This window comes from Anabrus simplex, chromosome 5 (assembly GCF_040414725.1).
Source record: "Anabrus simplex isolate iqAnaSimp1 chromosome 5, ASM4041472v1, whole genome shotgun sequence".
Taxonomy (NCBI): domain Eukaryota; kingdom Metazoa; phylum Arthropoda; class Insecta; order Orthoptera; family Tettigoniidae; genus Anabrus; species Anabrus simplex.
Window position 1 is genome coordinate 15,646,722 of NC_090269.1, and position 121,896 is coordinate 15,768,617.

Sequence of the window (121,896 nt, forward strand, 5' to 3'; positions counted from 1 at the left end):
ATATCAGAATCTCTTAACGTTGCCAATAAAGGATTGTGTCTGTGTTTATAATATAATATGTTTATAATATGATCAAGTCCACCTCTGTAATAGAACACTTAGCGCTACTAGTTGTCTTCGTCGGGGGCCCGGGCTTGATTCCCGATACATCCAGAAATTTAAGATTGACTTGAGGGCTGTAATGTGGTTAAAACGGTACATGCAGTTCATTTCCATTAGGAGTGTGCTTGGAAAGAGTTGCACCACCTCGGGGCAAGGACAGGAGTTTACATATATAAAATGCGGTATTTCTATGAGATATTGATATTGTGTAATGGAGGCCTATTTTTATAATTACGTTTGTCTACTGCCTTTTTAAATCCATTTTGTGAGATTATGATGGAATACTATAAAATTTCACATTGTGGTCTGTAGTACAGTTCAGTATTTTATTATTATTGCTATCATTAAGACCATGGTAATAGAATACAATGTATCTGTTATGATGTGTGTGCTTTAAAAAAGAAGGCCTATTATAGCTTACTTTGCAAATATAACAATGCTACAATCATTTGTTTCTAATAAATTGTTAACCTTTACATTTTGTAAAGAGTTATTATGAATTAAAATATACAAATCCTGAATTACTTCTTGCGATTTACTTTTCAAATCCATTTCATGAGGTCTTGAAGGAAAGTTCTATATTACAGTATCTATTAATGCGCCAACAACAAGCACATAATTCTGCCGGAATGTTGTAACATTTATTCAGCTGAAGGAATTAACCAAACGCAGTTAAAATGTTGTAACATTTATTCAGCTGTAGGAATTAACCAAACACAGTTAACATCTACAGCCTGGCCAAGAATCGAATCTGGGACCTACAATTGTGCAATTCGTGAATTTATTGATAATTTTCAAGTTAGTAAATGATATGAGACTGCTACAGACTAGACAGATGAAACCGAGAGAACTAGTATAAAAAATTAATTATGCTCGATAGGTAGAGGAGAAGCCAATATAAACTACTATTATTCACCATTAAAATTAATTTTAAATCAACTCACCTGACAGAGTGTGGTCACAGCAGTGATAGACAATTTGTCATGCTCTCCAACGTTGAACTAGCCATGAAGACTTGTACATGGTTTTCCCAACCAGCATCCTCATGTGGTCTCCTTCCTGGCATCTTACCATCTATTACCAGCTAATAATAATTGTACCGGGCGGTACACCTCCACGACACAAGTTCAAATCTTGCGCCAATTGAAACTTTTCTACTGGAGAAACTTGGAACTTTAACTACTGAACTAATTCCACGGTTATTCAGAAGATGTCACTGAGTGTTTTTGAACGATTGAGGAATGTGGACAATCTCTAACAGATGTCTCTACCAAAAACTATGATAACGCACCCTGGTGTAAAGGAATGTACTCTCCTGAAGAAATATTGTATTCCTAAGTTTTGTTTTTACTAAATTTTGTTCTGTAGTTTGTGGGTTGGCAACAGTTATACTTTCTTTCCGCCTGTTTTGAACTTAACCAATCACTAATTTTTGTAATTAATTTCTGACCAATAGTGTCTTTCTTTTTCGATGTTGAATGTGTAACTTTTAGCTATCCAATAAAATTGAGGGGGTGTGTCTACTCATTCCTGAAAGGTCTCAAATTTTCCACGAGGGTATAAAAACTGCCGATTTTCTTGTCTCCGTGCCACTAGTATAACATCTAACTCAGTGTGTGAATATGTAGCAGGGGGCGGGAAGCACCTCTTTCTTCAAGCAGCAGTTCTTCAACAAGGTAATGGCCTGTTAACATCTTTATTTCTTGCTAGCTCAGCAGTTTAACTCTCGAAGGTTCGAATCCTTTAATATGTAACCCATCTTTTTAAAATGTAAATTCCTTTTCTGTCTATGTAAAATCTACAAATATCTTTTACTGTAAAGCGGGGATAGAGAGTACTTCACCCTCTCGAACTCCCCTTCATTTTGAAATGGAGGTGACTACGTTTTCATAACCGTTCTTCTCTTCTTTAATGTAGTAAAGTTTTCTCATATGGGTCACCTCCCTAGCTTGGGATTAGCCCCTGTGTTATCGGCCTAGCGCCACATAGGTTTTAAGACAAAAACTTTGTGTAGGAGTGCAAGTTATCGCCTCCATTCAACTTTGTATTTTGGGCCATTTACTTAACCCGTTTTGTTTTCCTTCCTGCGAAGGCCCAGTAGATTGGGTACGAGGTACCCCTGTACCATTATATGTGTGCCTTGAGGGCAATTAGAAGTGAAATTCGTTGTGGCCTTTGATAGGCTTGAACTTTGAGAGTGGGTCTGCTCTTCCCTAAATTTGATTTCTGTGTGCCTCTAGGAGGCTTGACACGGTAATTGGGAGCAAGTGCTCCTTGGCATGATTGGGGTTTTCTGCCCCTTTGTTTGAACCTGGTACTTTGGTAAAGTTGGGCTCATAGCTCAAGGATTGTGAGTGTGGGGCTCGAAGCCCAAATCTTGTAACGAACCGTAATTTTGTTGATCTGCTACTTGGTACCTGTTATACTTTGTTATTGATTGATTTTGAAAAGAAAATATAACCTTTGTTAAAGTTTTAAATTAACTTTAATTTTGTAGTTGAGACCTATTCCAGCCCACACCTTCTTTCACCTCTAACTACCACGGATATCTCCGTAATAATAATAATAATAATAATAATAATAATAATAATAATAATAATAATAATAATAATAATGCCGAGTGGCCTCTGGAAAGGTCTGGTGAAGGTCTTTCAAGTTGATGTCCTATAGGCCTGTGCGTCTGAGGATGGGCCCCTATGTACAATGAATTCTAATGCTGAAGATGGCATACAAACCCAGCCCTAAGTCATTTACAAATGATGGTTCAAATTCCTGTCCCGGCCAGGCATCAAACCCGGGACCCCTTGGACCAAGGACAGCACGCTAACCATTTAGCCATGGAGCCTACTATAGCTTCTCCGTGGCTTCTGTTCTTCTTGAAGTGTGGCTGAAGTATCGCAGGAAGGCTCAACTGACCTTCTTTATGAGCCTCTCTTTCATACTATGCTCCTCAAAATCCAAATTTTTGATCCGATGTTCCCTCCAAGATATTTGTAGAACTCGACAACAGATCAAAATTTCAAATGCTTCATGTTGCCAACTGCCTAACCGCTCAAGTCGGTTCGACGTATATGTGTACAGACCTACGGTTTGATGTATACCTGTACGGACTAGGCTAGCGATGTTGGAGATATACATCTGCATGCCATATGTTTGTTGCCAATGTGAATTTTTAGTACGGCTCACAGCACAGGGTAGTTTTCTATGCAGAGGAGCATCTTCTACGGTAATACGGCAGTATTTTGGCATAAAAAGAATTTGTTTCATCAACACTGATCAGTGTAAACAACATGACAGCGTCTTTGCATGGTCTGTATTTATCTAAAGCATGTTATGTATATTTCTTCTAAAAGTAATCATTTTTGCAACCCGATGAAGATAAAAACAGGAATCATAATCAAAACCCATAAATAGCACCAAATGAGCACAAGAAGCAAAATACTTACCATCGAGCAGCAGCAGCATTAAATATACTAGCGTGGAGGGCACAGAACATAAAGGAGAAAGGCCAGGATCATAACTAACTACTTGAGGTGTTGCCAGGTCAACATTTCTAACTACTAAATGAAAGCAAAATTAAATTTCAGTAAATTGAACTTTACTTAAAAAATTAGGAAAATTTAAAAAAATTTGATGAATGAAAATAATTGAACTTTAAATAACTTCTTTGAATTATGGATTAAAATCAATTTTTAAAGCAATAAAACTATGAGTGCGCACTCGGATAACAAAGTAAAATAATTTTTATATAGTACTAAATAAGTAAATAGAAGAACATATACCCCATAAACGAAAAAAATTCTTATTATTCAAATCATTAAAAGAGGAGACAAATGTCTATTTTTAAAATAATTAAAATCGTGAAAACACACTCAGATTACAAACTACAGCTTGCATTAGAATCAATAAATGACAAATGTTAAAACGGATCCGTGCTTTAGAAAATTCATTACACCATTACAATAATATATAGTATTTTGAATTTAACATTTCCTCCAACAAAATATTAATAGAGGATTTAAATGCCGGTTATTAAATTTTAATTTTAGGAGGCTCTGGAAAACTGTAATACCCGAATAAGACCGGAAATAAACCATTCCATTAAGTAATTAAACAATGATCCATTACGAAAACAATACTAGCACACAACGTCTTTCAAAACATTGATAACAGTGCAATGGATACCACAAATACGAACGAAGAAAAGTAGAAGGAAATCCACCATCTAAGTTAATAATAATAATAATAATAATAATAATAATAATAATAATAATAATAATAATAACTTTAAGAAACAGAAAAAAGGTAGCACAACGATAATCTCAGTTAAATAAAAGGAATGGAATAATTTGCCTCTCACCCGCGCATATACCTATTTCCAGAATTACTCCATTATAATAATTTGGATATAGAACTTTACTAAAATCTCTTTAGGTTACATTTTAATAGTTTGAAGGTACAAATTATATCATTAAAATGTCTGATCCAGAAGAAATTCTAGTTTAATTTAATGAATAAACGGTGGCCGACATGTCCATAAACTATAGGCCTAATTTCAATTACAGTTGCGGAGTAGACACGAAATAATATTAGCAGCGTTGCTGAAATTTTTTTAATATTACAGATGTCAATGATAGCGTGTTACTCACATTCTTCTTCTCCAAATAATCCAACAGTAGAACAGTTTCGAAACAATTAAGATGATACTTGTACTTACATCTTTGGGTGTCCAATTTAATATAATCCAATAGTTACGTTGTTAGCTCATATTGCAAAAGGTACACTCACTCAGATATTCATTCTACAACACAAATACGAAAGAACGATGAATAGAAACTACATTAGATATATAATTACACTATAACTAAGGCCAACGGCCTAATTCCATGGTTGTTAGCCTGGAGAATCAGACTCCATTCCACCAACTTTCAATCGAGTCTTGTACACGACAACTTCTCCAAATGAGTCCATCATGGCGGTCAGCCGGGAACAGACTGGCTTCCAGTCAGCGAGAAGCACATCTCTCAGTTCAAAGCAGTAGATCGGATGCGCGCGCTCTTCAACTCGTTTATTGGGCGAATCAGAAATTTCGAAGCAACCGACATAACAATAGCAAAATATGCATTTTAAATAGGCATAGTTCAGGCACATAAATTAACAGCAATTCAAACAATGGCCGAGAATGGTAGATAAAGTCCCCACACAAAAATACATATGTCCAACAAATGAGGGTAGCGTAAATTCATGTCTCAATTTTACTTGATGACTTTAGTGGAAAATTTAGGCAAGTTACAGATTAATGAATGAGTAACTACCAGGGTCAGTTCCAGGTCACACATTTGAGGTACAGGAACACAGTCACACAGGTAAAGAATCTGGAATATCTCAACAATAATGCACCCAATAAGTACACCTGCATTGTTTTGGATTTCACAGTAGAGACTAACCAAAGTCAAATTCATCTCAAACAAGAATCACATGCAATCATCACAGATATCATATGGCTGACGAACTTCGACATCCACCTTTTAACATTCGAACTATCTAGTGTCACATCTACAGTATCCTACATCAACGAGTTTCTTAGTGCTGTCGTCGGCTGATATTCGTATCCGAGTATTCATATAACTCTTGCGATTCTTCCAATATTTGTATTCAGGATGTAGATGTCTTTGATGGCTAAGGAGACCAAATCTGGCATGAAATATACGACCACATTGGTTACACCTTAAAGAGGGTGAAGGTCGTGGTTATGCCTGGCGTTGTTTACGCCTGACATTTTACTGCTTCCTGTCTACGATAATTGTGCTCAAATTATGCAACAGCAGTTGCAGTAGTTGTGTGCCAGCGAGTGCAGTCTTCTAAAATGGCATACGAAGTACTTGAATCAATGTCAGTGTTCCTGAAGGTCTTCTTAATCTTATAAAGCTTCACAGGAGCACCATGGGGTCTCCTACCTGCAATGATTACACTACACAGAATTTTTCGAAAAAGTCTGTCATCTTTCAGCCACTGGACATTTCCAATCCATCCGAGTTGGTGACCAACGATGGCGGCCTCTTAGCGTAGTTACTAATATTCTGTAAAATCTTTACATTTGTAATGAAAGTCATGTATTCTTAGCCATAGGATATTGTTTGTCCAACCCTTTCTCTACGGGGTCAGGTATTAAATCATTATACATTGTTCATTCAGAGTGTTTTTTTGTTATACTCCAAATGATATCTACACCGTCAATAAAGGCCTTACTGCTACATATCAAAACAAAAAAATCGCAGCAATTTTGGATTATGAATGTGCAGCATTTCACCCGAACTGTGCCATTTGGGTTCATCAGTTAGACTGTTTCATTCTTGCCTTTAGCAACCTGCTAATGGAGAAATATTTCTCCTTTATCACAAATTTGTCCTTCCTCTAGAAACACAATAAAGGCTTTCACAGCCACATAACAAAAATCACAGCAATTTTGGGGTTTTCTGTCATGAGATGTAAGGAGATGATTTGTAATAACTACAACTCTCCCATGCAATTTACGGGACCACAAAGAAAAGATCTCTGAAGGTAACTTCTGATGGATTATTCCCTATACTCCCTCTCTCATACGAATTGGTTCTTGGGTAACAGCTAGTACAATTTGACCAAGCTGTGGATTGTGATAGCTAAGTGACTCTGTTAACAGTTACTCACCCAAATGGCTAAGGTTTGAATCATGTCCAATGCACGTGGGATTTTTTAATGAAAAGCTGTATTCCTGTGGTGAAGATTTCAGTTAAAACTTGATCATGTGACTATGATAACAATAATAATACAGTCAAAACCGGTTATAAATACTCCACAGGGACCATCAATTAACGGTCGCTATAGTAGATAGTCTCGCAAACTGGCCTTTCTTTTTTTGCTAAAAATTTCTTCTTATGTTTGCACAGTATATATAGCAACAATATGTCAGCAAAATATAAAAGCTATAATAAGCGAGGAAATAAGTAGCAACAATGTAAACTGTTCAATAATATCGTGCACGGTCTGGCTAACGAATGAAATAAAATGTTGAGCATGTTTGAAAATTAATGCATGGTATAATAGCCATGAATGAAAAATATGACTTTCCACTTTCCACTCACAAAAAAGAAAATCCCAACTAGAATATTCTCTACACAAGAAAGGGCAAGAATATCAACACGTATGAAGAAGTACTGGGAGGACCGCAAGGCTCGGACAGTTCCTACCAAGAAATTGACAAACCAACTGATCCAATGTGGTCTCAAAAGAAGAAGAATAAGAATAAGAAGCCATGAATGACACTTTCTTGTTCCAGTTACTGTATTAAAAATTAATTACTGTATTCCAGTATAAAGAAAAAGTGATCCAATGTGGTCTCAATAGAAGAAGAATAAGAAACCATGAATGACACATCCTCATTCCAGTTACTGTATCACGAAAATTAATTACCGTATTCCAGTATAAAGATAAACAGTACTCTATACATAAATTATGTACTCTCTTACAGTAAATGCAATGCATATTATGAAGGCTTTAACTTTTTCCCGTTTCTCTTTTTAAAATGTTTACAAATGTGATTTACTGTACCTAACAGATCAGAAAATTCCAACACACACACAACCACAAACAATCTGAAAGTTGATTAAATACCATTTATTAACATTGCGGTCGTGAAAACAAAACAGTATAAATTTACTTTTATACTTTAAATTGCAATATAGTAATGTGTACGCATTTTGCATTTGACAATGCATTCGTTTTAACACCTCATTATTGTCATTGGTATTAAACTCTTTTTTAAAGTAAAGACATTTTTGTAAAATTGTCTCTGCATTAAGAGCTTCGTTAAGTGACAGCACAACAAACTGCTGCTGCTATTCGTTTCTATTCTCCAATATCTTTGTGGCCCGTTTGATTTCTGAAGAATTTTGTTAGAAGAGAGATTGTATTTTCTCTCTGTTCTTCCACATTGCAAACATCATTGAGTGTGATACACCCAAATCCTTCACGACGCTGAAGTTTGTTTCCCCATTTTCGAGTCGCCATATTATGTACGACTTTTACTCTATATTTAACACTTTTCTCTTCTTTTGCGACATCTTCACAACGATACCTGCCTTGACTATTTGCCAGACAGATTGATTTGAAATCTACAACCTACTGAAAACAAAAGTTTGAAATTTGGCATTACTTATTGTCAACAATCCCTAAATATATAACAAACAAAAATCAACACTGTAGTCGATACATTTCTCCAAATAAGTGACAAAAGTCGTTATATAAGATATGTTACACCAAGTGATTTTTTTAAATATTGTTTTTATATAGGACTTAAGTGGGATTAGATTTCCCCATTACACTGAATATGTCGTTAAAAGCGACGTTGAATATACAGGTAAACAGTTTTGAATGTAGTTATAAAAACTACAAACTTGCTTCTTTTTGTTTAACCAGTCCAGTCTAGTGAAGCGAGAGGGGATGCGTGGCCTTGGGGACTAGTGCTTAGGGCGGCTGATCATGCCCGCTGTACAGGATACTTTCTGTTCACTGCTTTCTCGCATGCATTTGTTCACATTGTTAAGACAATATAGGTTGACTATTAACGAAATATCTTTGGCAACGCACATACGGTGTAACAAGAAATATCTTAACTGGAGCTTAGATGGTGTCGTCAGCTCCCACTTGGAATGCTAGCTTACAGTGAACCATCTGGCGACACGTGCGCACAGAAAACAATATATATGGATATAAGTCTGGAAACGCTATACTTTTGTGTTAGAACACATTTTCTACAACTCTACATCGTAGATTAATTGAGGGATACACACAGGTACAGATAATACCACCAAATCACATGAAACTCTTTCTTAGACAAAATGTTAAAAATGCCCTCCATTAGCATTGATACATGCATCAACCCACTGTCGCAGCACATCCGGGATTCCTGATTACATTCAACAAAAATTCTCTGAAAGTTCAGGTCTCAAGTTAAATTTGTCAGGAATAATTATTTAAGGTACTGCTAATAAATTCATCATTTAAAAAATATTTAAAGGCAGTGCTAATTTTAGTTTTTTCCCTTTTTATGTATTTTATTACCTTTTGTTGTGAGTTTGAAACAACAGTGACAATGATTCATAAGAAAGAACATTTGCTTAAGAAGGAACAACAGCTACATAACCTGAACCAACAAATTCTAATGCTTCTAGTTGAAGGTCCACAATTAGACATGCAGCAAGTGAACTGTGGTAGGACGGATTCCAAATTAGGGTGTACTATACCAAGTGGATCAGGTACCACAGACATTTCTAGAGGTCTTTGAGAAATTCTGGACCATACAGAATTATATGAGATAGTAATTGTATAGGCTTATTCCTCTCACTATATTGCTAATGATTTACCACATCACAGACAAGAGCAGACAAATCTTTACACAAGACAAACCTTGAAAAGGAAAAAAAGGAATAATACTTACTCCACCAAGTTCTGTACAATTTTTAAAATTTGTTTTACATTGGAACAATAGACAGGTCTAACGGCGATGATGGAATAGGAAAGGACTAGGAATGAGAAGTAAGGGATCGTGGCCTTGATCAAGGAACAGCTTCAGCATTTGCCTGGTGTGAAAATTGGAAACCATAGAAAACCATCTTCAGGGCTGCCTACAGTGGGGTTTGAACCCACTATCTCCCAAATGCAAGCCAATAGCTACGTGACACAAACGGCGTAGCTACTTGCGGAGTTCAAGTAAAAGTAAATGGAAAACAGTTACTCTGAAAGAAATAAGAAAATTCTTGGCAATATTATTTCATATGCACATTAGCCACAAGCCTGAAATAGTCAATCACTGATCAAAAAGTCCAGTTGTATAGGGGGCAGTCAAATGAAAACCGAACACCCGCTACAACATAACCATGTAATGGTTTTATCCAAAAGTAATTACCAAAACCATTAATACATTTATCCCATTGGGACACGAGAGGATCAATTCCAGTTTTGTAGAAAGAGGTAGGTCGCTGACGGATGCACAACTGCAATCTCGCACTTCCTCATCCGAATGAAACCATCGTCTACAAATGTCTTTCTTCAGGGCACCAAAAATGTGAAAAATCACAGGGTGAAAGATCCAGGCTGTATCGCTGAAGTGTAGCCTTTGTCAGATTGGAAGTATGGGGACGACCATTATTATGCAACAGGTTGACTCCACCCGAGAGCATTATAGGGCATTTTGACTTTATGGCACATCACAGTTTCTGTAAAACGTCTTCACAGCACTGCGCACTGATTGTGCTTCCACACTCAAGAAAGTCAACAAGCAGAGGGCCCCTGCAGTCAAAGAAGGAGGTCAGTATGACTTTACTGGAACTTGCGTAAACAGCTTTGGATTTCTTTGGCAAGGGGAGAATTACAGTGTTTCCAGTGTTGACTTTGCAGTTTGCTCTCGGGCTCGAAATGGTGGTACCACGTTTCATCCCCTGCTCAACCAGCAAAGAAAACTGCATATGTTTGATCTCCTGGCCAATCACTTGTTGCCCAGCAGGGGGGTGATTTATGACGGTGGTGGGCTTTAAAATGGAAGTTCCTCATTCTCCAACAGAAATCCTCACAGCTCTGTTGCACCTTTGCACCAGAAATGAAGGTAGTAGTAATTTTGTTTACCGCGCTTAGTGATTACAGCTGTCGCGTACCTTAAGAGAGTCCAGGGCTACTCCCAGCATTTACCCGCGCCTGGCTACATTAAGACAGGCAGGGCTACTCCTGCTGTTTTCGACCCCCTCGGGTACCTTAGAATCAACATTGGGTTTTGTTTCCGTATTTTGAGGAAATACAGACTGTAATGCGATCTGGTAGAATAGTAGCTTGGCAATAAAAATTCATAGACTGTCTCAGGAACTGACATTCCAAGGGGTGCAGAGTAGTCTATCAAGATGAAACTTGATATGACACTCATGACGTTGTGAAGAACGGGTGGGATGATGGAATTTGTAATTGCATACTGAAGGTACCAACATTGCGAGGCAAGTGTATTATGGTATTGCATGCTGGAGGAAGTTGAGTGCTGTGTTGAAAATTGTCTTTATTTGTCAGCTAAAAACATTGGAGACTGCAAAGTTGATAGCCATGACAAATGAGAGCTCAATTTTTAAAAAAACGGGTTTACGTCCCGTTTTCTAAAGAACCCAACACATGACCAAAAATGTATAATCGTGATGGACAACACAAGCTATCATTCACGACAGCTTATTTGATTTCCTCCCATAAACAGCAATATTAAGGACATTATTAAGTTTATGGAGTACAATAATATTCCCGCACCAAATCCTATACCCATCGAGACAGTTATGTTACAGGAAATCAAATCAGCCAATAACAGTAAAAAGTATGCTGTAAAGGAGATCGCGCCTCATGGGGACACGAAGTGTTGCGACTCCCTCCATACCACTGTATTTGAAATCCCGTAGAAATGATCTGGGCTCAACTGAAGTTGTATGTTGGGAATAATAATGCTACCCCAACTTTGAGTGCTAGTGTGCGTCAACTTTTGCGAGAAAGAGTAGGGAACAATCAGCCCCCAGAGTTGGTCTGCTTGTGTTGACATACCATTAGGACAGAAGAGAAGTATATGGAACATGACATGGAGAGCAACCAAGACAGATTTGTGATTCACCTAGCAGATAATGACAAGGACAACAAATAGAGGTAAGGTAAATCCTGCACTTTATTTTTAAAAACATCTAAGTTTGTTGGTTATTTTATGTCCGAACTACATATTCCAACATTATTATTATTATTATTATTATTATTATTATTATTATTATTATTATTATTACACCCGGCTCCATGCCTAAATGGTTAGCTTGCTGGCCTTTGGTGCAACCTGCATTAGTTAAAAGGGGCATAACACCAACAACTTTATTCTTCTTCTTTCTTCGTTATGCCCGTTTACAGAGCGCGTTGGAACTTGTTAGTTTGATGATGGTTTTTCCTTTCTTCTTCTCCTCCCAAAATCTCTTCATGAACTCGCTATGCTGTTTCTTGCGTTCTTCCGTCCATTGCTTCCCTGTGGTTCTTTTAGCCTTTTCCGTGAACATGTGCTTTGCAACCAGATTCCCAAAAGCCTTGCGATCCCTGATGATATCTTCTGTGATATTCGTTTCTTTTAAGTCCTGCTTTATTTCCTCTAACCAGCTTATTTTGACCTTCTTTGATTTAATTATAACAAGCAGGTTTTTTTTTGCATATCAAGTGTCGTCCATTCTACAGATGTGGTCATAGAATTTCAATCGTCTCCTGCGTACGGTATCGGTGAACTTGTCGATTGCTTTGTACAAATCTACAGTTTTCCTTTTGATCCATATACCATTTACATGAACAGGGCCATATATTTTCCGAAGAAATTTTTGTTGTTGCTTTTCAATTTCATCAATTTTAGAGTGGCCTCCTAGGGATGTGATTTCTGAGGCATACAAGGCTTCCGGAAGAACAACAGTCTTGTAATGCCGAAGTTTTGCATTTCATGACATCACTCTTTTATTGTAGTGGTTCCATGTTATTCGGTATGCTTTCAGGAGTTTGGTGGCTCTTTCTAAATTAGCTTTCCTGTCCAATCCGGATGGTACAATGATTTCTCCTAGATATTTGAAGGAAGGGACCTGTGTGATTATTCCATAATTTGTCTGTAGTGAGGATCTTCGGATATTCTGGTGTCCATTAACCATGATATGAGTCTTCTCATACGATATTTGGAGGCCTGTTTTTGATGCTATCTCATGTAACTTCTCCATGGCATACCTGGTTTCTTCACTAGTCTTGGTAAAGATAGCTAGATCATCAGCAAAAGCTAGGCACTTCACATTAATTCTTTGTTCCCGAGTACCAATGTTTATACTTTCGATTTCTTTTCCCCATTCCCTGATGACTTTGTCTAACACTAAGTTAAAAAGGATTGGGGAGAGGCCATCTCCTTGTCAAACTCCTGTATGCACTTCAAAAGGCTCTGATAATTCACCTAGAAACTTCACTTGAGATGTTGTGTCTGTGAGAGTCTGGCGGATTAATTCTGTGGTCTTCTCGTCCTCACTGAGCTCTGCTAGGATATCCACAATAGTTTGTCTGTTGATAGAGTCATACACCTTCTTAAAGTCCACAAAGGTGACAAATGTGGTGGTACTGCGGCGTGTCCTTAATATTGTCTTCAGACTCCAAATTTGCTCAGAACACGATCTACCTTTCCTGAAGCCTGCTTGGTACTCGCCAATAAAATGATCTGTTTGTTGTTCTACTCTGTTTAATAGCGCTTTAGATAGAACCTTGTATATAACTGGTAAAAGGGATATGCCTCTGTAGTTGTTGGGGTCCACTTGATCACCTTTCTGATGTAACGGATGGATAATGGCATTCTTCCAGTCCTTTGGAATCATCATGGTCTCCCATATTTCTGTTAAGAGTGTGTGAATTCTTCTGATGAGGTCATCTCCTCCTGTTTTCAACATCTCTGCAGTTATGCCATCGTTCCCAGGGGCTTTATTATTTTTGAGCGATTAGATTATCTTTTTTATTTCTTGAGTTGTTGGGGGCTGTGAATCTGGGTTTGGTGGAGGTTTTTCAAACTGTAGTCTTTCAATTGGTGGATCGCAGTTGAGTAAATTTTGAAAATAGTCAGCCAGTATCTTGCTGTTCTCTTTACTGTTTGTCTCTAGTGATCCGTTAGGTTGACGAAAACTTAATGTTGGTGGTTTGTGCCCTGATAAGTCCTCACGAAATGTCTTGTAGAAACTCAGAGTGTTGTTTTTCTGGAAATCCTGTTCTATCTCTGCGAGTCTGTTTTTCTCGTATGTATGTTTTTCGCGGTGGATTGTTTTTGAGGTCAGTTTTTGAGTCTTAAGGAAATTTCTGCCATCTGTCGACTGTTCAGTGTCCATTCCAATGATTCCATGCTTTGATTCTGTCACTGATAGCTTCATCACAGGTTGTGTTCCACCATGTGTGTTTACGTTTCCTGGGTGGCTGTCCGAATTTCATTGCTGATGACTGTAATGTGTTGCGAATGTCTGGCCACACCTTAGGATCTTGATCATGTATGTCACATACAAAAACGTCAGCGTTATTCCTCAGGCAGTCCGGATCCACTCTTGGAAATCGGTTGCCTTTTGGTCTGGATCTGTTTGGTTGGAACCTAACCTTGATTTGCGTAAGGTAGTGATCCGAATCAACAACTCCCTTCCGTACTTTAACATTCTGAATCTCAAGCATATTCTTTATGGAAATAGCAACATGATCAATCTGGAATTCCCCTAGTAATTATCATCATCATTAATTCCAGTCTCTAGTTTGCAATTTTACTTTATAACTGTTAGGCTCTTCAGTCTGCCAAAACTAACTGAGTAAATAAATTTATAAACTACCTGAAAGAGAAAACATATGGTAACAGTATTACACCTAAAAAATAAACAACTAGGCTATCTTTTAGGTAGTTTATAAATTTACTTAAGTTACTCGAGTTAGTTTCAGCAGACTGAAGAACCTAACAGCTATAAATTAACTAAGTCGAAATGGCGCTTCAGTTGCACAGTTTGAGCAGGAGAGTCGAAGACAGGAAGAGGAAAATCGCCAGAAAAAGAAGCTACGTCAAACACTGCTATGTCCCCCACCTTCCATCAGATGCAACGTGTGGCCGCAAGTTTTATGCAAGAATTGGTCTGATAAGCCATCAGCACCACCTTCATCGTGTGGACTAAGGATTACGGAACTGCAGATGAGAAACGAAAACTCGGATGAGTATCGGCCACCGCCGAAGTCGAAATTGAACAGAAATGGCTTCAGATATTACAAAAAAGGTCATGGCAATCATCTGCAGCCATTTGCAAGTTTTTAGTCAAGTTTATTTGCCAATTCTTCCTTCCTTCTAACGTCTGTGACCACCGCACCAGTCATCCAAGAAACAAAATATTCTGCGATATTGGTTTGTACTGTGGTTCATGATGAGGTTTTTATATTTATATTTTGTATTAAGAATGGCTCCATTACTAAATTGTTAGCGTTTTGATCATGGTCACAGGGGTCCCGGATTCAATTCCTGGCAGGGTTGGGAATTTTAACCATAATTGGTTAATTTCCCTGGCATGGGGACTGGGTGTATGTCCCGTCTTCATCATCATTTCATCCTCATTACGATGCACAGGTCACCTACGGGCGTCAAATCACAAGACCTCTACCAGGCCTCTCTGGAGGCCACGCGACATTATTATTTTGTCTTAAGAATAAATTAAATGCTAACATGTGTAAATAATCGACACAAAATATGACAACCATGCTCTCGACAGTGTTCATTTGCCTTTTAACCCCTCAGCGCCGACCTCTATACGTGGTATAGAACCTCTTTTCTTCCGTAGCCGCCGACCTCTATACGTGGTATAGACCCATACATGGTTTCACATTTACGGCTATAGCGCGAAGAGTTTTGGAGTTACTGATATACAAACTGTTTTGTTTCCAAGAAGACATTTTTGGGTTTATCAGTGTTGTAAATAAGAATTGAAAAATCGTTATAATGTAGTTGTTTTTGCAAGGATAATTATTTGTCAAATAAGTCTGAACACTAATCTCTTGCTTTTTAAAGTCTGTTTGCTTCATTCTTTCCCACAGAATCAAATAAAGAAATGATGATCTGAGAAGTTTGTCTTTTTGTGTGATGTTCTTTGCTCTATTTGTACATTGGGAGTGCGGTTTATTTATTATATTGTCTTTATTTCTCAGCTTGTAATATTTTCGTAACTCTCCACGAGCGCTCTGTGTAGGCATCAGTTAGTGCTGCTTTCTGTCATACGATACGATAACCAGTTGTTCATGGTATATATCTCATTTGAAAGATGATGTCTCGACCTTTTATCTGAAATATGTATTGAGTTGTTTCGTCATAAATGTTATTCCCCTCATTCAGTTTCGTCCTGTTGCTTCCGGTCTCGCTGCAGCTTCGTCAGTCCGTGTGACGCGCCGCGCTCAGCCGTGGTATGACTGACAGTAACGTGCTTGAAATATTGTATAATTCAGATGAAAGTTTAGTCGGAAGTAGTAGTGACAGTATAACCAGCAGTGATAATGAAATAGATGATGTAGCAGTGGTAAATGATGAAAGTGACGATGAGGAGGAAACAGTACTTGGAAATTTCGTGTAAGAGACTATAGATAATTATACAGGTCACAGAGACAAATATTGAGCAATTACCTTATCAGGTTCAGCTGGTGAAAGGTTTGTTTACAAAATACGCTCGCTTGGGAGGGGAACGAAATATTCAAGGCCGGCGTGCATCAGATAATACAGTTCCAAGGTTGCGGGAAAGATATTTTATCAGGAAATTAGCACCCAAGAGTTGGAAATCCAAACCTGAGGGACATTGTATCCTGTGTTCAAAACACGGCGAAATGAAGACGTCAGTGTACTGCTGCCAGGAGTGTGACTTGAGTCCCTGTCTCAAAGAGTGCTTCGAACTCTATCACACGGAACTAAATTACTAAGAAAATGTGAAACAATTATGTAATTATCTGCATGTACATAGTTCTGTCATAAGGAATTCCAAATTTCGTGAAAATCGGGCTACTCTTATACTTGCAGTAACGCTTTAAGTGAATCGATGTATTTCAGTCGCGCGTAGTTGAAATCTCATCCGGCCGCGGGGTAGGAAGCTATTTAAATGGCTGCGACGCTGAGGGGTTAAACAACACATGCCCCTTGTGTCCAGAGGAAAGAAGTCAACCGATTACCCTCATTATCACTAGGGTGGGCCACGTTTTGCGATCCGAAACTGCCGCCTGGGGATATGTTCGCCATCCAAACTTTACATGACATGCGTGGCATGTAAAAATTGGTACCACAAAAAGTGTACAAATAGTTTTAAAAAATTCATGAAGTGGACTTGCGGTAAGTGTAAAAGTCATGAACCAAGAAACAGTGCATGAAAATCAACCTCACTGACTACTAATAATGCCCCATTGGTATGAAGCATTTACCCTTTCTTGAAAGAATTAACTGAAGAAATGAGGCGAATGAAGATCAGAAAACTTGAGAGACTGATTCAGGTAATTCCCTTGAACTGTGTCACAAGAAATTAGATATTATTTATTTGTGTCAGAGGTACCAATATATATAAGAAAGAGATACTGAATATGAAAAATATACATGAAAAAATTAATCGTATATAGTTATAAATGAAGCACTCGAAAAATTTGCATATGAAGTATAACACACAGAAGATCATACATAAAAATAAAAAAGGAGAAATCAAGTATTACATGAAAATATCTACACTATATATACAATATTTACATAAGTTGTCACCAGTATTTCGCTACACTGATGGCATTGTTTCCAGCCAGTGCCAGTTCCAACTCTGTACATGAATCTGGGCATAGACGACAGTCTAAGAGATGCCTAGAAGTCTGTTCCTCTCCACATTCACACAATGAGTCCCCACCATGCACGATGCCCCATTCATAAGATTGTCCTTAGATCTCGCAATGCTGGTCCGCAGTCTGTTTAAGGATTTCCATATACAACATCCTCTTCATGACCAGGTGGCAACTTTCCTTCAATTTCAACATGTTCTGGATGATTTGGGTACCTTTGTTTCCATAAATTAACCCTGGCCTTTTTTGGGTCAGAATCAAGTGGGGCAGGAGACTGTAGAAAACGCTTCCTGGACTTCAGTCGAGTTGGTGGTGGCTGATGTTATGAAGGGGATGGGCTGAGATGCTGCAAATCTTTTGTCTCTCAATATTAGCGGCCACCTCACATCTAGTATCAGGTGGTGCTATACATGCAGGTAAATACAACTTCTGTGTGGGTGTTGGATTAAACAGCCTGTGATTAGCCTGCAGGTTTCATTCAAGGCAATGTTGACTTTCTTTGCGTGAGCTGATTTGTACCACACGGGACTAGCATATTCAGCAGCAGAGTAGCAGAGTGCTAGGGCAGCTGTCCTTACTTTCTTCTGTAATGGGCACCCGATCCAGAACCAGTTACCTTATGCAGTAGGCAGTTTCATGATGAAACGTTTGCCTTGAGTTTGGTGCAGTGTGTGGTGAAGGTCAGCAAACGATCCTAGATAACACCAAGGTAAACTGGTGTATTGCTGTGTTCCAGCTCCATTCCTTTCCAATTGACATGCAGCTTCCACGAGGCTTCGTTCTTTAAATGAAAGGCGCACACATTAGTTTTCAATGGCTTTGGCCTAAGGTCATTTTCCTCATAATAATCTGAGAGCATCTTCAAAGCAGCAGTAAGGTTTTGTTCTACTGGCTGGAAGTTTTTACTCTGAGTTGCCAGGGCCAGGTCATCTGCGTACAAGAAGCTCCTTGTGTGAGGTGGAAGAAGTTGGTCGTTGGTATATGTGTTAAATAGCATTGGTGCTATGACACTGCCTTGTGGGAGACCGTTCTTCTGTATTCTCCATCTACTCCGCTGTCCTTGCAATTCAACGAAGAAACGTCGGTTCTGCAACAGCGTGGCAATAATCGTTGTGAGCCTGAAATCCATAGTAAAATGGTAAAACTACCTAAGAACTATCTGGTGTTGTAGTGTCATATGCTGAAGAGAGATCAACAAAAGCCACTCCAGTCCTCACTGAAGGGATTTTCTTCGTAGAGCAGTAGGTATTCATTTAATTTATCTACTGTACTGGCGTCTAGACCTTGTATGTACTGAGACCTACAGCCTCTTGGTATTGACATGCAAGAGAATTCTTGCATGGCACTGATAAATCATATACCTCTGGAACAGGTTCGATGTCTGCTATCATTTCATCTAAGCGCTTTGTGTACTTCAACCAGTCAGCTTTCTTAATGTTGTACCGCCTTCTGAATGGTACAGATTGTGGATGAACGGCTGAGAAAACTTAGCACATAATGGGTCTGTGCTGTGTGTTGGGTATAGGTTCACAGACAGACTTCCCACACAGCTATGATATAGCATCGCTGACAAAAATGAGATCTGGATTGTATCCACGTCTCTACCGATGACTGTTAAAAGAAACTGGAAGTTTACTGTCATGTATTAAGGATAGTTGACTAGACTCTGACCATGTAATCACAGCTTTACTGTCTTCATTGTCTTCTCTATATCCCCATAGGCAGCTATGGCTGTTGAAATCGCCCACGATGACATGAACCTTCTCCTCTTGCCCTACAACTGAACCAGTAAAGTGGAAAGGAACACTCAGTGGTTTACAGACAGACGTTACGATACAGTTCGATAGCTCCACTGTTATTTCTATATCATTGTTGTCTTTAGACGAGGCAGACATTAAGTTCAGCTCTGGCCTTGTGAATATAGCACTACCATAGTTTTCATGCGGTCTCTCGGCTACGAAACGCATTCCTAATACTCTTGGTTGTCTTTGTTCGCTACTCCTGCGAGTTTCTTGAACACAGAGAACGTCACACTTGTGTGTTTGGCAAAGTTGTTGTAACAGGGTTTCCTTGTTTGATGTTATGCTTTCTATGTTAACTGATAAAACTGTCAACTTCGGTCCTGAGAAAGACCATTTATAGGATTTATTAACCATTGAAATTGATCTTGGTACTTCTGGAGTGAGAGAATCAGCTGTCTAGGCAAAGTCCTAGTCCGTTGCCCAGGAGACACCCGGATGTACTGTATAACAATATCACATGCAAATACAATCTACTACGAGGCCCTTCTGATCTCCAAACAACAGAAAAGCTTATCCAGGAAAAGCAACATCTGAAGGTTAGAAAAAAATACTTTGAAATCCGTGTGAGGGAAGCTGAACAGTATACAAAAAGGAATACCATCGAAATACTTGGGATTCTGGATATACTGAATGAATTCATTCTTGACACTGTATCTAAAGTCTGGTGTATGTTGGAATATAACTAAAAGAAGAAATTGTGGACGCGCTTGCCATCTAATCCCTAAGGCACAACCTGAAACACTGTGGGATCATAGTCAAATTTGTACGAAGAATGGACATGGACTACTTTGTGGAATGAAGGCAAATTAAACGAAATCTCTTCAACACACAAGTAGGATTTCCTAGTATCATCATCTACATGAAGGAGAGTCTGTCTGTCTCCTCATAAAAAAAAGCCACTGGCCAGAACCGTGCAATCCAGAGCGATAATTAAAATGCCAAGCCCAAGGGTCTACTGTAATTGTTATCAAGAACCAGGATGATCCAACTAAATTTTAATTGTAATGGAGAAAAATAGCCTTTCCATTTATTAGCAAAATGTACACGGTATTAAGACTTAAATGTAAACATTCTCAGTAATAATTTTGATGTTGCCAGATGTTCGTGTACGACAGCGAGGTCTGTTGTAATAAGTAAAGAGCATACTGAGCTGACCATGTAAGGGGCTCATAAGGGTGAGAAGGAAGGGGGGTTACTACAGTTAGGAGCAGATTAACTACCCTTGACGCAAGTGCGATAAACGGATATAACTTGAAAACAATTATTATCTCACCCATGGGTAACTAATGCAAATATAGAGCTCGAATTATTGTTATTATTATTATTATTATTTTACGATTATTATTGTACCGGGAGGTACACCTCAACCCTGCACATTTAGCGCCTTCAGGAACTCTTATCTATCAAACAAAACATGAAACATCTACTGCATGAAGTTGGGACATTAATCAAAAGATGTCACTCATAAATAACAGAGTAATGTGTTATTTAAAGTTTCCTAAACTGACTGGATTTATTTGTTTTGTTTTGGTGTACAAGTAGTCTGAATGTTTCTGCATAGATGTCCTTACAAAAACGGAGGTCAAGCACTCTGGTGCAAGGTGGAAGAATTAGTGATTTAAAGAAGTTTTGTATTTATAGGTTTTCATAACTAAATCAGCTTTCATTAATTTTGATATTTCAAGGTTTGCAACACTTCCTCCTCGTCCCGCCAGCTTTTGAATCTGGCCAATTAGAAACTTTTGTATTTATTTTTCAGCCTATCACAGGCTTCTAAAAATTAGAGGGTTTGTCCGGATTTAGTCCAGTACCTTCTCGAAACCTCCCCTCGGGTATATAAGCTGCGGCTTTTCCAAGCTACCTTGTCTTACTGATCATCGAATCAGCCCAGGTAATGGCCACCAGTTTTCTATCTCTGTAACTATCTCCGCAAACTTATCCGAGGGGAAGGTACTAATCTGTAACTATGTAACCACTTCTAAAATGTAAACTTTCTTTCGGCTATCAACAGTAATTGGAATAATAACAATAAGTTAATTTATTGTTGTTATTCCAATCATATATCATCAATACAGATCAAAAATGATATTTATCACATGTAATATCAACTGTAAATCGGGGATAGAGAGTGTGATACCCTCTCAAGTTCCCCTTCAATTTATTTTGAAGTAACTACGATTTTTTAATTATTTCTCTTCCTGTAAAGCCTTAATTAATCTTTCTTTCTAGTCACCTCAGTAGCTTGGGATTAGCCTCTGCATCATCGGGCCACGAGCCCAAGTAGGGTTTTATACTTGGTTTTCAAGGAGCGCAAGTGTATGCCTCCATACATTTTGAGTTTGGGCCAGTAATATTATCCTGTTCTTTTCATGTAGGCCCAGTAGTATGGATACTAGATACCCCAGTAAACTACAAGGTATTGTTAATTGTAGGCGGTGCCTAGAGAGGCCAGAGATTGTAAAGTTTTATGTAAAGTTGCCTTGAATAGGCTGTAAGGAATTGGGAGCCAGTCTCCTTTATTAAACTTGGAGAGCATGTAAGCTCTTTTCTGAATATTTGTGAGTAGTGCCTTTGAAAGGTCTTAAATTGTAACGGTTGGAGCAAAGTGCTCTGGATAATTTGTGTCTTGGGAGATTTCTCTCCTTTTCTATCTAAATATCATATTAGAGACTTAACCTTGTAATTTTAGAGCTCGAAGCTCAAACCTTGTAAAGTACTGATCTGTGGGTTTTCTAGTCTTGTAATCAAAATTATAATTGTACCTGTAATTTTGTTATTTCACTAAGTGAAAAGTTTTGTTAACCCATCAGCTTACCGAACCGTCGAATCGACGGGATGCGCGAGTCTGTGCCCGGCTTACCTAACCGTCGAATCGACGGGGTAATGCAGCGTCCTGCTTTATTGATGGTAAAGGGAACATAGTACGTTAAAAACTCAACAGATGGCATTACAATCATTCTTTATATCTGAAGGAAGTCTCTTCTGCTGTATTTGAGTCATGTTTAGGGGATTAACCGCATAAATTGAACATAACATTGAGCTGATGTCACGGGTGTTCAGCGAGTAAAGATGAGCACGCGTGAGGCTATTACCAAGCGAGAAGTCGTGGATATTTTACTGAATAGTGATTGTGAAGAAGATTATAATATACCGAAAGTTCTACCTGTGAATTTAGTGATGTGGATATGTTATCTGTGCTTAGTGAAGTTAGTGATAGTAATACGAGTCAAGAAGCAGACGTAAATATTATGAATGTAAATGTTCCGATGCACCGTAAGAATTACTAGGCGAGTTTAAAGTGCATAGTTCATATTTTTCACTGTAATGTAGCACATTCCAATGAAATTATTATTTTTGAGTATTTCTGTGAGTTTGACAATGTTTGAGCCCGTAGTTGCAGTGATATTATAATTTAAGCGCAGTCTTACATTGACTTCATAAACACAAGCATTTAAATGGTAATTTAAAGATCCAGAACTGATGTTGATAAGGTAAGCGGATGGATTAAGTTTGAGATTCTGAAAATAAATATAACCTTTATTTCAAAGTTTTAAAAAAATCTTTGATATTGTAGATAGACCCATTCAAGCCCACACCTTCTTTCACCTCTCTGTGATCCACGAAAACCCAGTAACAATTATTATTATTATTACTTGTATGTATGGCTATGAAGTGATGTACATCCATTTAGTATTAGTATTATTATTTATGTAGTTGAATGATCGTATTGTGTGTGAGGTTATATCATGAAAGTATTAGTATTATTATTATTTACGTAGTTGAATGATCGTATTGTGTGTGAGATTATGTCATGAAACGTGCTGTACATAGACATTTGTATCAGTCAATTAATGTAAGAACCTGTATATAATTCATTCTTACCTGTATATATAATTTGTAATCCATAATTGTGAAACACACTGTAACTTCCAGAATGGCAATAGGCACTAGAACGATGGAGAATGTTCTGTACGTTATAATCTATGTATTAGGCACTCTAGAATTTTCAAGATATTTTTTTGTAACGTATCTTTCTGGAAGCCTGGCCGGGATATATATGAGACAATCTTGACAGTGACAGAGAGTTATTGGTTAGGGAGTTATTCAAGTTTAAGAACTTCATTTTAAATCCGTACTGAACTGAGAATATAATGGGAACATTTTCACGTTATGATAAAATCGAGGAACCTCCGTGGCTCAGGCGGCAGCGTGCCAGTCTCTCACCGCTGGGGTCCGTGGTTCAAATCCCGGTCACTCTATGTGAAATTTGTGCTGGACAAAATGGAGGCGGGACAGGTTTTTCTCCAGGTACTCCGGTTTTCCCTGTCATAATTCATTCCAGCAATACTCTCCAATATAATTTCATTTCATCTGTCATTCATTAATCATTGCCCCAGAGGAGTGTGACAGGCTTCGGCAGCCGGCACAATTCCTATCCTCGCCGCTAGACGGGGGCTTCATTCATTCCATTTCTGGCCCGGTCGAATGACTGGAAACAGGCTGTGGATTTTCATGATAAAACTGAAAACCTGCAGCAGACCAACTCCTGCCATAGCATTGTTAACAGGCGTTTTTAGTTAGAGAAGACCTGTATTTCATTATCGAAAATAGACACAACATATCTAATATTTTAGAAACGTTAATGGAAAGCAGAACTTGAAATATTCATCTTCTTTTTAGATTTGAAAATTTGTAACGCCATTTTAAGAAGGAATACCGTATTACATACATTTTAAAAACTGGTATTCATACAGTGCTTTGAAAATGGATCTTGACTGAAGTTCCTAATATTCTCCATAACTTTTATTTCACAAATCAAGATTCTGTGAAATTTCATCAAGAGGACTTTCACTTAGTATCATATAAGGCCATACTTATTTAAAAGGAAATGGTGTTACATTTTTCATAAAAATATTTAAGCTAGAGTTATAAGAAATGTTTCCAGATCATGTTTTAATCATGTCAATTTCAACCAATCATTCATAAGATTATTGTATACTCATATGTATTATGCATTGTTTTGTAAATATGTTATTGCCTGCTTTTAAAGTTTATGGCTGAAGATGACGCTGAACACGCGTGTAAACCGGTCCCATTAATAATTAAATGTTATAATTAATCTTATAGCATTGTTTTGTATTGAATAAGTGGACCCTACTATTTTGTTCTCATTATAGGGAGTTATTGTTCGGTAGAGTTACAGCGTAGCAAGAATATTTATCTAGTGTGACATGAAATAGCTGCAGTCTCCATATTGAAGTGACACTCTGTTGTTTTTAAAATGGTGGCTTGTGATGTGAATGTTTTGTTTGTGACAGCAGCGATTAAGGTTATGTGTGTGTTTAATTTGTAAATAGATGTGAATAAAGAATTGTACCAAATGACAGGATCTCGTGTGCGTCTTTGTGGATACGTTATCCTCAAGGTTGAACAAACAATGAAACATTTTGAGGGCTATTTTTAAAAGTAAATACCATATTAAGGGACAGGTCTGGTATCTAATTAATGTGTATGTGCCTCCTTGCACCAAACTAGAGGTTGAGGGGAGTTTCCCCAGCTACGAGTCCCTTTTACTATTAAAACATCAAACGGTAGTAAACAATTCAAAAGATTTTAACTAAATTACGATGAAAATGCTATCATAATATAACAATAGGAAGATAGTATCTAATATTAACATTGATGCTTTCACGGCCTGTACTTGTAGACATGATATGGGCATTTGGGCTTATACAGTGTCAAGATAACAAGGTGAAAACTCTCTTACAGAAGAAAATCTCGCTTGTTCAGGGAAAAAGATTTCTACAATAATGAAGGGTTGAATTTAAATATTAGTAATAGAAGTGTAAGTGGTATGTTCATTCGTGACCAGATGGCTCACCGTATGTGGTACAGCGCTAGCATTCAAAGCGGATGCTGACGGCACCATCAGAATCAGTCTGGGAGGTGGGGTATAACTGCTGTACACACATATCGTCCCTGCTCTGGCAAACTAACGAATCTGCAAATTGTCAAAAGAGCTGAAAGAAGTTCTGCTTACTCATGTCAAATCAATGTTTATATTTAATTATTGGTTTTATGTGTTAGGCATACAGAACCAGCTGCAGATGTGAGACTTTGTCAGAGGGTAGACAATATATAAATAACAAAATCTAGACCAGAACTTCAGAACTACAGATTCCTTAGTTTGTCAGTTTCGCTAGTTTACCAGAGTGGGGACGATATGAAAGTATTCCTCTGACAGAAGCCTGGAATGAAACATCTGGTGATGAGGAACGTACAAATTCGAAAAACACCAAAACGAAATAACGATCCTTAATGGCTGGCAAACACGTATTACTTAATTGTTAGCCAGTGTCCCTGTTGAAATTGTTAGGATTTCTACGTATCTCCACAGCTTCCTGCATAATCCTGCACCTGTAGTGTCTAGTGTGGGTAAGAGCTCGAACATCTTGGAACACGACATTGTGACACGATGATAGGGCGTGCTCAGCTATTGCTGATTTGTCCAGCTGGTTGAGACGGATATTTCTTTGATGTTCCTTGATGCGAGTCCCAATGGACCGGTATTTGGCTAAACTGGTTGTCAGCCATTAAGGATTTACATACGTACTTCTCTTCCCTGTTCTTTCACTGTCATTATTTCGTTTCAATGTTTTCCAAATTCGCACCAGGAGTTTCATTCCAGACTTGTGTCAGAGGCATACTTTCATATGTGTGTACACCAGTTATACTACCCCACCCCCTCACCCAGACCGATTCTGATGGTGCTGTCAGCTTTCACTTCAAATGCTAGCGCTGTACCATGCTTTGTACGTAGACGCTTTGGACAATTTCTAGTCATTGTAAAATAAAATACTTTTAATTGCTTCCTTGTTCACAAATTCTGGTTTTTAATTAATGTACACATTGTAAACTATGTAAATATCACCTAAAGCCCAAATCTTGTAAAAAAACTTTAGCATAAGACCATTGTATTTAGTTTTAAGTTCCAATGTTTAATAGATTTAAAGACTTCAACTTAAGATTATTATTATTATTATTATTATTAGGCTGAAGATCCCCAAAACTAGGGCGAAACATGTCCCTAATTAATGTTTGTAGTTCATGTAGGATTTAATCACTACAGAATATAATTGTATATAATTGTATTGAATAGGTTGACAGAGTAAATTTTATTCTTGAAAGAATTTTACTTAGAGCCATCTGGTGATGAATGAACGTACCACTTACATTTCTATTACTAACGTCTCAATTCAAACCTTCATTTTTGTAGAAGTCTTCCTCGTGAACAGTCGAGATTTTCTTCAGAAGACGCAGAGCAACGTTCTCTGCAAAACGTAGAGTTTCACCTTGTTTCCTTGACACGGCACAAGCCCAAAAGCTCATATCATGTCTACAAGATAGCATCTAATTTTATAAATAAGATGCTATTATCAGATAAAAATAGTGAAAAACAATGTTTTTAAAAACTTGTGAAGTGATTACAGATTTATTTTAAACTTGTCCACTGTCCTTTTTTAGATATATACTGTTATTATAGCTGAAGATTTCTCAAACAAGAGACGAAACATGCCCTAACTACTATAGTCCTATTATTTGTTTGTCCTAGATAGAGGAAAACAATAATAAAAATGTACTGAAAGGTGGAAAATTATCTCAATTACAATTAAGGGATCTTACTCCGAATGACCTGTACAAATGCACTGATGTTGACAAAGCAGTAGCCTGTCTTTATCCTAAAATTTATGCAGTTTTAATGAGACTGCTCCTAAAAGTGGTTACTGGAAACTCAGGACATGCACAATTCGGTTCACAGAGGGCACAAAACAAAAACTGAAAGAGAAACAATATTATTGGAAACTGAAGAACATTTCTTTTTTTGCTAGTTGCTTTACGTCGCACCGACACAGATAGGTCTTATGGCGACGATGGGACAGGGAAGGGCTAGGAGTGGGAAGGAAGCAGCCATGGCCTTAATTAAGGTACAGCCCCAGCATTTGCCTGGTGTGAAAATGGGAAACCATGGAAAACCATTTTCAGGGCTGCCGACAGTGGGGTTCGAACCTACTATCTCCCGAATACTGGATACTGGCCGCACTTAAGCGACTGCAGCTATTGAGCCCGGTGAAGAACATTTCAGAATATCACAACAGACCATTTTAAATTTTATGGTCCGAAGTTACATCTGCATATAAAAGTCCTCATATAAAAATTATATAAAAATTAAAGAGCAGGATATCTAAAACCTTTTGGATGTGGGTAAATAATTAAATAATTTTTTTTTAAATACTCACAACATCTAAGAATATGACTAAATATAATATACTGAAATATTCCGTCCTGTTCATTCATTCCTTAACTACTGGACCCATGCTGCTCCGAAGCATTCCTTATAAATAGGTCAGATAACTTGTCTTGATATGCCTGTCGCAGACATATTGATTTGCCTGCCCTTTTCAATAGTTTTTTTTTTTTTTTTGCTAGGGGCTTTACGTCGCACTGACACAGATAGGTCTTATGGCGACGATGGGATAGGAAAGGCCTAGGAGTTGGAAGGAAGCGGCCGTGGCCTTAATTAAGGTACAGCCCCAGCATTTGCCTGGTGTGAAAATGGGAAACCACGGAAAACCATCTTCAGGGCTGCCGATAGTGGGATTCGAACCTACTATCTCCCGGATGCAAGCTCACAGCCGCGCGCCTCTACGCACACGGCCAACTCGCCCGGTTTCAATAGTTTTATGAATATTTAATACCGGTACGTATATAAATGACTCATTCGTAATTTAGTTTATAACACTTCTTTCCATACAATATTATCTGTGCTTCGACCATTCGGCCGTATCTGGATCTGAACATTTTCAAACAATCTTGCCCGAGATAGAGCAACGTACAGTTAATTGGCTGTGACTGATTACTGGTTGGGGAAAGTAGACTACCCTCTTTTTTGAAGAGTTGGCCCTGCATTTTGTTAACGGTCATAAAGAAGGCTAGTCGACTTGACACCTTCCTGTCTGTACATACGTAGACTGTTTTCTCTTAGCAGCATGTACAGTAAGTTATTAGGAACGTTCTGCCATCTGCTGAGTATATTCAGAAGCTGGGGAAAGTCAGAGAATCAGAGAGTATCTAGTAGAGAATAGTATTCTTCCATCATCAGAGAAAGTGTATAGGCCTACTCTCTGGCTTGACAGGTAGTAATCATTGATAAAAGTGTTAGTTGCTTAGAAACGTGCTAAGCGCAGAAAGTATTGCGGGTTAGGGTAAGCCTTTGCCTGCAATTATTGGAATGATCATTTAATGATTTGATCTTGAAAATAAATATATTCCTGTTGACTTTTCAAGAAATGCAAGATTTTTCCTTTACTACTGAGATGATCTGGAAGATTTTGGTACAAGCTGCACCTGTAACTCCCTCTGGTTTAAGAACTTGCATTTTGTAACACATACATGTTAGTGTTTTATATATATACTTAAAACATCTGTATTTCCATCAGTATGGAAACTGTCCTGAGTCTTATGTTTAAATCGGGTACCTGTCTCCTGGCACAGACCAGAACAACGTGTAGTTTCTACTGAAGTCCCAGTCTCATCCATGACTGTGACAATATAGAAGCTGCTGGAATATGGGTGGTGCTGAGTAATGGCATTCAGAGCATGGCCAGTGTGTCTAAGTTATGATAGGTGTTACTCATAGGGTCACTTGTGCTGTGTTAGCACTTTCTGACCAGTGAGGAAAGCAATGACAAACCACCTCACTCCTCATCTTGCCTATCTTGCCGAGTATGCCTCATTTTGGCGCTGCCATCGGGTTTTTTTGTTTTTTTTGTTTTGTTTTTTTCCCAGTTTTTCTGTAATCACATGACCTTTGGTTGTGATACTGGATGATCCAACCAGCCTCTGGGCTGATAACCTAACAAACAGAATCCAATCTTAATAAAAACTACTGACTAATATCAATTCTTTCAACTATAGCTAAGGTTCTCAAATTTATATCGTCACAGGCTTACAGTCTATACAAGAACTTTAACATCAAAACAACAGAGATTTATTTCAGGACTAAGTACAGCAACAAATTTTGCTAATTTTATGCAATCAATATCTGCAGAACTTGACATTTGTAAGTGTGTGGTAATAGGAGTAATCAAATTGTCTGAATTTTATTTCCCTGAATAAATTAGTTTAATTAATTAATTAGTAAATTGAGGAATAAATTTCATAATGATCTAAAAATTACCCTAAATTTAGATGAATACGTCTTGCAGTCCCTTATCAAGTTTCTCTTTCATATCGTTAAAAACAGAGGAGTTACATTATTTTTTTCTGAGAGCCTACATTTTCCAATAAAACAGCCTGGCAATTTTAGACCTCAGCTTCACATTTTTGCCTGGCACTAAGAAGGTTAAGGTTTGATCATGTACCAGATTATTTTATCTCCCACTATCTTCTCTGACTGTCTTTATATTGGAATAATGGGTAAAATGAATCAATAAATAAAACTAATTTATGAATGGTTATGTAAGCCAGGTAGGCATTTCATTATGTTAAATATAATTTTAATAGTCACAATGCTTTTATTGTTTTCTTTGCCAAACATTTAGCAGCAGAAAGGCTGTAAGGAAAATACATATTTGGAAACAGCTCTGAAAGGAATTACAATCCTAATGCGCATATGTATTTACATAAAAGTTTTAGCAAAATGTGCTATATAAAAATATCATGGAAATAATTATATTTGTGACAATTAAATTAAGCCAACCACACTTAACATCAAGTAAGGCCACAAAGCACTGCTTACAATGGATTTAAAAAAACAAAAACAAAGTGCTATAAACATTTATTGGCAAGTTTAACAGAAAAAACTGTACATTAAAATAAACATAAAACAAAAAGCACTGCATATCACATGAACATAAAAAAAGAGTACATATAAATTAAACATTCAACTGTTCTTCATAGACCACTAAACACTGACTCGAATCAGTAGATGTTCATTTAATCTCTCCACTGTGGAAATAAGTTCTCTCCACGCTTATCACTAAGATCTGCGTTTTCTAAACCTATCTTAATAATTTCAAATGATTTCACAATTTTCGGATGTCCACCAGATACGACCAATAATTTTCAATTAAGAAAAGAGAGAGGAACCTAGTTCAAAGTAACAGTGTAAATCACATTTCCTTTCCATTATAAAGGACGGCTAAATATGACAAAATTGTAAGAACTAGAAAAATATACACATGTACGAAATATTTCCTCTCCAATGTTTCCCTGGTCTAATTCGATGAACAGCACACAATTCTACCATTCTAGCTTAATCTTACCACTTCACTCCAACAAGGAACATTCAAAGTCTCACTTTTTTGGTGTTTACTCCTTCACCGATTCTCTGATCTACATCCTATTCAGGATATTTTAGCAGTTCTAAAGGAACATTCAAGGGATTGAAACCTCGTAATTCCAACAGACCTCTCAGACAGCTTTCCATTTTATCAGGTACATCTGTGCTCTGTTTAAAGAAAGCCTATATTAGCAGCATGTAATTGTAAACAAATGAACAAAATGATGCAACCAAACATAAAGATGCACACTAAAAACCTAATGTACTTCTCTTTGACGAAAATTTTATCTGATCTACAGGGTGACAAAAAAAAAAAAAAAAACTAACTATATATTTACTTCACCAATTAACAAAAGCATATATGCAGAGGAAGAGTAAAATAAAAAATTCTGAAGTATCTAGTTTCCATGAAATACAGTAACTGATTGCATTCATATTAATTTACTTGTTTATTTAATTCAAACCTTAAGTTTGCAAAAATCAAATGGTGTAATTTAAGAAAAATAAATAGGACTAGATAATGAAGTTCACATTCCCACATCTTTTCATATCCATTAGTGACACTTTGTAACATTTGTCTTCAGACAAAAAGAACAATGTTTTTATATCAAAAATACTTTCCAGAAAGGAAACAATTTAATTGCATCTATTGCAAATGATAAAAACATTTCATGCTCTTTAGACCTTTTCCATTGTGAAATTACCAGAGTTCCACCCCAGTGTGACAATGGACTTGTCAGTTGGATTGCCACATATTTCCAAGACTGGCGGTTACTGCACCGTTGAGACACCACTGCAAGCCTCCTGGTAATTTCACGTGTATCACATATTATGGTAATGCCCACAGGCAACATAAACCAAGGTTGTTCCTCACATAATGGTATTACTCTCAGGCAACGCAGACCCATGCTTTTCTTCACAGTGCTACTTATCACGGGCGCCAGTTAATCCCAAGGTTTTTCCTCACAATATGGTGCCAACTACAGGCAACGTAGACCCATGGTGTTCCTTATAAAGAGGTACTACTAACAGGTAACGCATATCCATTCTGAACACAGTGGAACCGGCCGGTGGAAGGCACACGATGACACTTATCACAAACAACGTACAGACTCGTAGTATTTCTCGCATAATGGTACTCCTCCTATGTAACATACACCCATGGTTTTCCTCGCAAGGTGGTACTAGTCGCAAGTAACATCAACCCATGGTGTTCTGCATGTAATGGTACTAATCACAAATAATCAAATGGTTCTAATATCATCCTTGGTTGCCCCTTTTAGTCGCCTCTTAAAACAGACAGGGGATACTGTCGGTGTATTCGTCGTAGGCATCCCCCACCCACAGGAGGTTGTGTGTTTGGTGCACTAGAGCTATTTTATTTTGCTCAAGTCCACCAGCAAGCCAGTTAGGAGCCCCCTATCTGCCACCTGGGAGTATCACCTCTCCCCCTGCTACGCCAGCGTAGTAGGTTTGTGGCTGTCTGGATGTTGGCCGGCAGGATAGGAGAGATAAAGGGATATATTTTCTAATCACTGGATTGTGTATCAAAAGCTTGGTTCAGTTCCAAATCCATCTGCAGTGCTCATATGGTATGAGGGCATATTATACTCTGTTTATGTAATTACAAAATTACATCTTTTACATTAACGGACATGCCAAAATGCATCCTAAATGTCTCAAAGAATTTTGAAATATTTCCATTCACCCCCTACTAGAATACCCAACACTTTGACGTTAACCTCATTTAACTCCTTTAAGCAAAGAATGGTCAGATTATAAAATTGTCTTCTTTCCACTGTACACATCAGAGTGTTTCTTGGTGGGTGACTCATATGGTACGAAAGTAGGCCTATACAAGGCTTTGTGGTACCAAGAAGCTTAAGTTATAATTAAAAAAGGTGAGTACGGTACCGTAAAATGGGGTGAACCTGATAAAAACATTGGGAATTTTTAAAAATATTTTCACCTATTATTTGAATTTAATCGTTGGACGGTTTCTCCTCATAAGGTGGGGTGGAACCAATCACTAACTTATTTTGCGTATAAGAATGGAATCAATCTACCAATGTGTCAATCTGTTCACAATTTTGAATTTTTAAATATGTTAAGCATTTATGACAATGTATCAAATGTTATTATACAGTCTTAATTTGTAAAAATAGCATAAAACGCTCAACTCGTAACAGTAGTGCTATTAACCATTTGAATTACGAATGATTCACAGACAAATGTAACCTACAATAGCTCCAAGTGGTAAAATGACATACTGTCAATATTAAGGATGATTTACTCATTAATCATTTGTAGCCCTAAATACATAGGTAAGTCAAAAATAAACAAACCCTTTTTTGATTTTGGCACCTGTTTGGTGCGCATGTGGTTCGAGGCTGTTAAGACTACGCAAGGAGGTTTCTCTGGGAGGGGCAGCATAGCTCGGGATGTCTCGTCCATGCTATATTCATTCGCTCTCATGATCAGTGAGAGAGGTACACCCATTTGTTGCGCAACACATCATCAAATTTCTCATCCGAGAAAATGTTAAACCTGCTCAAATTAGTCACCAGTTACATGCACACTTTGGAGACAGAACCCTCTCATAGGCCCGGGTGAAGTACTAGTGTAATGAGTTCAAGGACGGATGTGAGAGAGTTGAAAACATGCCAACAATACAACAATACTGCAACTGCACCAACATTGCAGCTGTTTGAGAGCTTATTGAAGTTGATATGTGAACAACTGTGCTTCAGATCAGCAAGGAACTTCAAATCAGCCATGGGAGTGTTCTGACAATCATCCATAAGAACCTGGGATTACGAAAGGTGTCAGTTCGTTGGGTCCCGAAGCTGCTGAATGAAAATCGGAAGGCTGCACGGCTTGCAATTTCTCGCGAGCTTCTGACAAGGCATGAGGCGGATGGTGGCACCTTTTTGAGACGAATCATCACTTGTGATGAGACCAGGGTCCACCATTACACTCCCATGTCAAAGAGGACAAGTATGAAATGGAGGAGGCACGGCGAGAGTCCACCAATGAAAACTAATACGACGTTGTCTGCAGGCAAGGTATTGGCCACGGACTGCTGGGACTACAGAGGAGTACTGTTGGTTGATTTCCTTAAGGAACATCGGACCATTATTGCAGCCTACTATTGCAATCTTCTTTGCCAGGTTCGCATTGTCTACAGGTCAAAAAGTCACGGCGTCCCAATCAGATCTGTACTGCTCCTTCATGACAATGTCAGACTCCATGCCACAAGACAAACCCAGCAAACATGTGCACAAATGCACTGAACTATCCTGCCACATTCACCCTATAGTCCAGACTTGTCACCGTGTGACTTCCACAGGTTTTGGCCACTGAAGGACACTCTTGGTGGAGAGAACTTCACAACCAACGAGGAGATGAAACAGTTTGGACGCAATCGGCTTCAGACGTGCCTGGCTACCTTCTTTGAAAATGGGATGAAGAAATTGCCTATCCGGTGGCAAAAGTGTAGAGACAGGATGGAGACATATGTCGAAGAGTAAGAACAATGTAAAATGTATGTAATTTTGATAAATAAAATAGTTTCAACAAAAGGCTTCTTTATATTTGACCAACCCTCGTATATACATCTTCTACATCCACGGTACCTAACCATGATGAAAGGAGTATCAGGAAAATAGAGGAGGAAAAAGAGAATGCAGAATTAAATGTACATGGTTTCACCATGATAAAATTTCCTATATATGGAGGGTTATGTTATTGTTAACAAAATGAACACAAACTGCACATTAAAAATGTTTTAATCTTCGATAAATCAGATAACTAGTTTATCTCTCATACAACATCTGAGAATGTAGTATCCCCCACAAGAAAGGTCACACAGTTCAAAGATACATCCTGGATCAGCTTGGTAGTGCCCCTTCATCTTGCAGATTTTATAATGATAGCCATGCACCACCAGAGAGTTTACAAAATGTCCCAGCTCTTGATATGTGCCTGTCCAAGATCAGTTTGTCATGGCCTCTGCTGAATAGATTCCCAACCAAATATCATTATGCTTTTCCTTTGGCAGGTAAAATTTCAGTTGTAAATCTCCGTAAGTGTCTACAAGAAAAGAGGGTTAGATATTTCTATTTTGTGGCAGCATTGAAGATGACACATATAAAATGAAATTTTTGAGAAAGAAAGTTGTTATAGTAACATTTCCATTGTCTTTCAGGAAAATAAACCTGCACCTGTGGCAGAAAAAGCATAGGTTGTTTGAAAGGTTGTGATAGGATATTTATTTTCGAGCTTATCCCAGAATCTTCTTATAAACTCACATGGTCAGATTCATCCTGCAAAACTGCAATCTTATAATTCAATAACCTATGGATAGTGTCAAAACGGTGTTAACTATGGACACGAAAATGAAGAGTAGTACTGAAGATGTTCATGATGAGAGCCGAACTCGAGGGGAAGGTTCCAATTTTTAAGCCCTCAACAGCTGTCGCACGAGTATCGGGTTTGACGCCTTTAGGCGTTCTTGTACTTCTAAATGTGTTCTTACGTAGGGTTAGCTTCCTATAGGCGTCTGACTATTCTTAATCACTTCTGCCATCTACTATCGTAATTTAAAACAAATTACATTCATATTAGATGTGATTATTGCTGTCCTATTCATTTCTATCCGGTCTCACGCCAGTCGGGTAGTTCGCGCCTAGGCGGCAGTCCAACAGCTGTCTCGTGTTGCCTCGTACGGTCCGCGCTAAATTCTTCGTAAATAATTTATTTGTGTATATGTAAATTGAAATAACTAAATTTGCAAGTTGTTGTCATCGTTGTTGTTGTTGTTGTTACTACGAAACAGTTGTTCTGCAAACTCCATTGTCCATTTTCTGATAACATTTTGTAAATTGGTCTGTATATGATGGTAAACTGTTCCGTGTGACATAATGGCTTGATTAGGAAAGACATTGAATTATCTGAGAATCCGCCGACCAGATGTAGGAATCACTCAAGAAAACATTGTGTTGTGTGCCTGTCAAACCAGAGGTGACGGAAACTGTCTACTACTGTGAGGAATGTGACGTAGCACTTTGTGCTTGCCCTTGATTCCGTATTTACCACACTGTGCGCAATTTCTGAATGACCTATGAACCAGAAAGTATGTAGAACCTATTGATGCATATCTGAAAACTTCAAAAATGTCATCATAATAATGAAAGGAACACTTTTTAAATTCACTTTTGTATGAACACACTGTGTATATATGTATATATTTACAGGATTACAAGAAAAACGGTAATAACATAATGCTATAGAATTTCTACTATATCACTCATAATTTAAATAAATCAAGTAAAATATATTTTTCTGCTGAGTATTTACATCTACGCCGTCCTGTGGTGTTTTGATTCCCGCCCAGGTCAGGGATTTTTACCTGGACCTTAGGACTGGTTCGAGGCCCACTCAGCCGACGTAATTAGAATTGAGAAGCTATTTGACGGTGAGATAGCAGCCCCAGTCTCAAAAGCCAAGAATAACAGCCGACAGGATTCGTCGTGGTGACCACACGACACCTGAGCAGCGGTCGCTTGGTGGGCCAAGGCCCTTCAAGAGCTGTAGTGCCATGGAGATTGTTTTTGTTTTTTGTATTTACATCTGCCGCACGCTACTGTACCCATTTCAAAAGTGCGCGTTGCACTGAATAATTACCCACTGGCTGATTGATGTTATGAAACTATTCCCCAGTTAAGGGGTTAACTATGTAACAGTCAATTTCCTAAAATGTAAACTTTATTTCTTCTCATGAAAAATTTCATGTAAGTCCTAAGGCCTTAAACTGTAAATCGGGGATAGAGTGTATGTTACCCTCTCGAATTCCCCCTTCAATTAATCTTCAGGTGACTACGATTTTGTAACTGCTAGTCTCTTGTACATTGTAAATTAACTTTTCCATCTAGTCACCTCAGTAGTTTGGGATTAGCCTCTGCATCACCGGGCCGTATGCCCAAGTAGGGTTTTAACCGTAGTTTTCAAGGAGCGCAAGTGTACGCCTCCATACATTTTTGAGTTTGGGCCAGTAATTTAACCTGTTCTTTTTCACGAAGGCCCAGTAGAATGGGTACTAGATACCCCTGTGTAAACTAAAGGTAATTAAAATGGTATTGTAAATTGTAGGTTGTGCCTAGATAGGCCTGAAGGTGTAATTTTATTGAGCACAGACGCTCTTTTCCATCTTGTAATAGCTAATGGTTGCCTTGAGTAGGCCGTAAGTTCGGGAGCGCTGTCTCCTTGGTAGAAGTTGTAGAGCATGTAAGCTCTTTTCTGGTAATGTAATAGTTATTTGTGTAATATTGAGTGGTGCCTGTGCAAGGCCGTCACTTGTAATCGTTGGAGCAAGGTGCTCTTGAAAATTGTGTTTTGGGAAATTTATCTCCTTGCCTACCTAACTAAATGCAACATTAGTGATGTTGGGACCTTTGTAAATTATGAGCTTGAAGCTCAAAGTTGTAACTTACCAATTCTTGGTTTTTCTGTTTTGTACCAAAATTGCTCTGTACCTGAAATCTTGTTCTTTCACCAAGTGAAGTGTTTTGTTAAAATTTAAGATCTGAAAAGAAATATAACCTTTATTTTCAAGTTTTAAAATTCATCTTTCACTATCATAGACAGACCCATTCCAACCTACACATTCTTTCACCTCTGTGATCCACGGAAACTCGGTAACAATTTACTCAGAGGCTATCCTCAGAGAAGCTTTCCACAACGTGGATGATACGGTGTTGGTGGCAGACACCACAGAATACTTTAAGGTATTATTATACAAAGCGAATGTGGCTTGCAGCACCAGGGGGTTGAAGATAAACATAAGAAAACCCTGTTCATAGTCATCAGTAAACAGCAAGACGTCCACGCGCAGCTCACTCTCGGCATTGAGACCATCGCTAAGGTTCAACAATATCAATATCTAGCATGTTATCTCAACAAGCATTAGAAATGCAGTCATGAAGTTCAGGTTCATAATGAATGTGCGAGAAGCACCTCCATGCAGATGAGGAAATTGCTCCCCAACCGCAACCTACAACAGAACCTAAGGATCTGTTTGGTCCATGCCTACATCTTTCCCACATTACTGTCTGGAATGGAAGGATGGACACTTACTCAGACTCTCTGCAAGAGACTGGAGGCATTCAAAATAAAAGGTGTACAGGCGGATGCTTCGCATTTCGTGGATGGATAGTGTACAGGGAGGTACACCCCAATGCCGCGCATTCAAATTCAGCACCTAAATGAACTCCTCTATTGGTAAAACAGTGAAAATGGAACCATACCAACTTAGAACTTTACTCAGAAGATGTCACCACAGAAATAGGATGTAATTTTGTTATTGTGCAGTTGCCTAAACTGACTGAATTTCTACTAGTTTTTTTGACATTCATCGAGAAGTTTGGACTTTCTTCCACAGATGACACTACTGAAAGACTATGATCATGCACCCTGGTGAGAGGTGTAAGAACTTATAATTTAAAGAAGTTTTGTATTTCTAAGTTTTTGTAACTGAATGACGTTCATTTATTTTTGGGTTGGCAATATTTCTTTTTTCTTCCTGCCAGTTTTGAATCTAGCCAATCCCTAATTTCTGTAATTAATTTTCTACCTATCACAGGCATCTTGTTCGATCCTGAAGTGTAACATTGAATTTGACCAATTAAATTGAGAGGGTGTGGCTGGTTTACTCCTGAATGATCTCGAACCTTCCCTGAGGGTTTATAAAGTGTGGTTTTACACGTTTCTTGGCCAATTAATCGTCATCTTACTGAGTGTGCGTGTCAAAGCAGGAGGCGGGCGGCCTCTTTCATCGGTCAACAGAACATCTACAAGGTAATGGCCACATAACTTTGTTCTTTCTTGGTACCTCCGCAGTTTAATCCGAAGGAAAGGTACAAATCGTTAACTATGTAACCTCCTTTTCTAAAATGTAACTTTCTTCCGGCCCCTGTAGGTTGGTTATTAAATACTCCTGTTAAATCAGTTTTCATACCGCAAGTTGTGCCTTGAGAGGCCAGTGTTTGTAAGTTGAGGTTGCCTTGAGTAGGCAGTAAGAAACTGAGAGCCTGTTAGCTCTTATCCAAGTCTTGTAACTATAAAGTGTGCCTCTGGGAGGCTAGATATTGTGATTTAGGGAGCAAGTGCTCTTGAATTAGGGGATTTCTGGCCCTCATTAAATAATACCTCTTCCTTTCGTAAAATTGTAAAATTAGGGGCTTAAAGCCCAAAGAGTTAAGGTTCTGAATCTTGGATTTTCCCCAATCTTGTTTAATGATTACTACTTGTACATGTATTATTGTCATAAAATATTGTTAAGTTTGAAGTTCTGAAAATATAACCTTCAGTTTAAGTTTTAAATTTAATTCTTGACGTTGTAGTTAGACCCATTCACCCCGGCACCTTCTTTAACCTCTGCGATCCACAGATACCCCGGAACAGATAGAATCTGGAATTCCAAGGTGTTGGATGCACTAGGAAAGAAGAATGAAGTCTTGCTGACCATCAAAAAGCGGAAGCTGAAATACATCGGTCATATAGTGTGGAATGACAAGTACAGAATCCTCCAACTTGTCATACAAGGAAGAATGTAGGTGATCTGACAGACAACAAACTCAGAGGCTGATGGATCCCGTGGACTGGTATGAGTTCAATACGATGTCCCTGTTCCGGGTCACTACATCTAAATTCAAGATCGCCATGTAGATCACCAACCTTAGCTAGAAGATGGCACAGTAAGAAGAAGAAGCATCCAAATGAATTATTACGAAGTTTGAATGTATTGAACAAAATGTACAGTCCTCAATGTTCCTATGACTAAAGTGAATATCAATCATCCATGTAAATAAAAAGCATCAGCAAATGTTGTAGTGGATTTTTTTTTTGCAGGTTAAAGCATCTATCATGCCTCGAAATTATCTTAATCATTCCAACAACTCTTGTTTCGTACTTGTTTTTCAGTACAGAACTGCAATGGCGTACAATCACTCCACAATACCACATATTGTACTAATTGTATTCCGAAATGTCCACCTTGTGATCAAAATGACAGTCTGCGCATTACACAATAGCAGGAGATGCCTAGAACAGTGTTCTGCAACCTTTTTCTGATCGCGGCAGACCTATGACGCGACACAGTACACCAAAATGTTATTCCCCTCAGAAACGTATGATATGACACTATTAATATAAATATGTAATGTCATCAAATTATTATTATTAATTAATAGAAAGAAATAGACTCTTGCATTTATTAAAATTTATGAACTTTAATTCACCGTAGAGTCTGGATTATAGAAAATACACTTTTCATCAACAGATATGAGTTCCTCCTTCCTTGGTGCACTAATTTCAATCAACATCGAGAAGTCCAGTTCACACAAATATGTAGTAGAAAATAGTAATAACATAAACTGGCATCTTGGAGAGAGACAGGTATTCACTTCTAATTGCCAACCCAAATGTATCCGAAGACACTATGAGGAGTTTTACAGTAATTTCAATGATCTGTCTGCTTTTACGAGTAATTCTGCAAGTTCCTCTTCTATGTTAATCGGAAGAGATTCTGAATTTGCAACAAATAAATCACTAGTTGAAATCTCGAACACTGTCTCCAAAATACTTCTTGAGCATCTTCTGCTGCAGGATTTCTAAATGTTCTTTAATTAAGTCAATCATCACTATTATTGCAAGCACATGGCCATACAGCCGAGATCATCTCGAACGAACCATTTTCAATCATCTATATTCACAAATACAGTTTTTTCACAAATCCTTGCATCTTATCCTTACTAGTGAAAATATTTTTATTAGTGCCTTGTATTTTTCCATTAGGTTCATTCAACTGTACGAAAATATCATAAACATACCCATACAAATAAATCTGTGCTCATGCCCCTTAACAGTTAAAAATGCAGATGTCACGCCTTTTAAGTTTCAATATTTGTGTTAACACTATTCCTTGTGAAAACCAGTGTACTTCTGTATGTTGCAGGATTTTAATACAATGTCCAGATACAAAACAGAAAATAAGCTTGAATTTAAAGGTTGTGATTTGACAAGGTTCACGTTTACTGCTCTGTCCAGCACAACTTTCAGAGAAGGTGATAAAGATTTATCAACAATAGCCATTGGCTTCACAGTGCAACAATGATCAAATCATATGCTAGGATTAATTCCATGTACTTGAACTACAAATCCTTTCACTCAGTCTGTCATTGAAGTGGCCTGTGCAAACACTAACACAATTCCTTCCATTCTAATTCATTTTGGAGCATATATATTCATTACTCACATGAAATACTTCTTCACCAGTGGATTGCTTGGAAATTCCTTTGCAAAAACGTAAATTAATTACATCTCCATCGATGTACCGAATACGAGAAAAAACTTGAGCATAGCTGCTAATATCAGTGGACTATCAATCTGAAGTGAAGGCATTCACCAGGTTTCAGCACTTGTATGCGTTTTCTTTTGCCCTTTACTATAACTTCGGCTACCATTATCCTGTACTTTTCCAAAACATGTATCAAAACATTTATCAAATCACAGACATGGGTTTCAAATTTTTTTTTTTTGCTAGTTGCTTTACGTCGCACCGACACAGACAGCTCTTATGGCAACGATGGGACAGGAAAGGCCTAGGAATGGGAAGGAATTGGCCGTGGCCTTAATTAAGGTACAGCCCCAGCATTTGCCTGGTATGAAAATGGGAAACCACGGAAAACCATTTTCAGGGCTGCAGACAGTGGGATTCAAACCCACTATCTCCCGGATGCGAGCTCACAGCTGCGAGCTCCTAACTGCACGGCCAACTCACCCGGTGGTTTAAATATTAATGGTTTTACACTTCTTAACATAATCAATGCTAAAACTGTAAATATAGATTGCGCAATGATGAGCAGCCCGTCCTAAACCTGTAAATTTAAGTTTTTGTGCAGCGCTCACTTTGCTAAGCCCATAAAAATATGTGCAGTGACCAATCAGTTCAAATGTTGCACCAGGTGTTCAGGAAGTTCTAAAGAAGAGAGAGAGTTCCCTTTTCTTGTATTTATGTTAGGAGTTTGATTCCTAGCAACAATAAAATATACACCTTCTGTGCTTCCGACCATAACAACAAAAAGGTAAGCCGTAAACAAGGAGATGCCTTGGCAATGACGAAATTGAACAGATTTTAGTCGATGGTGGTGCGGCTAATGACTTTCTGGACAATGAAAGTGACTGTGAATAAGATGTTTGAGATATTGTGATAAAAAGTGACGACGAAAATGTGAACATTGACATCAGTGAGGAAGACGAAGGTGAAAAGATTAAACCTCCACCAGTAAAACGGAAATAAGAACATAAATAAATAAAGCATCATAACAGTTTTGGATTTCTGGTCAGTTACTCCAATACTTCACATTTTCTGTAATTCGGGTGTTTTAGACAAAATACTACGTCACGATTCTCCGAAAATAGACTGCTTTCCGTGTTTGTTCAGTTCTGCATCGGTACAGGTTATTGAGGAGGCTACCAATGAATATTACAAGAAGGTTTTAACAGTTTACCCAATTTCTACGACTTCAGAAGTAGAATGATGCTAATGTGAAAGAAACTTTCTGTTTTTTGCACTCACAATGCCTATGACAAGCTGAAAAAAACGTTGTGTGTGTCAACCATACGATGTAAGGTTGTGTGTGTTATATCTTGCTTTAAACAATACCACAGTAACGTCCATTTTTAGACTTTGGATATCATCACCATTGTCAATTTATGCTTAATTTCAATTTATTATCATAAAATTGTGATCGGTGGGGTGGAGAACTGGAACTAAGCATTGTGTATTTACTCTTTATTTGAAAATCATTTATTATAGTGTTTTTTAATATGTGTACTAGTTTATCTTTGGACAATATGAACATTGCAAGATGCAAGGAGTATTTTGAAGTGATTGCTGTATTCAAATTTATGTAACTAGAAAAAATGTAATTTAGGAAAACCTCAAAAATGGAACTTATGAACTTCACTGTTAACAATGCAAGAGTGATTAAGTGATCTGTATAACAAGATTTAATTTGGAAACATTTGAAAAATGTAAGGTGCTTTGGTTGTGAAACATCGTATACCGCACGTGCGGTTTCCCCTTGATGACATTTTTGTTGTTGTAATAGTAATGTTCCAGAACTGTAATCGCTAACTATCTTATAACCATATATGGTCATACAATTGAATTGGCCAAAAGTACGGGCGTTCCAATTGGCCAAAAGAAACAGGAATCTAGTGGAAATTACAGCCTATTGGTGGATTGTGATCAGGCCATTTCCGGTCTTCTGCTGGCTTTGCAATGTGATCGCAATTCTCGGCGTCATTTCCATCTGACCGTCCCAGAGTGCAGATGCGCTCGAGGAGTTCCTCTCAGGAACTCCAGCTTTCCGCAGTAAGTGGTATTTTCAGGTTATTTTCAATGTTCTCTGATTTCGTTTGATTTAATTTAATTTCTTTGTGTTTCGGTATTTTCTTGCTTGATGTCATTTTCAAAGTTTTAAATTCAACGTGTCGGAGTTTGCCCTAGATTCCCCCTGTTTGTAATTTCAAGTCTTTCACCTGCTTTTTTTAATCAACAATCCATTCATTTGTGTTTTTGGATTCAAAATTGTATCCGTTTGTCAAATGTGTTAAGTATCAGCTGCTCTGTCATTTAACTTTGTTTCTTGTAATTTTTCATTTGTTTTTTTAATATAGTTGTGCTAGAGGGTGATTCTTGTAAGTCTTTTCTCCCCCATAATGCCATACCTCCCCATGGACCTTGTAGGGATCCTCCACCTTCCACAATCCTTTCTTAGTTGTCATTACTAGGCTTATAAGTTCCTTTGCGCTTGGTTCAATTTTGCGTATTGATAGCTATCGTCACGTCTCTATATTCTGATTTGAAATCACCGCCACTGTGTCTTTTATTATTTCCCTATACATTTTTCATATTAAGTGTCAATAGTATTATTATTTCCACGTTCATTTGTATCAACATAATTATTTTGTATTATTTTTTAAAATTTATATTATTTATTTGTGTACGCGCTAGAAAATAAACGCTACAAAAATGTCAGTTACATTACTAGTAAAACTAATTTTCAACAATCGCATATTCTTGGGGAGAAAATAGCATAGTGGGAGTACGTATACATAAAAGAACCTAGCATTGAAAGGCTTAATATTAATCATTCATTAAAAAAAATTTAAAATGTTATTTGATAGAATCTGATTGTGTTCTCTCAAGAATAAAACGTGTCATTCTCTTTTTAATTAAATGGTTTCTTTTTCGGGTATAATCTGTTGTTAACTGTTGTCTTTTTTAGATATTTTCTACTTTATTCTATTTTATTTTATTATAAATTAGTCATAACAAACTAAAGAACCTACCAGTTATAGATAAACTTGAGTATTTTCATTGTGGTGTGGTATTCTTTTGTGATTTTGGCCATGTTTAAAATGTACATTAAAAAAAAAAAAAAGAAATGTACAATGCTAATTAACATCACTGTTATGTTTGTCTTCAATGAACATTTCAAAATGTTTAGTGCATATTTGCATGCATATTTTTAGTGCATAATTATGTACCTGATTTGTCTAATGAAAGTACCATGCTTCTAGAACAACCATACAACATTAGTCTAAACAGCATACATCAAATCTCCTACAATCTAAAAACGAATACTGCATCACAAAGTCATCTTCACGACAGAAATTCTTACCTTAGACACAAATCTCTTGCCAGGATACTGATGTACTTTCCCATCTTGGCTGTACGACACCCTTTGGACTTTGTCTAGAAATTCAACTTCTTTTGCCATTCCCTGTTCCTTAATATCAGAAGCAAGGTCTTTCAGACTGTCAAGAAGCAATCTAGCTGTAGGAGGTGTCAGACTCGTTGCAGGGTAGCCACATAACATGCAGTACAGGTACTCATACAAAGCCCTAAAAACAATAAAATAGGTTAGGAAATGTCCACAATTTGATTAGAAGGGCTCAGACATATGATGAAGTAACTACTTTTGATATGGATGATCACATTTGAACTACACTGTTCTTGGATGCTTTCTGAGTACAAAGTAATAAGGAAGAGGAAAGAATATCCATGGACCAAGGCATTATCGCTACTTTAAAGAACTACAGGTCATCTCTGTTGCAGCAGTTAGTTGAGGTAAATACTGATATTCCAATATTCTGGAAGGAATCTAGCTTATTGCATGCCCTTAATACAGTTAACAAGTCGTGGGAAAAAATTAACACTACTATGCTCACATGACCATGGAAACAAATTCTAGGTGAAGCGCAGGCAAATGCTGGCTTTGGTGACAATATTTTTTAACATACAAGGTATTCTCGCTACAATTACATCATTATTGCAAAACCTGGATGAATGCCAAGATGCAAAAGAAAGTGACATAATTGAGTAGTTAGACATCCATAAAGACTATTATAGTTTCAGACATGAAAGTGAGGATATGTACAGAATTTGACTGATGGTGAGGAAGATGAGGATTCAGATGATGATGAATGTGGGAGTGACACAACAGAAGTCCCGAAAGTTTGATATCTAGACAAGCTAAAGTTTTTATACACACACACACTTATGTCATATAGAAAAGAAAGATGTTTTGTTTTCTTGAGAAATTTGTGGTCAAAAATTAGAAAAGCAAAGGATTATCTAAGAAACAAAAGTGATGACAGATTTTTTTAGACATTAATATTTGCATAATCCACATTGTATTTTGTAAAATAAATTTCCTCTACTGTGTCTTACAATATAATGTAAAATGTTACTATTACCTATTACATGGACATATTCAAAGAGTTGATATAATTAAATACCTGGGAGAATGGACCCAGTTAAATGGACTCTATAACACAACCTGCAAAGAGAGACTGAAAAAGATGGGCATGGTTTATAAACTCATTCAACACACGGTTCCAACAAACGAACGAACAAACACAAAATAACCTATTGTTGCAGTAAAAAATAAGGCACTATACAACTGTAATTAAACCAGAGGTATTATATGTATCAGAATGTTTAATGTTGAACAAAAGAAAGGAAAACAGGAAAATTTTGGGACCCCAAAAGAATAAAAAAAAAGAGAAAAAATTAAGGCCTCTACCGCAATATAGAGAAAATTACTCACAATTAAAAGACGGAGACTACAATTTTATGGTCACCTTTACAGAATGAAAAACAGACTAACTAAAAAGAACTTGAATTACATTTCCAAATTAAAATACAGAACCGGTCGGGTGGAAGTGATATGATGTGATCTACAAAGACTGAAGACCACGGATGACATAACTAACATGGCGGACTTCTGCCGACAAATCACTTTTGTGGATTTTTCGCTTTTGCAAATTCAACATCAACCTCGGAGAGTGTTATCAGAGGAACACAGGCAGGCAATCAACCGACATATGAAGAAGTTCTGGGAAGAAAAGAAAAACTTTGTACGCTAGTCTTAGGTTCCAAGTGGTCTATAATTAGCCAAATTCTTTAATTTAAAAATATATTTAGATTTTAAAAATAGTAGAGTAAAACTTTGTTAGTGCGTTCCCCAATAACACGTCCCGCTTAGCACATCGTAATGTCGAAATCCCAATTCTCATTGTACTAAATCTAGATAAAAATACCTCACTCACGTCGCGAATCTTCGCTATCACTGCTTAGGACATTCACATTTTTTTCTAGGCCTGAACATGTTATTGGTCACCTCTTGTGAAAGAAACGTGATATGCAACTTAGGTAAGAGTCGTCGCCACACTTGCATGATTACAGGAAAAGGTGCTAAATTCCTGAAATTCACAGGGCAAGTTGCACCTTCGGGAACAAGCCGTCAGCCTCAGGAATGTTCAGTTTTGCTTGCCAGTTAGCAGCAAGATGGCTAAATAACACAGTGAGACTGTTTGTGTTTGTATTTCACATTCCATTCATAAGTTAGAAATTTACTCTGTGTCGAGTGGAACAGTGAAGGGTAGCAAATATATGTCACGTGAGAGCCTACTTGTGGATACCAAAAAAGTTGTGAAATTTCTTACTAATTTCTTAAAAAATTAAAAACTGTCAGAAAGTGACTAGCATCTGAATCTAAAGCGTGGAGGTGGCACAAATGCTGAAACTTGCAACTTCGAGTTTTGAATTTATCACTCAAGTTGGTTGAAGTTTTGTCGGATTCAAAATGGCAGCCAAAGTCGTTCCTAGCAGTTACACATCGTCGAGTGTAACCTCCAAATAACTGTTTAAGAATGTGGCCAGAAAATAATGTTTAATAACGATGGTTCGGATGTTAAGGAAAGTCAGATTTTTTTCCTGAGCTCATTTTACCCGAAATCTGAAAAATATATTTGAATGACGGGTCCCTGACCACGTTTAAAGCAATTTGATGTTGCCTATAAATGCATATTTCGGCCATTTTTATTGTTTTGGTCATATTTTGCTCATTTTTGTGATATAAGGTCATATTTGGTTATAATTTGAGCTTTTTTGTTTAAATTGAGGCGTCGTTAACAAGGAACATATGATCTGCATCAAGTTTCAAACACAGGATTTCTGAATAGTGTAGTAGATATATATTTTTCTTTCTTTTCCCGGAACAGGCAGGTAGCAGGTTTAGAAGACCTGATTCCAAGAAGGCGCTCCTCTACGGACGTCTTCTAGCACATCTTTCTGGACAAGTCAGATTGCGACACTGTACACGTAAGGTCACGGAACATGACGACAGTGTGTTTCCGCCTCTCAATAGGATGTCACTCCAGTAGATATATTTAGCTCAGAAGCAATTAGCAAACAAGGAAATGCCATGTTATATCTTGCCCAGTTCTTGCTTGCAGGGTCGAGTTAAAGCTCCCTAGCTTTTTCACTACCAACAGATTTCAACAGATTGGTCACACTTGTAGTACTGCAGTGAACCCCATCATGCCGAAAGTGAAGTGTAGTGAAGCTGTAAAGTTAAAAAAGTATGTGAAAGAGTTCGGTGAAGAGACGTTCAGTAGTGACGGAACAATTATTTTTTGTAAAGCATGTGAAGTTACGGTAGCAGCGATAAAGCGATTTAATGTGCAACAGCACTGCACTACGGCTAACCACAAAAGCTGCGTGAACCGAAAGTCTTCTGAACAGAGCAGGCAAGCTCTTTTATTTGATACAGCAAAATCTTTGTCAACCAAACTTTCCGATTTCTCAAAACACCTGTGCAAAATGTTGGTATCTACCAATATTCTGCTTAACAAAGTGAACAACGAACACTTCTGAAAATCCTTAACTAAATACACAACACAGTCGATCCCGGACGAGGCAACATTGCGAAAAAGTTATTTGGCCTCCTGTTATGAAGACGCACTTCGAAAAATTAGAATTAGTGTAGGCAACAATAGCGTCTGGGTATCCGTTTATAAAACAACAGATGTTTGTGGTAGGTATGTTGTGAATGTTATAATTGGCACGCTTCTCGTGGATCATCCGGGCAATGTATATTTACTTCATTCGGAGGTTTTAGACGCAGCTAACCATTCCACAATTGCAATACCTTTTGAAAATGTCATGAAGCTTTTGTGGGATGGTGACGTTAAGCGAGAACGAATCTTGCTGTTACTAACCGATGCTGCACCATACATGGTGAAAGCAACAAGGGGACTTAAGGTACTTTACCCAAAAATGGTCCATTTAATGTGTCTTGCTCATGGATTGCACAGAGTTGATGAAGAAATACGGCAGAATTTTCCTGATGTTGACCGGTTAATATCAAACGTCAAGAAAATTATAGAGATCTATCAAAAACTATCTCTCGCCTAGAAACTGCTGGTTTAGAATTACGTGTGAGAGTTTGGGATTAGTAAAGGACATAGTATCCAAAGTAGAACAAGCAAGAGGTACAGTGTCAGTTGCGCTGAAGAACAAACTTAGTAAGGTGCTGAGTGCAAATGAAGGATATACAATAATGTGCAGAATTGGTGCCATTTTAGAGGGTAATGGATCTGGTTTAGGTGAAAACGACCTGCAGCTAAACAGCAGTGAACTGACTATGTTTAAATAAGCTTCTGTGACATCATGTGTCATAGAAAGGAGCTTCTCCCAGTACAAAAAAGTACTGAGCGCGACCTTCGAAGGAGATTTCGACAGCCTGAGAATGCACATGGTCGTGATGTGCAATGCTGGCAAAGAAGAAGATTAAGAGAGGTGTGTACGATTATGAACTCAATAAACTTCCTGTTAGGCAGTGTCTTCTAACTTACACTGACAGATATCATAAAGCATGCTAATACTTCGGGGGTTTTTGTTTTCTTTTAGGAAAACCGAGCAAGAACTGCATCTCAAGGCTATGATACTGAATGAATTTTGAAAATTTTAATGTACTGTAGCTCTCTGTCAGTTTGTATGATTAAATGTGTCTGGTGTATTATCGCTGATCACGTTTTGGCACTTAAGACGTTTACTGTATGTTAGTTATACTCTACCTATCCCAAAAATTCATATCATATTTTATAGTTGTTTAGGTCATATTTAGCTAGTTTATAGGGCATATTTGCTTGCACATTTTGTACTTCCTTAGGTCTTAAACTTCCCAACCCTATTAATAACCCACTGGTCCAAAATAAAAGGCTTCTACTTACATTTGTTTTAGAAAGAGTGTGATCTGCAATAACTGATATTTTTATTGGCCCCCATCCATGTTTTCAGTGTAGCCAACTGTTGTTACTTTATAAGCACCAGCGGAAAAGGTTTTCATTTTTTTTCTTGTTCTATCATGTTTTTTTACACTTTTTAATACTTTTCTGTCATCTTTAGAAATGGAAGATATAGTTTTCACTGTACCCTTCGATACACAATGTAAAATGACCTCATATTGGAAAAAATCAAATCCAGTGTTTCCATATCCCTGTTGGATAGTTTTTATTCATATGTTCAATAGTACGTTTTCTCGCTTAACACGTTCTGTTTCCTCGTCCCCTGCAGAAATATCTTAATGAGGTTTTACTGTATACAGGGTGGACGGTAACTGATGCACCAAAGAAAAACTAGTAAAACAGACCTTAGGGAGAGGATCATAACATCACAAGTTACAGGTCTGTAGCTTGCAGCATTCATGAGGAAAGTCGTGTTTTGGGAATTGCAATGCAGCAACTGGTAGTAACTACTGATGATGCTGCTGAGGTAAGTGTGCAAGTGTTTAAATTGGTTGCGGCGTGCAGTTGTACCTTCAAGGTCGAGCGTCCAGAGGCTGGTTGGATTCTCAAATAGCACCACCAAAGGTTATGTGGCAGTGCCAAAATGAGGCAAAATGAGGAGTGAGGTAAAGTAATTTGCCACTGCTTTCCTCCCTGGACCAGAAAAAAGCAGCACGGCTGACCCTATGAACTTTCATAACACTCAGATGCATTAATAATGCTACGAATGACATACCGGTAACTCAGGACCACCCATACTCCAAGCAGCTTCCATATTGTCATAGCCATGGATAAGACTGGGACTTAAATGGAAGCTATATAAAATAAGTTTTGTCTGTAGATTGCATAGAATTAAAAAAAGAATGGTATTTTTGTATCTGTTGTATCCACAGTAAGAAGGAAATGCAATTTTTTATTTTAGTCATCTCTGTCTGTATGTATGCGCAATACGAGAAAATAGCAGAACAGAATTTAATGAAAATCTGCATGTAAAGTTGAGAAATAAAGCACTGCACTTAAAGCCTATAAATAATTTTATTCATGTTGAGTTTATTTATGCTAGTTTAAGGGAAGGCCTAAAATTCAATTCTTGAATATCTATGTTATTAATAGACCTGTCAATAAATACCACATAACAAAAGTTATATAAAAAACAATTTCAGATCATTTATGTTTTCTATAACTTTACCATAATGTCCATGATAACAGAGGTATTCATGAATTTAGACTTTTATTTAGATTGATGCTTTCACGGTCTGTAATTGTAGACATGTAATAAGCTTTTGGGCTTTTGCCGTGTCAAGAAAACATGGTGAAAATCCCTGACCTGGCCGGGAATCGAACCAGTCTTCAGAAGTAAATCTTGTCTGGTCATGAGGAAGACTTCTCTATTAGAGAAGATGCAGAGCAAAGTTCTCTGCAAAACAAAGAACTTCACCTTGTTTTCTTGATCGCAAAAACTCAAAAGCTTATCATCATATCGATAATTTAGACTTTTGTCAATCAGTCCATATCAACACCAAATCATAAGAAAATGGGTGAACAGAATTTAATGAAAATCTGTATGTAATGTCGGAGAATAACGCACTACAGTTTAGGGAAAGTTTAGGGAAAGACTAAGTTTAATTCTCAAATATCTATGTTTTAGTGGTCCTATCAATAAATACTGCAAAATAAAAGTTATAGGGAATAAAATTTCTGATCACTTATGTCTTACGTAGTTTTACTGTATTGACTATGATACCAGAATTTATGAATTTAGACTTCTGCTGTTTAGCTCATACATTTATTTATTTTTATTTATTTATTCACGAAGCACAAGATACAGCTACACTGAGCAAATTTCACTTGCACTGTCAACAGACTATTTAACAAACGTAAACTTTCATAATAAAATATAATAAACATAACAAAATATAACAAGATCAGGTACACATCCTACTAATAACTGTCCAAATCGAAAACCATAGAATGTCCATGTTCATAGCCAAGTCGTCGTGGGTCAAGATGGCGGTATAATCCCTTCACATCAACTTATCTTTAAGATACTATTTACACACCTCTCAAATTCACTTTTATTTGATGCTATATCAAGCTCTTGTCTCCTATTAATATTGTTAAAGAGTGTTGGGAGGCGGATTAGGAAAGATCGTTGAAGTATTGAGTGCTGAGTGTGGGGAATGTGGAGAAGGTCTTTGGTTCTGGTGGAACGGGAAGGAACGCGGAGAGAGAAGAGAGAAACAAGATGTTCCGAGCGGTAATGTCCATTTAAGATCTCGTGGAGGAAACTCAGGTCAGCTACCTGTCGCCTGATGTGCAACGGTGACACATTAATTGCCATTAATACCTGCTGCGTAGGCAGATTTCTGAGCTTGGGGTTTCTGTTCCTTACAATTGCAGCAAAGAAGGACACTGCTCTGTCTAACTGCTTAGTATTGGAGGGGGCGGCTGTTGTCCAAATCGGAGAGCAGTAGTTTAAGAGAGGTCGAACGATCGTGAGGAAGAAGTGACGAAGAGCAATGGGGTCAGAAATTTCTGTGAAGCGATAGAGAATACCTAGTAATTTCATAGCCTTGGTTGTATATGTTTCTATATGGGTCTTAAATTGTAATTTTGTATCGAATATTACACCTAGGTCACGCTGTTGCGTAACCACGGTGATGGGCTTGTCGAGTAGGTAATATGATGTCGGTAGAGGAGATTTACGCAGTGTTATGGTCATGTGGCTGCATTTTTGTGGATTGGGGATAAGTTTCCAAGTACGGCACCAGTTCGAGAGGGCATTAAGTGAGGACTGTAGCAGAGCTGCATCTGCTGGATTCCTAATCTCCCTAAATATCTTGCAGTCGTCAGCAAAGAGTAGGGTATTCGCTGTTTCGTTGAGTTCGGACGGCAGATCGTCCATAAACAAAGAAAACAGCAAGGGGCCAAGAGTACTGCCTTGTGGGACACCGGAGGTGACTGGTAACCATGAGGATGAAGTGCCTGATATTACCACTCTCTGCCAACGGTTATGTAGGAAGCCAGCAAGAAGTGTCAGGAGACTGCCATGTATATTAAATCGTTCGGAGAGTTTATGGAGCAACAGAGTATGGTCAACAGAATCGAAAGCTTTCGAAATGTCTACGTAGCAGATGTCCAGCTGTGATTTAGCTGCAATGGCGTGTGATGCAAAGCTATGCAGAGTGGCCAGGTTTGTTAGGCAAGAGCCACCTGGTAGAAAACCATGCTGCTTGGTTGAGATATACGGCAAAGTGAATGCGAGGAGACGCTGGTGTATAATTTTTTCAAAGATAAAGGATAGTGTGGGGAGAATAGAGATTGGTCGGTAAGATGAAACATTAAATTTGTTGCCTGATTTGAGAAGTGGAACAATATTTGCCTGTTTCCAGGTAATAGGAAAATAGCCCGCGGCAAAACATCTGTTAAATAATTTAGAGAGAGGGACGCAAAGAGTGCTGGCAGTATTTTTTAGGAAAAGAGGACCTATAGTGTCGACACCGGTAGCTTTGTTGGTACGAAGAGTTTGAAGAAGGTTATGAACTTCACTTGGCGTGGTAGTTATGCTTGATAGGGTTCTGTTTGAAGCTGTACCAACGGGAGGGAGCGGTTGGTTTTGTAAGGGAGGGGAGAAGTTGGAGAAGAAATACCTGTTGAACAGTTCATTGCGATCGGCGCCATCTGCTGTTGCATCGTTGTGGTTCACGCTGACAGGAATCCGCTCCGTCTTTCTCCGTGTGTTGATGAGACTCCAGTAGCGCTTGGGATTGCTGCGGACGTTTTCAGTGACAGTGTTTACGTGTGCTTTGTAGTCTCTTCTGATCATAAACCTCGCGTGGCGGCGGATTTTAACGAAGGTACTGTGAGTGTGTGGGTTAGGGAAGTCTTTCCACAGGCGCCAAGCTCTCTTCTTATTAAATAGTATCAGTCTGGTCTCTTGTGATATCCAGTGTTGATGTTTGCTAGTAGTATCCCGTTGTGCAGGTACGAAGTCTTTAATTGCAGCTTGCAGCCAGTCGTACAGCAGGTCAAGAGCCGATTCGATATCAGCTATTTCGAGCAGACTCCAGGGAAGGCATTCCAGGGCACGACACATTGCAGGCCAGTCGGCACGGCGCCAGATGTAGGTAGGGCGGTAGGATGTCCTGCTGTGAGGCTTTGAGGAGGGGTGGGGAAGGAGGAGTGTAGCATCGAGGGACTGGTGGTCGCACAGGAAAAGGTTTCTGCCTGGGGTTATTGTTTTAAGTTCTAATGAGGAGAGTATGAAGTCCAGGGTGTTGGGTCCACGGGTTGGGTACATATTAAACTGTTTCAGTCCGAGGCCATTAATAAAACTGTCTATAAAGTATGTGTCACAGTTGTTAGCTGACAGTCCGGTAGTTGGAGAAGACCACTTTATAGACAAGTTAAAGTCGCCCATTAAAATTACTTCACCATGAGGGAGAGCTGCAATGACTGAGTCCAGGCACTGTTCAAGGTCACTGAATGGGCTGTTTGGTGGTCTGTAGTAACATCCCACAAGTAAAGGGCGTCGAGGAAAGAGTAGCTCCACCCACACTAACTCACAGTTCCGTTCGAGATCTGTCCTTCGTTTACATGGTAAAGCACTGTTCACTGCTAGCAACACCCCACCACCTAGAGTAGCGCGATCACGACGGAATATGCTGTAATTAGCACTGAGTGGTAGTTCACTGTCACTAGCCCAGGAGAGCCATGTTTCCGTAAGTCCAATCACGTCAACTTCTCTTAAGTCTGGCAGGGATAGTTCACAATCAGACAACTTATTGTTTAGGCTTCGCACATTTTGACAATAGATGTTTATGTCTGTTTTCATTTCACAAGTGGTGGGACCGGGGTTTAAGTGGACATCTCCAGCCAGTAGTAGGAGGCAAAGCAAGCCCCTAATCGCTGAGCGACCAGGCCTAGGCTTGTCCGGCTCCGAGCCAGTAGGGAGGCGCCTATAAGTCTGGAAAATGGCGCATCCAGTCAGAGAGAACGCCGGAATGTAGTAGTTTCTCTCTGCTAGTAGCCATTCAAAAGGAGAACTCACTTTTTCACTTGCACACACCGATTCCTTAACTCGAATAGACCCGTGCAGAGAACCGTAAAGCGCAACAACTCTGATTATTACCACACAAACAACACAAACTGCAGCAGCACTAAGCTTGCGCGTGTCTCCTCCAGCCGCCATCTTGACCGGAAATGGAAATATTATTCAATTGTGTTCATTAGTGATGGTGGTGGTTTTGTTGTGATTGCCTTACGGTGAAAGAGCGTGGTCACCAGCCAACATCAACTAGGAATATTGTGAAAATGATTATCAGAATGAGAAAAAATTGTAAAAGAGCAATTGCTTGAAGAATACGACAAGGAGGAGGAGTCATGAAAGGAGGAAGAAAGACTCCCTTTACATTACATGTGCTAATATCACAGAGTCGGAAGAAAACTAATTATCGAAAGTCCATAAAAACTGATCAATATTACATTGACTTTTATCTGTTGTGATGTGCTCTGTCTTTTCTGCTGCTACTCATCTTCAATAGATGGGGTTCTTGCTGCATCCCAGGTAGAGCAGAATGCCTGAATGTTGGTGGGAAGTAGATGGGGGGTTAGATAATCCCTTTCTTTAGTATGCCACTCCTCTGGTTCATACATGTTCTGATAACTACTGTTACATGACACAGTGGTTCATAATGGCATATCTGCCAAGTTTACAAAACCAAAAATCAGGAGATAATGATATGAAAATCAGGAAAAATCACGAGAAATCACGAGATACAATTGGTCAAAACTGCTTATTCTACATGTCTAACACAATACAGGAGTACTATGGTACATATTACAACACCTATTATTTCAAAACCCGACTGTTGGTATACGAGGCTACAAGGCTAAAAATGGCATCTCTATTCCCTCACAAGAAGTGAGTGAGTGAAATGATTGGTCTCTGATAAGCCTTCCAAAAATAATATGAACTCATGCCCCACATGTGTGAATCAGTCCTGCCATTACTTAGCAAATGCATAGATTAATATATTGCATCATGCGCCCGTGAGATTATGCAAAGTGCAATGCTATTTTTATCAAGTCATAAATTAAAATTTGCCAGAATTGTCTCTAAATGGCTCTTAAAATCTCTAGAAAAGTCACTAGTCACTATTTTTTAAATTCTGTCACTAAATTACTAAAAAAGACTCCAAACCTAAGTGACTAGTCTCTAGAATGGACTAGACTGATGTGAACGAACATAAACATAGCACACGAGAAAAAGAGATTGACAATTGATATACATGTCACGATATACCGGTTTCAATAAATATTGCACATTCACGCGCATTTCTCGTATTAATAAATGTCGATATTTCATTTGAATGCGGCCAATGAGGGAAGGACTTCTGGCCAGTAGCGTACAAAGCTGAAATGGCAGGATTTGAAAACACATGTTTGAAGTTCACCAAAAAATAAGCTAAAATCGGGAGAAATAATAGAATAATCAGGAGGCGGGAAAAACTGTCAAAAATCGGGAGTCTCCCGCCTAAATCGGGAAAGTTGGTGTGTATGTAATAGTATTCCAGCTATTCAATCACTGATATGAGGTGCCGACAGGAATGAGGAGTGTGCGCACTTAACGGAAAACAGCATGGCAGTGTTCACCGTTGTCTGTGGCTGGGTCATTCCAGCTCTGGATCTTGGCATAGTTAGAACGCCAGCATAGTACTGTTTTTTAAAGTGGGTAACTGTGCCTTTTAGTGTAATCGAACATTTCATTATACAATGGATAAATCTCACAGAGATTATAGAATCATAAGCCCAATAAGCCATGTTCTCAAAATCTTCCTGAAAGTAAATCATGCAAGAATATACAGCAAATGTGAATCATACATAGGTAGCACCCAGTTTGGTTTCTGTAATGGATTTGGCACCAGAGAGGCATTGCTGGGGATACAGGTTTTGGTGCAAAGATGCAGAGATATGTCTGTGGATGTATTATTATTTTTCTTCTTCTTCTTCGTTTTGCCTCATGACTGAGGCGTCATGACTATCATAATATTCAGCCCTCTAGCCAATGAACCATACTCCACCATTCTTCCCTATCTAAAGCTTTCAATGTGGTTGCTCTGAGAGAACTCTGTAGGGGGCCGTTCACCACGTCAATCCATCGTACTCGTCCTCGTCTGATTCCCTGGACTTTGCCCTCAACAATCAGCTTTTGAAGACTACCATCTCGGCACATTATATGTCCAAAGTAGCGTACAATCCGCTGAGAGACCTTACACGATAGACAAACTTTTATCTGAAGTTGGTTCAGGATTGATGTGTTCGCGCGATGAGCTGTCCAAGGAATCCTTAACATTTTCCTCCAGCACCACATTTCAAAGCTTTCTATCAGTTCATGATCACGTTTGAGGATGGTCCACGTCTCTGAGAAGACTAGAGATTCAACGTACTTCTTTTCTGTATTGATGGTGATGTTATCTTTCCAGATCTTCCGCAGATGATATGTGGACAGTTGTTGTTCTTACGATCAACAATCATGACTTTGGTTTTCTGTCGATTTAGGTGTAATCCAATTTCTAGGCTTGCTTCCTCTACTCTCTTGATCAGCTCTGTCAACTCCTCTTCAGATGATGCTATCAAGGTGGTGTCATCAGCAAATCTCAAGTTGTTGATCTTGCATCCCCCAATGGAAAACCCTTTGTCCCAGCCATCTAATGCAGTTCTCATTGCTTGTTTTATAGATTATGAAAAAACGTTCACCCATGTGAAACATAAAACATTGCTGCATATCCTACATGATATTGGTATGGATGGTACAGATATACAAATTATTGCCAACCTGTACTGGAATCAGACCGCATCACTTCAACAAACACCTGTGTTATTGAAATAAAGCAAAAATTAGGGCAAGGCTGTGTTCTATCTCCACGCCTCGTTGCTAATGTGATTACAATAAACAATCTGTGATATGTAGATGATACTGTTCTGCTTGTGACATGTGCTGAAGATCTGCAGACATTACTAAACTGTGTGGTCGAACACAGTGCTACAGCAGGTCTGCGTTTAAGTACGAAAGAGACCAAAGTAATGGTCATAAGCAAAAATGTCATTCAACCTGTTAACCTGACAGTAGCTGGCACATCACTGAAGCAAATCCAATGCTTCAAGTATCTCAACAGCATACCTGACCAAAGCTAGTACAATGCTGTTGAAATTAGGTCCAGATTGAACAAGCAAGGACTGCATTTGAGAGAGTGATCAAACTTCTTTGTAATAGGGAGTTTACAATCAATTTCCATCTCTGCTTATTTCAGTGTTATGTATTTTCTGTCTTACTTTATGATCCCAAGACCTGGACCCTAACAGAGAACACTACCAAAAAACTTGAGATGATGTCTACCGACACCCGCTCAGAATACCATGCTTATGCTTAATTCCTGTTGTTCCTTGTGGAACACAGGACATCAACAAAGCACTTCCACCTGGCCCTGTTGACAGCCAGCTTCTTTACCTCACTCCAGGTCTTGCCTTCTTCCATCGCTTCCAGGTGAACAGATCTTTGCCACGTTTGCTTGGGTTTCCCTCTCTTCTTTTTACCATGCGGGTATGTATCTCTTAAGGTTGGTTTTACACAAAAAATAACTCATGGAAAATTTTTGTTCTATACCTTTTTTTCCAATACAGTGAAAAATAAGGGAAATATCAGCAGCAGTCATGTGAAAGCTTAAGTCCAAGCACTGGTAACTAACTCTATAAACTATAAAGAGAGTTGCTATGGATATCGTTCTGGTAATGTTTTAAAGGCTTTGTACACCATGTAGTCTTTTATATCGACCCTATACTTGCAGGCATACCAACTTTCAAAAGTAAAAAATCAGGAGAAATTTGGCAGTGAATCGCGACGTATTACGACACATCACTGATGGCAGGACTTGTACTAATTCATTATAATTTAATACATTAACAACTCTATTTGACCTACATATATATTTTTCATTATTTATATGTGAACTAAATACTGGACATACCTGAACTTTAGGAACATGTGACTTCTCATCCTTCAATATGCTTAACATATTATGACTAGTTGTTGTTCAACACACCTGTAGCTGACTTAGCCCTCTTCAGAAACTCGGAATTAAATTTTTGCACAAAGCACTTGCCTTGCTGAACTGATTTTAAGGTTAAAAGTTTCTCCAAAGTTTGTTCAGGCAGCAAGAATCTGAACTGTGCTTTTGTCTTTGTGACTCTGCTGAAATCGTTTCACATTCTGCACTGCTGTGTGGAACTGATAAAATAGCATCACCTAAGAGTGTCTGTCATATTTAAGTACACCATGAGCTGATTTCATCTGACCTACCAATGCCCACTGAACATCAATTCTTCCTTTTGCCAGGTCTGTTTCTCCGAGCTGAAAGTTACAGAACTGGGAGTGCAGAATATCAGTTTCTTTATCTAAATGATCCTTTTCACTCTTCAGAATGTTAATGAAAAATATAAGGCTAGAAAATGCCTTACTTACAGCAAAATATTAATAAAACTTCATCTTGAATGGAAATTCGTGTACCATGTAGTCACATGATGACGAGACGATGATGATTGTTGTTTACAGGGGCCTAACATCTAGATCATCGTCCCCTAATGGTACAAAATGAGACAAAATGTAATGACAATTTAAAAGTCCAAAAACATCCACTGAGCAGAATTCCAAAAGTGATGACGAAGAATGAATGGGTGAATATACATTTAAAACAATCAGTGGATTACACCCGCAATGTCCCAAATTACCAGAAAATAAAACAATAGTATTACTGACCAAGGGACTGTTTCCTAAGCACAATCCTGAATTGATGAAGTTTGTTGTCTAAAGGGGTCTAAATTCCAGGTCATCAGCAACTCATGAAGTTACTTATCGTTAGTAAAGTAGAACCATTGTATTTGCCATGTTGCGGTATTAATCAAAAGTAGTGTAGACTCACGGCATTCCACACATTATGGTACTACTCACAAGTAATGTAATACGAGGGTTGAACGCAGACCAATGGTGTTTCTCACATTGCGGCGCCACTTACAGGCAACGCAAACCTAGGGTGTACCTCACATAGGTGTACTATTCCAGGGACTCGTACTATTCTGTGGTGTTCCTCACATAGTGGGTACTAATGACAGGCAACGCAGATCGATGGCATCGCTCATATATTGGTACTAATCACAGGCAATACTCAGACCCGTGATGTTTGTCACATAATGGTTCCAATTACAGGCAACGTAAGCCCGTGGGGTTCCGCACGTAGTGATACTAATCGTCGTCTGTTTGCTAATTGCTGAACGTCGTACCGACACAGATAGGTCTTATAGCGAGGATGGGACAGGAAAGACCTAGGAATGGGAAGGAAGCGGCCGTGGCCTTAATTAAGGTACAGCCCCAGCATTTGGCTGGTGTGAAAATGGGAAGCCACAGAAAACCATCTTCAGGGCTGCCGACAGTGGGGTTTGAACCCACTATCTCCCGGATGCAAGCTCACAGCTGCGCGCTCCTAACCGCACGGCCAACTGTCGTCAGCTGTAACTCGATCCGAGTATGTACAACTTCTTCCTGCACAAAGTGAGCAGTTCAACTCAGTTTATGGATGTGTTTGCAATGACTAAACGTACTAATCTTGGCATAAAACATATGCCCACATAAATCACACTGATGGATGCAGGAGGGTGGGGTTGTAATTGACGGAGTTTTCTTGCTTGTCACTTGGCAACGGTCCATGGCACATTCTTCCCTTGTCTGTATATTTATACTAGTTGTCTTCATGATGTGTTTCAGCTGGTCCTTAAAACTCTTAAGAGGGGCTCCATGAGGTCTACTGCCGGAGTAAAGTTCACCATAAAGAATTTAGCAGGGAAGACTGGTATCACTCATGCGGTGAACATGCCCTAACCATCTCGGTTGATGAGCGATGATTGTTGCCTAAATGCTATTTAGCTGCCCTTTGTTGAGAACTGCAGTGTTGGTCACATAGTCCTCCCACTAGATATTCAAGTTGTATCTCATTTTTTGTTGGTGGAAGCGCTCAAGTTTTTTGAAATCACGGCGATAGAGTGTCCAAGTTTCACAGACATACAGTAGCGTGAAAATGACAACAGCTTTGGTTGGTAAGCAGTTTTAGGTCATTAGTCATGAAGACCCTGTGCATTAACTGTCCGAATGCTGCATGAGCAACCACAATTCTTTTATCAATATCTTGTTCGCAGGTACACCATTTAGACCAGATGCTTCAAAGATATGAAAAGTGATCAGCCTGCTCCAGTGCTGTGTCTAAGATGGAGATACTGAACTCGGGAAGAGTTGGGTGCAAGTACCTTTGTTTGTTTTGCATAAATGGCAAGACCAAAGCGATCACATTCAGTTTTAAAGCAGTTGAATGACTTGTAGTTCTGCAGGTCTTAGAGCAGGAAATGTGGTGTCATCGGCATACTGCAATTCTGTCACCCGGGTAACCAGAATAAGTCCTTGTGAGCGAAGTCTTGCCAGATTGAAGAGGCCTCCATCAAAACAAAATTTAATCTCCATGCCTAAAATGTTTGCAGATTATTCATTCAGCATAGCAGCCATGTACAGTGCAAAGAGTGTAGGAGCAAGCACACAGCCTTCTTTCAATCGACATGTGGTGGGAACGAATCTGATACTGAGTTACCATGAGGAACCTGACCAGACATGCCATCATGAAGAGCTTGAACCAATTCCACATACCATTCAGGACATCCAAAATGTCTCAATACTTCCATATAGCAGATCTCGGTACTGAATCAAAGGCTTTTTCCAGATCATAGAAAACTAAATACAGAGGCTGCTGTGCTCTCTACATTTTTCTTGGAGTTGTCTAGCACAGAAGATCATATATATTGTGCCTCTGGAGGTTCGGAAACCACACCGAGACTCAGGCAAAGTCCTCTCTCAGATAACGTGGAGCCAGTTTAATAGAATTTTTGCGAGAATTTTACCTGCAATTGACAAAAGTGATATACCATGGTAGTTACTACACACACTACGATTGCTGTTCTTGAAGATAGTGATGATGGTAGCATTTTTCAAGTTATCAGGTACTTCTCGAGTTTCCCAAATTAAGACGATGAGTGTGAAAAGTCTAATCTTCAAGGGTATACCTCGATTTTGTGTCAGTTCCAGAGGGATGTTATCAGGACCAGGAGTCTTTCTTGGTTTCAGTTGAGTGCTTTGGTGAAGTCTCTGCATGTAGGTGGAACAGCCATCCACGGTTGTTGGGGCTGCCGAGGGACATTACAAAGAAAGTCCTCAGCGACACTGGAGGCACAATTTAGAAGCGCAGAGAAATGTTCCTTCCAACGCTCTACAAATTCTCCATTATCTGTTAAAATGATGGAGTTGTCAGCAGTCTTCAAAGACCCTGATGACGATCAAACTGGATCATATATCTCCTTTATGCCAGCATATAAGTTTTACAGGTCACGGGCATCAGATAGTCTTTGCAGTTCTTCAGCTTTTTGTTGCCACCAGTTATTCTTGCTTTCCCTAATTTGTGCCTGACATTTTCCTTTAAGTTGCAGGAAACATGATTTCTTCACATTGGAAGACGGATCTTGGAGACTGGATGATGGGCTTCCCGTTCGGCATTGATCAGACATTTAATTTCTTCATTATTTTCATCAAACCAGTCTTGTCTTTTTTTCCTCACAAAACCAATATTGTTTCCTCAGCTGACTCAGTGATGACCTTCTGAAGCGTGGCCCACTCTTGATTTGTAGCATCACTGCTGACGGGATGACTAGCCAGTTTGAGATTGCATTTCTGTAATCTGTAGCAATGGATTCACGAATTTCTTTTTGGGCAGGTTTGCGACAGATTGAGATTCTCAACCGGCAAAAAAGGAGCTTATGATCTGCCCAGCAGTCATCGATGTTTCTTGCGGTCCTTGTAACAAGGAAATCTTTTTTATCACATTGCCTGGTGATGATAGTCAAGGATGTGCCAGTGCTTTGAGCGAGGATGCACCCAAGTGGTCTTGTAGCGATTAGGGCGGATCTGACTATTTTTTTTGCTAGTTGCTTTATGTCACACCGACACAGATAGGTCTTATGGCGTTGATGGGATAGGAAAGGCCTAGGAGTTGGAAGGAAGCAGCCGTGTACCCAGCATATGCCTGGTGTGAAAATGGGAAACAATGGAAAATCATCTTCAGGGCTGCCGACAGTGGGATTCAAACCCACTATCTCCCAGATGCAAGCTCACAGCCGCGTGCCCCTGACCGCACGGTCAACTCGCCCGGTGAACTGACTATTAATAATAAAGAGTTCATGTTCAGCACACAAACCAAGGAGCAGTAGACCATTGGCATTACAGTTGCCAAGTCCAGTTTTCCCATCACACTGCCCCATAATTGGTGATTTTTACCAACTCTGGCGTTGAAATCACCAAATAGTAAGAGTTTGTCTCTTGGTGGTACTTTGGTGATGCTAGTGCTCAGCAGGTCGTAGAATTAGTCTTTAGCTTCTATATCAGCGTCAAGGTGGGAGCATATGCGGAAATGAGTGTCAAAGATTTAGCTCCAGAGAGTACGATTCAGAGAGTCATAATTCTTTCACTGACAGCGGTTGGAGTAAGCTGATGACCATTCATCAATGTGGTCTTCACAACAAATCCACCATGAATGCAATGTTCTCCTTCACCTTTTCCCTCCCAGAAGATTGTGAAACCTGAGCTGAATTCTGTAAGTTTACCTTCGCTGGACAGTCTGGTTTCACTTAAGGCAGCAATATCAATGTTCATTCATCCAAGCTCAAGGGTGACAAGCACTGTTCTTCTCTCAGGTCTGTTATTGTCTTTCAAATCAAGTAAGGTTCGAACATTCCAGGTTCCTATAATCAAAGTTGGTAATCTTTGTTTTCTGACTACATAAGGGGTGACCCGCTGGGTGCGGCCTCCCAGCTGGCTGAGAGTTTGACTACCGATGTTTAGCCCAAATTTTCTAGGGCCTTCCCCATTCAAGGTGGGCAGCAGTGATCCTAAATACGCCTGCCCAAACACAGATGCAGCACCGGATTGCTGAGTGGTCACAGGGTCTCATAAAAACGACCATCACACATCTGCTGCCAACGTGCAGGTCCGAACTAGAGACTTCCAGTTTAACGCGAAAACCTGCCTCCACCATCATTATCCCATCGCCGCTGGACTTGAGTTGAAGGGCGTGACAGCAGGGAAAAGTGCCACAAGCGGGATTTTGTTTAAGGTGCATCGCAGCTTGCAAGGAAGCGACCCACATGCTATGATCTCGGAACTATACCCTGCGGCACAAATGAAATGCGACCTGCAAGTTCTAGTACCACGATTGCAACAAACTGCCACAAACTCTAAATAGCATTGAGTTGCACCTTCACAGCCAGTCCGTCTGGCATGACCTCATCCGTCTGAACTACTGTTGAGAAGAACAAAAAGGAGGTTTCTCCATCCGTTTTGCCATTGGGCCAAAACCACAGATGATGGGTTCCAATGTCATTTCCTACACTGAGGGGACCATGACCCAACCCGAAGGGGCTTATCCACCGTTGGCCCCTATGGGGAGTCAAGGTATTTACCACCACTCGACACTCGGCGTTAGCAGTTGTTACAGTTGGTTGTCAAGCCAGCAAACCCTCCTCCTTTCCCATTCCGGACTTGGGACTGGACAATGGTGGAATTGATACTAATCACGGGTTCTGTAAATCCCACCCCGATTAACACACTGTTGCTACTAATCACAAACCTATTTTGTACCTAACATAGTGGTAATACTTGCAAGTAAAGGCGACCCATGGTGTTCCTCGCGTAATTGTACTAATTACAATTGGTATCATGGTTCTAATTCGATCATCCCTTGGTTGCCCCTTTTAGTCACCACTTATGACAGGCAGGGGATACCATGGGTGTATCCTTTGTCTGTATCCCCCACACACAGGGGGATGTGTGTTTGGTCCGCGAGAGCTATTTTTTTCATTTCGCTCAAGTACGCCGGCAAGTCGATTAGGACCCCCCTATCCGCCCCCTGGGATGCGCCGCGTGGGAATATCACCTCTCTCCCTGCTACGCCAGCGTAGTAGGTTCATGGATGATGACGAGAAACACTTTCTAACAGACGTAAAGAATATGCAATTTTCCTCAGACTTCAAAGCGTTCACAAAAGCAAACGCAGAGTTCCCTATCATCAGATCACAATCATCCTTTTGATATGCTGGAGTATGATAGTCTACATCAAGGAGAGGAGGAGGAGCTTTTAATAACGTGTGGTTTCAAAAACCTTGTCAGTACATTCTTCAATAGTTCCTCCAAAACTGACTTCAATAAGTGGATGTGCAGCATACTTGACTGAAGAACTACGTTTGGATTCTCAAAGATATCCATAAAACTTGAGGGAAAAAGGCAAAAAGATTTATGAAAATTTGATGAAAGGAACATGAACAGTCGTTCTTCACGTGACAAAGCATGGCTCTCAGTCTCTTAGGTGAAACTGATGACTGGGTTTTCTTTTAACTGAAGAGTGTGGTGAAATGTTATGACAATGCTTGACCTTTCCAAACAAACAACACACATCTGCACTTAAACTGTGCTTAGGAATTTTGTAAGTCTTCAAAGTTCCCATCTGAGAATCCTTACTTACAATTTTGCTCCTAAATAAAGGAAAATCCTATCTAAACACCTTCTTAGTGATAACCATCGAGTAGGCACGTTTCAGAATTTTCCTGATCTCTGTCTTTTATAAAGTCTGAAATTCTCTTAACTTTTCTTTCCTCTTTGCCCTTCTTTCCAGATAATAAAATATATCAATTATATTTTCATCTACATTTACAGGCAAGCACGCCACACCCTTTTCTGCAGTAAGATTAAGTAGGTGACAAGAACAGCGTACGATGATTATGTTACTATTTTCCTGCTTCGAACATCCTGCCACACCATTCTTTAATCCTACCATTACTGGAGCATTATCAGCACCAAGAGCTAGGCAGTTTTTTTAATGGAAAGCAGAATTTCTGAAAAGTTGAGAGCAAAAGATTGGCAATGTTAGCTCCAGTAGCATCCCCTTCTAAATTAGGCACAGAGAGTAGACAACTCTGAATTTCATAGAGTTCAGACCTAAAAAATTTTTCAAGTCGCATTTATTGTTACCATCAATAGCAACAGAAAATGCATTCACCTGCAAACGTGATACAATTTTCGCCCTTTCTTTCACGCACATTTCTGTAATGATAGCCGTTGTCATTCTAGCACACGCATATCATTTAGCGATTTCCGAAACAGAAAACATTTTGTGAAACAAAGGCCATGCGTGGGGGGTACAATTTACAGGCAAGTTATGTTCTACGATAAATGACGTAAATAAAGCCTCGGCATTCGCCACAGGATTTACATCTTGGTTTTTACATCAGAAGTTCAGTTTCTGGTTTCTTTCTACACACTGGACACACTTCTTATGTTTTATCATTTGCACATGTTTGAGTATATATCACACTTCCTGCCATGCGCAACTGAAAATTCACACCTACATATAGCACAGAATGTGAACGTTCGTCCCTTCCTAGATGCACTGAAACACAGAAACTCTTCCCTATAAATGCTTTTAAACACTGCATCATATTTCTTTTTTGACACTTTAGTCGAAACAAATATTAAGACATACAACCAAGGAGCACTACTATGTGACGTAACACGAGCATTTATGCAGGTCCTGCCCCGGGTAGATGTCTATGGTGTGCTACTTCTGAGGTTAGGTTACTCGCTTGCGACTTCCACTTCCTATTACTAAGCTATTTGAGTATTTGACTGTATTATAGACCAAAGAGGAGCACATGGCTGTACTGCAATCCAGTCGTGATCATTAGAACTGCTATCAATCAGCCATACTCAGCCATATATCAATACAAGGAAATACTCGGGAGTTTAAAATAATATGGAAATTACTGAAACTGCTCTGAAAATCGGGGGTTCGGTCCCAGCGATCGGGAGATCAGGAAGAACGATGACAAATCGGGAGTCTCCCGCTTAAATCAGGAAAGTTCACAGCTGCACTTGGCTTTCTTTTATACCAGAAGGAAGAGATCAAATCAAGATCAGCAATAATATAGATGAAGTAAAACTGTAAGGGATCACAGAAAACAAGGAAGCATGAACATCACAACAAGCTGCTGACAGGGAGAGGCATGCCCACTTCTGCGCCTCAGAATCTGCAGAACAGTGTGAGGGGTGCACCAGAAATACCATCATGAATATGCTAAGTTATTGTCCCATGAACTACAGGTATTACAGCTAGTGAAATGAAATGGCATAGGGCTTTTAGTGCCGGGAGTGTCCAAGGACAATTTCGGCTCGCCAGATGTAGGTCTTTTGATTTGACGCCAGTAGGCGACCTGCACGTTATGATGAGGATGAAATGATGATGACACATAGACCCAGCCCCCTTGCCAGTGGAATTAACCAATTATGGTTAAAATTCCCGACCCTGCCAGAAATCGAACTCGGGACACCTGTGATCAAGGGCCAGCACGCTAACCATTTAGTCGTGGAGCCAGACATTACAGCTGGAATGACATCAAGTGTAACTTGGCCTATTCCAATGATGATGATTCTTGCCCCTTACTCGTAACCTGAAGGTGAAAATGGGAAACCATGGAACATTATCTTCAAGATGGCCGGCAGTGGGATTCAAACCGCTCGCCATCAGACTGCAGCAAACTCACCGGAATAACATCCACTGACAACTGTGCCATGCTGCTCGTGTTGGGCAGCGCAATGATAAAAAGTATCATAATGAGAAGACAAATGTCTGGCTGCATAGCTGAATGGCTACTGTACTAGCCTTCCATCCCCAAGGCCCCAGGTTTGAGTCCCGTCTGGGCCAGAGATCATTACTTTGTATTCCTATAGCTAGGTGACAGGTGTTTCTGTAGTCTTCAACACTTGTACGCAGCACATAAGACACGCAGCATTTCTCCTCTAATAGTTGGCATCAAAAAGGGCACCCAGCTGTAACACTCTGCCAAATCTCCTACAACCCTTGATGCACCAGGAAAACCAAAATAAAATGGGGTATAATAGAAACAATCCCAGTGGCGTCACTGCTCATCAAGGGAGTCTGGGTTTGATTCCTGGTCGACGCATGTGGGATTTACAAAAGGAAATATCACATTCCGTGGGTCGGATTTCACATAAAAACGGAGGTCCCATGGCTTATGATCACAAAGAGGCTGCCGACTTTGTGCACTGTTTGGTGCATTGCCACATGTTCTTTGCTACCATTCAAGTCATAAATTTTTCAATTTTTTACTGCTAAATGCATTGATATACAGGACAAATAACCAATAAGCATTTATTCCGACACTTATTCCTAGATATTTGTACACTCCATCGTCTTGCATTTCAAGCCATTAACCCTTTGCATCACTGATATCACTAAGATATAGTGTAATGGTGCAAACTACAAAACCTGGAACACTGTGATCCTCTCCCCACAATCTATTACCTGTGTTACTTTGTTGCATGAGTTACCTTCCACCTGGTATAATAATATTTAAATTTCATTTTAAGTTTTTAATTTGCTCTTCATTCCATGGAAATCTAATAATAACAATGTTATTGGCTTTATGTCCCACTAAATTCTTTTGTTTTTGGAGACGCTGATGTGCCAGAATTTAGTCCCGCAGGAGTTCTTTTACGTGCCAGTAAATCTTTTTTTTTTTTTTTGCTAGTTGCTTAACATCACAGTGTTCCAGGTTTTGTAGTTTGCACCATTACACTACATCTTAGTGATATCAGTGATGCAAAGGGTTAATGGCTTGAAATGCAAGACGATGGAGTGTACGTCTTATGGCGACGATGGGACAGGGAAAGGCTGGGGGTGGGAAGGAAGCGGCCGTGGCCTTAATTAAGGTACAGCCCCAGCATTTGCCTGGTGTGAAAATGGGAAACCATTTTCAGGGCTGCCGACAGTGGGGTTCGAACCTACTATCTCCCGAATACTGGATACTGGCCGCACTTAAGCGACTGCAGCTATCAAGCTCGGTGCCAGTAAATCTACCGACACAAGGCTTGCGTATTTGAGCCCCTTCAAATAACACCGGACTGAGCCAGGATCAAACCTGCCAAGTTGGGGTCAGAAGGCCAGCGCCTCAAATGTGTGAGCCACTCAACCAGGTCCATGGAAATCTCAACACTCAGTCTACTGAGTGACTACGCCACTATTCTATATTGTACATAATTCTGTTCCTATAGCATATTTTAAAAGTAGTCAATAAATGGATGGAAAGAAAACAGAATTTTATTTTGTGAAATCCCACAAACTACTCTCATTAAATCAAATGGAAAAAATATTGTTACAAACCTGAAATCTATTCCACCAGAATCCTGTGGATCTGGATGTTCTTCAAATTTGGAAATGTAGAGAAAAGACTTGGCTATTGGCAAGCATTTAATTTCATTGTAGCCACTGACTGGTTGCGCAGCTTCAAGTTTTTCTAGCCACTGATCGATGGGACATTTCTCATTAGTGTTCAGGTTGCTGCCTTCTAGCAACTGTGACTTTATGGCATCTCTCACAACTAAGTTTATATTCCCATGAGATAAAGAAGTTCGAGCTGTTTTGAACCACAAGCCAATAAACATTTTAATTTTCTCTTTACTTTTAGTTGGTACAGCTCTACACAGTTCTTTCATGTTCAAATAGCCATACTTCCTTAGAGCTTGCAAAAGTTGAGCCTTTTCTCTGTTTGACCAATCTCTAATCTGATTATGATAATCACTACCTCTGTAAAATTCAGGTTGGGTTCTTTTCCTTTTGAGATTTTTGTCCCTTTCCTCCATTGTCTGAAAAATAAATCAGAAAGCCAAAGCAAAATGAGTACACTGATAAACATTAACAGAAATTAAAATAAGGGCAGGGCAAGAGAAAGAAAGATCCACATAAAATAATCAATTTAGTGTACTCTAATATCATACAGGACTTAATATGGATGCAAAGAAAACATAATTTTGTCTTAAACAGATCTCAAAAGTGTGTCAGTAAATCTACTGATTCAAAACTCTTAATACACTTAAGCACCATTAAAGATGGAGGTGCAAATATTTAATTCTTCAGCCCTGGGTTCTTTCCTTTCATTTAAAATGTATCTCTTCCGGTCATGAATAAAAACTATTACCTTTTTCATGTTTTGAAGTCCAAAATAATTAGAGGCAAATTCTGCTGCTATTGGATCTGTAGTTATGATATGGACTCTTAAAAATAGATTATTCTCTATTTTTTGGTAGAGAAATACATAAATTCAGAAATACATAAACTATCTCACTTCTATTTAAGTGGTGCTCTAGCATTATACTGTCATCAGTATGCTTAATGCTCAAGCCTTGATACAGCATGAATGATAAGTGCACTAGGAGGTTCACTGCATCTCTACCAATGCCTGTAATCAGAGAGTTGACATAGCCATCGAAAGGACAGTAAAACAAAGGTCTTAGATCCCACCATTCACTTTGAAAGAGACTTGAAACAGGCTTGGGATGTGGACCTAGAAGAGCAAGCTATTTATGTATCATGCTTGCCTGCACATTCGGAAAATCCCATTCATCAACAGTGTTGCCTCACCTGTTAGCAAAGTTAAAATACCTATCGATCGGTGGGATTATTAAAGGCCTGCTATTCAGAGCAAGAGGCACCCTTTCTAGTCAGACATCGACCTTACAACAAAAGTTGAAAGTTTCATTCTGCAATATAGGAAAAATAGTAATACAGATTCTGAGATACTCTCTACAAATCATTCATTTCCATCTATACATGAGAACGTGATTAACATGCCTCGCCCAACCCCCTGGAGGAAAAAAAAAGACAATAACACCATTAACAATAATAAATTTCCACTTTTTTATGCTTTTAAATTCTATTGAAATTGTAACCTTGACTGTATTCTGGATCCAAACAGTCATGCTCATTGGAGGACGGACGATTGATTATTTCTTTAATAAATCCCTCTCTCCTCAAAATTTATTATAGTGGAAGCCATTTCATTACAGTTTCAACTCAGTTAATTTATAACTGTTAGGTTATTCAGTCTGTCCAAACTAATATATGAGTAAGTAAAATTCAGAAAAATAATGAAAAAGAAAACATACAACATATTATACCTAAGAAATAACTTAAAGTAAAACAACGTGTTTTGTTCTTGAAACTTATGAATTGAAAAGTATAAAACCATTTATGTTAAAATCTAGATCCACTCTTCCAATATTTGTTGAAACATTACAACTTATATTAATGAAGTAATCCTCAATGTGGTTCTTCGCAATGGTCCAACTAGGAGCGCAACATTGTGCAATACATTGGCAATGGTGTGGCGCCAGCTGGCTTGTTTACTGTAACTTTCCATTATGCTACATTCCAGCGACGTTATGGATCTTCCCAGAGTTGTAATTATAGCCTATTATTATAAACAATGCCGTATTTTAAATTGTTTTTAATGATTAAGGAATATTTAATGAGCATTAGTGAATTAAAGAATTATATAGTTTTAACGGTTTTATAGTATGGAGTTAGAACTGTTGTGTTTTCTTGATATGTGATTTAATTTATATAGTGACGACTTGGAAGTCTTTTAAGGACATGTTTTCATGTTATTTTGAGCAACCATAATTTTAGTGTTTTTTATTTTTATTTTTTACAGCATTATGTCCATCTGTGGAGTGCGATAAAACTTACTTAGCTGATATTTTTCTTCTCCCAAAATCTCTTTATCTAGGCACTGAACAGTTTCTTCATTTCTTCAGTCCATAATTTATTGGTCCTGGTATTCATTTTCTCAGCAAAATGATGGTTGACTGCTTTTTCAGTCCATGATTTATTGGTCCTGGTATTCATTTTCTCAGAAAAATGATGGTTGTCGACTGCTTTTTTGAACTGGAGTCGATCTTGAATAATTTCCTGTGGGATGCCAATTTTCTGAAGGCATTTTTCTATTTCACTAAGGGCTGGTTCTACCACCTACTGGTAAAGTAGCATGTAACTTGCCCACCGCGTAAAAGGATGTTTCCGTTCGACCACTCCCAGGTAGCGCTATCGGCAGCATAAATGGTCGTTACCCGGCATGTAATTTATCGGCCACTTCGAGGGCCCGATAAGACTTTACCCGCCGGGCAAGTTTTGAGAGCTGAACATTATTAGCTGTATTTCTGGTGACATACAACTCAAATTAGCTTAGTATACTGAAAAAAAAAAAAAAAACAGCATTATACTGTGACGGTGATCAATATTGTATTGCAGAATTTTGAAAATGAATGCTTCCTTTGATTTGCAACGGTCACACCAGCCTCTCGGATTGATAGTGTAGGGAACACATTTTATACGTAAAGTTTTCGCAAAGAAACTCTAAAGGATATAAAATCTAAAACCTATTTGGAAATTGTTACGGAGTTACCCGTGGAGCAGAAGACGTGAAAGAAGGTGCTGGGATGAATGGGTCTAACTACAATGTCAAGAAAAGAATTTAAAACCTAAACTGAAGGTTATATTTTAAAAAAAACCTTGACAACTTTTCACTTAGTGAGAGAACAATGCCGTTTCAGGTATAAAATACAAAAAAAAATCCAAGATATCAGAACTTTAACACTCTTGGGCTTCAAGCCCGTAGTTTTACAATTTTTGAGCTCCCAGCTCAAATTTACAAACGAGCAAAAATTTGTTCAAAGGGCAGAAATACCCCTAAATTCATGGAGCACTTGCTCCCAAAATTCAACATCTAGCCTCCCAGAGGCATAGTCCTACAGTAATCTTACTTTGAAAAAGAGCTAACAGGCTCTCAGTTCTCCAAGCCGATTCAAGGCAACACCAACTTACAAAATCTGGCCTCTGAAGGCACAAAGGCACAACTTACAATAGGAAAATGATTATACAGGGGTATTTAATACCCAACTTACTGGGCCTTCATGTAAAAGGGAAAAAAAAAAAAATGTTAAATAAATGGCCCAAACGCAAAATGAAAGGAGGCGGATACTTGCACTCCTAGATATGATCAATAAATTCAATTCAATTAAAACCTAAGGGGCACTAGACCGGAGAAACAGGGGCTATTCCCAAACTATGGAGGTGACTCATATAAGAATAAATTAAGACATTACAGAAAGGAAGAAAACCAGTTTTTTTTTTGCTAGTTGTTTTACGTCGCACCGACACAGATAGGTCTTACGGCGACAATGGGACAGGAAAGGGCTAGGAGTGCGAAGGAAGCGGCCATGGCCTTAATTAAGGTACAGCCCCAGCATTTGCCTGGTGTGAAAATGGGAAACCACGGAAAACCAGTTACAAAGCGTAGTCACCTCAAACCAATACGAAGGGGTGCTCGAGAGGGTTCATCGCTCTCTATCCCCGATTTACCGTTAAAGACTTTTATGAAGTTTTTACATTAGTCGGCAGAAGTTACATCTGTAGGAAAACTTGGTTACATAGTTAAGGATTCGGACCTTTCCCTCAGGTTAAACTGCAGAGCTAGCAAGAAACAAAGATGTTATGTGGCCATTACCTTGTCGGTGTACTGCTGCCTGATGAAAGAGGCCCCCCCCGCCTCCTGCTTTGACACACGCACTTAGTAAGCTGGCCAAGAAACGTGAAAATCCACAGTTTATAAACCCTCGGGGAAAGTTAGAGACCTTTCACGAATAAACCAGCCATGCCCTCACAATTTATTGGTTGATTTAAAGGTTACACACAAAATCGGAGAAGAAGGCTGTGATAGGTTGAAAATGAATTACAGAAATTTGGGATTGGCTAGATTCAAAACTGGCGGAAAGCAAAGATCAATATTGCCAACCCAAAAATAAATGAACATCATTTAGAAAAAAATCTTATGAATACAAAACTTCTTTAAATCAAAAGTTTTTTCACTTCGCACCAGGATACATGATCATAGTTTTTAGCAGTGACATCTATGGAAGAATGTCCAAACTTCTTGATGAATGACAAACAAACTAAGTAGAAAAGCAGTCAGTTCAGGAAACTTCACAATAACAAAATAACATCACATTTCTGTGGTGACATCTTCTGAGTTGGTCCAGTTTCAATTTCACAGTTTCTCCGGCAGAGGAGTTCTTTTAGGCGCAAGATTTAAATGCGTGGCATTGGGATGTACCTCCCAGTACAGACCTCCCCCCCCACCGCAAATGTCCTTCCAAGGGGTGACACAGAAGAATTTTGAAAAAAATATTTTCAGTTGAAGAAAATTTTCTAAGTTTTTTTTTTTTTTTTTTTTTTAAAGTAGATAGGTAGAAGGTAGTTTAACTCCAGCTTTAGAGTGTCTTTGTTGCAGTAGAATGTGAAATACATGTTGATAATTTTGACGGCAAGTACTACCGCAGCTGCCAATATCCAGTTGTGGTCGCCCGGACTCCTCAAGTATCCTCAGATACACCTCTCCCGCTACTATGAGAGGGATAGTCGTGTTGATGGACACCGCAGATCAGAAGTATATATCCAGTCCCGAGGTGAGTTGGCGGTAGTGGCGCTGCACTTCAGCCTTTGCCGGGAGATGGGCTCCGGCACGCCATGCACAAGGATTCTTCACAGGAGTGGAGTGGGCCCGTACCCCACTTCAGTGGCCGTACGGCGGCGAATGGCTGCGGGGGCACTGAAACAGTAAGATCTCGGCAACAGAAAAGTATTGTTGGTGACTTGAGATTTAGAGGGTACGATCTTTATTGGTGATGCTGAGGTGGGGCGGCATGGAAGATGTTTTTATGCCAATAGTGTGGATATGCAGGAGATGAGGGCTTGGTAATGGCCACTGAGGAATGGACAGCAGGGAAACCAGAGGGGAAGATCATACATATAGATTATATGTATATAACAAAATAAAATGATTTGGGGCAGAAGGCCTCCCAAAAAAATATAACCTTCAAACTGCTGCTAAACGTTGATGACTAAGTTAACAAAGACATTACACAGGTTTCACCCGGGATAGGTGAACTCTAAATATCCTCTCTGTGGCTGGATTGCTTACTAATAAGGTAACCGGAGTCAGGAAATCCAAGATGATGCACGGCCCATGAAATCTGGGGGCAAGCTTGCCTGCGGGAACAAAGTTTCTAACCATGACTTGGTCTCCTACTTTTAAATTGGTGGGCCTCCGTCCACGATCATATCTTTCCCTAACCTTTTCATGTGACACCTTAAGATTGGCCTTAGCCTTCTTCCATAGATCTCTAATATTATCGGAATCTATTGTCTCTGGTAGAATATCCTTAAGTAACCAAAGGTTGGAGAGCAGCATGTTAGGCACAAATTTAAACATCAGAGAAGCAGGGGTGAACTTATGGGACTCATGAACTGCCGAATTCAAAGCAAAGGCCAACCAATGCAGGGACATATCCCACCTGGAATGATCATCATGATGATATGCAATGAGAGCCGATCTCAGATTATGATTGACTCGCTCAGCCAGAAATGGTTGAGGATAATACGCCGATGTAGTTACATGTGATATAGACAGATCAAAACAGAATTTACGGAAGAGGTTGGATGTAAATGCCTTAGCATTATCAGAAACTATATGTTGACATGGACCAAAGGAAGCGAAAACGGTATTTAAACAAGAAATGGTGGACTGAGGTAGCCAGCTTAGTCGGAAATAACCAGGAAAACCTAGTGAAACCATCTACACACACAAGAATGAATTTGTTGGCGTTCCCCTTTGATTGGGGGAAGGGCCCGACGTAGTCTATATAGAGGCATTCCATGGGGCGCGACACTTGATGAGAAGATAATAGACCTAGCTTAGTGGACAAGATGGGTTTACTAAGCAAACAAGATTTACAAGCCTTTACCAACTCACGAATTTCACCGTCCATACCTTTCCAAATAAACATCTCTCGGATCTTTTCTCGAATTTTGAAGATGCCTAAATGCCCCCCTAATGGGGTCTCGTGGTAGTACTTGAAGATCATAGGTACAAGGACAGTTGGAACCACTACTTTCATCTTTTGGTCGTGCCTTGACGGGCAACACAAAACCCCGTTCCTCAATACATAAGGGACGACATGTTCCCCAGAAGAAAGGGTTTCCATAATGTAATCACTATTGCGTGTTTATGTGATGGTTGGTAGTATAGTGTGTTGTGCGAATATGAAGAGGAAAGTATTGGGATAAACACAAAAACCCAATCTCCGGGCCAGAAGAATTAATCAGAGGCGATTAAAATCACTGACCCAGCCGGGATCCTCTGAACCGAAGGCCTCAATGCTGACCATTCAGCCAATGTTCAAGTTAAATTTAGCGAGCAGTTCACACTGAACTGCATTTATTACACTTGTTTTCTTGTGCTTCTTATCCGGTAACTGTGACTTTGAAAAGATAATTGTATGTTCCTTTAAAATGGAGATAAAAGTGGACTGGAATTCCACACTGTCATCTGCCATGTTAAGCATTGAACTACCCGGAAGTCACTGAAGTGTTATCACAGTCTAAGGTATATACATGGCACGTGCACGACCTTGATCAGTGACACCAAGCGGCTGCTCCAGACGCTGTGCTTCCGCTTTTTTTTTTATTCACCGCAAATGCGGAGTGGAAGCTCATCGGCAAGAAGACACTCTCACTCGCTTAGACCCATTTTTATTCACACCACCCAATGCCTTGTGACGGTCAACTGTCTAATTGCGTGTGGTAGTGCACTACTCTGTGGACGGGCAATTGCGATCCGGCCATCATCAAGAATGGCTGCGTTTGGAGCGAAACTCTGTCAAGCCATTTTTGGCTTGACGAAATGACTACTTACCACCCTAGTTATGGGGGTGAACAGGCTTTGGAGTCTGTTATGTAAAATGGTGTTTTTCTTTTAAATACTCAACTTTATTGGTGTTAAAAGTTATTTTAGTCTTTTTATGTATTCTTCAGCTAGGTGTACTTTGAATTCTATTGTTTTCTATCTACTGTGAGTTGTGCTACTATTTAAAAAGGGTGCCTATTAGGATTATTTATGGACCACTTGGGGGTCAAGTTTCGAAAAACTTATAGTATCTCATCTACTATAACCGTCTTGGTGCACAGAGTACACACAAAATTCAAAAATGATGGATTGCATTATTAAGCATGCCACGTAAACAAAATATGTTATTACCTTTGGTACTAAACGGAATTGCCTAAAATTTGAGCTTCATTGGTTGAAATAATATTTGAAGAAACTTAAAAGTGTTTCCTTCGAAATTCTCAAGTGATATGCTACGAAGTATCGTAACCATGTATATGTATTTAAACTTAAAAACAAAAAAACTACACTTGTGGTCACCATAAATAGCTGATGTTGCCTGGTATTATTACTTAAAGACTGTTCAGAGTGCTGCTAATGTTTAATTTCACATTTTTATTATTATTACAGATATTTAAATTTGAAGGCCATAATTGTGTACTACTTAACCTAATTTCTTTGTAATATTTTTACACTTGAGTTCCTTTAGTAGTCCAACTCAATCATTTTCTACAGAATATTGAAGGTGATATTTATCCTTTTGGGGAGTCATTCTCTTTAACGTTATGGATTTGCTCATTTTCTTGTAACTTATATTCTTGTTATTGTCATTTTTGCATTATTTTATAACGGTAATTCCACTGTTGGGACAAGATAATGTGCACTGATAAGATATGCATTGCATCACCCACATAAGTTTGTCATTGTCTTCCGAATAGCATCATTGATTAGACGCTTCGAGTTGTGTATACGCTAAGTCTTTGATTGATGGTGACTGTGTTTACAAGTACCTCACATTAAATAACCTTTACGGTGAAATTTAAGAAAAGTGATTTGCAAAAATTTATTATTTTTCTTCCGTGAATATGCCATGTTTAGGCATGTTGCAAACTTGTAAATTTTCATGTTTCCTCTTTTACCTTCTGCCATTCGAGGAGTTTTAAATTTCTTGGTTGGGATATTTCCCGTTCCTTTTTTATTTTTCTTGATTTAATTTAATGCGACCTACTTTTAAAAGGGAGTTGTAATTTATTATGCACTTCAATCTCCTATTAGAAAATTTGGTATACTAAAAGGGTACCCCACTCTATTTCACCATAATCATTGAGAGCCCACAACAGGCATGGTCATATATTACGGTTTAATTAAAAAGGTTGGTTTTAAAGAACTGCAGTTCATATGTAAAATATTTAATAGTGTAAAATGTAGTTGTAATTAAGTTCATTAAGTACCATAATTTGAACGACCTGCATAAGCAGAAACGTATCAGGAAGAAGTACCATAATTGAACATTTTCTTGTAATTCTTGCTGAAGATGCACATTTTTACTCTAATGGTTTTATTTATGTACAAGTTATTCATATTTTAACTGGGAATCCTTTTAATGATTTTTTTGAAATATTATTAATTTAATTTTTATGCTAAAATTTTTTAAAAATTCTGAAAGTTTTAACTAAGAATTTGGAAAATAATTTTTTATCTGGAAACTTACTATATAATCTCGAATACCACCCCATTAACAATCAAAAACACTTCTTTACATCGTAACTCCCATAAATTGGCCAATTTTCACAGTTTAATTTACAGAGCTTTAAAAATTCCTCTAACACCCAAGAACCTTGAAACAGAGCTAAATTATATAAAGGATTTAGCAAAAATCAATGGATATAAACCTGAAATGATTAACCTTTTAATAAATAAAGTCAAAATCAAATTAATAACAAACCTCATCCCTGACAAATCCAAAAAATCCAAATTTGTTACCTTCACGTACAACAATCCAAACTTTCACCAGGTCTTGAATCCAATAAAAAACAAAAATACCAGTATAGCTTTTAGGACAACAAACACTAACCAAAAATTTTTAAATCACAACACAGCCAATTCAAACAAAAACATTTACTCAGGCTCAGGCATGTACAGGCTCACCTGCACGCAATGCAACATCTCTTATATTGGTCAAACAGGCCGGAGTTTTCAAACTAGGTGCTCAGAACACTATAATGCCAATAAGCAGAATAAATTTTCAGCTATGAGCTCCCATATGAAAGAAACAGGACATCACTTCACAACGATAGAACAAGACCTCACAATTATTAAAAGAGTGGACAAAGGAAAGTTGATGAATGAACTTGAAACCATCTATATATTTTTGGACCAATACTACAACAAATATCTAAACCTCAATGATTTAACTGAAGTCAAAAATCCATTGTACAAAAGTTTACCCAAATTATTACAAACACTAAATTCAAAACATAACTACATTCTTAAAAATCTTAAATTAACATCTTCTAGAACCTCCACTACTTTAACTAACACGACTCCCTTCATGTCCGCCCCCGCAAATCTCCTGCAACTAAACACGACTCACTCCCTCCCTGTCCGACAACGCAAATCTCTCGCAACCAACAACACATGAACTTAACGCCCCGCCTACCCCTTTCATCACACCCTCCTCCACCAATCTCACATCGATACAATACTAGACGCACAAGTGTCAGTCATTTCAACACTACCATAGCAACTGATTAACACCATAACAGTCAAGAAAATAAATGAACTTACACATAACATTGTTTTTCTTCAACTAACCTTTCCATAACTGATTTACATCTTTACAGACGAAAGGGTAAGTGTTTATACATTCTCCATTTTTTCTTTTTAAACCCACATTCTCTTCAAAAATACCTTTCCTAAGCATTCACTCTCCTCTTGTTACAGACTTTACACCAAAAAGCTCTAACCAATGTCAATATACCTTCGACTTTCGCTCCTTCAAGCAAGATAAATACGACTACTTAAAGAAGACAGTTATCTTAACACATCTGACTTTCACTCCTTCAAGCCAGTTAAATACGACTGTAGACAACTGAACAGCTACTTAAAGAAGACTGTTGTCTTTACATACGAAATTAACATCTTTAACAGTCTATCAGCTTTACTTTTTCTTATCCTCCAATAGGAGTACCTATTCAAGGAAACACATTTCTACTTCATTATAAAGATTGAGCTGTTTATTGCTCTACCTCAACAAGTTTTGGGCACATTCACTCAGCGCTCCGGAGAGTGTAATCAAGGAAACACATTTCTACTTCATTATAAAGATTGAGCTGTTTATTGCTCTACCCTCAACAGGTTTTGGGCGCATTGACTCAGCGCTCCGGAGAGTGTAATCTTGAACTTGCGACATGCTCCTTGATACTATGATTTTAACCAAGGACATTCTAATAATTTTATGTTAGACAAACACCTACATTGATATCCTCTTTTTACGATTGGTAAGAACAATCAGGATCCTGATTATTCACCTTTCAGGTTTGAGTTGGAGGCTGATGATGCCCTTAAAATAGGCGAAACATGCCCCTTGTAACTTTTTATGATAAGATTTAATTCTTAATTTACTAGATCTCTTTGTATTGAATAGGTGGATATTAAAAATAACACTTGTAACATACTTTGTATTTACGTACATTTCAATACGGGCCTAACATGAGAATTATAACGTATAATGTACGAATGGTGCCCGTAGCGCCTTCTGGCAGTAAAACATGAGTCACATGCACAAGAGTGCATTTTAAATTAAAACGTTTGTTCTAATTATAACAGAATACAATACTTCAGACTTCATTTTTTATTTTATCGCCGAACTAAGTACGGATGATCTGCAATCGGGAGTTTGCTGTATTCCATTCATGTTCAAAATGACTAATATCTGTCCTTGGCATCAGTTTTTGTAATTCTTTGCTGAACTCCTCCCGAATCTCCCTTTCTTTCAATCTCCAGACCCTAATCTTTCTTGTAGTTTGTGACCCCTGCCTACCTTCAACTTTGCTATCACTGCTCTATGGTCACCTCCAAAGGTTTCCTCAGGCATAGCTGTAAAATCCATAAAATCTTTCTGATGTCCTTTTTCCACTACTGTAATATGAGTCGTCGAGTTGCAAAACCAGTTACTGTATGTGCAGATAAATTTTTCAGGAAGCGCAAAAAACTGTTATTTGTTATGCAACAAAGATAGGAGGTTGAAATTTTGTAATTAAACAGTAAGCGTTCATCTTCGTCATATCGCAAAATATCCACAAAATTTAACTGAGAGAACCAATGTTATTTGCAAAAAACATTTGGACATAATGAGTTTTGCAGCAGTTTTGTGGAGATAAAAGGTATGTGCAGCAGTACATGGAATAGAGTGTGCAGATTTATGGTGAAAGTGTTTTAGTAGCTACGTTTTAAACTATTACTATTACGTTTTGATATCTAATCCCCGCTCCTTGATTTAATGATTACATCAAGAAATAAGTTCTTTAACATTTTGTACAGTTATATTAACAATCCACTATTGTCCTCAACAAAATCTCCCACATCAATGTCATAGTCTGGCACATCACTGTTTGAATAATCCCCTCTCTTTGATTTAATGATTACATCAAGAAATCATCACTCATTCAAAACGTTTTATAAGTTCTTTAACATTTTGTACAGTTATATTAACAATCCGTTATTGTCCTCAACAAAATCTCCCACATCAATGTCATAGTCTGGCACATCACTCTTTGAATTTTGCCGCTGGTCAAACAGTGCCTTGTAGAACGTGAGGTCATCGTTCCTTATCCACTCTTTCCCGTAATGTTACAGGTCGTTGAGCTTCCTCCACTGGTAGTGGCACAATAGCAGAAAAGGGTTTCCCATGGTTCAATATGCTTTTTGCTTCCAACACAATCGCTGTTATAGTTTACTTCACTTACACAGTTGCCTGATTTTGTTCGTGTAAGTATGATCCTCCTACAGGGTTCTGCGACATAACGAGCTTTGCTGCATAACACACGCTGGATATAACTTTTGCAGCAGTTTCGTTATTTGTCACCTTTAAACGCATGGATTAAATGGCCTTTGCTCACATATTACATTGCTGGAGTGTGTTTGATGATCTGCATACAATGGCAGTGATAACTCATTTTGAGAAAAAAATGGACTTAACAGGTTTTGCAACTGGACGACTCATATGTAATCAATGAAAGTTCTTTTCATTCTTCTGTCTCCCCATCCACATCTGACAATCTTCTGGCTATTTTTCTTCCTGAACCATGTGTTTCCTATTATTAGTTGCTTCCTTTGGCCAAAGTCCATTAAAATATCCCCTTCTTTATTCTTGTTGCCATATCCATATGGTCCCAGAATCTCTTCTCTTCCTACACATATGTTCAGATCTCCCATTATAATTAATTTCTTCTCTTTCTATAGGCTCCGCGCATAAATGAGAGAAATGCACCACTGCGCTGCATGTTGTGAACATTGTAAGTTATCGTATGTCGCAGCGCTATCTGCTGTAGCCTCACGGTGTGTTGTAATGGTCAACTAAATAATAACAGTGGAACTTCAGAGTGTTTTATATGAGAGCTATCAGCCTAATTCTTGTGATCTTTGAGAAAATGGTCATATTTACAAGAAAAAAAAGTTCGCAGGAAATGGCAATAGAGTAACAATAATAGATAATGTGATAAGAGAAACATCGGTTCAGTAGCTACCCTATCCCTTTCAGACCTGAAAGGAAACTGGAGGCGTGAATTTTTGTTTGTATGTCAAAAACTGACTAAAATGCTCCTCAATACACATATTGATAGTTTATTTTACAAAATAAAAACTAACATCCGAAAAAAAGGACCCACACAATTGTGCGTATCAAAATTCAAAACCTCGTATCACATACGATGATGTATCTTCAAAATTTACGTTCACTAACCAATGTACACACTTCATTGAATATATTCCGGTATTCAGTAAAGCTTCTAGATTAATATAAACGCAATAAATAAATACTTACTTTTGGCACTACTGCTTCTCGCCATCTCGCCGATCAACTGTGCTTTTTAAACTCTTCTTCCTTCGCCCTGGCGGTCAAGCGCATACTAAAAACGATTGAAATAGACGCCACGTGTCCCGCACAATCACTGCAGTCCGGTCTAGCGCCGAAAAAACATCAAATACGGTCAGGGATAAACAAAATACGAACCCGCACAATTGTGCGTACTCGGTCTGAAAGGGCTATCATTTCACGACAGAGGAAACGTACTGCAGTGATTTATGTGTCAGGAAATGGCAATAGAGTAACAATAATTGATAATGTGATAAGAGAAACATCGGTTCAGTAGCTACCCTATCATTTCACGACAAAGGAAACGTACTGTAGTGATTTATGTGTCAGTAGTGATGATAATGAGATTATTGTTCATGTACACATTCAACAACTGTCTTCAGAGAGAAATAGTTTTGGCCTCTTTCGAAAAAGATATCATGTTAGCGAAGGTAAATGCTACTAGGGTGTGTATTTTTATTCCTTGTTCAATAGTGTGGTTTTTGCAATTATTTTATAATGTAACATTTACATTGAACTTGTGTGTTCGACAGACTGAAATGATTTTAAGTTACAACTCTGTGAATGGCCTTGCCCTCGCAACTCAAACGCAGAGAAAAAATAAATTTAATAAGGGGAGCAGATCAGAAGATCTTTTCCGATAAAAAGGCAAAGGCTTGATGTTGGACCAATTGAAATTCCTGATTTTGAAATCGGGTGTCCATTATCAAAGAAACTTACACATGAGGAGAAAAAAGTCAAAGTCAGTCAAAGTTGCCAATTAATGATTATTTACATTATGCAGAATTTCTGTATTTACAGCACCTACGATAAAGTCCACGTCCGTAGTGTAATGGTTAGCGCTATTAGCCACCGTCCAAGGGTTCCTGTTTGATTTCCGATACTGCCAGAAATACAAGACTGGCTTTAGGACTGTTATGTGGTTAAAACTGTACATGCAGCTCATTTCCAATAGGGCTGTACCTGAAGAGAGTTGCACCATATCGGGACGAGGGCACGAATTTATGTATGATTACGTATTTGCAAAATAAGCTATTTCTGTGATCTAGTGGTATTGTGTAATGTAGGCATATTTCTGTAATTATATTTCTATATACTGCATTTTAAAATTAATTATGTGGGGTCGTGACCGAATACTATAACATACGTTACTCTGTATTGAAATATGATATATTAGACCTATTATTGTTAACTTATTATAATAATAATTAATAATATTATACTGCATATCATTAAGACTGCGGCTGTATTTTATATCTTCTGTATTCATCCCGAAAGCGGGTTTGATCCTCCACAGCTCTGCCAACAGCTGTCATAGCTAGCCTAAGTGTCGCTGAAGAGACACATTAGAGAAATGAGGAGTGTGGTAGTTTTACGTTCCTTTCCTCACTGAGCCACAAGTTGCTATTACATATCAGTCTGCCAAGCCCACTGAAAACTCATGCACCAATCGACCCTATGAGCGATATTTTCATACCTTTCATAAAAGGGACTGATTGCATAAGGAATTGTATTACCGGTACTAGCATTGCTCATACCTCTGTCACTTTCATATTGTCAAAGCGAAGGTTGAGACTGAGACAAATCAATGAAAATAACAAATTTATTCTGGCCGATACCAGAAGACAGAGTGTACTGTAAACACTTCACATCGCAGACTATAATAGTGTCTACTAGTGGGCTTTAAAAACTGATGGCCTACTGCAGCTTACTTTGCAAATATAGCATTGATATAATAATTTGTTTGCATATATGTTAACCTATTTATAAAAAATAAGTTTCCTAAAGAGTTATTTTGTATTAATTAAAGCGTTTTTATCAGGTTACTTCTTGCGATTTGCTGCTAAGATCCACCATCTTTTGAAATCAATTTTGCTAGATCATGAAAGGAAGCTCTGTATTACAATATCTATTAATGCACCCAACAGTAAGCTGGGACATTATGGCATTAAAAAATAATAATCTAAAGACAGCACTACAAAATGATTGAATAAACGCATGTAAATAACGCACGTACTCCAGCTCCTTGCAGTCAATTGTTGATGAACATGCCTCTAAGCAGTTCTCGTAGTATCCACCCGCAGCAGCACATTGCTATACGCACGGAGCCTATCACCAACCGTGAAGCTGGTTGGCAGCAGCTCTCCATTTTTCACGTTTCTTGGCTTTCCTTTTCAGTTCGTAGTAGGAATCACATTTCATGTCATCTAATATTTGCATCATGTTCTCTAATCTTGGTCGTCCTCCATTATTCTTTCCCTCTGTGGAACCCTCTATTATTTTATCAATAACCCACCGTGTTTAAATATATGGCCTATTAGATGATCCCACAGTCTTTTATTTCTGTCATACAACATCTCTCTAGCGTTCTTCTAAACACCTCTTCATTCGTGACCATTTCTCTCTAACTAATTTTCAGTGATCTCCTAAAGCACCAAGTTTCAAATGCAAGTAGTCTCTTTTTTCCCTTTCACCGTAACGTCCAAGTTTCACTTCCATATAAGCGATGATGACGATGATGCTTGTTGTTTAAAGGGGCCTAAAATCTAGGTCATCGGCCCCTAATGGTACGAAATGAGACAAAATGAAATGACAAATTAAAAGCCCAAAATCCTCCACTGACTAGAATTCAGAACATGAGGACGAAGAATGAATGGATGATATGAATTTAAAACGATCAGTGGAACCGACTCACAGTGCCCCACATGCACAGAAGCTCGCGTAAAACAATAGTATTACTGACAAAGGGACTGCTTCTATAGCACGATACAGAATCGATTATACTTGTAGTCGAATCCAAGTCATCGGCTCTTCATAATGGTACTTGTTACTGTGGTTGGTGGATCAGCAGAGGTGAAAGAAGGTGCTGGGGTGAATGGGTCTAACTACTTTGTCAAGAAAGAATTTAAACAGAAATGGAAGGTTATATTCTTTGAACAGCAACAAGTTAACAAATCCTCACTTTGTGAGATAACAATTACATAGCAAATTAAAATCAAGATTCAGAAAGAAGAAAAAAATCAGATTTTAAATCTTTAACACCTTTCGGCTTCCAGCCCTTAGTTTTACAATTTTTGAGTGGTGGCTCAAAACCCAAATTTTGTTTAAAGAGCAGAAATACCCTAATACGCGGAGCCCTTGCTCCTCATTACAATATCAGGCCTCCCAGGGCACGTTTACAATACATAAAAGAGTTGACCCGCTCTCAATTTTTCGAGGCTATTAAAGGCCATACCAGGCTTTACCGTTAATTACCCTCAAGGCACAACTTACAAAATGAAACGGGGATATTTTGTACCCAACCTACTGGACCTTAGCAGAAAAAGAACAGGTTAAGTAAATGGCCCGACATACAAAAGGAATGGAGGCGTAAATTTGCACTCCTACATGAAACTTCTTAAAACCTAAAAGGCATTAGACCAATGAAACAGGGGCTATTCCCAAACTATGGAGGTGACCCATATAAGAAAGAAATCTGAACATTATGGAAGAAAAGAAATTCAGTTACCAAAACGTAGTCACCTCAAACCAAAATGAAGGGGAGCTCGAGAGGGTAAATCACTCTCTATCCCTGAATTACAGTCACAAATTTACCTAAGTTTTTACATAAGCTGGTAGAAATTTACATATTTATAGGGATGGGTTATATGGTGAAGGTTTCGGACCTTTCCCGCGGGTTAAACTGCTGAGCTAGCAAGAAATAAAGATGTTAAATGGCCATTACCTTCTTGAAGACCTGCTCCCAGATGAAAGAGGCGCTTCCTGCCTCCTGCGTCACGTCCACACTCTTAGTTAGATGTTGATGAAGTGGCCAAGAGACAAGAAAATCAGCAGTATATATACCCTCGGGGAATGTTCGAGACCTTTCATGAATAATCAAGCCACACCCTCTTACTTCATTGGTCAGTCTTGAAAGTACACTCAAAATCAAAGAAGAAAGACACGATTGGTCAAAAATGAATTACAGAAATTCTGGATTGGCTAAGTTCAAAACCGGCGGAAAGAAAAGATTAATATTGCCAACCCACAAATGAAAGAACGAAATTTAGTAAAAAAAAACTTATGAGTACAAAATTTCTTCAAGAAAGTTCCTTCAATTCGCACCAGGCTGCATGATCATAATTTTTAGGCAGTGACATCTGTGAGAGAATGTCTAAACTTTTTGATAAATAGTAAACAAAAAGACGTCGAAATTCACACAGTGACATCTTCAGAGGAAAGGTTTAAGTAGGTTCAGTTTTAAGTTCACTGTTTCTCCTGTCGAGGAGTACTTTAAGGTGGAAAATTCAAATGTGCGGCGTAGAGGTGTACCGCCCGGTACAGTACTTATCACTAGAAAAGTAGAACCATGGTATTTGTCATGTTGCAGTACTAATCAATCTCGGTATTCCACACATTATGGTACTACTCACAGGTAATGAAATTCGAACGTGTTACAGACCTACGGTGTTACATGTAATAAATATCATTTTTGGTCCGTATTGATGATATTTGTTTGAAATAATAACATTAAGTTATTTATTATACCACCTAATCAATACTAAATCGTCTTGGATGATTTACATAAATTTGTTACCTAATAGTGGTACATGTTTCGCCTTCCCTGAAGGCATCATCAGCCATAGACTTAACCTTAAATTAAAAACAAGCGTCTAAATAACATGTAATAATGAAATGAATTTTAAAATCTTGAAGAGATTTGAAGTAAAATAACATTAAAAATAACAATGATGGTTTAAAAAATACAATGTGATGAGACTTCAAATCTCTTCAAGATTTTAAAATTCATTTCATTATTACATGTTATTTAGATGCTTATTTTTAATTTAAGGTGAAGACTATGGCTGATGATGCCTTCAGGGAAGGCGAAACATGTACCACTATTAGGTAACAAATTTATGTAAATCATCCAAGACGATTTAGAATTGATTAGGTGGTATAATAAATAACTTAATGTTATTATTTCGACCTATGTTGTGTCGCCATTTACATGCAACGCAAACCTATGGTGTGCATCACATAAGTGTACTAACCACAGGGACTCCTACTATCCAGTGGTGTTCCTCATACAGTGGGTACTAATCATATGCAAGCCAGAACCATGGGTTCCCTCATGCCATAGTGTCGCTTATATAGGGCTACTAATCACAGTTACTGCAAAAGCCATCGGGCACTTGTTTGCTACTAATCACAAACCTATTCAGTACCTAACATAGTGGTACTACGCGCAAGTAAAAGCAACCTATGGTGTTCCCCGCGTGGTGGTACTAATCAAAAGTAGTTTCATGGTTCTAATATAATCATCCCTTGGTCGCCCCTTTTAGTTGCCTCTTACGACAGGCAGGGGATACCGTGGATGTATTCTTCGTCTGCGTCTCCGGGGTTGTGTGTTTGGTCTGCGAAAGGTTTTTATTTCCCTCAAGTCTGCTGGCAAGCCGGTTGGGATCCCCCTATCTGCCACCTGAGAGTATAACCTCTCCCCCTGCTATGCCAGCGTAGCAGGTTCGTGGTCCATATAAAGCAATACTCCATACACAGGTCTTCAACAGTCGTATCTTCACATTAAGACTTATGGTTTTTGCTGTAAACAGGTTCTTCTTCTTATTAAAAGTATTCTTAGCTTGAGCAATCCTACTCAATATCTCAACGACAACTTCTTCTATCACTCGCGATTTTACTTCCTAAATATGTAAATTAAAATGCTTCCTGTAATGTTTTGTTTCTCAATTTCATCTCTGTATGTTTTATTTTTCATCTACTGCGTACTAAAATTTGTTTTATCTTTATTTATTTTCATGTTATGTTCTTTATCCAGTATTTTATTCATCGTATGAAAAATCATTTGTAAACCTTCCTCACTCTATGCAATTAATGCTATGTCATCTGCAAAACTTAACATGTCAATTTTATTCCCATGAATAGTTACTACAACTTCTAGTTCCTCTCTTGCTCTGTCCACTGCTTTTTGTACATATAAACTGAATAGATATCGTGTCGTGAATTGTGATAGTGACGGGAGAGCGAGATTATTGAAACACACTCCTTTATATAGCAATTCCTTACTTTATTTATGAAGACAATATATAAACAAATGAACACGATCGAAGATGCTTTGTTCACGGAGTAAAAGAAGATGTGTTAAGCGACATCCCGAATGGTGAGAACGGATTAATGGTTCTACCAAACGCTGCTTTAGAAAGGTGCTAGGCTGCACACGAATAGATGAAGAGGGCTTAAATACAGTCTTAGTGAACATCAAATCCACCCTAAACTCATGCCCCATCGTGCATGGCAGAGACGACCGCAGAGCATTAACACCATCCCATTTCCTCAATGGACAAAGGACTACAACTCTTCCAACAGGACTGGAGCCAGAAACAAGGAGAGACCTAAATAAGGAGTTACATATGATGATGAAATACACAGATGATCTCTGGCAGCAGTGGAAGGAAGAGTACCTCCTCCAACTGCAAAACTACCACGAGGTAGGTGGCCTCATGGTGGACATCCGAAACTCCAAGTGGGGAATACTGTGGATCCAAAATTAGCCAACCGATACAACTTGTCATCCTTCTGGAGATTGACCAGAGTGGGGAGGATGTTGGGAATCTCGCCTAACACATCTTCTTTTACTCCGTGAAGAAAGCATCTTCAATTGTGTTCATTTGTTTATATATTGTCTCTGTAAATAAAGAAAGGAAATGCTACATAAAAGTGTGTTTCATTAACCTCGCTCTCCCATCATGATTCACGACATATGGAGATAAAGAACATCCTTGTTGGAACCCTTTTTCAAAGTGAGCTGTTTCTTCTTTATTACCACAGTAAATTACTACAATTTCTTGCTTATAGATGTTATATATGATTCTCTTATCTCTAAAGCTGATACTTATTTGTTGAAGAATACTGAATAAAACATTCCAATTTACATTGTCAAACACCTTCTCCAGATCAACAAATGCTATAGATGTTGGTTTATCCTTTTTATTTTATTTTTCTATCACTTGCCTCAATGCTAATATTGCTTCAAGTGTTCCCATTCCTTTTCTAAACCCAAATTGATCTTCAGATGATTGTTCTGTTATTTTGTTTTCCATTCTCCGTAATATTATTGTAGTGATTATTTTTTGAGACATGACTCACTAGACTCAATGTTCTGTATTGTTTACAAGATCTTGCAATAGATTTCTTTGGTAATGGTATTATTATATAATTTATGAAGTCACCAGGTAATTCTCCAATCCTATAAATATTACATACTAAGTTGTAAAATAATATAATATTTTAATTTATCTCCTGATTGTTTTAATAATGCTCCAGGTATTTCATCAATCCCAAGAGCTTTGTTATTTTTAATTCCTTGTCTTCCATATATTTCTCCGCTTCTTCAAGGAATTTTTCTTTATTCTCTTCTTTCTTTCCAGTTTGTCGAGCATACACTTGGAACAGATCTCATGTTCCTGTCTCAAGACTGTATCCTTGCTATGATTGTTCTGTCAGTGATCTTCACATATTCTAGGACATTCCTTCTAATGATCATTCCTACTCCATTTACTGCATCCTGTCCTCCACTGTAAAACAGCCTTCACCCTTTCTTCAGTTTTCTTTCCCCTCTTCCTCTCTATTTTGTTTCACTACAACCAAGAATGGCTATGTCCTTCTCTTTCATGAACTGTCATCTCTTTGGTGTTGACTGTCCTGATTTGGATATATTGCAATATTGGCCGCCCGTTTCATACACCTTCCCCAGTACCTCAAGAACTGTACATCGCCTGCAAGAGACGTCCTAGCATTTTCTGTTGCCTCACAATATCTGCACTCATTTTTAGGCTGTTATTATAATGGTTCACTACTCCCAAAAGTATTTTAGAACTGCCGACAACAGGTGAAGAGGCCACACCTAAGAGAACTCATCTGCCCGAAGTCGGTGGTTCTCTTACGGGGTCGAGTTATTTCCCCACCACCTGACACACGACGCAGAGTCGCTGCCTGTAGGGCCTACTCTATTACCATAGCGGACTTGAGCAGCCAGACTGTAAATTACTACCAATAATAAATTGAAATAGGTAGAAAAACAACTAAGGGCCTGTACTACAACTGTCAGGTAAACAGCCAGATATGTAGGCTGCAGTTTTGCAAACTAGAAGTTAAATATTTTCTTGCGTACTACCAACGGTATTACAATGTGAAAAATGTAGTAACATTTTTATTGGGTTGGTAATAAGGTTACTGAAAATATAGTGAAATTTAGCACGGTGGTATACGTGTTCCCTGGTGTTTTCTTTTGTTTAGCTCTATTCCTTTTGAAATTGTATTACTAGAATCCAATATCAGACTCTTATGAAGCTATAATGTGGAAGTTCAGGTCAAAAACAGAATTAGGACTGAAATCTACACATAAGAAGAATACGAAGAAATGTTAAAATTAATTAACTATATAACAAAACTGAAACTATTATAGAAAATAAAAAGACTGAAAATGAAACCTAGATGCAAAAGTTACGATTCAGGTTATGTATCTTTTTTTGTCTAATACTATTTACGAGGATGCGCGTTATGATGGCGAAGGTAAAGTTTATATTCGTAATTAATGCCACTGATGCAGCGTAGGGTCATTAATTTCTGTTACGGAGTTATCCGTGGAATGCAGAGGTGAAAGAAGGTGCGGGCTGGAATGGGTCTAACTACAAGTCCGAAGGATGAATTAAAATTTCAATAAAGGTTATATTTTCAATAGACAACAAGATTTAACAAATTTTCACTAGCTGAAATAACAATGAAAAATCAGGTACAATCATAACTTTACAAACGAAAGCACAAGTTAAGGGATCTTTACAAATTCTGGGCTTCGAGCCCCAAGTTTATAATTCCTGAGCCCTCAGCTCACAACCACAAATTACCAAAGGGCAGAAAAACCCCTCATTACATGGAGCACTTGCTCCCATCTAGTAATGTCAAGCCTCCTAGAGGCACCTTTCAAAACACCATAAAGAGCTGACCCGCTCTCAATCTTTCAAGCCTATTAAAGGCAATTCAATGGTTTACAATCACTTGCCATCAAGGCGCAACTTACAAGAACTAAACAGGGGTATCTCGTACCCAGCCTACAGGGCCTTAAAAGAAAAATAATAGGTTAATGAAATGGCCCAAAATACCAATATGAATGGAGGCGTAGCTTGCGCTCCTACATGAAACCTTAAAAAATCTAAGGGGCACTAGGCCGATGACACAGGGGCTATTCCCAAACTAGGGAGGTGACTCGTATAAGAAAATTTTAGTACATTAAGAGTAGAAAATCGGTTATGAAAACGTAGTCACCTAAACTCAAAATGAAGGGGAGCTCGAGAGGGTAAAGCACTCTCTATACCCGATTTACAGAAGTAATAAGAAACTTTTACATAAGCCGGCACTAAGTTACATTTTTAGAAAGGTAGGTTACATTGAAAAGGTTTCGGACCTTCCCCGAGGGCTAAACTGCTGAGCTAGCAAGAAATAAAGATGTTAAAAGGCCATTACCTTGTAGAAATGCTGCTGGCGGATGAAAGAGGCGCTTCCCGCCTCCTGCTATACTTCCATACACTAAGCTAGATGTTGTACGAGTGGCGGAGAGCCAGGAAAATCAGCAGTTTTTATACTCTCGGGGAAGATTCGAGACCTTTCATGAATGATTAAGACACACCCACAGTCGTTTATTGGGTAGCTTACAGTTACACATCAACATTGGGGAAGAAAGATGCCATTGTCTGAAAATTAATGACAGAAATTTACAATTAGCTAATTTCAAAACTGGCGGAAAGAAAGATTAATATTGCCAACCCACAAATGAAAGAACAACATTTAGTACAGAACAAACTTATGAATACAAAATATCTTCAAGAAAAGTTCCTTAACTTCGCACCAGGGTGTATGATCATAGTTTTTGGTAGAGACATCTGTGAGAGAATGTCCACACTTCTTGATAATTAGTAAACAAAAACAATTCGAAATTAACAGTGAGATCTTCTGATAAACGGTTGAATTAATTCAGTTTTAAAGTTCAGAGTTTCAGCTGTAGAGGAGTACTTTAAGACAGAAAATTCAAATGTGTGGCGTATACGTGTACCAACCGGTACAATTTCATTATTAATTCAATTTATTTTTTGCTCATTGAATAAGTAGTTAGTTTCTTTCATTTCAATACAATGTGAGAATAGTAACTGGCAAGCATTTATCTCACTTTAGTGTAAATACATACTAGCAAATTGTTATGAAGTCAAAGAAATATAACCTCCGCCTCTGTGGTGTAGAGGTTAGTGTGATTAGCTGCCATCCCCGGAGGCCCGGGTTCGATTCCTGGCTCTGCCACGAAATTTGAAAAGTGGTACGAGGGCTGGAACAGGGTCCACTCAGCTTCGGGAGGTCAACTGAGTAGAGGTGGGTTTGATTCCCACCTCAGCCATCCTGGAAGTGGTTTTCCGTGGTTTCCCACTTCTCCTCCAAGAAAATGCCGGGATGGTACCTAACTGAAGGCCATGGCTGCTTCCTTCCCTCTTCCTTGTCTATCCCTTCCAATCTTCCCATTCTCCGTAAGGCCCCTGTTCAGCATAGCAGGTGAGACCACCCGGGCAAGGTACTGGCCATCCTCCCCATTTGTATCCCTTGACCCAGAGTCTGAAGCTCCAGGACACTGTCCTTGAGGCGGTAGAGGTGGGATCCCTCACTGCGTCCGAGGGAAAACCGACCCTGGAGGGTAAACACAACGTAGAAGAAGAAATATAACCTCCTTAATCCTCATTCGACGGACGATCGCCATGAACAACGTCGTATACCTTTACTCCATATGTGCGCTGCGGATAGATTTGGAATAGAACCCACGCTTTTGACACGCATTCTAATGATTAGGAAATGAGTACTATCACCTCTAGTACCCTATTGACTAATATTTAGAAGGTTAAAAAATGTTAGACTATTGGGACTCAAACCCACGAAGAACTGCATTGCAGTAAACGATGTTGCCTTAACAACCACGGCTACCCATGAATCTTGCTGTTGATGTGCTTGTGTGCAACTCATATAGTCAGCAGCAACAACTTGCTAGCTTGGGAAATCTTTAGAATTCTGTGATAGCTGGACAGGAAGCATGACATACTTCATAAATATATACATAAATTACATTGTAACAACTTAATTTTGCACAGCATCATGCAGATGTAAATTCACCTTGATGTGTAGCCATCTTGATTCTTACAGTAGCGTCCCCGATAGGAGCGAAGTCCCAGATAAGAGCGTTAACTGCCTCTACAACTTTGGCATAGCTAACCTCGAGAATATTCTCCCAGATTGCACATAATCGAAAGTCGTAGTACATGTTTTCAACCGAACTTCCAGATAAATGTGCAAACTGCCACATAAATTTAAATCGCACTTTTATCTGGCTGTCATAGTACAGGCCCTAAGAGATTCGAAGTCAAAACAATCGAATTACTGAACTTCAGTGAGCCAACATTAGGCCCTAAGTAGAAAGCAAAAGGTGACTGACAACATGCTCAAATACTATCAGCTAAGAAGTAAGAAATTAATTCCTTTTAGATAGTATTTTTTTTATGAAATCATCTACTTACAAATTATAGGCACTGTCTAGGCATGACATGCTTCCATTTCTTTTGGAGGCCAAAATATTAAAATTGGTTAAAAGAGCTTGAGTGCCCTTATGGTATGTACACTCCTACCATTAGTACTATTGAGAACTATTTCCGTGAATAGAAAAGTGAAATCAGTCGCACGGGAATTCTCATTTTTAAAATTTTATTATTATTAGCAAATACATCGCAAATGGGAAATATCCTGGTGGCAATGGTCACTTACAGTAGTGTAATAATACAGTAAAGTTAACATAATTACCCAACAACAAAACAAACAAACAAAAAAAACAAACAAGAATACAACAAGCAATTCCATGGAAAGAAAATATTACAAGAAATACTACTAGTTTAACATTCTAAATCCAGCATCATCATATACAAATTCACACACAACTTAAGTCTATTTGACTAGGTAAGTATAAGAGAACAGGTTCAGTTTAATATAAACTCATTAAAAATTGATGGATTCATGAAATTAGCAGCACACACCCACAAAAATAGGAAAAATAAATTCTCAAATCATGTGTTGTTCAAATTTGTGGCCCTATAGCATAATTGAGTTCAAGTGGTTGCTGTTTATGCAAGCCGCAAATTCCACACCTGGCGATATTTTGTCACAATTGGAGCAAACTGGTGCCTCACCTCAGACTGATGTCAGTCTAATAAAAAGGTGTGAAAATGTTTAGGAATAAATGGGACGAAGAGAACGTCATAATTATGTTCTACTCCTAAATTTTTTTTGATAAAAGTAGAATACTTCGTGCTTTTCAGATGCTTTACATATAATTAAGTGCATCAGAAGTAATTTCCACAACAAAGAGAAAGTCTATTACATTAATGGAGTTGTGGACTTTAAATTCTATAGACAGATTTTTGAAAAGGAAAACTTCCATAAATTTGCAGATTTGAAAGTTTGCCACCAGCTAACATCGGCACATTTAGACCCTACTTAATTTCAGCGCATGAACATAAGACTTGCTTTTCAGTTATTCAGTAATTTAGTTGCAAATGGCAGACTATAAAGTTTTTTAGATAAATTCACAGGGGTGAACTGACTGAATCGCCTAACAGCTGTATTAAACACTTCTACACCAGTAGGAGCTCTTTGTAAATATTCAAGAGCATGAAACATTCATTAACAACAATACCTTTGCTTCAAAAAGAACTCTTGAATCCCTAAAAGTAACAATTAGGAGCACCATACATGTGTCCGAGTATTTATGGAATAATAGGTTCCAATACGTGCTCGCAGCAAAATTTAATAAAGATTCACAAAAACGGTATTTTGGTACATTACGCTCATCAAGTTGAGACTATAGATTTTCTGAATTTACAGTCTATTTAAATCACAAACTCATAGTTAAACCCTAGCACCCAAAAAGAAAATGAAAATTTTTTCAATATATCTCCGCGATCCAGGTTTCTATCACTGTGCCACTGAAGATGTTAAAGTTCCTCACACCGGGCGAGATGGCCATGTGGTTAGGGACACGCAGCTGTAAGCTTGCATCCGGTAGATAGTGGGTTCGAACCCCACTGTTGGCAGCCCTGAAGATGGTTTTTCCATTTACATACCATGCAAATGCTGGGGCTGTACCTTAATTAAGGCCACGGCTGTTTCCTTTCCACTCCTAGCCCTTTCCCATACCACTGTCGCCACAAGACCTATCTGTGTCGGTGCGACGTAAAGCAAACTGTAAAAAAAAAAAAAAAAAAAAGTTCATCACACTACTGTTGGGAAAAAATTTCTTATTATGTAATGGATCGCGTTTTAGTGACTGTACATTGACTATCTTGGCAAAAATTTTTTTTCAATTATCCGTTTCAGGTGTAATAATTACCATCAGCTTTGGTGTCTGCCTGTCTGTCTGTTTGGGTTCTTTTAACTTGAAAACTACTGGATATATGTCTAAGAAACTTCATATTTAGAATCCACCTGTCCTTGGGTAAGTTCTACAGCCAATATTGTTTTGAAATCCCTGAACTGACTGGGGGTTTATACGAAAGAGAAACAGTAATTTTGCCCTCCCACAAAATATACACAACCAAACTTAGTGGATTTCTACCTGCTGTGATAGAACAGATATTAAGAGAGGTTTTCGTCAACGATTGATTTCATAAGCGTTCAGCCATAGCGCAAGTCCCAGTTTCATATGAAACATATGTAACCGAGAAGTATGGAGAATTACGCAAAACTTCAGACCAGGAACTGTATTATTCAATATACTTTGTGATCATCCTCATTCTGTTCAATCTTATCGTACTCCACGTTAGACTACTGCCACTTGCTTTTGTACAAGAATATCAGTTTAACATGCCATATCAAACATCTGAATACATGGATGTACCTTCGCATAAATTCATGAAGGAATCATGAAATCTATTACCAATTCCCATGCAAAGAACAGGTACATTGCTAATTTGTATCCAGCAACTGTGTTTGTGAAATCTGCGGCAGTACCGCCTGTTTGACGGCAAACAAAGAACACTTCCTCTTTCTCATAATGCAAAAGATGAAGCCTTGTATTGACAGTGAATTTCTCTATCTTTAAAATCATATGCACGCATTGTGTTTATTATTAAATATTAATTAATAAACTTATGAGGCAATATTTTTACATGTGCTTGGACACTTTACACAGCATCACAATTCACTCCAAATATTTATGGTGCTGTGGTGAATATGTAGTGGACATTATCCCTAAACTTATTTTACAGTATCGAAGTGTCAATTTTATTTCGTAACAAAAGACAGGTTAGGAAAGGGGGTGTAATAAGCTCAGTGGCTTAGCTGCTGGCTTCCCACCCAGAAGGCTGAGGTTCGAATCCTACTCAATCCTGGGTCAAGATTTTCATCTCAAGAATTACATGGCATCAGGTAGGACATCCAATCTTACCCCCCCCCCATCAAAACCAAAATAAGTTTGGGTGGCTCCAGTGACCTTCAGCTAAAACGCGATTCCTGAATTAGTTTTTTGTAGTTGGGAATCCACTTCAGCTAAAACGCAATCCATTACATAAGAAATATTTTTCCCAACAGTAGTGAGTTGAACTAAACGTCTTCAGTACACAGTGGTAGAAACCTGGATCGCCGAGATATCTTGATAAAATGTTCCTTTACTTTTTGGGTGCTTGGGCGTAACTATGAATTTAATTTGTATTTTGCATGAAGTAATCACACAAGAAGTCCACACTCTTGCCATAGCGAGTGGAAGAAAAAGTGTAATCTCTCCCCCTAGTTCATCGGTCCCTCTGCTAAATGAGTGTGAGCTTATAAGTCAGCATATGAATGAAAGACAATTATTGCATGCACAATACTAAGCTTTTGCTTACCATTCCAGAAGTCATTTGTCAATTTAGATAACTTCTGAGAAGACTTCATGGTTTCTGAAGATTTCAGTTCCTTCATATCTACTTTTCACTTTCTGCAATTTATTCCAGTTATATCTGAAGGTGATTCTCAACTACAAAAAACTATTGTGTTTTAGCTGAAGTTCAATGCTGGATTCTCAACTACAAGAAACTAATTCAGATATAAACAGTCATTGATGCAATAGAATGTATGCATGTAAAAATTTAAAAAACCACAAACTTTTGGTGACTAATACATCAAAACAAAAGGGTATTCCAGTTTAACCTTTTTACACCAGTGTACTCTTGTAGCAGTTGTGCAGGAGTGATGCCACATGGACGGTGGACTGCTGTAGCAGTCGTGCGTTGTTCAACTTTTCTGTGCTTCGCTACAACAAACTGCTGGACAAGTTCGACCTCCACAATATCCACCAGTTGCCTTGCAAGTCTGTAGTTCCTAGTGGTCACCAGACATCAGAAGCAATCAGTTAGAAGGTAAGGGTTCGAGTGACTTCCGCGCACATCATTTGCCGTGAAATTGCTGTTCAATGCCAAAGTATTAGCACTTCTATAAGTACCTTGAACACACTATGGTACAGTATTTACAGTATTTCATAATGCATGAAAAACTGAATATCCTCATAACGCATAGTGACTTTGAAGAAAATGAAGACGTAAAAATGTAATTCTGCCCATGCTGTGTCCAAAGGCGTGGATTTAAAAGAAGGAAGGGAAGCTCTGCGTGAATGAAAATGATAAAAATATAAGCAAAGATATTTTGACTGAACTAACTTAAGTTTATATACATTTTAATAAGTAGGCAACCTATCGTGTTTTAAAACGTGAACAAATGTAAGTAAGAGAGCGGAGAGTGGAAAGTATCCCATACAGCAGGCACAGCCAGCTGCCCTAGGCACTCGTCCTCAAGGCCATACATCTGTTCTCACTTCGCTGGAGTGAAATAATTAAAAGTACAGGTATAACAAATGAAGAAGGGCACAGACTCCTAGAATTCTGTCAAGACAACTTGCTAGTCATTACCAACATACTGTTCCAGCTGCTCAAACGATGCCCATACACCTAAACCTAAACAAAAACAAAGCCACATCATCATGTAGACATGACCTACAGTAAACAGTGTGTTGTTAAGGAGACAGCAGAAAAGCATATCCCTAAGAAAATAATAACAAAGCCAGGTGGTTATCAGATGAAGCACTGCAAATAGCAGAAGGAAAGCGAAAATCAAAGATGTTTAAATTAAATACAAAGTTCCAGAAATTAGCTGAAGAGGCAAGAATGCCTTCTTGAATGAACAATGCAAGGAAGTGGAGGAAAATAACAGACTGAGTAAGACGGGGATCTATTCATGAAAACTGGAAACGTCAGAGAATGATTCCAGGGTAAAATTGTAATAATAAAAGATTAAAATGGGAAAGATCTTAGAGAAGCAGAGGAGATTAGGGAAGTTGAATGGATTATGTTGACGGTTTGTATAGAAAAGAACTGAATATTCTTGATGAAATTAAGGAAGAACCAGATATCCTACAAAGTGAAGTCAAGTTGGTCCTAGAAAGTATTGCAAACAAGGCAGCAGTTATGATGAAATTACAGCAGAACTGTTCAAAATCCTAGGAGAGGATGCAGTGAAAATGTTGCATTCAATATGTCAGCATATACAGAAAACCCAGCAGCGGCCAAAAGATTAGAAAAACTCAGTATTCGACCGAGTTCCGAAGAAGGGCAGTGTTAAAGAATGTTTAAACTACAGAACAGTCGCACTTATCTCGCACACTAACAAAGTTATGCTCGAGATCCTGAAAAATAGGTTTAAGTAGTACCTATATAGACCGAGAACTTCCTGAAGAGCAAGCCAGTTTCCGGAAAGGCAGAGGAACAAGTGTGCTGGATTATGGAGAAAGCAAGAGAATTCCCAGAAGAATGAATGAACAATGCAAGGAAGTGGAGGAAAAGAACAGACTGAGTAAGATGGGGATCTATTCATGAAAACTGGAGACATCAGAGAATGATTCCAGGCAAAAATTGTAATAATAAAAAAATAAAATTGACATGCTAAAGCTTCTGACTGTATAGACCACAATAAATTGTGGAAAGTACTCAAGACTATGGGAATACCAGATCATCTTATTTGCCTTCTGAAGAATCTCTACTCTAACCAAGAAGCTGCCGTGAGAACTCTACATACAACAACTAAATGGGTCAAGGGGGGTCGAAGGGGTAGTATGTGGTCCTGTGGGTGCACTTCTTGCCGATGGGAGTGCACTAGCAAAACACAGGAAATGCCATTTATTCCTACCAAGTCCAATACATGCACGTCCACGCCGTGGCCTCTGGGCAACGGGTACATTCTTTAAGGTACACGGCTAAGTCATGTAAGGGCAGAAAGCAAATTCCCGACGCTTAAATGGGGACCAATCAGCTAAGGGAGATAACCCTAACAGAAAACATCGGTCCTCCAGGATTGCTGGGGGTTGGAGCAAGGCTAATAACCTTGCTCCGGAAAACAAACTGTTGCAAAGCCCCAGAATATGCCTCGGAATGGTGGATTTAATAGACGACAAGCTAAGCTAAAGGCAATGGACTACGCAATTGGTACATGGAATGTACGCACACTTCTACGAGTCAGAGCACTGAAAGTACTGATGCAGAAACTAGAAGTCAACAAAGTGGACACAGCAGCCATACAAGAAACTAGATGGTCAGGAAGGTATGAGATCTGGGACACCAAAACCCACACAATATTCAGTAGTGGGAAGTCAAGGAAAGCACAAGGAGGAGGAGTAGCATTTATAGTACGAAAACAAGCAAAAGGTGATGTACTACAGTTTTCGGCAGTAAATGAAAGATTGGCAACACTGCATGTTAAAATGCGATTCTATAACTTAACAATCGTAAATGTATATGCACCAACGGAAGACAAGGAACAGATAGTCAAGGATCAGTTCTATGTTGAACTGGAACGAGTGCTAGATTCAATCCCATCAAACGATGCTAAGATGATAATAGGAGACCTAAATGCACAAATTGGGAAGGAGGAGATATATCAAGGAATAGTAGGGATCCACAGTTTACACATCAATACTAATGATAATGGCCAGAGATTGCTTGACCTTGCTACCGGCAGAAACATGAAAGTGATGCCAACTTCTTTCCCTCATAAAGAGGTACACAAGCAAACATGGATATCACCGGATGGAAAGACCTGTAATCAAATAGACCATGCAATGATGGAAGAGATGGGCATCCAATATCATGGATGTCAGATCATTCAGAGAAACAAGTTGTGGCTCTGACCACTTTCTAGTTAGGCAATCTTAAGGTGTTGCATTATGAAAACAAGAAAGGAAGGAATGAGTAGGATAGAAAAGTACAATACTAGTGAACTGAAGAATAATGAACTATCAGAAAGATACAGGAAAAGAATGGCAGAAGTGCTGATAGAGAAATATAGTAGGACCAAACAGCAACGGTCGAGACCAAATGGACTGCTCTGAAGGAAAGTGTTAAGGCCGTGGCAAAGGACACACTATTGATTGTACCCAAATGGAACACAAAGGAATGGTTTGATGAGGAATGCCAAAAAGCCATAGAAGAAAGAGATAAAGCATATAAAGCATACCTAGAGAGACCAACAAGGGTGAAGAAACAAGAGGTTGAAAACCAGAATAAAGAATTAAGGAATGTATGTCAAAGAAAGAAGAGAAGAAAATGGCTAGAATAGTGGAGGAATTTAAAGAAGATAATAGCTACATGGATTACAGAGAAGTTAAGGAAGAAAAAGAAGGATTCAAGGCAAGAACAAACATGTGTAAGGACAGAAATGGACAGCTTCTGGGAGATAAAGAAGGGATCCAAGATAGATGGAAGGAATATTTCCAACACCTCCTGAAGCCAGTAGAAATGAAAGGGAAAACACAAACTACCTCAAGGAATAACACTGAGACAAATGAATCAGAAGTCACAGCACCATCTATGCAAGAAGTGATAGAAGCCATACAGCAACTGAAAAACAATAAACCACCAGGTATCGATGGAATCCCTGCAGAGTTGTGGAAATACGGAGGAACCACACTACAAGAAGCTATATATGATCTAATTCTGAGTGTGTGGAATACAGAAGAAATGCCTAGAGACTGGCGCAAAGGCATCATATGCCCAATATACAAGAAAGGAGATAACTTGGTATGTATCAATTATAGAGGGATCACACTGCTGTGTACAGTATATAAGCTGTTCACCTCCATCCTGAAGAAGAGATTAGAACCCCTGGCGGAAGAAATTCTAGGAGAATACCAGGCAGGGTTCCGGAAGGGAAGATCCACTATTGATCAGATATTTACCGTGAAACAAGTGTTGGAGAAGTGTTGGGAACGGGGCATAGATGTGGTACAGATGTTTATCGACTTTCAACAAGCATACGACTCTAGTGACAGGGATAAATTAATGGAGATATTAAGAGAGTTCAAGATACCAGAAAAGCAGGTGCGACTGGTGGAATTAACTAAGAGAAATACGATGGTGGGAGTGAAAATTCAGACTGAAGTAGGCAGCTTCTTCGAAGTGAATCAGGGATTGAAGCAAGTAGATGGCTTAGCACCAATTCTATTTAACCTGGCACTAGAATCAGTGATTAGAAAGTTAAGGGTGGACACCAGTGGAACACTTCTATACACAACAGCTCAACTGGATGGATATGCTGATGACAAATTTGATGGGAAGAACAAGGACAGTTAAAGAAGCATTTGAAGACTTGAGTAGAGAAGGCAAAGAGATTGGACTTAAGATCAATGAACAAAAGACGAAGGTAATGGTGCAGGCTCGGAGAAGGAAGTATACAAATGACCAACTTGTCCCTGAAGGATCCAAAGTGGAGGTGGTGGATGAATTTAAATACCTTGGTGTACATCTAAGCAACAAGAATGAGGAAATGGTGGAAATAGAGGCAAGAATTCAAGCTACCAACAGAGCATACTTTGCAGTACTACCAATTTTCAAAAGTAGAGATATAAACCAGAGCTTGAAAGTTATGCTATACAAAGCCCTCATTCGCAGTATAGTGATGTATGGAAGTGATACGTGGACCCTCCTAAAGAAAGACGTGGAGAAAGATTCCTTCGAAAGGAAAATCCTGAGGAGAATTTATGGACCCATATGCGTACAAGGGGAATGGAGAATTAGATATAACAATGAATTATATTCCCTGTATGGGGAGGCACCCCTGTCGCATGCCATTCGAATGAAGAGACTTAAATGGGCAGGTCATCTAATTAGGATGAAAGAACACCGAATCCCAAAGAAGGTATTCATAGGAGACTTTGGAGGAGGAAGGCCTGTGGGAAGGCCACGTAACAGATGGGAAAATTGTGTACATCAGGACGCAGCACACATCCTCAAGATCCGGAATTGGAGAGTAGCTGCACGAGATCGACAAGTTTGGCGGAGAGCAACTGGGGAGGCCATGACCCGAAAACGGGCCGTCGCGCCATAGGTAAGGTAAGGTAAATGGGTCAAAATTGAAAAAGGTGTATGACAAGGCTGCATATTGTCACCCTATTCATTTAACTTATATGCAATGTATATTATGAGGAATGCTGGTTACGTAGCGCATACCTATCTACGAAATGTCACTGTAATATTTGTCCCAAATGGAACCTAATAATTGCTTTACACAAATAAAGTCGAAAATCTGTGATCCTAAATTAAGAAATATTTTACTTGCCGCAAATGAGATGGATACATACTTTACTACCTTACAACTATTCTTTTTTTGTTCTGCTATGTCGCAGCACTCCCATATGTGTTTTGTTTGTCTAACATTTTCGCGTGTGATGTCTTTGCTCACTGAAGTTGTTTGCATTAATCAGGTGTTGTTTTCTTCATGTTGCTCATTTGTTTTGTGCCCTAACTCATTCATTATAAATGATACATTTATTGGTCCACGGATCATACTATTTTCCTTTCAACAATGCTATTTTCCTTTCAACAAAAAAGTAATATATTTATTGGTCCAGGGATCATGCTATTTTGCTGTTTGAACTGCCCGCGCTAGTCATATGGACAAAGATAATGAGAATTCACAGACATAGCACTCCCATTCGTCAGTGCTAGCCCCGGACCTCAAGAAAGAAACAAAAGATGGCAAGAGCAGCGGAATACAACATAAGGGAGTCCTGTCTACAGCTCGTAAGTATGTATACATATTTCTCTAGTTACGACGGTATTTCTTAATTTACCGCAGATTTTTCACTACATTTGTGTAAAACAAATTATTATGTTCCATTTGGGACAAATATTACAGTGACATTTCATAGATAGGAATGCGCTACATAACCGGAATGCTAAGTTATTTGAAACAGAAATTGGATTAAAAATCAGTGGGAAAAATATAAATAACCTTAGATATGCAGAAGACACCACCCTGAGGGTAGAAAATGAAGAAGAGCTAAGGTATCTCCTACTGAAGGTAAAAGAAGAAAAGTGCAAAGGCTGGACTGATGTTGAATGTCAAGATGACTAAAATCATGGCAGCTAAACCTATCACACCTCTTAGCATATAGAGGAAGAACCTATTGAGGCAGTTAATAGTTTCATCTACATAGGCTCCATTTAAAACTCCAGCAGAAAGATCAGAACTACGATTTACTGCTTTGTACTTCAAAGAAAGGGTGATAACAGAACACCATTCAGCCAGCTGAAATGGCTGGTTTCCAATCCTCAACAATACAATCAGAATATTTCTGGAAAAAATCTCAGATTTGTTTGTTGTGCAGAACTTTCTAATACTGCAAAACACTGCAAAACATTTACATGACAGTTTTGATTACAAGTTCACTGCAACAAAGAAATTCAACCCCAATGATAAACCTGAGTAACATGATGGCAGTATTAAAAAAAGAGGTGAACAGAAGTATATACAGATTTGGCAGTCCCTTACTTTAACTTCAATGTTGTTTGATGTATACAAATTTTTGAATCCCTTAGTTTATAACTTCATTGTTCAATTTGTTATACTTTTGCTGTACTCCTTTTTAATAATGAGGAATCATACAGAATGGACCACAAAAAGGTGGTTCCAGATAAACAACAACAATAATATTTATTTTAGGTCCCACTAAAGACTTTTACAGTCTTTGGAGATGCCGAACTAGGAGGCTGACGCGACGTACTCTTGATCAATGGAAGCAGCAGTTGAATGTTACTTATCAGCTTCACAATGCTATGTTAGATAAGTTGAGCTAAATATAAGGTTCTCTCTACACTGAGTATATAAAATGCTGACATCCATAGAGTTCATTATGAAACATCAGGTTACATAGGCCTAATAGGTTCATATAATACGGAAATAAAAAATTCCTATGAGGATTGAAATGAAACTGAATGTGTAAAATTCATCAAGCTACAGACCATTTACTACTGCAGACATACAATAAATATTAAATTCCCCATGTAACTTATATAAGTTACCTGTCAGTCATCCAAAACTTTGGAAAGCATGTGTGACATTTAGCAGACTTCAAGATTTTTTTCATGCAAAGGAAAAAGTGGCACTTGACGAAATGAAAAATGAGTTTTCCAGTGAGGTTCATACATTGCGCTAGAAAAACTTGGGAGTAAGGAGACTAACTGCTTAAATAAACGAGATGTTACAAGCCGACAGCGGAAAGGACAAATATTAGTTTATAGGAAGAGGAATAAGGCCCGTATTCATCAACGCAAGTAAAAGCTTTTATCTTGGTTTAAAGCTATGTAAACTGAGATAACAGTTAAGTTTGTATTCACCAAAATCATCATCTAAGATAACGGGTATTATTTCAGTTTAAAATTTTACCGGAGATTTATTGGCCGGTAAAATGGGAAATCTAAGATAATAGCCTTCCAAAATGGCAGTTCGTAGATGGCTGGAGTATCTAATTGAAAGAGAAAATCACAGCAACAAGGAATATGATCGAGATTATGCAATTAATAAACGTCCTAGGTGGATAAAAGAACGTGTGACATATTTTGAGGACTTTGATGACACTGATTTTCAGACACATTTGAAGTCATCTAAAGCTTTGACATCGTCAGTGTTATCCATGATCAAACATAACCGGGAATTCCCAACACACAGGTAGGCCTAAGATAAATTCTTGATTATATCGTGTACGATACACGACTGAATGCCTTTTTAATGAATAATTAAGGAATATTGCCTGATGTTTTGAGTGAAATATATAATGTAGGCCTACAGACTATAATTTTTCTTATTCTCGATGATGTTAATGCTTTCTGCCTCCGAATTCAGTAATAAGTTAATTTATTCTCTTGGAAAGTCATATTAGGCTTCCTTCATTGTTTCTGGTCAAGAGCGAACATAACTTATGATAAATTATTTGCAAATCACAAATGAAATCAAAACTTGTTTACATTTCGATAGTCACTGCAGCACATAGTCATTTGTTTTCCGTGCGTTAGTATGAAGAATTTAAGGTTCAAATTCAGACTGAAACGAAAACTTAGTTTTGGTAAACCGAGACAATAAATTCTTTCATGAATACAGAAGTGACCGTTATCCAAGATAATGACATTATCAGACTTTTAGAAATCTAAGATAACAGCAGAAGTAACTGACGATGGTGAATACGGGCCGTAGGGATATAAATAATTTACCGGAGGAGATGTTCGATAAATGACCAACTTCTCTGAATAAATTCAAGAGAGTAGATAAACAAATAGGAAATTAGCCACCTGGGCAACAGCCCTAAATGGGGATAAGTAGTGATTGATTGGTCCAATTTATGTTGCATACAGCATCCTTGTGGATGGTTCATGTTTGTGGGTTACTGTAGTCACGTCCTAGTTCGTGAACCATGGGCAACGGCTGAGTGGCCTAGTAAGTGGTCCTGAGAGTCGGGATACCAGTTGCTATGGAATGGGAGTGGGCATCTCGGACATATTCTGAGTCGTGGCCCTCCTTGTGCTCAGGCGGCTAGGACTACACAATTCACCGGTGGTCCATAACCTGTTAGAAGAGAGATCCTCACTTGGACTATGTGCAAGTAGGGCAGCATACTGCTTCATGAATTTACCAAGCTCAGAACACTTTAAGCAAGCCTCGGACCTATGGGAGTAATGGAGTCCCACTCCCATTTGACAGGCGAGGGACTCCTTGGAAACAACTTGGCGAACGAAATGGAATTCGATGGGGAGCTATCAATATTAATGGGGCTTATGGAAGAAAGAAGGTAGAACTTGCTGAGTCAGCAAAGAGGATGCATCTGGATGTGCTAGGAGTAAGTGATAATCAGGTAAGGGGAGATAAGGAGGAAGAGATAGGAGATTATAAAGTGTACTTGACGGGTGTTAGAAAGGGAAGGGCAGAGTCTGGGGTAGGGCTCTTTATCAGGAATACCATTGCACGCAACATAGTTTCTGTTAGGCACGTAAGTGAGCGAATGATGTGGGTAGATTTGTCAGTGGGAGGAATTAGGACAAGAATTGTGTCCGTGTATTCACCATGTGAGGGTGCAGATGAGGATGAAGTTGACAAGTTTTATGAAGCATTGAGTGACATCGTGGTCAGGGTGAACAGCAAGGATAGAATAGTGCTAATGGGCGATTTCAATGCGAGAGTTGGGAATAGAACTGAAGAATACGAAAGGGTGATTGGTAAATGTGGGGAAGATATGGAAGCTAATGGGAATGGGAAGCGTTTGCTGAACTTCTGTGCTAGTATGGGTTTAGCTGTTACGAATACATTCTTCAAGCATAAGGCTATTCACCGCTACACATGGGAGGCTAGGGGTACCAGATCCATAATAGACTATATCTTAACAGACTTTGAATTCAGGAAATCTTTTAGGAATGTACGAGTTTTTCGGGGATTTTTCGATGATACAGACCATTATCTGATCTGTAGTGAACTAAGTATCTCTAGGCCTAGGGTAGAGAAAGTGAAATCTGTCTGCAAACGAATAAGGGTAGAAAATCTCCAGGACGTGGAAATTAGACAGAAGTACATGGATATGATTAGTGAGAAGTTTCGAACAGTAGACAGTAAGCAGGTTCAGGATATAGAAAGTGAATGGGTGGCATACAGGGATGCTGTAGTAGAAACAGCAAGGGAATGCCTAGGAACAACTGTGTGTAAAGATGGGAAAAGGCGAACATCTTGGTGGAATGATGAAGTGAGAGCAGCTTGTAAACGTAAAAAGAAGGCTTATCAAAAATGGCTCCAAACAAGGGCCGAGGCAGACAGGGATTTGTACGTAGATGAAAGAAACAGAGCGAAACAAATAGTTGTTGAATCCAAAAAGAAGTCATGGGAAGATTTTGGTAATAACCTGGAAAGGCTAGGTCAAGCAGCAGGGAAACCTTTCTGGACAGTAATAAAGAAGCTTAGGAAGGGAGGGAAAAAAGAAATGAACAGTGTTTTGAGTAATTCAGGTGAACTCATAACAGATCCCAGGGAATCACTGGAGAGGTGGAGGGAATATTTTGAACATCTTCTCAATGTAAAAGGAAATCATCATGGTGGTGTTGCAAACAGTCAAGCTCATGGGGAGGAGGAAAATGATGTTGGTGAAATTATGCTTGAGGAAGTGGAAAGGATAGTAAATAAACTCCATTGTCATAAGACAGCAGGAATAGATGAAATTAGACCTGAAATGGTGAAGTATAGTGGGAAGGCAGGGATGAAATGGCTTCATAGAGTAGTAAAATTAGCGTGGAGTGTTGGTAAGGTACCTTCAGATTGGACAAAAGCAGTAATTGTACCTATCTATAAGCAAGGGAACAGGAAGGATTGCAACAACTATCGAGGTATCTCATTGATTAGTATCAGGCAAAGTATTCACTGGTATCTTGGAAGGGAGGGTGCGATCAGTCGTTGAGAGGAAGTTGGATGAAAACCAGTGTGGTTTTAGACCACAGAGAGGCTGTCAGGATCAGATTTTCAGTATGCGCCAGGTAATTGAAAAATGCTACGAGAGGAATAGGCAGTTGTGTTTATGTTTCGTAGATCTAGAGAAAGCATATGACAGGGTACCGAGGGAAAAGATGTTCGCTATACTGGGGGACTATGGAATTAAAGGTAGATTATTAAAATCAATCAAAGGCATTTATGTTGACAATTGGGCTTCAGTGAGAATTGATGGTAGAATGAGTTCTTGGTTCAGGGTACTTACAGGAGTTAGACAAGGCTGTAATCTTTCACCTTTGCTGTTTGTAATTTACATGGATCATATGCTGAAAGGTATAAAATGGCAGGGAGGGATTCAGTTAGGTGGAAATGTAGTAAGCAGCCTGGCCTATGCTGGCGACTTGGTCTTAATGGCAGACTGTGCCGAAAGCCTGCAGTCTAACATCTTGGAACTTGAAAATAGGTGCAATGAGTATGGTATGAAAATTAGCCTCTCGAAGACTAAATTGATGTCAGTAAGTAAGAAATTCAACAGAATTGAATGTCAGATTGGTGATACAAAGCTAGAACAGGTCGATAATTTCAAGTATTTAGGTTGTGTGTTTTCCCAGGATGGTAATATAGTAAGTGAGATTGAATCAAGGTGTAGTAAAGCTAATGCAGTGAGCTCGCAATTGCGATCAGCAGTATTCTGTAAGAAGGAAGTCAGCTCCCAGACGAAACTATCTTTACATCGGTCTGTTTTCAGACCAACTTTGCTTTATGGGAGCGAAAGCTGGGTGGACTCAGGATATCTTATTCATAAGTTAGAAGTAACAGACATGAAAGTAGCAAGAATGATTGCTGGTACAAACAGGTGGGAACAATGGCAGGAGGGAACTCGGAATGAGGAGATAAAGGCTAATTTAGGAATGAACTCGATGGATGAAGCTGTACGCATAAACCGGCTTCGGTGGTGGGGTCATGTGAGGCGAATGGAGGAGGATAGGTTACCTAGGAGAATAATGGACTCTGTTATGGAGGGTAAGAGAAGTAGAGGGAGACAAAGACGACGATGGTTAGACTCTGTTTCTAACGATTTAAAGATAAGAGGTATAGAACTAAATGAGGCCACAGCACTAGTTGCAAATCGAGGATTGTGGCGACGTTTAGTAAATTCTCAGAGGCTTGCAGACTGAACGCTGAAAGGCATAACAGTCTATAATGATAATGTATGTATGTATGCATGTATGTACAGCATCCTAAATCACACTGCCTTAAAGCAATCTCATAAATGCTGACCAAACACCACACATAAAATAAAATAAATAATAATTGGTTGTGATCCAGTCGAATGCTATCCTGGGGAAAATTGAGGTGGTTACCCGTTGCCTTCCTCAATGCCATTTTAGGATATTCATCAGTCGCCCATAATATAAAAAACATTCGCTATTATAGCTGTCTCTCTGAGGTGATGCCTGTTTCCAACTCTGATACAGATCTTTTACTCTTCACCCCATGAATTTGAGACTACTTCAACCTGTAAAAGAATGTTGAAAACCTTTTTGGAAGAGGTGAATTAAGAAAGAAAGTGCATTTACTGAACCTAAATCCTTTATGCTGGTGAAAGCTGCAACTGTTGCGTTTGATGGAGTCTCACTTCGAAGGATTGTTGCACACTTCACACCAATGATTCCTTTGTTTAGTTGATTGTACTCTACTGGATGGTAAACCAAGTCTTGTTTCAGAATGTCCTCTTCATATGGAAGGGAAAGATCATTCGCCTAGTCCAATATCACAACTTCGTACGTAAATTTGCCCTCAGCAGGAGACTATATCATATACCGGTTAGACTTTCTTGACACTACTTCAGCACAGTGCCTTTAATCACTCAGGAAATTCGGCTTTCCATTGTGCAACACTTCCAACCGGCTACAATGGGAACATTTAAATCCTTCAGACAAATATATTTTTTCATAAATAATGTTTCACAAATCTTTTCCATGGTTTTCTGTGGTTACCCCATTTTCACACCAGACAAATGCTGGGACTGTAACTTACTTTAATTAAGACCATAGTTGCTCCTTCCACAACCCAGCCCTCTCCTATCCCATCGTTGACATAATACTTGTCTGAGCTGGATGCGACATTAAACCGTTAACAAAAGAATAATGATTCCTGTTGCAAGGAATAATCACAAGGCATTAACTTGCATCCCTGCTGCATGCGATATGGATGAAACTGGTAACAACAGATTAGACCATAGTGAGTATATAGGTAACAATAGACAGTACACCACACTAAGTATACAGTGCTGGGATTCCACTTGAACAAGTCATCAGTCAAGATCCTGGTGTTAATTTTGAAATTACCATATCCCTTAATACACCAAAATTTATGGTTAAAGTTACATAATAAGTTAGAATAGAGAAGCACATTACCTTCACAACATGGCAAGAACAAAGCTGCAGATGATGTGAACATAGAAAATGGTTTTGATGTAAGGTCATAAAAGCTACCGGTACACTATAACATGAATATTTATCAGTAGACCTACCATAGTAGTAGTCAAATAGTTATTAAAATCTTTAAACACTTTATATACAGAAATTGAAACTCCTCACTGTAATTCTTCATAAAGTTTTACAACACTTTCAGATTTAGCAAAAGCTTCCACAAATTCTTCTTCATTTACATTAAATTTACCATACTGATGCAAATAAGCTTTTTGAGAAAATAAATTCCATGCTTTTTCAATTATAGTATTTAGGTTAGAACGAATAGATGAATTGTTTGTTATTAATGTAATAAACTTGTCCATGTTTAATATTTTACGATTCTGATGGAAGTGCTTCAGACGTGAGCCTGAAGGAATCCATTTTGGATATAAAATACTATCATTCAGATCATGTAAGTATTGAGATTCAATCATTCCACTGCCCCTGGTGATAAGTAGATTGGATACAGAACAATGATACTGAAGTAAAGAATGACGGTATGTCTGTGTCATGGCTGGAACCTTATATTCCCAATCAGCAACGGATTCTTCGTTCAGGGAACAAAGGCGCAAGGTTTGTTTCATGTGATGAACCAATATGTTCCACCTGAAAGGTGACTCATATTTCTCACTTTCCTTTTGAATATGTGGTGCTGTTTTTACAGTCACAAATTTCAACCCTGGATGAGATGCCATATGACTTACAATATCTGATAAACTACAACGTGCAACACTTCCAACTGGTTGCAATGCAGAGGACATTTTCAGGCCAATGAGAACATTTAAGTCCTTCAGACAAACATCATTGTTTCTCATCAACGTTTCACACATCTTTTGCAAACGGTCATTTTGAAGAATAATGTGCATGTCAGCAATGTCATAGACTTTAGCCAATGTAAGTAAAGTATTGTAATTCTGATTAACTGTCTCTCCACTCTGGTAAGGGAAAACTATAGCATTCACAATTGTTTTGGTAGGATATTCATCTCTCAAACATTCACAAATGAAACTACCAACACCTGAACCAGTTCCACCAGCAGAACTGAGGAGATTGACAATGCTAATTAAGTTGTCACTTCGTTCAACTTCTCTTCGAAGGCAATTCATTACACTCTCTCGTAATTGAGGGCCTTTGCATCCATAACCATACGCCCAGTTATTACCAGAACCCCCATCAGTTGGAGCAATAATATTGTCAGAATTGTATTTCCAATCATTTGCAGCAATTTGTTTCTTGCATATTTCTCTAATAACCTTTTCTTCGGTGTCTACAAGAATCGTGCGAGCTAATAGCTCGCATTTTTCAGTTTGAACGAACCATCTATCCCTAGCTTCGTTTTCGTAATTGGAACCGGCAATTTGTTCACCGGATACATTACTACGATTCTCGCTCCGGATATCTTTCGCAAGCAAAGAAAACCATTCATGACCAATCTGATTACCGCACTGTCCAAACTGGACTGTGATAACTGACATTGTGTAAAAAGGTAATAATAAATTACTAACATGCCACTAACGGACCACTGTCACATAAAATGATTTGATATTGCTACCTAAGTTTCACTTTATTCTCACTAGCCAACGAGTTCCGTTAGTTCTGTTTACACCAGCAAAATTTGTTGTTGTTGGAGAAGTTATGGGCTCGATTATTTACACTAGCAAAATGATTATTGGTACTAAACTGTTACGCACACAACCACTTGTTGCCTACAGGAAAAGCCGGCATGACGTTGGGAAGGAAAACACATCAGATCAGTCAATACAACAACCAAACTAACCATTAAACAGACACCACTGAGATAAATAATTGAAATAATTAGAAGATACTCATACCCACAAAAAATCCTTGTAATTATCAGATCTCTTCCACAATGCTGTCAATACCAACAGCCTTGCGACATTGCATTCAAAACAAAATAGGTAGTGATGGGTCGTTCATGAACGAACTGACTCTTTTGAACGACTCATTGGAGAGAGCTATAATGGCTCCCTCCTTGCACCTTGAGAGCTAGCACGAGCCGACTCTTTTATCAACAGCTAGTCGTTCTTCTTCTTCTTCTTCTTCTTCTTGTATGTTGTTGGGCTTAGTTTTAACTCTGTACCCAATAACCACACCGTTTGTTAATGCACTTATTTGTGTTGAAAGAATATCAGTAAGTTCTAGGTTGGTAATCCTGGGTAATGCAAGGTTTGGAAGTTGTTTTGCGTGGTTGAGGAAGAATCAGAGGAGTAGGCTTGTGCTGGTAAAGAATGATTAAATTATTAATTGGACCCTATGTTAGATTGTAATGAAAAGATAATATTCGCCGATATGTGATATCCATGATAGATATGGAATTTCTTCTATTATCGGTGAGCTGCTTTGTACTGTTGTTAACATGTGTAGTTTAAAGGAATAGTCAGGTTATGTAATGTAAGTGTGAGAACGTTAGTGACAAGTGTAGGCTACTAAGGGTGACTTATATGGCGATTTTACATTCATCAAGGAAATTAGTGAGCATATTTACTAATGGTTCCGTAGGAGCATGAATAAGACAAGCGACACTAGTTGGTAGAGGAACGTTATGATTTATTAGTGCTTGAAAAAACTTTTTTCTTTGGTTAGAATAGTTACAACATTGGAATATTATGTGATGAATCGTACCACTTGCTTGCTGACAGGTGCAAATATCTGTGTCACTGATATGAAATTTATACTTATATTCGGGTGTAAGCGCATGATTGAATCGTAAACGGATTAGTGTAGTTATATGTCTTCTAGAGTAAGTGCCCATAGTGAACCAGGGGGTTCTTTGCAGTTCCGGTTGTAGTTGATAATAAGCTTTACCCTTCGTTTTTGCGGAATTTTTCCATAGAGAAGACCATTTTTGAAGTACGGTCTGTTTGATAGTAGGGGAATAATCCGTGTGTGGAATGGCGAGGTAATAGGGAAGTCCTTGTCCTTCAGCTGCAGCTTTAGCTAAACGATCAACCTGAACATTACCTGGTATGCTGCAAGCTAGTCGTTCAATTACGAGTCGACTCTTGTATGAGCTAGCTCCCTCCTTGCTCCCCACCACCGTCTCAATCTCTATATACTGCCTGCTCTGTGCCGCGAGAATTGCGTTTACACCGACATTGCAGATGGCAGCACTTACCGCACCCAGAGCACATGGTGGTTAAATGAGAGTTGGTCCGTAACGCCAATATAAAATGAAAAATAATCCTTAACATGTCACTAATTGAGAAGATAGTACACATGCAGAATCTAACATTTCACATTTGAGCTTGGCTTAAGATATAGAAAAGTAAAATATATAAAATCTTACCATTTACAGTAGATATGTTAGGATCATCCCATGCTGCATGGTACATACAATTTTCAGATTTTTTTCGACACGAGTAACGGAGCACCTTTTCAGTCCTTTTCTTACTGTTATTTATCAGCAGTGGACGCAAAAGAGTTTCTACCACTATTTCGCTGACCCTTTGTTCATGACCAGATTTCAGGATACGTTTTATTGCACATAATGCACAGTGTGTACGTTCGTCATGTCATTAAATCTACCACCCAATCTCACTGAACTAAATACAACTTCTATTGCGTCTCCAGAAAATCATCTAGTGAGAAGATGAAATAACAGACTTTTAACAGATACGACACACATTCCACTATAGATTTCACAGTTATCGAGACAGCATCTGCCGTCTCATTAGTCAGACACTTCAGTTTTTCACGTTTTGATTCCAACCGAATTATTTTAACGTGTTCGATGAAATAATCATTCAAGCATAAGTGTTTTATCTGCTGGTGAATAGAAATGCACACAATCTGGATTATTTTGCCGAAAGGCATTACAGTAATAATTTCTGAACTAAAAGGGATAGACCGGAGACCCTAAGCCTTTAAGGAGGAAGTAGGCAGCAGGACTAGAGAACTTCTTTGAACGTCGGATTTCAAGAAAATACAACAGTTTATCCGCGAGAGCAGCAGATTTTACAGAATCTGTGCCGCATATACCTTCAACATTGACCACATAAACGAATTTGTCAATGGTTTGGTCGTAGAGGAGCTTTACCTAATTATCCATTTAATCGGCGATCACTGTTACACTCCTCTCTGTTGGTCGAGAGTTTTACATTCAGATCTAAGTCTTTCCTTCATTAATTGGGAAATCCCGACAAACACTATCAACATTTTCCATTTAGGCTACCTGTCCAGAGTACTTTGTGACGGAGCTGACACTAGAGCAGGAGTCCTGCCATATTCGTAACCGTTTGGGATACTATTCCCCACGCCACATAGTACCGCGTGATTTGTTCTGACTCCCGGATTTTGTCTTGCGAAAATTATGGATTTGATTTTTAAAAACGGTCGTTTCTCCTCTATATTTGGCCGCTTCCTTTACTTTATTCAGACGATCAATTTCTGGGTTTTCTTCGAATTGTCTCTGTAGTCTTTAAACTTCATTATGGTTAGTCATCAGCTGTTATCGCAGTCTCAGAATTCTTGAACGGAGCCTCTAATGTCTGATTTTCTGATCACTGCTATCATTCTTACTCGTTGGAATATTGACTTGGATTGATACATCGTTGTTCAAATGAATTTCGTACTCGTCATCCAATGAATTTCCTGCGGTTGAAGAGCTTGTTTCATCACATATTTCTTCCGAAGAAATATCTTGTCGCTGCCTGGTCTTTCGTGGAGCTATTTTTCTGGTTTGAAGGTATGGGGATAATTCGAAGACCGACTATGTACGCTCTCTGGCTTCAATATATTTTCCTTTTGGTTGTATATTTTATCTCCATCTCTAAAATTCAGGCTACAAACACGAGAATAATCAGATGGAATCCTTTGATTACCCTTGGTTGATCCTTGCCTTGATATAGCGTTAAGCCAATTTTCCCAAAGTTCCTTACTTGGGGGGGGGGATAACAGGAATCCTCACACCTGAAGAATTTGGATTTACTGCTTTGATATACAGAGAGGAACACAGCAATTTTACAAACAGAGACACACACATAAATGTTCGATGTAGACGCACAATAACGTGGGTACGGAGATAAGTTGGGTGCGTTAGCTGGCGCCCCTAGCGGAGGTTCGTGACACTAAGAGCTCACGCTGCCGCATAGCATAGAGCAGGCAGTATATAGGATTGAGACGGCGGTGTTCCTCCCTGAGAGCTAGCACGAGCCGACTCTTTTATCAGCAGCGACTCCAAGAAAGAGCTAGCTCGTCACATCGACTCTCGCTCATTTCTAGCCAATGCCATGCCCGTTGCCTACGCTATAATAAAAGGCCTTGAAATGCACTCGTGGAAACGGGTTGCTTCCTAGTTCACCATTCAGCCACTAGGATCGCGTTCTCGCCCCCTTGTATTCGCATGGCCGTATATGTCCATAAGTAAATTACATCCTAAATAAAAAGAGTTGAATGTTTTTGCGAGTATTGACAGTACTGTATTTATAGAGCGGTGCTGCATTGGCTTGGATATGTCACTGAAGTTTCAAAACTTTCCTTCTGAGGGGCTTCTTATCAAGTTTCAAAACTTTCTCTCTTCTACTTGAGTGGCTCAAAGCAATGTTGTCTAACAGAGGTATCAGAAATTTTCATTGTAGAAAAAGAGGTGGTTTGTCGCCTTTACACTTTCCACACTTAATTTCACTGTTGAACATGTCTTTCGAAAAAATAAACGTACACCTTTTAGTAACTCTCTTCGGGACAAATACTGCGTAGCGGAAGTGACAAATTCCACCGTTCACTGCAGAAGTGCCACAGACGATTTTCGGTATCTGAGGGCTCCTCGATCTTGAAAACGAATAAGACACAATGTTGGACTTTGAGTAGCTGGAGAACAGATATGTTCTAAACAGCCTTTACAGTCTGTTTTTTTCTTTTGCCACATGAACCATAATGTCATTGTATTCCGCTTGGCGTCTTAAGTAGCTGAAGAAGAGCTCGATGCCATAGCTCGTTAGGTTCCCGGCAGCCCTGAAGATGGTTTTCCGTGTTTTCCCATTTTCACACCAGGCAAATACTGGGGCTGTACATTAATTAAGGCCACGGCCGCTTCCTTCCCATTCCTAGGCCTATCCTATCCCATCGTCGCCATAAGACCTATCCGTGTCGGTGCGACGTAAAACAAATAGCAAAAAAAATGCATAATGCAAATGTATACTTATGAGGTATTTTACACAGGCCACAGTGGACTGGGTAGTCAAGATCTATGCCTGATATACACTGACTGACAGAGCAAATGCAACACCAAGGAGGAGTGGTTCGAAAGGGATGAAAGTTGGGGAAAAACAGAGACGGCACGGACGAATAATTGATGTTTATTTCAAACCGATATGCAGGTTACACAATGCGCACGGCATCGACTCAGTAGGATGTAGGACCACCGCGAGCGACGATGCACGCAGAAACACGTCGAGGTACAGAGTCAATAAGAGTGCGGATGGTGTCCTGAGGGATGGTTCTCCATTCTCTGTCAACCATTTGCCACAGTTGGTCGTCCGTACGAGGCTGGGGCATAGTTTGCAAACGGCGTCCAATGAGATCCCACACGGGTTCGATTGGTGAGAGATCCGGAGAGTACGCTGGCCACGGAAGCATCTGTACACCTCGTAGAGCCTGTTGGGAGGTGCGAGCAGTGTGTGGGCGGGCATTATCCTGCTGAAACAGAGCATTGGGCAGCCCCTGAAGGTACGGGAGTGCCACCGGCCGCAGCACATGCTGCACGTAGCGGTGGGAATTTAACGTGCCTTGAATACGCACTAGAGGTGACGTGGAATCATACGCAATAGCGCCCCAAACCATGATGCCGCGTTGTCTAGCGGTAGGGCGCTCCACAGTTACGGCCGGATTTGACCTTTCTCCACGCCGACGCCACACGCGTCTGCGGTGACTATCACTGACAGAACAGAAGCGTGACTCATCGGAGAACACGACGTTCCGCCATTCCCTCATCCAAGTCGCTCTAGCCCGGCACCATGCCAGGCGTGCACGTCTATGCTGTGGAGTCAATGGTAGTCTTCTGAGCGGACGCCGGGAGTGCAGGCCTCCTTCAACCAATCGAAGGGAAATTGTTCTGGTCGATATTGGAACAGCCAGGGTGTCTTGCACATGCTGAAGAATGGCGGTTGACGTGGCGTGCGGGGCTGCCACCGCTTGGCGGCGGATGCGCCGATCCTCGCGTGCTGACGTCACTCGGGCTGCGCCTGGACCCCTCGCACGTGCCACATGTCCCTGCGCCAACCATCTTCGCCACAGGCGCTGCACCGTGGACACATCCCTATGGGTATCGGCTGCGATTTGACGAAGCGACCAACCTGCCCTTCTCAGCCCGATCACCATACCCCTCGTAAAGTCGTCTGTCTGCTGGAAATGCCTTCGTTGACGGCGGCCTGGCATTCTTAGCTATACACGTGTCCTGTGGCACACGACAACACGTTCTACAATGACTGTCGGCTGAGAAATCACGGTACGAAGTGGGCCATTCGCCAACGCCGTGTCCCATTTATCGTTCGCTACGTGCGCAGCACAGCGGCGCATTTCACATCATGAGCATACCTCAGTGACGTCAGTCTACCCTGCAATTGGCATAAAGTTCGGACCACTCCTTCTTGGTGTTGCATTTGCTCTGTCAGTCAGTGTATTTCTCTCTTGATTCCTTTTTACTTTCTCTGAATGCCTTTTAAGTTTCTTAATATATGACAGGAAATCATTAATTAACCAACTGAGGAGTTCATCTTCAGTACTAAAAGGTGTTTTTTTTTTTTGCTAGTGACTTTACATCACACCGACACATATAGGTATTATGGCGACGATGGGATAGGAAAGGCCTAGGAGTTGGAAGGAAGCTTTTTTTGCTAGTTGCTTTACGTCGTACCGACACAGATAGGTCTTGTGGCGACGATGGGACAGGGAAGGGCTAGGAGTGGGAAGGAAGCGGCCGTGGCCTTAATTAAGGTACAGCCCCAGCATTTGCCTGGTGTGAAAATGGGAAACCGCGGAAAACCATCTTCAGGGCTGCCGACAGTGGGATTCGAACCCACAATCCCGGATGCAAGCTCACAGCCGCGCGCTCCTAACCGTACAACCAACTCGCCCGGTTAAAAGATGCTCGTTTGTTCTCGTTCCTGAATATGTCCCATGTGAGGTGTTGCAGACGTTATGCGCATTGAACAATTTAATAAAATGCTCCATAAAACAAATGGCTTATTTTAAACTGTATTTTATGCTCTCGGGACAAAACCACCTCCATACTTTACAAACCAGAGATTGTTTCAGGGGAAAATACAATATGTTTAGCTCTTGCTACATTCATTTTCGTGAAATTTGTTGGGCAAATTATTTTCCTCGTTGGTTTCCTAATTTAAGATTTCTGAGTTTGGAGATGCCTCTCAAATGATCGCCGATCACGGTAGCATAGTTTAAAAAATGTCCAGTGACAAATTTTGGGATCGTCCGATTCTTATGACGTAACTCGGATCAAAACTTAGGAACAGAGGCCTAATTTCATCAGCTTGAAGTCGTATCTCATGCGTAATACTTCCTCTGTATAATGTTTCGAACATTCACTGGAAACTTGTGAAACGAAATTCCACTACCTTTAATTTCTCGTGAATAAACCATGACTGGAACTGCGAATGCTTAACATCAGGCAAATACATAATAGGCCTACATTCACAACCAACTCAGTTAATGAACACGTTTAAAGGCGCGAGCCTGGTACACAGGGGGCAAGATAGCGATCCTAGCGGCCCGGCATTGAACTTCAGTGTAACCACTTCCATAGCGTTTTACGGGCTATATTTCCAGGCCTTGTATTATAACGTAGGCAACGGCCATGCCTCAGATAATCACGTGACGTACTGAAGCCGCTTTCTTTTTTATAAGCTGCCCAGTCTAGCCTCTTCCCGCATTCAGTCAGTGCTCTCTGCAGGTGCTCTGAGTGCAGTGGTTGTGGGCTGTTTGTTAGGTACGTTTTTGTGCCATAGTTCTGGCAACTTGCAACGTACCGAAACAATGAAATAAACAACATGTTATTGAGCAATACTTACCTGTTCACTTCCTGTATGCACTCATAATCTATGTAGGATGTAGGGCCTAGTATAGATCCAGTAGGTTAGGAGCAAATAAATGACACGAAGTTCGGCTTAACTAACCTCAACTAAGCACGAACAAACAGTCGCTATCCAGAATACTGAATATACCATTCGGCAAGTAGAAACGGCGTAGTTTTATTCTGTCTGAAATAATTAAGAAATACTCTGATAAATCCTCATCTGTTTCTTAAATGAGTTCGTAGTTATGAATTAACATATTGCCAAAATCTTTCGGTTTTACGGTACAGTGGATAAAATAATATACCGTAGTTTTAAATCGAATTAAGGCAAATAGAAAATAACACTAGTTTTGGCTTTAAAATATAGGCTAAATAACTCATACCAACGTGTATACCGCAGTACATTTTCAAATAATTATTTATTGACGTGTAAGAAGTCCGACTCCTTAGCTGGATGGTCAGCATTGAGGCCCTCGCTGCAGAGGGTCCCGGATTCGATTCTCGGCCAAGTCGGGAATGTAATTCTTCTGGCTCGGGAACTGGGTATTTGTGTTTGTCCCAACACTTTCCTCTTCATATTCAGACAACACACCACAATACCAACCACCATAGAAACACGCAATATTGATTACATCCCTCCGCATAAGGTTAGCGTCAGGAAGGACATCCGGTCATAAAACAGGGCCAGCTGGGCTGAGTGACTCAAACGGTTGAGGCGCTGGCCTACTGACACCAACTTGGCAGGTTCGATCCTGGCTCAGTCCGGTGGTATTTGAAGGTGCTCAAATACGTCAGCCTGGTGTCGGTAGATTTACTGTCACGTAAAAGAACCCCTGCGGGGCTAAATTTTGCCACCTCGGCGTCTCCGAAAACCGTAAATGTAGTTGGTGGGACGTAAAGCCAGTAACATTATTACTTATTATAAAACAGGGCCAAATCCACATTTGCGGAACAGTTCGCACCCGCGAACCTACAAGTGTGGGAAAAGTGGTCGAAGCGGAAGAAGAAAAAGAAGTAAGTTTACATAGCGTAAGGAATGCCAATATATCGAACATATACGACTCATACGGTTTAATCGTTCTTGAAAATAAAATAGAAGAGAGTGTGAGCATACTGTACACGAAAAATAGGCAAAATGCTATGCGTACTGTAGTATACTTGGTTATATGTACATTTGTGCTGATAGTAGTTTCCATTATTTTCGTTAAAGATCGCGTTTAATCAGCTATGTTTCCTACGCTGCATTAATGAATGAAAGAATCTGTTGTCCCAACGCGGAGTGTCAAGTGCAAAGAGGATAGAATAGAATAGAGATGAGACACAATGATAAATTTCGGTTCCAAGCCACTTGGCGCTAGTAGTTTTAGTCTCTTTTCCGAGATAGCGCCATAGTGTGCATTCTGGTGCAATACCTTAGTATTACTATCAACAGATAGCGCGGAGAATTAACATCCGGCGCAGTGACGCACATCCGGGTGTGCTTACGGCTCCTCCCCCCCTCTTTTCCCAACCCCTCGCCATCACTACCCCCCCCCCCCCCCCACAAACGGCGATAATAATTCAGTTCTACTACTTCCATGCCCAATACATTGTAATTCATATATTTTTATTTCCAAGTACTTACTACGTTGTAAATAATGATCTGATACCCCTAGTTCGTATGGCATACTATGTTACTGAGAACATAACCACACACCTCAAAGCAGCTTTAACTTCAAATGAATGATTGACACATTAACACAAAGCTCATATTATAACAAATAAGAAATCCCTTCGAAAGCAAGACAACAGAGCACACCATATGCAAGACAATGGGGTATCACATCAATATCCAAGTACCACATGAAAATAAGAATAACAGAATTAAATGCACTGAGACAGGAAATATATAGAACTACATGAATAGAACCATTCAGTTCTGTTCTGTTCGTGAAGTTGATTTGGGCTCGTTATTTCACCCAGACAAAATACTGTATTATATTTGTACTAGTTCTACACACGCACACAATTTCAATAAAGTAGTACACCAATGCAGTTGACAATGTTTTCTGAGTACGAAGTACTTGAAGATTGAGGGAAGTAGACCATGCAGCAGACTCACAAAATGGGTGCAAAGCACTTGAAGTAGTTCAGGAAAAGACGTATCACCTAGACAATTGAGAGTGAGGAAATACGTATACAAGACTAGGAGATATAGGAAAAGCACAGGGACACAAGGTATACTAATCTTCACACTAGAGTGGCCGTCTCAGCGACTTCTACAAAAC

The 121,896-nt window shown here is 39.0% G+C and overlaps 1 protein-coding gene across 8 annotated transcripts; it reads right to left on the bottom strand.

Annotated features, from left to right (window-relative positions):
* Positions 1–30,129: 30,129 nt before the first annotated feature.
* LOC136873675 (uncharacterized) lies at positions 30,130–112,562 on the bottom strand. Of its 8 annotated transcripts, none has more exons than XM_067146784.2 (4): positions 112,417–112,562; positions 68,724–69,205; positions 44,397–44,619; positions 30,130–30,816 (listed from the first exon to the last, which is right to left on the bottom strand). In XM_067146784.2, the coding sequence occupies exons 2-4, from the start codon at positions 69,200–69,202 to the stop codon at positions 30,709–30,711; spliced, it is 810 nt and encodes a 269-aa protein (XP_067002885.1). In that variant the 5' UTR covers positions 69,203–69,205; positions 112,417–112,562; the 3' UTR covers positions 30,130–30,708. The 8 variants fall into 8 exon arrangements, 7 of the variants coding, with proteins under 7 accessions (XP_067002885.1, XP_068084106.1, XP_067002882.1 ...); XM_068228005.1 differs by having other exon boundaries at positions 112,413–112,561; XM_067146781.2 differs by lacking the exon at positions 112,417–112,562 and adding an exon at positions 112,272–112,367.
* Between the last annotated feature and the right edge of the window lie 9,334 nt (positions 112,563–121,896).

Coding starts and splice junctions, on each gene's coding strand:
- LOC136873675 (XM_067146783.2), bottom strand. CDS start 110,592: ATGACCTTACATCAAAACCATTTTCTATGTTCACATCATCTGCAGCTT. Junction 69,206..110,523: donor GTTCTTGCCATGTTGTGAAG/GTAATGTGCTTC, acceptor TTTATTTTTCAG/ACAATGGAGGAAAGGGACAA. Junction 44,620..68,723: donor TCTGGTGGAATAGATTTCAG/GTTTGTAACAAT, acceptor TATTGTTTTTAG/GGCTTTGTATGAGTACCTGT.